Source organism: Lygodium microphyllum, chromosome 28, assembly GCF_053477565.2.
Source record: "Lygodium microphyllum isolate KBCC chromosome 28, Lygodium_microphyllum_v1.1.10, whole genome shotgun sequence".
NCBI classification, from domain to species: Eukaryota; Viridiplantae; Streptophyta; class Polypodiopsida; order Schizaeales; family Lygodiaceae; genus Lygodium; species Lygodium microphyllum.
In genome coordinates, this window is record NC_141162.1 from 55,271,900 (window position 1) to 55,416,078 (window position 144,179).

At 40.3% G+C, this 144,179-nt stretch overlaps 1 protein-coding gene across 27 annotated transcripts; it reads left to right on the forward strand.

The window, feature by feature from the left end:
* Positions 1-15,780: 15,780 nt before the first annotated feature.
* LOC148011461 (uncharacterized) lies at positions 15,781-95,223 on the forward strand. 27 transcript variants are annotated; one of them, XR_015689312.1, is made up of 10 exons: positions 15,781-16,026; positions 16,196-17,285; positions 17,608-17,754; positions 18,494-18,868; positions 18,963-19,055; positions 19,240-19,328; positions 19,474-19,566; positions 61,571-61,658; positions 61,752-61,853; positions 62,073-62,342. XR_015689312.1 is itself a non-coding variant. In XM_087670187.1 (8 exons), exons 6-8 carry the CDS (start codon positions 19,492-19,494, stop codon positions 62,115-62,117), a joined length of 222 nt encoding a protein of 73 aa, XP_087526313.1. In that variant the 5' UTR covers positions 15,781-16,026; positions 16,196-17,754; positions 18,494-18,868; positions 18,963-19,055; positions 19,240-19,328; positions 19,474-19,491; the 3' UTR covers positions 62,118-62,342. The 27 variants fall into 27 exon arrangements, 12 of the variants coding, with proteins under 12 accessions (XP_087526313.1, XP_087526304.1, XP_087526303.1 ...); XR_015689314.1 differs by having other exon boundaries at positions 18,494-18,559; positions 18,628-18,868; positions 61,752-62,342; XR_015689313.1 differs by having other exon boundaries at positions 18,494-18,559; positions 18,738-18,868; positions 61,752-62,342.
* Positions 95,224-144,179: the final 48,956 nt, after the last annotated feature.

Sequence of the window (144,179 nt, forward strand, 5' to 3'; positions counted from 1 at the left end):
CAAGGATATGCCGCTTTCTTGCCAGAGGGTCATGAACTCAATGAAGGTTTTCTTGAACGACCTCCAAAACGTATGAATGCCCAAAGCTGATACGAGCTAAAAATGGTCCATACGGAGTCACATCCAAATGGAATGCGATAGTTCTCAATTTTCTACGAGTTGCCACATTGGATCCACTTAGATCAACCACTTGTTTGATCCCATGCATATTTTCAAGAACGTGGAAAGCCTGCTATAGGTCCACATCATAGGAAGGAGAGACACTATAGGGGCACGAATGGATTTGAAGGAGGTAGGCAAGATGGAGGCACTTTGGGCGCAGTCGAGTGCTGATGGTCGCATGCAACTATCTCGCACTCCTTGGGTTTTGTCCACTAAAGAAGAGCCCATTGTGAAGCAAATAGTCAAGTCTATCCGCACTCCGACGGGTATGAAGCGTTCTCTCAGGTCTACGTTTTTTAAAGACGACCAATTATCTGAGCTAAAATCCCATGATTGGCATAAAATATGTCAGGTTTATACTACCAATGGATTGTAAGTGGCCTGCGCATTTTGCTATTTAGAGTGTAGTCATTGTTCATAATGCTTTCTCATTTGTGGCAATTTGTACTACTAATCGTGATCGTATGATGCCTTACTCCAGAAATATGCGAGGCCATTTACAGGTTGTCGACTTTAGTGCAATGGATCTCATAGAAGGAGATTAATACATCCTCTATTGAATCCACGAGACGGGGAGAAATGGAGACAGTTTGTCTCTTTGAGATATACATGCCTACCAGCATGCTCACGATACAAATCCACCTTCTTGTGCATCTTGTAGATAAAGTGGAGATTACTGGACCTGTCCATACGCGATGGATGTTCTTCTTGGAGTGCTTCATGAAAACCCTGAAGGCTTTGTGCGACGAGGAGCTCAAGGAGAAGGTAGCATGACTGAAGGTTTGTTGGTGTCTAAGATGCTAGTGCATATTTCACAATGGCTAGCAATGATGGATCCAAACAACAGTATGCTATGGTTGCTGAAGGATGATGATAGACTGAGCGGAGATGTGGTGATTGAAAATTAGATTTAAAAAAGAATGGATGTTACAATGGAGGAGAAAGTAAATCGCTTTTCTATGTTGCACCATGCCTCTATGGGGACGTGGCTTGCCATGTACCAGCAAGATAGGCAAGATCAAGAGAAAGTATGATCTGAATTTGGACGTAGTACACGCCATCGACCGATTCGATATCCTGAGGGCATGGAGGAGATGCCGTGGTTTATGTCAACACGATGATTGCATAGAGCTTTGACTGTAGCGTCTCATGAAGGGGAGAAGGTCTCAACCGAGGAGTGAAAATTCTCGAGGGGATGTAGTCCAAAGGTGATAACCTGTTTAGGATTTGTCGTATCTATATTTTATATGCGACAACTAATTGAGTGTTTCAATGTATAGTACAAAATATATAGTGCAGTGTGGTCGCACGGACCGCATTTCTACGTGGAGCATATTGAAAAAATGCACTCCACAACAGACTGTGGTATCATGGCAAGGTTCTCTATGATACTATTTGATGTACAGTGGTTCAAAGTGGTACTTGAAGGAGCTGGAGCAACAGTTCGACAAGGTCCATTCGGATATTTCGAGATAGATTCCAAAAAAAAAGGACGGATTTACGTGGCACCTTTATGTTGCCGATCCATTGTGAACACGTGCATAAACTCATTTGTTTATTAATTGTATTACGACATGGTACATGTCACAATAGTTAAATCTCTTTTGTACGTGTTTGTGAATATATAATCTTCTATCCAAACCCTCGACAACCTCGATGGTGGTATGCTATACCTTCAGGTCCCCGAAGTGCGAGAGTATATGATCAAATTGATGTTTCGAGCATAGATGAGGATAATATGCAAATAGAGGGGTCGATATTGCAAGGGGTGGAGGCCACCGAAAGCTTAGAGCATGTAGAGAAGCCAACATCGGATAACAATGATGGAAATATAGGAGTCTAAGAATTCTTTGAGAACGAGGTGGACTCATCCTTTTGTGGTGACATGTCTATCGACCTTCTAGTTTATACCGAGTTGTGTCAAGAGATTGACATGGAACCATATGATACTTCATACTTGGAGCATCCACTTACTCAATTCATTGACTAATCCCTTATAATAGTACATAAGATATATATTTTAAGTAAGATCTTTTTTTAAGATTTATATTACTGTGCTTTGTATGATTTAAATTGATTATACTAACATCATTTTTTATCTGTGTAAGTGACATTTGTGGATACTTAGATCATCAAGATGAGTCAAAGGATAAGCGATGAGGAGTTGCAAGATATCTTAATGCACATGTCTCCAGATCAGATAGCAAGATTGAGAGACATGGCGGACCAGGAGCTGTCTCGAATATTGTCAAGCCGCTCTATTAGATCTACTTCGACGCGATCAAATGCTTCAGTTTCGAGCAAACAAGGTCGACGCTCCAGACTTGGACCAAACGGAGGGAGTGCTTCAAGGTCAGGGAAATGTTGTAGAGATCCGAATGTAGTGAGCCTGTGGTCGACTCGAGATACAGGTGCTACTCCTCGCTCTTGTGGTAGTTCTAAAGAGTGTGGCTCAGGTGGTTGATATAGAGGCACGGACGCGGTGTCTCCATCTCGTTGTTTCGCTGGAGTTGTGTCACCTCTGGGATTTGTCACACCTATGGGGACGTCTATTCCAGTCACTTTCAATTGTTTGCAAGTGGCACATCTATGGGTGCTACTTCAATAGATACTACCCCGATCAATACACCAAATGTATAGGGATCTCTTGGATATGCCCAGGAGCATGGTCGCAAGTGGAAGAGGATCCATCTTAGGCATACCTCCCAGAGGGATATGCCTACCTTGTAGATGATAGGTTAGGAGCCACCATCATGAATGATGAGGAAAGGAGGGTGATGGCTCGCATGAGAGAGTTGTGCCAACAAGTTTTTCGGCACATCTTGGATCATTGAAAAAATATACCGCAGGGGAGAAAGGACTACATAGTAGTATCCTTGCATAAGAAATTTTTGGTACCACCCGCAACAGATAGGTTTTCTACAGACTGAATGATGGAGTGCATGCGTACATATATGTCACACAGACGGTCGGATGCATGCAAGGCACTTAAGAGTGGGGCCGCAAGCTCGAGTGGCTAGACGCGAATAATTGACACCAACTGAGGGAGGAGGCTACAGATTCTCCAAGATGTTGGAGACAGTAGTGTGAGGCGACGAGGGCACGATTAGAGGCCGGAATGGTCCATCATCTTGGGAGTGACAGCCACATGACATATCTGAAGGACTTTGTAAGTTTTTTTTTGTTTTGCTTGTTTTTTTTTTTGCAATATTCTTTGTACTGGCAATCGTGTTTCTAATAGTTATTTATTTTTCCTTTGTAGCACTCCATTACAAATCACGATCTGACCGACCTTGAGACTCAATATTCACAAATGCACAATCTCACTGCATTGATCAACCGATTGTATGGACGTGAAAGACCTGTAAGTCACTCATCTTTCTTGTCCATAGTTACCATGTTTAAGTAGAATGCATTATTATATAGTGGACCGATGTATAGTTTTTTTTTTTACAAAGTCCGTTCGATGCTCCTTTGCGACAGGACAAGCTTTCGGATGGCGATGATGTATAGCTTGCCCTTGGATCCCTGGAGCTCACACACCCTTGTTTTTTGGTCACGTGGTTTGTGTATACATTTTCTATATAGTAGTAATATCTTGCCATGATTGTACCAATCGCTTTCATTATGCGATCATGTATTTATTTCATGTATCAATGTTATGATGTAAGTACACTGTCTTTATTTATGTGAGCATTGTACACAGTGCAAAAACCATTTTGTATGGCCAAAATAAAGCATATAGTGCAATACTATCCTACCACAAAAAGTTTTTTTCCCTATTACCGTTGCTTTTAGCGTCACAAATTTACTACACGCATCGTTATTGGCATCGTTATTAGGCTGCAAAGCGTCGTTAAATGCGATGCTAATACCAACGCAAATAACCACACTAATACCGATTGTTCTATGGCATCGCCAATAACGACACTTTTTGCAACGACGGGCAAATTTCTTTATTTACATTTTCGTTGCTTTTAACGTTGATATAAGACCTATATCTTGTAGTGGTATATAAGTCATATGAAGTTAGTATGCAAAGGAAAATAAGATATTTTAATTAAAAATAAAAATATTTATATAACATATTTTAAAAAAAGTTAGAGCAAACATCCATATTTAAGAAGTATGAAAGAAAACAACCAATCTAACATAATAAAGATGAAGTACACTAGGTTTACAATTGGATTATATATACAATTAAACATTGTAAAAAGTGAATTAACTATCAAAGATTACATTGAAGTAAAAATCATTTTTAATGTCTTATACAATGAAAACTAAATGCCAATACAAACATCACATACTACGCAATCAAAAGCTGAAGCATGTAAAAAAAAAGAGCAAGTATTATCTTTAGCATTATGACACAAATGAGAATGCCATATCAGCTTACAAAAAGAGAGTAAGTATTGAGACCAAAATCTTCTTGAAGTTTCTCACAAGTAGGACCAAAAAGAGAAGATAGATACATTGAATATGATATAGTAATGTTGGTATGCTTCCCATGAATTCTCCAAAGCTTGGATGTGTCTTATCTTCATATTTTTCCAAACCTCAAAAATTAAATCCCAATCTACTTTTTCCATATTCTTTGAAGCAGAAAGAGACATGAACATGAGCATATCTAAAGTATTGAGAGGCAAGCATGATTTATCATCACTTTTAACTCGATTTTATTTTGAAAAATCTCTTTCACAAGTTGCTAAACTTGCAGGGAGTACAATCACAATCTGTCACAACTTATATAAAGCTGAAAACATCTACATCCATTCTACTTCAACACCACATTGTCCCCAAGCTTCAAGGAGTTCTATTGAAGGATAAGACTCAAAGAGATAAAAAATAAATCTTTGCAACCCACCTTCACATTGTTTAAGGTGAATCAAAGGTCTGTCTCATTTGCCAAAGTTTTAACAAAGATGAGAGAAATATTGTCAAACTACTTGACCTCAAACTTGTGAACCCTAGAGTAGGTTTTAGGGGAAATAATTTTGTTGCATTAAAAAAGTGATGATCTTGAAACCTCTCACCAAACTTAGAGATCAATCTCTGAGAGAATAGACCAAACTCACACAAGTGAGAGCCATACACAAAGTTTATATATACATGTGAAACTTGCATTCATCTTCAAATGCTTATAGAGACATCTTTTAAAGAAACCCTATACATGATTTGAATAACACTAATAATTCTACATTTCTCATTATCAACCATAAGCTCCATATGTTTTTCCATATGCTTCTTCTATTCACCAACCATAAATCTCTTACGATGAATCACTAGCTTATGTGACTCTGATGTATTATATATAACCAAAGCCTATTTTTGAATAGTTATACTCCCTTTTCCTCGAAAAGAATTCCACATGCTCCATACAGCACAAATGGAGCATTTAACTCTTTCCTTGCCTACTTCATCTAAGATGAAGGAAGACCAAGGATATATAACTTCCTTAAAGACACATAGCTACAAACATAGATATATATTTTTTCCATTCAATACAAGCATCTACATTTTCATTTTCTACAAATTGTGCAATTGAAAGTGTAATGCTTAATTGCTTTGTTGGCGCTTGTCCTTCTTTGGCCTTCCCATCTCTGAATGACATTTTAATCAAACCTTAAATTAATGTGGATTTATTCATAAGTCTACTAACTAGATATATGCAAGTTATACAGACAACACTTGTACACATCAACTCATTTCTTACATATAAAGAAAGCTTATAACCATACAATTCAAAGCTATTGATACAAGGTTTCTATTTCAAATTATACAAAGGAGGAACTATTACAATACTTAAAAATTTTAACTTAGAGCAAAATAACATATATTTGTAAGAAAAAAATATATAAAGTGACATTTAAGCTATAAGACTTCACTTTGAACAAGCATACTAGTATATGAAAAAGAACCGTTGTGCATTTATGTCACCGACTTGTCAGTTGCAGATGGGGTTGGTACACCGCCCATGAATAATAGCTACATGATAGCTATCCTTATCTACTCTAGTTCGTGGCTCAGTTAGTATGCCACCTTAATTAGTTGAGTTTGGTTTGAGACCCATATATAGGGTTCTTCTATTTCCTTATACGAGAGTTCTTTTGACTTACACAACTAAGAAGAGGAAAACTATTTTCAGCCTCCACCCTTGTGTGTATTCCCCCATTGTGCAAGTAAGAAAGCTACAAGTGAGACTCCTTGCTTCTCTCCCACAATCTTGACAATACATACGTTTCAAGGGTAGCAAGCAACTAGGTTTATGTTTCATGTGTTGTTTCAAATGCAAATAGATCCATCGAGATTCAAGATGATTCCAACTTCCTCTCTTTTAATAAGTGCTATGTAGTGTCCATGTTAAAACATTCATGAATCATGGTATTTGAAGGTTATAAGCATGTCGCAGGAGCAATAGTACTCAAAACACAAAGAACAATCTATTGCTTGAAGAGAATCAATAAGTTATGAACAGGTTATAGCATACATAAGTAATAGGTATCATTGATATCTTTCTGAATGGAAACAACAAAATAAATCTATAAATTTTCAAAACCTGCATTCATCTTTACAAGTCAATCTGGAAAATTTGCATTTGATGGTAGGTACCCACTTCACATTGATGATCGCAGACTGCAATGTAAGCGCACAAGGACTCCAGATAGAGAGCAGACACACCCACAAACTCCCAGAGAACAAGGCATTTGGCAACCCCCTGATGCACACCACAAAGCATAGATTAGAGTTGCAGGCCCACAGGGAGAGGGTTGAGGCATCCACCAGCGACCGTAGGGCCAGAGCATCCACTAGAGGGGCGTAGGGTGGTAGCACAGGGCACAGGGCGTAGGACAAAGGCACAGGGCACAGGGCGCAGGGCGGAGGCATAGGGCACTAGGCAGCATCACAGGGCGTAGGGCATAGGGCAGTGGCTTCAATTAATCAATGTGAAGTGGCCAAGAGCATCCACTATAGAGGGGGCAATGGCGGCCAGGGCAGCAGTGGCCAGGGTGTACGATGGAGTAGGGCAGCCCAGAGCATCCACCAAAGGGGGCAGCGGTGGCGAGGGCATACAGTGGTGCCACAGGGCGTAGGGCGGAAGCACAGGGCAAAGGCATAGGGAACAGGGCACAGGGGGCGTAGGGCACCAGCAAAGGCCATAAGGAACTTTCAATCGTTCCCCACATAGGCAATTTGGTGAAATATAGGAAATTCTCCAATATTTCCTATGTAGACAAGTACGTATTCCCCATCTATAACTAGGAAATTGCATTCCCTACATCTTATAATAGGGAATATAGAGCATTCCCTACATTCCTTTGAAAGTCCCTACGTTCCCTACATCTTATAATAGGGAATATAGAGCATTCCCCACATTCCTTTGAAAATCCCTACATAAGGAATTATAAGGATGTGATTCCCTACTTTTATGTAATAGGGAATTAAAGGTACAATGAGGATAAGATAAAGATGATGTTTATCACAATTCTCTATTTCTCAATTCAAGTTGATAATGATGGTTTCAAGAAGGTAAGGACAAAGGTCACAAGAAACTCTAAACCACTTGCTATATACAAAGTTCACATTATAACTAGGAAGATTACTAACCAAACTAGGAAGAATGTAGAATTTTCTAGTTATAACTAGATAATTTTGCCATCACTAGTCTCTTCTAACTAGTAACATCATTTTCCTAGATAGTATCTAGAAAATTGAAGCCCTATCTAGCAACATTATCTAGCAAGTTATTGTATAACTAGTAATAATATCAACCTAATTAGAAAATTTTACTTTTTACTAGTCATAACTAGCAAGTACTATCCTCTAACTAGGGAATTATAGATATTCTATCAAGTTAACTTGGAACCCATGATTTTTCTAGGTATAATTAGTAAATAAATATTCATTGATTAGACATTTACATTTGTATAATACTTACTCATAGCTAAGCTTTTCACATTGACACAAAAGCAAGACCACAATTGTTGAAAGGTAATCACAATAACAAAAAATAAAATTAAAAGAAAGATGTTTAGTACACATGAATAACACAAACCGTGTGGCCCCAACAACAGAGTCATTGCATTTAGCAACAATCACACTTACAATGTTGAGCAAAGTACATGGCCACATTGACCAAGCATATATCATGGCCATGACATCCATCTTATTGCAAATTTCATGATTATATTAGTGAGAAAAAAGCATATTGCACCAATGGATTAAATAGAAACTCCACACACTAACATCATATTCCCTACTGTCCAAATGAGCAACAAGAGCAAACATTCAAAGTGCATGGCAAGAAAACCACACAATCATATATACCCCATCATGAAAATTAGATAACCATATTAAAAAGGAAAGCACATTACCAAGTGCATGACCACATTGGTCATGGAAGTGCACATGGAAAAAAAGAACCACCAAGGCAAAGCGCGTAGCCATATTGAGAAAAAGCTGAATTGCATTGCCCAAAACATGTGGCTATAGAAAATAAAGCAAACTACATTGCTCGTTGTATGATGAAATATTATCACCTTTCAAACTAGCACTAAACTTATAAACTTCATGTCTTAACACAAAAATATAAGTACCAAGGATTCTAGTGATTGCCAACTATTGTAGCTAGCTCTATGTGGAAGCTTGCAACATGATAGATGGGAAGCTACTTTAAGGTTCACTATGAGGTGACTTGAATAACAAGAAGGCTACACCTATTGTATTTTATAAGACATGCTCTCTGGATTTTGCTAAGAACTTCCTGAAGTTGAGGGCACTAACTAGGCCCTTTAAGTCCATCCCAATGAACTCTAGCTTGAAGAAAGTAGCGTTGCTTTGACATTCGAAACTCCTCTACTTATTCTCTAATACTAGGTTTGGGCCACTTTTTTCCATGGTGGCCCATGGCATGGTTGCAGGTGTTCAAGACCCCAATGTCATTAAGCAGGAACTACTAAGGCAAAATGTGTTGTTGCCTATGATAAAGAATAGCTTTGACCATGGGGAGTGTAGCTTAAAGAAGCCTAGGAGAGAGAAGATGTACTTAGTGCCAAATGATATCTCATCACCAATGTAATGTAATTTGTAATCTTCTCTTGAAGTAATGAAAACTGATATTTGTTGGATTTGCGTATAATGTAGTTTGTCATATGCGTCGTTTATTATTGTTTTTTACTTGAATGTTATGTTTATTTATTGGATTTATACGCAATACGATTTGTACCCTAAATTTAATGCATAGTGCTTTATCAAGTTCGTATGCAATATGTATTCGTTCGAATGCATGTAACGATAACTCAAAGACATTTTTTAAAAAAGTAAATAAAAAAATAAGATGCGTCAAAAAATTTGTATTCATATTCATAACATTTTACATGGAATCCATTACAACCAGGGTTTTACAAAATCTATTTGGAAGCTACATTTAGTATATGTATTGGTAGTACACCCCTATCATTGTTGATCTCCGCGAGGACTATCTTTCCATCGCTCAAAGAACCTCACTATCTGCAAATCCCTATTGGTGATGGTGGCTTTCCTTGCATGTACTGCTGTATAGATCAAGTCTTTGAACAAGTTGATGAGGTAAGCTTCGGCAGCTTCCTGTAGTGCAATGAGGGCTTGGGCAGTCCAGCAATCAAGTTGTTGCAAGTGTGATCCATTTGGGAAGTGCCTCATTGTGTTCTTAATCAGTATGCCATCCATAATCTCATGCACTAGCTTCTGGAATGGAGCCTTTGGTATCAAGAGGTGCGTGGTCTTTTGGTAATGGTGGACTCACGAAGAGCCACTGTGCTTAGCTTTCATCGACGCTTGCAATGCTAGCATGGTGGGAATGGTGGTGGTGGAGCTGGGGGAGATGGCCTGTGAATAGGATTTCTAGGGGGTCTCCCGGCCACTTGCTTGGTGTGTGCCATGTCTTCTAGGAGAGAAAACTCAAAAGTGAAATGTGTAAAATGACGTGAAACTTTAAACTTATAGCAAAAATTTTAAAAATATTGTAAAATTGAATTAATGTATCCAAGCTTTGGAAAAATACGACCAGTGTTCTGATTGACGTGAAATTTTACCTGTGGACTCCTGTAGGATTCATGAACTATAAAAAAAAAAAGGCCTCATCAAAAGTCTCTAGCATACTTGTTTAAAGGCTCACATATGGGGCCCTGAATTCTCAAACTTAGGGCCCAAGACTCAAGTCTCTCGATAGGTGTACCAAAGACTTCTGATGGGGCCAATTTTTTAATATCCATGAGTTTTTATGATGCGTGGTGTGTAGGTGAGGTTTTAGAGATTTCAATTTATAAAATTAATGGTTCAATCATTTTTTGAAAATGCATTAACTAGATTATACTTCACTGATAATAGAAAAACTCACCATTACACAAAGTGTGCACAATTGCATATCAAATGTGTTGTCAACCAAACTATGTGAAATATTGGAAACTTAAAAATTCACAAAAAATAAGTCATGGGCCAAATGGAATATCACATATCAAATATAGTGTTGCCAAACCGCTAAATACACTAAAGATAGAGTGCATCGGTCCATGTACAATTGATTAGTGATGTGTGCATGATTGTGCATTGAATTTATCATCAACAAAACTACTTTCAAAATTAGAAACTTGGAAATACGCACAATGCAAATCATGGCAAAATAGAATATTAAACATCAAATTTGACATTACGAAACCATGAAATACACGATAGATAGTGCATCGCACCAAGTACAACTAGAGCTAGGCAAAATTTAGCTCCATTTTGTAGGCCATTGCTATCAAATACTTGAAGGTCTATTGGAATGATAACTGAAAACTAAGCTCCTTACAATCTACAATCAAACCTGAGTTAAAAAATATAGATCCAATTACAAAGTAGCTTCTTAAAGCATATTTTGACATTAAGATTAAATGCATCCTTGTTGTTGCAGATCCTATGAAGAAGAATCATATCTATGGGCTTAATAGTGATACGCCGGGCATGAATGGCTAAAAGTTGACAATTACCCATTAGATCAATCAAGTAACTTTCAACTACTTCTTGGAGAGTAAGCAAGGCTTGGCTTGACCATTGCCCCACATTCCTTGCCTGGTTCCTTGAAAAGAACTTGTGATGATGCCCTAACTGTAGAGCTTGCAGTATTTCTTGCACCAACCTACAAAATGGTGCCTTAGGAATAATCAAGTTGGCACTCTTCTGGAATTTTCTTATCTCACGTAGCACAGTTGTGCCTAGTCACCATCTTCACTTCTTATGTGTTGAAGGACTTGTATTACTAGCTAGAGTAGTGGAAGGTGGAGCAAGTGGAGCATGTGGACCACATTTTTGGACAATGGAAAACCATAATTATTGACCACACTAGGGCCAACATTGTTGGACACAGTAGTGCCACCATTATTAGGTGCAGTAGGGCCACTATTGTCGGCCACCAAGGGACCTTTGTTACTCACCATACTCTCACTAGATTCAAAAGAGTATTGAGCTCTTGCTCTTGCAGGCACCTTCTTGATAGAAAGCTTGGAACGTGCCATGGTTGTGATGATGAAGGATAGAAAGGTGGAGGGTAGAGTGAAGATTAATGGGAAAAAATGAAAGGAGAGACTTAACTTAAGCACGAAACTTTTAAACTTATTTTGGTGTAAATGAACTTTGAAATGATCATTTCATTTCATTTCTCCACCCCATACGTGTCTCTCTCCGTCTCCTACCACCCCCCTCATGCCCCTCTCTGTCCTAGGCTAGTGAATGCTCCAAGGTTTGAAAATTTCATATCTTTGTCTTAGAATTTCGAAATCAACTTTTCATATTTAAAAAACGTAGTTCGAAATCGACTTTGAAAAACATAGTGACAAACCTTTGAAATTTTAAACAAAACTTGCAAGACATCTCATGTTAAAGCTAGGAGTATTGATGTGTCATATCCTACTTATGCTCTCTCGTGGACTCTAAATACATCAAAAGTATTATCTTTATCTAGATCTCCATTTCTTGCCATCTCTCTCTTGGGTTGCCAACCATTCTGTGTGGAGTTGTCTAGCTATGTTGTTTTCATATCTTGCTTTTCTCACTTTATATATTACTCTACTTATAACTTCTGCTTGAGAGGTTTTGGACTTCTTTTCTTTTTCCTCGTATCGTATCTCTAATCTCCTATATCACCATTGTAATAATCGGCTTCTGACACAAGCTGCATCTTATACGCAAAGCATATATATTCATATACTAGCTTCTCAATTATTCTAACCAAACAATATCTTGTAATAAGTTGGGAAGATATGTTTTAGTGAGAGAATTATTAATAATACTTTGTCACACTAGCATATGTATAAAAGATATGAGATGTGAATTTTGATATCTTTTATGATGATACAATTACAATTTCTCATCTCACCTATTTATACTTAGCTTTTATAGCTTCTCTTTCTTCTTTCCTATCTTTCTAGTCTTTCTTCTCATTGTTACTCATTCTCTCTCATCTTTTCTCTCTTCATTCTCTCACTTCTTAGCCCTCTCCTTGACAAGTGGTATCAAAGCATTGGTCTTTGATGGATTTCGTTCAATCTTTTCTTAGATTTCCTTCGCAAGCTAGTTACCTTCTGGTTACTTATGTATAGGTGTTAGCCTAGAAAATGGACAGGTGCAGAGACTAAGGAGACTAAGGATAACCTAGTTAGAGCTAACTATAGTACTCGAAGATAAAGTTGGAGGTAGCTTAGACAAAATAGCAAGTTATTCATCCATGACATACCATTTTGGATGTGAAATGGAGAATAGAGCTCATTTTGGTTAGAAGAATAATTACTTTTTAGGATAGGCTTTCTCTTTCCTCTCTCTTTTAATCTTTTGGTTAGAAGAATAATTGCTACAGTGTTAGTAGTGATTAAGGGATTTCTCCAGGATCAGCCTGTGATTTGAGGTGAAATTCTTGCTAGTCACACTGCTCACATTTCATGCTTCTAGTGTCTCTAATCTTCTCCATGATTGTCAAGCAACCTTGGAACACAATTTTTGGAAACTCCTTCAGTAAGCCTTTACAATATAAGATTAACTTCCCATGTTCTCTATAGCAAACCAATTGTTATACTAAACAATATTTTCTGTAATTGACAACATTAATTAGTGTACTTGATGGATGCTCAATGAGGATGTCAATGTCGAATGCTTTCTACTTTGGCTATCTCTATGCATAGGAAGCTTGCCTTGAATCATATATACCCTATGCTCGACCATATGAGACAATTTACATTTATATTTAAAAGATAATTTACATGTGTGTGTGTGTGTGTGTGTGTGTGTGTGTGAGCAAACAAATAAGCCGAATAAGGCAACCAAATTATATTAATCTTTCATCTTTTTTTCACTTTTCTTAAATCAACAAAACCATAAATCTTATCTCTTTCTCTTTTTATCTCTCTTACATATAAATTTTGTGATTAAGAAACTAAAAATTGACCAAGTATATTGTCATTTTCTCTATTTCTCTTGAGCTTGCACACATACATACATAAGCTTTCTCACTCAAATATGTCACAAGAAAGCTCCAAATCTAGGTTTCTCATGCATATATGCAAAAACATCAAACCCTACCTTGAAGCCATGCTTTCTCAAGGATATTATTGTGAAGGAGAGAGAGTGCTCTCAAAAGAGAAGCGAGCAAATAAATAAAAAAATGAAACGTATGGAGAGAATTAGTTTTTACCGTAGTGTTTTTGCTACCTTCGCTCTTGCTCACCCTCATTATGCATAATGTAAAAATGTGTAGAAAAAAATCCATGATCTTCTTCCATTTCCCCTTATCAAGCCATACATGCCATTGTAGCCAATCACAATAGGCATCATATGTCTCTTAGCAAAGATAGGCTAGGTGTCTGCAAATGTGTGTGTGTAAATATGTAAGCACTAGAAAACTAGTCAGTGGGATAGATGGCAATGAGAACTCATTATGCAATCTCTATATGATATAATGTTTATGGATTGGGTCTTGGTTTATCCACTTATTGATGATACTATGGTAGCATACCTACACAACAAGCTTGTGCAACCTTGCAATTAGTTTTCCCTTCACTATTCTCATGAGCAACTGACCTATTTGTTTAGTGATTATGTATGACATGCATGGAGGGATCTCAGGAATGCTCAACATGCTAGATGTGGTAGTATCAAAGTGAGGGGGGGTGGGGGTGTCACCATTTAGCATATAGGCTTTGTCTTAGACCAAGAGGTGTGATCGCCAACTCAAGGTTGCCACAATCTTGGATCTTTTCTAAGTACTCCATTTTAGCTACCACAATGTTTGGCATTGTGGCCCTACAAAGGCTCTCTTGTTCAAACTTGTGTCATCTTTGGTCTATGTGCTCCATCCAAAAGTGTCACCCATTAGACCACAAGGAAAAATATGACTTGTATTGAAAAATAAAATCAAAGGTGAACCTAAGATAATTTTTTATTATCATGCAAGCATGCATAACAAAGTAAGCTACAATAAAATTTCTTATTTTGAGTATGTAGTCCCTAAAGAACTCCATTTCTTCATGCTTACATTGACCCCCTCTTGTACAACTCTTTGTCTCCTTCATAACTCACTTGTGGGTCATGAAGATTGCTAATGCCTCCACGTACTCTAAATAATGCACAAGCCATTTTTGTGATGCCTTAAATGGCTATCTTGCCATATTTTTTTGCTCCTTTGTAGCCTTGTATAAATTCAACCACTTTTCCAAGATTGAATGATGTAGCATACAAAACTTTTTAATTTTTCCTAAAAGGATTTAGACATCCTCTTTTCCTACCTCTAGCCTTGGGCCACCTCTCCAATGATCATAATATAATCTTTCAATGAATGACTCTTGGATCAACCACCCTTTTACCATGGAGCCCTCAAGCTTTGCCTTTTGTGTCACGCAAATCTTTTCAGTATCTTCGTGAAGTGTTAATAAAGAATATCTATTTATTGTATACTATATGTTATAAATACCTCATCCATGAGATGTACCAATAGATGTACTTGAGTGGTGAGGATGGATATAGGAAATTACTTCTTTAATAGCATGACTACTACAGTGGCTTTTTTCTTTGTAGCATCTATGGAGGCTCTATGGATTTCCTTCTATGATATCCATTGTACAAGTTATCTAAACTTGCATATCATCAAGAAAGCCTCTAGGGTTAGCAACCCTATGATTCCAATTGGTAGAAAATATTGAAAATGCAAAGCAAGAGAAAATAAAATAAGGTGAAGTAATGACAAGTCACCATGAATGCAAGTGACTCTGGATTTATATTTGAATATATACATGACAAATCTTATACCACTCATGAGCCTTCAAGTCACTTAGCCAATTTTACTTTACTGATAGTACCATGTAAATTGTGCATGCGAGTATTTAGAATATGAAGCTTTGAGATAATGCTCTATGTCTACTATTCCTATGCTCTTAACATCCTGTAGGTCTTTGTGAGCAGCCACCAAGTTCCTTAACCCTATGAAGTACTCCCATAAGAGACTTCCACTATTTTTAAACATGTGAATTGGATCACAAGAAGTGTAATGTGTAGAAAATGGAAAACCTTTTCATTCCATTTGAAAATATATTTCCACCTTGCATCCATACGGTCTTCCAATCCAAAAATACATGTGTTTTGGTGGTCTTCCAAGAAAGTTAGAGTACTGACCCACCGCAGACGCAGTACAACCTGCGGAGTTCTTATCAGGAAGGGTTGCCCCTTGCTTGGCAAGCCAATCGGCGACCTCATTGCCGGCGATGCCGCAGTGAGCCCGGACCTTCTGCAGCGTGATGCGGCACCAAGGCTCAACATCCTTAACAACTGCCCCAATCCACTCCAGCAGCTTCAAGTCTTGCACAGGTAGGGCATCTCACTGATTTCTCCACTGTTGCCATCTTCTTGAAGTGCTTTCAGAGTCGGTCCTAGACCTTTGGCGCTAGGTGATTGAAAGACATATACTTCTCCGACAGCCTAAAGCTGCGCACGATTAGATCCACCAATACACCCAGCTCATTCATGTCTCTGCTAGGTTTGATATGTCCACCATCAGCGCAAACATTACGCACACATAGAAATTTGCGATCGAGGACAAGGGCGAGGAGAGAACAGAGCTGACCTGAGATGGTGGGCACCCTTGTGCGAGGCAGCAGGTAGCCGTGGGACACGAAATTGCTGTGCGCCTTCTTACTCTTGTAATCATCATTATTACCTGCTCTCTCTCCTGATGATTTCATAGCATCAATGGAGGTGTAAGGGCTCAAGGCCTTTGGCTCTTCCATGATTGTCCCCAACCCTTCTGCGAGAGGATGCTGTCTATCCTCCGGATTGAATGAGTCTTGACGTTCTGGGTGTGGAGGCAGGGTAGGGACAGGAGGCCTGCTGTCTTCCTGATGATGACCATGGCTTCTTGATGGACAACCCAAAACAGAAAAAACCAAAAATATGAGGCGATTCAGACGCAATTCATCGAATATCACATGTGCCGAGAAGGCGGGTCTTTCTGCAGATGACAAGGAAACCCTCTTTGGCATTTACTTCTCTTGAATTACCTGTTTTCTTGAATTACCTTTGTTTGAGACATCAAATGCTGTTCTTGCAGTCCTTTTGAGGAGATCGACATCTCAAAGGTTCATCATTCATGGGTATGCTGTTCCTCTTCACCTGTATCAGAGAGTTCAGCACTAGATCGTGATTATTCCATGTCATCTGGGAACTCTAGTCATCTTCCTGGAGAAGATGGTCCTACATTGCAAGCATTGGCATCTAGTGCTCATCACCATTCGGAAGGTAGTGCTGCTTATTTCCTATGGCCTCCTGCATATAGGCCTCATGTTAGAGCAAAAGAAAGGAAAAGCTTCTTTTTTGGTCTACAAAAGGATCTAAACTCAGACATAAGTGAAAGGGTGCCCAATGGCAGGCAAGCTTTGACACTTCTGAATCTCATGACTATCCGAGCATATCATAGCAAGCGCCTACGCAGAGTCAGCCTTGGAACAGCCGTGGGATTCCGCAGAAGGCAGGGGCATTTAACAAGTACTCCTACAATCATTGTGTTTGTAGCTCGGAAGGTTCATAAAGCATGGCTTCAAGAGTGCCTGAGGCTTCCAACTTATCTTGAGGTGAAGGAAGTTGTCTCTAAAACCCATGGCATGTGGTTTTATGGCCTCTAATTCTGTGATCAAGTTTAAGCAATAACTGCCTAGATTGCCTGTACATGAGAAGCATTATGATGTCAACTAAAGATCCACAGGTAATACTAGTTTCAATGTAGTGGACTTCTTGCTTAACTTCATGGTCCCTTTTTCAGAGAAGTTTCCTTGCCTGGTTTTCCATGAGTAATGTGAAGGAGAAAAGTCCAGTTCTGTAAAAGTGCTGAATCATTATCTAAGTTGGCAAGCTGACACAGAAATATTATAGTTATACCCATTTGGATGATTTCAGGGACCAGCTGGAGGCATATGGTGTGATGTTGATGTGGTAGAGTTCTCTTATTTTGGTATTCTAGCCGCAACCCCTAAGCAAGAGGTATACACAGAGCTGGCTGAAGGTTTAAGGGGCAATGACCCATCCATCGGTCCAGGATCTTAGGTAAAAAGCCAGTGAATAACTTCAAAGTTTAAATACAAACTGCTCGTCTTGAAATTTAGTCATTCTATAATTTTACGTTTGTTTTGGAGGTGTGCATATTACAACCAAGTTTCTAAATTGTCTCAAGGATCAGTTGCATAGCCTTAGAGCATGGTCATAATCTGGATGTGTCTACTCTTTTGATGTCATGCTTGTGGTCTTAGTTCAATTTTCAAATCAACTGTAAGCCCTTTTATGTAATCCAGATTGATGTCTTATATTGATCTAACAAACTGTTTAGTATTTTTTATTTAATTGAGTTGTATAAACTAGCATATCAAATGAGGGCATTTGATGCATTATGATAGTGTATAGTCTAGTGGCAGATTGATATGTCTACATTGATATTCGAGGGGCATCACTATCGAATCTATCATCATTTTGTTTACCGATATACTCAATTGTAGCATGATGATGTCCATATTTGTGTATAGAAAATAGAAATGGCCATCTCATGTGTTTCTGTGTTTTTGGCGTCATTAGATGTTTTCTGCACATTTTTTCCCTCCTTTCCATAAACTTTGAGAAATGCTGAGAGTGTGTACATGCTTCATCATATATCAATTAAACAACTGATGGTGTTTTTTACACTGTAGAGGTGAAGATTGGCAGATTTTTAGTTGCAATATATGTAAATAATTGTTGCATCATTACTAGTTTGACAATTCTAATACGTTTCTCTCTCTGGTGAATTTCATAGGTTGCAGGTCAGGAGACATTTGGTACACTTGGAGCCATAGTACAGAGTAGGACAGGGACTCGTCAGGTTGGGTTTCTGACAAATCTATTCTACTTGATGTTTTATCTATTCTAGCTAAGGAGCTGATGTTGCAGCTAATGTGTGCTCACTTGATGCACTTCTGGGGTTCCACTTCTGGTGTCTCGTGTCTCTCTTCTCTTCTCTTTTCCTCTGTTCCTCGTCTCCCTCGCGCACTGTTCAACAGGAAGTCTGTAAGATGCTTCAAACCAAAAGGAGAAGTTGGTGAGCCCGTAAAAGTATGAACAATGAATTCCTTGTTTTCACCTGCTCAATTTACTATCACTATAAGATGGTGTAAAGAATAGGGCAAAAAAGGTATGCGTGTTTTGATGTTTTACAAATGCGTGTTTTGATGTTTTACAAATGTCTCTTATGTTTCTAAACTTTGGTTTATTATGTGTACATAAAGGTAACAAAATCACAAATGATGGTACAAGAGATAATGGAACAATGAAAGCTAAGGAGGTCATTGGCCCTAATGTCTCTTCAAATCACGATACAGGTATATGTCTTTATTTCTACTAAACTTTGAAAATTAAAATTTGTACATATTTTACATCTTGCTTTATTAGGTGATTCATTTTGAGATAAACTAGCTTTAATTAGTCTCTTTGTCTAATTTAAAATGTTCATAGTTATTCATATTTTTAAACTTTGAGTAATTGTGTGTATATATATAAATATAGATTAAAGAACAACAAAAGGTGGGAAAAGAAGTAATGTAAGAAAGGGAGATCAGGAGGTTACTTGCAATAATGTTTCTTCAAGTCAAGATGTAGGTACCAACTTTAAGGATAAAAACTTGTACAAATTTGGTGACCCAAATTGATACAAAATATCTAATTACTTTCTTTTGTGTTATTGAAATTTTTCATAACCTTGTATTATCGTGAGCTTTGGTTAACTCTATATATATATAGGTAAACAAGTTACTAAACATGACACAAGAGACAATGCAAGAAAGGAAGACATTGAGATTGCTTGCCTTAACACTTCTTCAAGCCAAGAATCAGGTATTACCAGCTTTCTTATGTTGATAATGAGTCATTTTTTGAAATGGTTATACTAACTAATGATATTTGATCACTTGAGTATCAATAGGAGTGATACGGATACCATCATATGATGATATCTATCGGCCACCCATATTGAAATTTAGAGAAGAGGATAGACAAACATTTATTACTTTGCAACATATTGGAGATTTAAGGGATAAAACAATCAAGACACACATGTTGCTTAATTAGTTTTTAGTTCTATGCTCCTTTAAAATTATTTTCGTTTTTCTTTTGGTTGCTAAAAGTAGATGTTGATGTCTTAATTTGTTTAATCTATTTTGATCATTAGATGTATGCTATTGATTCTTACTTAGAAATGATGACATTCTCTATATAATTTTCTAGTTAAAAATTTATTGTGCAATTTCTTGTTTGATATTAGCATGTCTAAGAGGAAGGGCAAAGTAGATAAAGTGATAAGGAAAAAAGAGAATTTCCACGGAAATCCCTAGTTGAAAGTACATATAAGTAGGGAATGTAAAAAATAGGAAAAATGAGAGATTTCCTAGTGAGAGTACCTAGGGAATCACCTCTAGAAAATTTTTCCTATATATGAAATATTTCCTATATAGGAATTATTCCCTACATAGAAAATTTTGTATTTTCCTATGTAGGAAATATTTCCTATGTAGGAAATATTTCCTACATAGGAAAGGTCTTATGTGATTCCCTACTTATTCTCACTAGGAAATGTCCCATTTTCCCTAGTTTTTACTTTCCCCACTTATTTATATTTTCAACTAGGGAATTCCATGGGGAATTCTCTTTTTTTCCTATATGGGGATCGATTGAAAGTTCCTTGTGGGCATAGGGCACAAGGTGACGTGGGCTATGCTAGCACCCACCAGTGGCAGCGATAGCTAGATCAAAGGCCAGAAGCCAGATCACAAGCCGTAGGCAACGGCCACAGCATCCACCCCAGCAACAACCTTTCGAAGTGTAGCAGGTATGACAGATGTCAGATGGCACCTGATTGGGCCCTGGTGCACACTGCATCCGCATGGGCCTTGGTGCTCACCGCCTAGGCCACCTTGTAATGCACCTTGCAGCAGCAGTAGCTGAGAGAAGAGCCAAGACTCGAGACTCTAGAGGCACCAGGTGAGGACTCGGAAGAGAAGAAAGAATTTGTCTCAACTCTGAAGCTGAAGAGGGAGAGACTGACTCCAGTCTTCTTAGACTCGAGACTCGAGAGACTAGAGTAGTTTCTCTCTCTCTATATAGAGAAACTATATATAGAGAGACTGACTCCAGTCTTCTTAGACTCAAGAGACTAGAGTAGTTTCTCTCTCTATATATATATATATATATAGAGGGAGAGAGAGAGAGAGTGTGTGTGTGGGTGAGCCTACTATCTAGTTTCTAGACTCTAGAGAATTTAGAAACACTCGTTGCTCAACTATCAAGCCTTGAATTTGGCATACTCACGAGTCAGTGCTGCCCAATGCCCTATTACCTAACTCCTATATAGTATAGGCTATTACTAATTAGCCTTTCTAAGCCTTTAAAGTTTAGGACCTAACCTCTCGGTAATAAAGAAGAGGGAGTCAGGTCCCATTGCCCAAATTTTAAACTTAAGTCTTAAGACTTAAGTTTTAAGTAATAAATATTAAGTATTAAAATTTAAGACTTACAAAGTAAGTGACAACCAACATAAATTATAAAATTAATTGAATTTTATTTAAGGGTTTCATTTAAACCTATCCTTCTTTTGATAAGTAAAATTTTATTTAGCTTTTTTTTGAAAAAGTATTATTTTTTTGCGCTTCTTTTGAAAAGTGCAAATTTTTAAGCATTTTGATGGTTTTGAAGGTTGGTTTTTGCTTTTAATTTTCTTTTGAAAGTTAATAAAACTTTAACACTTCTATTGTAGAAGGCTATTTCTATTAAAAACGTTTCTTTTGCATGCTACATAAGTCATTAGCCTTCTAGATGTAACATACCCATCTATTGGCTATCTAAGCACGTTTTGGCAGTCCATCGAGAAACAAATCTAAGTGACACCGCCCGACACTCCCACAGAATGTCACGAGGTTTGTCGCCTAGGGTTTCCTGAGTCTGCCTCTTCGCAACGAAATGTTCGCAGCCGAACCCAGTAGGATCGATCTAAAACTTAAGTCCCTAGTGGTCAAGGTTTCCCGGTCATTCTACTTTATGCGGAGTTACCCAATCCAAAGAAAGTCCATACCCCACTTGGTTCAAGGGGAAGTAGAAATGAGAGGGATACATCGCTCCACCCCTCTACCCGTACAACATAATCCCATTCCAGTCCCCAAAAACAGTATGAATTCAGGTATTAACCCACGTTGCCTAAATATCAAATGATGGTAAAATCTTGTGAGAAGCCTCCCAGTTCTCTAGGGCCACCTTGTCGTAGGACAGGTGCCATAAGACAGACCCGTCGGGGGTTCTGTCCACCCGTTTCCCTCAACACGTGTACTTTAGTTATCTAATTAGCCCTATCACATTTAAGCCTTTTAGGGAACACGGTTCGTTCATGTAATCTTATGGCACTGACACGAAAACAAATTCCAATAGGTTCCTTGGAAGTAGTCTTAGTAATAGCATTTTATCGGAGATACAAGTCTTGTTCAAAAGGAACAATATCCGCAAACCGTGAGGATGCACTTTATTTCCTCCAAGATTCCACCTTGCACTAATAACAAGGGCCCTCAAGAATCTATCTCAACTCACACATATCATTTGAGTAGGAATCGGAGGCAGGGAATTCACAGCTAGAGTCCCCCTGGCATCTAAGCGTCCTCCTACATTCAAACCAACCCGCAGAGAGACCTCTTGTGGTAGGTTTGGTCCACGTTTCTGTCACGACTATTTAGAACCCCCTTGGCTAGGGTGGGTGGCCACCTGGGGGTGGTTTGGCACGTCCTCCAAAAGTTCAACCTAATTTATTATTGCCATTTCTTTTATGAGTTTGGGGTCACACAATCTTTTTACAAGTGGTGTTCCTAAATTTACCAGCACAAACAATGGTGCACGTGAGTGCTCAGGACATTTGCTAGGGTGGGGTCCCTATCTTTGACACTTCGTGTTTGTCCTTCTTGCCTTGGCGGCAATTTCCAATATCCTCAGAGGGTTAGGAAATACCTTCTTTTCGACCCCGCTCCTACGTGATAGGAGCGAGTAATTATGCAATTGGATCTATATCCAATAGTTCTCGGCAGATGGTAGCTGTCCTAGCTTGCTAGCCTTTAGTCCAGGGTTCTAGTCTTCGAAAAAAGACACCCGAATTTTTCTTGTATTAGAATTGAGTTATGTCATGGTTAAGGGTGATATCATCAAGGTTTTTTTGAGTTTATCGAGGTCAGATGTAGGACCGAGACCAATAAGTGTTTTGCTTGTTTCGAGGTCCTCCTAGTAGTTCGGCTCACTTTTAAACCCTAAAAAAGTCAAGTTCATCCCTATCCTTACGTATATAGGGTTCATTTTATTGAATGGCCCTGAGCAATTTTTGCATTTCATATGCGCGACTTACAACTATCTTTAAGATGAATCCCTAGCAGCACAATTGAAACCGTCCTTGATACCACACAATCTGGATGCAAGTCCTTCTTTTAGGACGATGATGCAATGCGGAGTTCTACTCTTGGGAATTCATTTCAAGGCACATATGCAAATCTTTAAATAATGACTTGTATATTTCTTTTGTGCGAGCAACACAAAATCTTTAGCCCTAATGCAAGTGCGGGCTACTTCCCTCTTAAAGGTTTATAAGAGTCTAATACCTGGCTTAGTATTGCAATGACCTAAACATACTTAACCGTTATCATAGCAACTCATGATTCTCATGGACTTGATTCACCTTCACTTGTATCTTTCTAATTTTACAAATTTCGCAATGCACAAAGTACGATTTTCGCTCAATAATGACTATGCTTTATCATCCTAATAAACCATTTTTTTAGTTTCTTTTACCTATCAAGCATGCCAATACTAGTGCATAACCTAAAACACTACAAACACAATCAATAAAGTCCTTGATTTCCAGTATCCATGAATGCAAAATCTTTTGTGCAAGTTATTCGTTCAAAACATGCCAAAGTGCAATAAAACACAATTTCAAGTTACATGATTGAAATAATGCAACCTAAATGGTGGTTAGTTATCATAGATTTTTGCATGAATACTTCTCCCTTCCCAATGAAGTCAGTCTATGTTCCTAAGGGCTCCCATCAAGGTGGATCTATGGGATATACCTAGTTACCAAGTGTTACAGTTCCTTGACCCGCAACTCCATCGGTTGAAGTGGGATTCATGCTCATTTGGACCTTGCTTCGCTTGGAAGGCATCATATAACTCGTCTTTTTCTTTACAGCTATGTACCCAGGTTACAAGAGAGATGACTCCTTGTGGAAGCAAGTCATCCATGAGAGCCCTCTCAAGTAGGGGGAACAAGAAAGGGGAAACTCAGAAGCCTCCAAGGGGAATGTCTCTCTCTCTCTCTCTCTCGCTCTCTCTCTCTCTCTCTCTCTCTCTCTCTCTCTCCTTACTCTCTCTCCCTCTTTTCTCACACACACACACACTCTCCCTTTTCTCTTGCTTTCTCACTAGTCGGATAGTAGGAAATAGCAGTGATCCTCCTCCTCCTCCTTTCAATGTCCAAGGGCCCTTTTATAGAGTATTTGGGGGCGGGGGGGGGGGGCTAGTAAGGTATGGAGGCTCCCCCCCCCCCCATCTCTTTCTAGGCGGCCAGGTGGTTGGGCTACCACAACTCATTTGTGGATGTGTCGTCGTCCACAGTAGCTCACTCGCTTCGTTCTCACCAGTTGGAGCTTCCCCCATGCCCCCACGTCATCAAACAGCAGCCCCCCCTACGTCTACTACCTAGAGCTCCCCTACACCCACGTACGTCTGCTCGCGGAATGGGACATTTATTCTTTTTTTCTTAATTTTTTTTCATTAATTAAAAAGGGGTTGGAATGGAAAATACATTCTAGGCGGGGAAAAAAAAGGGAAATATTACATCCTTCCCCCCTTAAGGAATTAAGATATCCTCATCTCGAAAGGAATTGGGGGTATTGTTGGTTGAGAGTACTCTCGTCAATCCATGTGGCATCTTCTTTTGGAAAGTCCTTCCACTGGATGAGGTACTCCTTGAGGATTCTACTCCTCAATCTCCTTTCTGGAATGTCTACGATTCTAGATGGCTAGAGCTTAAGGACTCCTTGGCTTGGCATTAGAATTTGTTGATCATTGAGTACATGGTTAGGATTGGATACATATTTCTTTAGTAGGCTAACATGAAATACATTGTGAACCTTTACATTCTCATGGAGTTGGATTTTATAGACATTGGGCCCTAGGCATTTGAGGATCCTATAGGATCCGCAATACCTTGGACTAATTTTTTTAAATTCTCCCAATGATAAGTAACTCTTATTGGGTCGTACACGAACAAAAACCATGTCTCCCTCATTGAAGAGTCTCTCTTGTCTATCTAGATCTGCATAGGCTTTCTGCCTATCCTTGGCAACTCTAATGTCTTATCTGATGGCCTTAAACTGCTCATCCATTTCCTCGAGTGTTTCCCTAGAAGATTCTACCCTTAAAGTAGGATCTGAAAAGTTCAATGGGGTATGGCAATCATGCCCATACAATGCTTGAAAAGGTGTCATTTGAATGCTTTGTTGGTAGGAAGCATTATAAGCGAACTCTACCAATGGTAGATATTTGATCCAATTCCTGGGTTCGTGACAACAATAAGCTCTAAGGATATCTTCAATGACTTAATTGACCCTCTATGTTTGGCCATCAGTTTGAGGGTGATAGGCAATGCTGAAATAGAGTTGGATTCCAATGGCCCCAAATATCCCTCTCCAAAAGTGAGATGTGAAGAGGGAGTCGTGGTCACTAATGATCCTTCTAGGCAACCCATGGTGTCTGAATATTTCCTTGATGAACGGCCTGACAATATCTGAAGCTTTATAATTTTTCTTGATTGGAATGAGGTGGCAACCTTGGTGAGCATGTCTACTATAACCATAATTGAGTTGTAGCCTCCTTGCACTGAGGGTGGCCCAACAACAAAGTCCATGCTGATGAATTCTCACTTCATTTGGGAAATGTCGAGAGGTTGTAGCTCCCAGGCATCTTGACATGTGCTGCCTTAATACGTTGGCAAGACAAACATTCCATGATATATTTGAGTACGTCTCCCTTAAGCCTTCCCCAATAGCAGCTCTTCTTGGCCATGTTGAGGGTCTTGACATATCCGGGATGGCCTAAAAAGGGGGAGTCATGTGCTTCTCAAAGTATTCTCCATTTGAGTTTCTTGCTCGAGGATATGCATAATCTTGTCGTAAAATTGACAAGTCCCTCATTGACGGAGAATTCTTGATATTTGATCTTAAGTCTAGGGTTTTGATCATTTGCCAAAGTTTCCTTTATCATCTCCAGATATTCTGGATCATGGATAGCTTCTTCCTTGGCTAGTTCAAGAATAGGGTTGCTAGGCATTGACACCATAGTTTCCAATGATTAGGCCATTGAGGGTTTCTCCATGATAAGAGAGTTGAGGAACGCCTTGCGACTTAGGGTGTCAACGACCACATTCTCTTTATCGGATTGATACCTAATCTCAAATTCATACTCCTGCAGAACTTCTATCCAACGACGTTGCCTCATATTGAGGTCAGTTTGGGTGAAGTTCTATTTAAGGTTCCTATGGTCCGTGACCAAAGAAAACTTGTTACCAAGCAAGTAATGTCACCAAAGTTTGAGGGTATGATTCACTGCTAGCAACTCCAGGTCATGGGTGGCATAATTCTTTTCATGGGCTTTTAGCTTCCGCGAGGAATAGGCTATGGGATGACCTTCTTGCATTAGTACATAGCCCAGTGCAAGTGAGCTAGCATCCATGACAACTTCAAATTTCTTACTTAAGTCAGGGAGCTTCAAAATTGGTGCTGTCACCAAGCTATTCTTGATTTGATCAAAACTTGCTTGTTCAGAGGGCGTCCACACTATGGCAACTTGCTTTTTCAAAAAAATTGTGTGAGGGGTGTTGCGATTAAAGTATAATCCTTAATGAAGATCATGTACCAACATGTTAATCAAAGAAAGCTATGCAATTCTTTAATAGTAGCTAGTGGAGACCACTCTTAGACATCCTTAACCTTGGTAGGGTCTACAGAATTCCTTCATTTGACACAATAAATCCAAGATATTCAATTTTCCTTTTGAGGAAGGCACACTTTTTCTTCTTAGCATAGAGCTTATGAGTCCTCATGGTCTCAAGCACGATACGAACTTAGGATTCATGATCCGCCTCTTCCTTGGAATAAACCAAGGTTTCATAAAAGAAGACAAGTACGAAATCATCGAGGTATGGTCTAAAAATGTCCTACATTATCTTGTTAAAGGTGGCAAGGGCATTACTCAATCCAAAATACATTAATGTGAATTCAAAATGACCATATCTAGTATTGAATGCCATCTTCAGAATATCCTCATCCTTGACACAGATTTGATAATGTCCTGACCTCAAATCAATCTTGGAGAAGATTTTTGCTCCCTGCAATCGATCGAGTAACTCATCTATCCTTGGGATGGAGTACTTATTCTTGATGGTTACTTGATCGAGGCCTCTATAATCCATGCAAAGTCGAAGTATACCATCCTTCTTCTTTTGAAACAAGACTAAAGTCCCCAAAGGAAAACTGTTGGGGCGTATGTACCCTTGGTCCAGTAGTTGTTTGAGTTGTTCCTTTAACACAATGGCTATAGGAATGGACATCTTGAAGGGACTTTTCGCAACAAGTGCAGCTCCTGGAATTAGCCTAATCTCATGATCCACTTCCATAGGCGGTGCTAATTCAGTCAATTCTTTTGGGAACACATCCACATATTCCTTTAACCACGATGGTTCTTCATTGGTGTCCTTTACATTATTCGGTTTTTTTAGCTTGATCAAGTAGATTGGTAATCCCTTTCTTATTCCTTGAACTATTCGCGTTGCCTTAGCTAGCTGGATCTTTGGTTTACCTGCTTCTCCTTGTGTTGTAACTAGCTCACCCTTAGGATTCTGAAAGGAGACTTGACCCTTTCCACAATGAATGTGAGCATCATTGGGGATTAGCCAATCCATCTCGAGTAGGCATTCATGGACTCTTAGATTCATTACTCTCTGAACTTAACAGGTGTGGGCTCGTTTCTGAGTAGGAATTCCACCTTAGCAGTTTGTCTAGTGCAAGTGATTTCTCCCATTTGCTAGTTGGACAAGCAAAGTGGGTGCAGCTAAAGTGATTATTCCTAACCTTCTTGCACAGGTTGGTGAAATGAAGGAAAGAGTACTGCCGCAATCAATCAAGGTTTTGGATTTCTTACCCTGGTGGTCCAATGGCATTTGAATCACTGAGAATTGGTGGTTCGGCCCCTTCTTGTGGAGAGAGGCATGAACGGTTGCCCTCTCAATCTCGGTTCCCATGCACGGATCTTCTTCTTCATCGAATCATTTAGTGGTAATATTGGAAGTTTTTTCCCTTCCCAATACTGCAAGACCACGGCCATGGGTAGCCCTAGCTTGGCCTCCAAATTTCCCTTGACGGTGGTCTTCGCCAAGTTTGGGACATTCCCTTTTGAAGTGTCCAGATTCATTGCATTGAAAGCAATGCAGGCTTTGATCACTTCTTTGAGTGGAAACAAAGTCACTGATTGCATTTGCTCTCGACTTCTTATGTTGGCCTTGACTCTGTCCTTACGCCCTTTTAACTTGAGCTTTTGAGATCCCTGGATTTTGGTCTCTGTAAGCCCAAGGTCTGGACTTTGGCTGGTGGACTTCTTGGGCAATAGGTCTTGCTCTTATCAATGCATCTTGCAAATCTTAAAGACGCATTGATTCCAACCGAGTGTTTAATGGTGGATTCAGCCCATCACAAAACTTTGAGACTTGTTTGGGGATACTCATTGTCGGCGCATATTTCAGCAAGGAAACAAATTTCGAGTAGTATGCCTCCAGAGACAGGCCCAACTATCTCAACTTAAAGAACTCATTCATCTTTTGAGTTCTATACATAGGTGGCATATACCTTCCCTGCAGGGCTTCGTTTAGTTTTTCTCAAGTTATTGTGCTTTCAGTGACTACTTGGTCTTTATACCATTGCTTCCACCACAGCCTAGCTTCGTCGATGAGCTTGAGCTTGGTAATCATGGCTTGGTTCACAAGTGTTGTTTCGGCTGCACTAAAATAGTCATCCATGGATTCAATCCATATTTCGGTATAAGCTTCAACAGTCTTCTCTTTTCTATCAAATTTTAGTGGTGTAATTTGTTTGAGAATAAACTTCTTCTCTTGTGTCTCTGTTGGGCTTAGTGTGGAAACATGATTCTGGGTCTGCACTTAGGGTTGTATCTAGTTATCAATTTAAACTTCCTGTGTTAGGATTGCATTTACGTATCTCTATACAACTTAAATCAATGCGCACATATTTTCCATAGCTACTATGCAACCATTCGAATGAACATAAAAATCTTAATAAACCATAGGGAAGCGTAAGCCTCAAGTACAATTATTCCGGATTAGATAGGGTTTGGCTGAGATAATTTTCTTTTTAGAAGTTACATTAACACTAGGTTAATAATTCCCTATTGGATTCGGCTACAGGGACAGAATAGTAGTATGGATTGGGGAAATGGATTCTCAAGAAGCGATAAGTCATGGGAAGTTCAAGAAATCCTTGTTTTTGATAGCCATGACATTCGTGTCACCCCACTACTTTAATTCTATCCGCTGTAAAATTTTAACCACCTCATCGTAGATGTTGCGGTTCTGATCTACTTGCCTGTGTCTGATATGTAGGGTCATGTTCACACGAGCCTCATGGAAGTTGAATAACTTGATAATCTTGAATTCTTCCAACCACTTTAACCTCTTCATATTGTTTTCAAGATAGGCGAGTCAGTTGGCATCTATCTAGCAGTATCCCACGCTCCAAGTCCAACACCTTTCCACATACAACGGTAAGGGGTTGTAGAGCCGATAGAGGATCCCAATCATGTCAAACCATCTGCGATAGCTTGAAGAGTTCATAACTGTCCTGAACATGATAAGAAATAGGAGGAACTTGCTCCATGCCTCGTAAGTCTAGAAGCGGTAGCAATCCATAAGTGAGTTAAAAAAAACATTTTCTAATGAAAACATCGCCTCACTCTTCTTAATTTTTTTCTAATTGTTTTAGTTGTTGTTCGGCTATGATACCAACTGTGACGTGCCCATATATTGTTTGTCCAAGCATGTTTTGGCAGTCCATCGAGAAATGAATCTAAGTGACACCGCCTGGCACTCCCACGGAATGCCATGGGGTTTGTCACCTAGGGTTTCCCAAGTCCGCCTCGCAACGGAATGTTTGTGGCCGAACCCACTAGGATCGACCTGAAACTCGAGTCCCTAGTGGTCAAGGTTTCCTAGTCATTCTATGTTATGTGGAGTTACCCAATCCAAAGCAAGTCCATACCCCCCACTTGGTTCAAGGGGAAGTAGAAATGAGAGGGATGCATCACTCCACCTCTTTGCCCCTAGGGCATAATCTCATTCTGGTCCCCAAAAATGGTATGAATTTGGGTATTAATCTGCATTGCCTAAAGGTTGAATGATGCAGTTCTCCAGGACCACCCTACCGTAGGATAGACCCGTCAGGGGTTCCGCCCACCCGCTTCCCTCAATAGGTGTACTTTAATTATCTAATTATCCCTATCACATTTATGTGTGACATGTAAAAGTAGCTTCCTTAATTAAGCCTCTAGGTTCTAGAAGGAAAGACAAGATGGGAGAATCTTTGAATACAATCTCCAGTGATGTTTTGCAACAATTGGTGCAAAATATGAATATGCTTATTCAGATACAACAACAACAACAGGTGATGCAAGCTTCAGCTCAAACAGAAAGTGTTGCGATGAATGCTTTGCAAGTAGTTGAGCGTGAGGTGAAGTTATTTAATGGTAGGAATGTATCTGCATATGTACATACCTATGCTCAGAAGATGGAATTCTTTGGGGTGGCTCAATCTGCATGAAGCCAATATTTTGTATGCATTACTGTTCATAAACTGAAAGAACGGATTACTAAATTATACTTGTAGGATGCTAATTGGGTAGCCTTCAAGAAGACACTCAGGGAAGAATTTTACATTGAGGGCACCAGTTTGATTACGCACAAGACTTTTCAAGAGTGGGTTTTACAACCCAATAAGGGTCTTGTGGCTATAGAATTGTTAAGAGAATTTGAAAGTAGATTTGAGTGGTTGGATCTTGCAGAACAACAAGCTCTTGCAAGTTAGAAAATTGAATTGTTTCTATAGGCAGCTGATCCTGAGCTTCAAGAGAAGCTTGATGATTTGCTGGAGGATCAGACTACAGAGACTAGTTTGAAAATAGAGTGGTGACATGTCAAGGAAATTGTTACTGTACTTGTGAAGAAGCATAGAAGAAGAGAAAGATTGCATGTCTCTAGCTTGCCCATTGTTACGGGCAAGATAATTGAAGTATCCAATAAGCCACCTACCCTTGTGGCTAACCCTATGGTTGTACTTGCTATTGTTCCCTCTGTTAAGAAAGATGTCTTAGATGAATTGGTCAAAGGCATGTGGGATCTTCAATTGAAGGTTGCAAAATTGGACGAAAAAAGACAAGAGAAAAGTATATATGTAGTAGCCCCTAAGCTAGGAAAAAGATGTATGTGGTGTGACAGTTTGCGGTAGGAGAGAAAGGATTGTGCCGCCTATCACGAGGCCTTGGCATGACATCTCATCTTTTGGAAAGATGGAAAGATCCATGCACAAGAAATGGGATTGCCTCTTGCTTCGAATTTTGGAAAGGGAGGTATGTAGAAGTTGTTGGAAGACTTGGCTATCCGAAATGCTTATGCAGTGGTACATGCTTCTACTTTTGGTCTACAGTTGGATAGAATGCATGGCCAAGTAATGGTTGGTCCAAAGGCTAAAATATGAACACATCCTTTACATGCTAGTGAAAAGAGAGAGGTCACTAATAGTGAAATGTCTCATGCAGGGCAAGACATTCGTGGCATAACTGGTTGGGAATCACCGGTAGATGCATATTCAGTGTATGCATATTTAGCAAAGGTACAAAACACAAATGTACTTATGGAAGAAAAATGAAAAAGAGATGAAGGTATTGCAAGGACATCTAAAATAATGACAAGAAGAAGTGTGGATCAGCCTAAAGCTGCAAATCAACCACCTCCCGAGCATGTTATCGAAGAGGTCAATCACGAGCAAAAACAAAATAACAAACAAAAGGGCAAAAAGAAGGGCAAGCAGCTAGGATATAAGTTGCAATCTAACATTGAGACAGCCACCACTGATCTTAAGAAGGTTCTTGAAGAACGGATCTTAAACAGTCGGGTGGAATTCACCTTGGGAGAGGTGTTTGGCATTGCCAAGCAAGAATTTTATGATGAGATCATTGACATAATTAAAAGGAAGCGTCAGTCTCTTGGTGATACCACTAGTGCATTGCTGCAATTTGAAGAGGAAACTAGTTTGTTGGGTATTCCGGCTGAATATGAGCATGAAGTAAGTACATGATTGTCTATGCAGGATGCTACTAATTAGTGGACAACATGTGAAAAAGAGAAGAAAGTGGTTGAAAATGAATTGTCTTGTAGCAATATGCATGGTGGAGTAAGGCAAATGCAACAATATGGAGAAGAGACTCTAGGATTTATTCCTCGAAGTCACTACACAAGGAATCATTGGGCTAGAGCTACCACTGAAATGGTAGTGAAAATAGGGGAATGTGAAACTCATTGTGTTGCTTTACTTGACCATTGGTTTGAGATAAATGTCATTGAGTGTGGATTGTATGAAAATGGTGTACAAATAATTCTTCAGGAGAGATTTATGCTCCATATCCTAATGTAAAAGTGACAATTGGTGATGTACAAGAAGAGTAACACTTCTTTGTGCAAGATAATTCCTCATATGTAGTGATTTTGGGATAGCCCTATGTTATAGGAGTGCGTATGGAAACAAAGGTGCTTGATGATGGTTCTGCTTATGCAAGAGTTAGAAACAAGGATGGGAGGAAAGCAGACCAATTTCTTAATGTTTGTGTTAATCATCCTAGAAATCGAGATACGCTTTGAGAGTCTCCTTTGGCTCCAAATGTAAGGGAATTCAAAGACCTGGATTTTCATTAAGCACTGCTATAATGCAGGGCTAGAGTAGTGCTGTTCAGTGGGTGTACTCGCCTCATGATGAAATGAAGCATGTATTAACTATTGGTAATTCTTAGTTTATAGCAAACAGTTCATGTTGGTTTAAGCCTATGGAAGCTATGTGCAGGGCTGAACGCATATCTATGAAACGAGCTACTAAAGAACTGAGAGTATTGGGGTTGTTAGTTGAAAATGATGGCATTTCAGGCATCTTTTATGGGCTGAATATTACTGACACTATGGCTGAAATTTCAACAACTATACATACAGAAAATGAGGCTGAAAACAAAGTGTTATCAGTATGTTCTTTGGATATGTATGATGTTATAGCATTGTTTTCTCAGTAGGAAGGATTACAATGGGCTGAAGCACTTGTGGAGACAAAGTATAAGACAGTTGACAAAAAGGTGAAACCAATTTCTTTGCCACTTCCACTAGAGAGTGAGGGTTATGTATGAAAAAGTGTTAAGGTGGCCAAGCTTGCAGGATCCTAAAGATATAGGTCATTAGTTTACATCTGAAACATTACAAGAATTGAAAATTGGTGCAGAAGGGTTTCTTTTGCCTGCTGAGAGAGACTGTTTTATGCGGATATTGGCTAGACATGGAAAGGCATTCGCATTTCAGCCAAGTGAAATATGTTGTGTGGATCCAAATGTTGTCTCTCCTATGGTCATATTTATGGTGCCACATGTACCATGGAACTTGAGGCCTATTCCAGTGCCTAAAGCTTACTTGCTAAAGCTAATTGATTTGCTAAATTAAAAGATTCACATGAAGATCTTAGAGCCTTCTTCAGCCCCATACTCAAATCATTGGTTTACTGTCCTAAAAAAGATTGGGGCTTTGAGATTTATTCAAGAGATGCAACCGGTCTATAAATTAACCATAAGAAATGTGGGTACAGGTCCTATGGTTGATGAATTTGCAGAGGCTTTTGCAAGCAAAGTGATCTATTCTTTGGGTGATCTTTACTCGAGTTATGATCGGTTTCAGCTTGCAATTGAAAGCAGGGATATCACAACCATGAAGACTCCTTTGGGGTTAGTATGGATGTGTACTCTCCCATAGAGTGCAACAAACTCAATGGCACACATGGCAAATGCTATGAATAGGGTACTCAAGGATTCTATACCACAATTGACTATGCTCTTGTTGGATGATGTTCCAATCAAAGGGTGTGCAATAGATGAAAAGAATGAAGAGATGGATGGTCATGGATACAGACAGTTTGTTGCAAACCATATTGTGGATTGTGAGAAGATTTTGATACGTCTAGAAGAGGTGCATTTAACTCTTTCTGGACAAAAGTCTGTCTTTGGAGTTGAAGAGGTTTTGATTGTTGGGTATATGTGTGGGCCTTATGGGCGAATACCATCACCAGCAAAAATAGATGGGATTGATAGAATGCAAGATGTATGCACGAATGTATCAAAGGTGCATAGATTCTGGGGTGCATGTGTATTCTATTTGATATGGATTCCTCACTTTGTGCATGAAGCCGATGCTCTTTATCAACTTCTAAGGAAAGATAAGAAATTTCATTGGGAAAGGAAGCATTAGAAAGCAATGAAGAAATTGAAGCAACTCTTAAAATCTGCTCCCACATTGAGAAAGCCTGACTATTCACATGGAAAGCCTCTCATTATTAATGTTGATACAAGCCCAATCGTGATTGGATGGGCAATAGGGAAAGATGATGAGGAAGGTCAAAGATATGCAATTCATTCTGGTGCTAAAGTACTGACTGAATGATAGAGAAGATATCCATAGGTTAAAAGAGAATTATGGGGAATTGTGACAGTCCTTAAATGTGATAAGGAGTATTTTATGGGTGATCATGTAGTCATTGATACCGATTGTATGCCGGTATTGGGTATGATTACTAGTTTTACTACTCCGGACATTGCTATGCTCCGATGGATTGCATACATCAAATCTTTGAACCCTAAATTTCAGCACATTGCAGGAAGAGATAACCTAGTGGCAGACATGTTATGTCGAGCACGTTATGAGAATGAAGATGGGATGATGGAGGAGGAAGAAGATGACTTTCTTATGGCTAAAAATGATGTTGCAAGAGTGAATTTAGCAATGCAAAGTGTTGCTACAGCATTAACAGAAGCTTGGACAACAAAGAAAAGACACTTTAGATGTTTTGCATCTTGTGTAGAAGTGTTTCTAGAAGACAAATATGCAGGAGAGTGGTTGAGAATTGGTCAATACCTCAGTACATTAACAAAGAGAGATGAATGGTCAGATGAGGAGTTTAAGAAAATCAAGAGGAAAGCATATGGATTTTTTTTAAAAGATGGATACTTATGGAAACATGCTAAAAAGAAACACGGTATGCCATGGCGAGTTTTGGGTGACAAAGTTTCCATCCTTAGTACATTAACAAAATTTCCATCCTCGAAAGTCTCTTCCAAATCCTACAATTCTTGCTGAATGTTTCTTTGAATATAAATATTAGTGGTGGGTCTTCCAAAGCACTTAGCAAATTGACATTTGACTAAACCTAACATGATTGACATTGATGACTTTGAAAAAAGAATTAGTTTGAAAATTGTTCGTCTTATAGTTCTGGTGCCGCACAGATCGAATGCTGTATGCGTATGTAGTGAGCGCCGAAAGGTCCCCAAGAACAAAAGAAATCTAGTTTTGCACAAAAAATAAGAGAGAAGACTTGCATGACATGAAGCAAAAGACTAATTGGGTACAATCTCCCCCCATGCCTTGTGTGAGCGCTCCACAAAGCATGTATTTGATATATTATTCATCTCCAAGCTCAAAAAATAGTCCAATTTACAATTAGCACACTTTAGCTTTTGTGTTTGCTTTTGTCCCACTAAAGAATTAAAGCGATTGGACGTCCAAAGAGTCGGACTGTGTCCAAATACAATGTCCAATAGCAAATATTTAAATCATACGCCCATGTGTATACAAAATAATAAATAAATGTCACTCGCTTTAATAAATTAAGTGCATCAAAATAAATATTGGCGCCACGCCTAAGATGTGTGCCAATTAAAAATGATAATTTCTTCCAAATAGCTTGAATACACACTATCGCTCAATGCTTCCCAACACCACCGCTGCGTGCTCTACACATCAACTGAAGCATTTACAATTGTTAGAAAATAATAAAATTAAAATGACAAAAGTGAATACCTAGCAGTCTTCAGCTACAAAATAAATAAATTGATTAAAACTCAATCATAACCTTAATTTATTACGAGTCCGCACTCTAAACTCATAAATGTCCATTAATTTAAATATGTATTTTGCAGAATCACTCGCTATGGAATCACCCACTTGCACATTAAATTAACAAGACCCCTGAAAAGGACAGGCGTTGTTAACCCTCAAACAAACAAAGGTAGAAAATTGGAAAAAGCTAAAGTAGAAAACAAAGGCCAAGGCAAAGTGAAACGGAAGACGAAGGCGCGCCAAGAAAAATATGGAAACACAAGAAGCGCAAAAAATGCCTAAATAAGGAAAAAATACGCACAAGAAAAAGTGTAAGTCAATACTTTTGTAAAAAGCACAAGCGCATCATGATTTAACGGAAGACGAAGGCGCGCCAAGAAAAATATGGAAACACAAGAAGCGCAAAAAATGCCTAAATAAGGAAAAAATACGCACAAGAAAAAGTGTAAGTCAATACTTTTGTAAAAAGCACAAGCGCATCATGATTTAATTTAAGGAGCGCCGGGCTCTCACCCGTGCAATTTGTAGATGTAGACGGGCAGTGGAAAAGAAGCTAGGAAGATAGAAGGACAATGGGAAAAAGGGCCATATAAAAAAGGGGATAAGGGGATGACCACCCAAAAGGGATTTAGGGTTTTGTATATAAAGTTGAAAAGTGAATGAGAAGCTCATTCTTGTGTGTTGCCAAAAGTGGCTCTTCTCTTCTTCTTCTTCTTCTTCTTCTTCTTCTTGCTAGCTTGAGCTTGTGCTTGAGAGAGGGAGTGTGAGAGTATGAGGGAGTGAGTGTGTGAGGGTGAGGGACCGGGGAGGAGAAGCTCTCCATCTTCTCCTCTCTTCTTCTCTTCTCTTCTCTTCTCTTGTATTGCTCGCGGTGATGGAGCTTGGAGCGTGGAGCTTTAGGATGGAGCTTGCTTGAAGCTTGCACTTGAATCGTGGATCTACCGGAGTCCGCGGGAGAGGAGGTAACTCGATCGGCATGGAGGTAAGCTCACTACACCCGTAGATATGGATGGCGTATCGACTATGTGAGAGGTAGCCATTAGTGCTCGGCTTGGAACGCTTGAAACAATAGGCGGTCCGTGGGTCTTGGCGGTTGAGCGAAAGCTCGCACATTTTGGTTCTGTTGCCGAGACAAACAGATTCAAGCCTTGAGCGCTTGCGCGCTTCGAATTCAGCATTGAAGTAGGGTTTTCCCCGAATTGGTGGTTGAGGTAGATAGGTAGGAAGTGAGGGAGTTTGAAGAGGTATTCAATCTCCTTAGCAAGCAGGTTTTTGGTTTTTTGGATTTGGAAAAGCATGTTGAAGTAGTGTAGGTGATTGCTTTGTGATTTGTATGCATTTAGGGTAGTAAAAAACAAAGAAAAAGAAGCAAATAGTAGGGTTTTTTGTTGTTGTATAACACGCTGAAATAGGGAAATAGGGACATAGGTTCAGATTTCTCGTTGGAAGAGTATGAGGAATTAACTTCTGAGGTTACAGCAGGCTGGGATGGGGCAATAAGAGGCCGAGGGAACCAGGATAGACCGCATTTGACATCCTACCTTCTGAGAAGAGAGTGAGCTTGAGAGCCAACGAGAGAGAGAGAGAGAGAGCAGTAGGGAGACTGTTGAAGTGCTGAACGATTTGAGCGCCACATCGTTTCCAGGTATACTAGGCGGTTCCCTCTATTGCTTTGCATCTATTTGGAAGGCACGACAAGATTCAGTGAAGTAGACGTTGCCCTAGAGGCATCGTGCGCAAGTCGCGGGCCATCGTCCGTGCCGTCGAACCAGTTCGTCCGAGTCCTAGAATAGGATTGCTCAATCTCTGGAGTCAAACCATTCGACTCTGAAAATCGGACCTCTCTAAAAATCGGACCACTTTTTCGATCCGATTCCCAGAATCAGACCAGTCCCAAAATCGGACCAGTCCCAAAATCGGACCACCTTTGCTTGTTTGATCGGACACTCGACTCTCCGATTTTGAAAATCGGACACTCGGACCCTGAGAATCGGACACACGAAAATCGGACGAGCTCAGAATCGAACACCTGTCAAAATCGGACATGACCAAAATTGGACCACCGGGTCGATCGGACCAACCCATAATTGGACATCCAATTCTAATCATTAGACTCTTGAAAATCAGACATCTGAGAATCGGACACAAATTTTGACGCATCTAAACTTCGACATTGACCCCAAAGGCTACATAAAGCTAAAGGGACATCACAGGGCTGAAACTTAGAGCAAGTAGTTCAAAATTTGGCTATAAACAGTCCTCCAAATTGCGCATGGTATTTACCGTAATGGCCCTGCAGGCCAAGGGGGACTGCCCCCCCTCCCCCCTCCCCCCTGCAGAGGGGGCTTGCCCCCTCCGTACCTCCCCCAAGTAGGTTGGAGAGAAAACGTGCATCGTGACAGGTCCTCCGAATTAGACCCTAGTGTAGTAATGGCTCTACATGAGCATGGATTCTCACTTACAAAAGGGCAACCAAAAGCCCATACCCGAACAGAGATACACAGAGACCCTAGAACCTCAATGGGCCAATCTAGCCAATAAGGGTAAAAATGCCACACTGCAAAAACACGTACATGTTGCATTCGGACTGCATCTAGTCAAAGCAAAAAGCAACAACATCGAGCTACAACACCGAGAATGACTAGATATGACAGTCCTGATGATAGATGCTCCTTGAATAGCACTGCACTGATGATCCAAGACATCAGTGGAGAATCTACATCTAGTGTGTAGTTGGGGACTCAAGGGCATTTGTCAGAAGGCTTAAATTTACAAGCCAAGACCCGGAAGACGAAGACATAGTATCACCTACTTATCTTAGGGTCAAACTCACTGCGAAAAGAGAGCATACTATCGATGCTCTTATTGATGAAGGAGCAGATTTTAATAGCTTGACCTATGAATCATGGACCCTACTAGGCCAACTTGATCTCACACCGACTAATGCAACTCTTAGCCCTTACAGGGGACACCTACAAGAACTCATAGGGAAGTGCAAAATCCTTGCGACATTTGAAACTGAGAGCCTGCCTATCCTATTTTATGTTCCTCCAAATAATGCTACTTGCGGAAAGGAAACCCTCCTAGGAAGACCCTTCAAAAGGGTGACCAAGTGTGAGGCCGACTATATAGTATAGAGGATACACCTGACACTACCGGGTGTGAGAATAGTCACAACCTTTAGCAAGGGTGACCTCATCGAACTCAAGGGAAAGGCAAGGAAGGTGCTGACATAACAGTCAAGCCTGCTAACGAGAGCAAGGACTTGTTGAAAGAGTTGATACAAGCACAGGTCGAACAACAAGAACCAGTGAGTGAGGCCATGCCTAAAACAAGAAGGTCAAGAGATAATTCCAAGGACGGGCTTTGGACTTACAAATATTGTAGAAGACCCCAAAAGAAGCCCAAGCCTTATGGACGAAGGCATCGATGGAGGGTCAGCACAACGCCGCGATGGATATCCAAAGCGTTGCTACATGCTCAAGGGTATTACGCAGGTAACCGATGGATTTAGGTACCAAAATCCCCTGCTAAACCACCTCTACCAGCCCAAGGCCAGATTGCATCAAAAGCAACAAAGCACAGGAGGAAATCTAAGAGAGACTCCAGGTTTCGAGGTAAGAAACCAGACATGAGTGGTCGAAAGAAAGAGCCTCATCCTAGCATTCTCAATAAGCAGATGTCATATGTAGTCATTGAGCATGCACAAAAGCCATTAGTGCCCAAAGAGCCTTTGATTTTCCAAGAGGATAACAGGCATCATAAGCACAACATTGCTCATGGCAAGGCTGATTGCTCAACAAAGCAAATGGCACAATAGTCTAATAGCCTCGAGCAAATCATTCAGCCACTGCCAAGTCCACCTAAGAGTCTTAGACCTCCTACACCCTCTTTTTCCAAGTCTAATAGCCTTGAGCAAATCATTCAGCCAGTGCCAAGTCCACCTAAGAGTCCTAGATCTCCTACACCCTCTTTTCTCAAACAAACACAGGAAGCACAATAGCAGTCGTCAAGGGCAGCTGCTCAATCCTCAATCTCTATCTCCATCTAAGCTTCCAAATGTCCAAAAGGTGGGACATGACAGTAGCCGTAGATCTCGGCCCAAGGATATGCCTGTGCAACCTAATGTGACTAGATCAACTCATGCTCGATCTACATAGATGAATGCTCAAAGGGCAACAAAAGACAGGACCACTTCCGATCGCCCTAGGGACTTGACACCGCAATCCACCAAGAGTAGCCAGCCCATTGGACTAGGCGCTACTACTTTCAATCAGGGATCACAGCAATCACAGCACTTAGCCGTAACAATTCCCCTTGTGGAACTTGTCCTTAGTAGTTTACATGTGGAGGAAGTGTCACAACCAACTTCCTTGACAATTCCAGCACTTCCAAAGTGCCTAAAGCCTAGGCTGGAGGAGTTAAACACAAGGGAATTGGCTGAAGAGCCAGACTCTCCAAAGAGAGAGGTAGTTGTGCCCTCACAAGCTAGCAAGGCTATTCAGCAGGCCGCGGCTGTGTCCCATGAGGATACACTAGAGAGAGATAATGCTAAGGCCCAACCAAGCACATCAACGGTTGACCTAGTCTAGGATCCTGAGTCATTGAGAGATGCACCTTCACTAACCAAGAAAAAGAGGAGAAAACAGCGAAGACAACAGTAGTCACATGTGGTTGTGGATCCCAAGAACATTCACACCAAGAGCGCTAGAGAGCTGAGGAATAAAGCATCGATTCCATCCACCAATGACTCCATTGACGCCTCTTCTATTAGCGGTGAAATCTCAGACACATCCGTGTGCTCTGAAAAATCAAAGCAGTCATTACCATCAACGATTTCTTGCAACACTCAATCCACCAACAATAGAACTCGCATTGACCTATCAAGAGTGGATACAACACTGTCACAACAGGATGACAAATCTATACCAGTCACATCCAAGGAGAACCATGATGCAATAACAAAGCCTTAGGAGAAACATGGAAACCCTAAGAGCATAAGAAATCCTAGCGTTGGCCAAACTTGCTCTTCTAGGCCTGAGCCCCCAGCTATGCTAAAGCCTAGGCAAACTCCTAGAACCTTGCATGAGATAGCAACCGAGCAAGCCCTCGTTGAACATAGAAGTGTCACAGAATGCTTAACCGAGTTGGATTCTAAGCTCAAAGTGTTCGCACGTGTCTATGTCCTGGCATATATGGGTGCATTCCCTAAAGAGCAGCTTGAAGAATACTTGCCATTTCCCTTATCCTGGAAAGAGCAAGAACATCTTGACGAGCACTATAACAAGCTCCTGTATGAACACATGCGACTCATCTCTGATGAGAAAGCCGACGAACTATGCTTAACCGTCACATTCAATGAGGTGCTCTGCCAACCAAATCTCTTAGAGATAGAGCAACTAAAGCAACTATTAGAGGGTCGAAGTCAATTTGAACAACGTTGGTGTGAAAACCGCGTTGCAATGGCCGAACTAGGAGCCCAAATCATGACAGTCTCAGAGGAGCAATTGGCCAAATGGCGGTCTCAAAGAGACCCAACCTATGTGGCACCAACTTCCTTTCGAGTGCTGACTGCCATTCGGGGCACGGACTTGGCTGAAACTAGCCAAGAGAACTCTCTATCTGATAAGGTTGTCACTGAGGAGGAGTTACATATTGCCAGTAGACTCGGACAAGGTTCCATGCTACCTGATGTTGCAAAATATCTATCAGTATTGAGTAAGCTGCCACGAGTACTAGATGCGTGTGCCACACTCCAGTGCAATCTGGAGTTCTACAATTGGCTTTTATCCTCGTGAAGTGACATGGATTCATAGATATGTATATAAATAAACAATGACTTTTGTGACCCTGTATAGACAGTATCAACACACACAAGCAATAATAGTCAAGTGCATGGAGAAGAGTTGGGTTCAATAGGCTAAGCTCCTCATGTCCTCCTCTCACCACACATTTGGAAGTTGTGTGACCATTTCCACCTCCAGGAGGAGGGCATGTAACCCTCATTACCACCATAGGAAGCCTTGACCAACATCTCTGATGGCGTAGACAAGGTACCATTCCTTTCTATACACCTTTCCCCCTTTCCAGTCTATCCTTCCGAGGATGAGCCCTGCCCCACTCCATGACAATCAGTCCACGTAACTTAGCATGAGCCAAGATCTGCTAATGGCTGGAGGCCAAATGAACATCATCATGGGGGCCATGCCTCTACAACAAACCCTGCATGCCTCACCCCTCCCCTTCTCGTCATATGCGCTTGATAACCCACACTATAATCCCTTCCATGCAAATGGTTTTATCATGAATTAAGGCCTAATCCTTGGTTAGCATTTTGTAGGTCCCCCCATGTGGAAGACATGGAGCACCCAGGGCAGCTGGCTTGCAAAGACTCTCTCTGCCGTAGAAGGGAACATGCAGCACAAGCTCCTCCGTCGGTGCGCTATGTGCCTAGCCTCAAAAGGTATGCAAAGAAACGAGGTCCCAAGCAACACCACCCCGGACATAGGCCGAAAAAGCCCCAGGCTAGGGAAATAAAAGCTCAAGGGAGCACACAAGGCATGGCAACACCGGATGTGCGGGCCCCCAATAGACGCTCGGACACCAGGTGCTCGAAAGCAGAGAGGGCAGCTCGAGACAAGGAAGAATTCGATGCATTGTTCAAAAGCATTTTGGAAATGGTTGCGGCCAGAGACTACACCATTCAGGTCCTGGCCGACATCTTCCCTGCCCAACCTCACAAGAGCCCCTCACCAGCAGAGCCTTAGTCGCCTGACCACCCGGACTCACCCTGCCTTGTACAAATAGAGTAGCTCCTATGATATGCAAGCAACTTAACAAAGGCCATCCTGCCATAACCTTTTGTCTTTTGAGGGTTGAAGGGGCACGCTCCCCACTTGTACACATTTTCCTCACCTATTGCTAATATATGCCAAGCCTTTAACAAGCACCGGAATAGGCATCGCAATCAGCATCATAGGATTTTGAAAAAGTAATATCTTGGCATGATTACATTTGTTCATTGTACTTGATGCATGCGACTTGCATATACTCTCATGAAGTGATAAGTGGATATAGGATGACACAGGTTTTCATGCAAATGTGTTCAATACCCAAGTCACCGCAAGACCACCAACCTCACAAAGCACCGTGACAAAACCACGCTGCCCAACGCAAAGAATCACCCTTACAAGTGTCCACATTGCATGATCCAAAGCATAGTCATGGGCTACGCTCTCTTTCTGGGTCAAGCTCTATAGTTGGCTCATGATAGTTGTTACCTCAATTGTACCAACATCGTGTGTCGCAAGAGGTTTGTAATATCTCAAGTGTATCTCCCCATCTCAACAATTGCTTCTCTAACAACGAGGCTAGGGCACAATCATCACTGTAATATCCATTTCCTGAGCCTTCGAAGCTTGACATTTCCCAACCCATTGAAAGGATGATAGCCTCAACATATTGCAATGGTTGTACTCAGGCAAAAAAAAAAAATCAAAAAAGGAAAAAAGACAATATAAGATAAGAAGCACCCATGATCATAGCACAGCACCTAGGGGTTCTCAAATTAGGTGCGTCTAGTGACCTTGGTCAGCTGGCTCTGCCCCTAAACATAACCCACAATTGTTCAGGGCACATCAAGGGCAAGACATACTTAGGGAGCTTTTATCGTCTATGGTTAGACCTGTCACCCTGACCCATTCACACGATTCCTTCTTGCACTCTGCCTTAATATCATTGCAATCAATTGTGGCAGGCATTGCATGAATGGCCATGAAAAGTACATTGTCCTCATCACGCACGTCCGATAGCTACCAGCTACCGATAGTGCAGTGTCCCTGTGTTCAATTATGTTACGTCATGCAGTCACAATGCAAAGGATGTTGCATATATCTTCACGTGTACTTCTTCTCAACACGGACAACTTTGCTTCATCCCCACATTGTTATGAGAAACCAGCCCGCGGTCTTCTAACTACGTAATATCTAAGTATGTACGAGCACTCACATAATATCTGTACCAAAATATATACACAGTTGGGGTCCTCAAGTGCAGGACAATACTCTCAACTTGCTTAGAGTTCGACCTGTCTCCCAAAATAATTAAACTATGTCTTGTGCATGATATAGAAGACTAGCATTATCCCTAGGGAGAGACCACCTATGAGAGGTTTTCAATTGCAGGTATTGAAGACTCCAATGAAAGTGTCATTTTCTCTTCATCAACACCCAACTCTGAACTCTTATCCTTTATCATCCTACAAGCCTGCCAAGAATCATCATGTACAAAATCCCCAACAAACCAACACTTGTGCTGGCCATCAGTGCAATCCCCAACAAAGAATAGCCCTACCACCAACTCCAACAATCCTACCAGCAGCCACCTAGGCCACCAACGTGCCCCCAATGACCTTCCTCCACACCACCACCAATAATCCTCCATGGCAACCACCAATGTTCCTTCCACCCACGTCTTCAGTGCATGCCAAAGCCTACTATCTAGGACGGTGAGTGCCATGGGACTGGCACTCGTCTAGGAGGGGGGTAATGTTAACCCTCAAACGAACAAAGGTGAAAAATCCGAAAAAGCTAAAGCAAAAGACAAAGGCCAAGGCAAAGTGAAAGGGAAGACGAAGGCGCGCCAAGAAAAATATGGAAACACAAGAAGCGCAGAAAATGCCTAAATAAGGGAAAAAGGCACACAAGGAAAAGCGCAAGTCAATACTTTTGTAAAAAAGCGCAAGCGCATCATGATTTAATTTAAGGAGCGTTGGGCTCTCACCCGTGCAATTTGTAGATGTAGATGGGCAGTGGAAAGGAAGCTAGGAAGATGGAAGGACAATGGGGAAAAGGGCCTAGGCCAAGGCCAGCCATGTAAAAAAGGGGATAAGGGGATGACAACCCAAAAGGGATTTAGGGTTTTGTATATAAAGTTGAAAAGTGAATGAGAAGCTCATTCTTGTCTGTGGCCAAAAGTGGCTCTCCTCTTCTTCTTCTTCTTCTTGTTCTTGCTAGCTTGAGCTTGTGCTTGAGAGAGGGAGTATGAGAGTGTGAGGGAGTGAGTGTGTGAGGGTGAGGGACCGGGGAGAAGAAGCTCTTCATCTTCTCCTCTCTTCTTCTCTTCTCTTCTCTTCTCTTGTCTTGCTCATGGTGATGGAGCTTGGAGCTTGGAGCTTGAGGATGGAGCTTGCTTGAAGCTTGTACTTGAATCGTGGAGATATCAGAGTGCGTGGGAGAGAAGGTAACTCGATTGGCATGGAGGTATGCTCACTACACCCATAGATATGGATGGCATATCGACTATGTGAGAGGTATCCATTGGTGCTCGGCTTGGAACGCTTGAAACAATAAGCGGTCTGTGGGTCTTAGCGGTTGAGCGAAAGCTCCCACAGGCGTCCCCATCGGCTTTTTGCACAAGGAATCCCCCTTTTGTATGAGCCCCGGCAACAAATAAAATTTTACGGAATCCACCGCAAAACCTCACGGAATCCACCGTGGAATATGCCTTATGGCATCATACCCCCGAGGTGGGATAGCAATTGTCCTCAATTGCTATTAGCTCAATGTGAAGCCAACGGTGAGGGGTAAGCACTTAGGTTTCGAGTATGCGTCCGTTGGGCCTCTTCAACAAGATGAATTTTAAACTAAACCAAATATCTAGAATATCTACAGCTAGTTCTAGTGGTCATAAAGTCAGTATCTAGAATAGTTTCAGGTTCAAGGATTTTAATTTCTTCTTCTAGTAAAGGAGGGTTTTCATAAACTGGATGTACACGTAATTGGCCTCTAAAATATCGTAACAAACTGATATAAAAAGTGTTGTGGATTTTCCAGTATTGTGGTAATTCTAGTTTAAATACATTGTCATTAATTTTGTGAATGATCTTGAAAGGCCCATAAAATCTAGGAGCTAACTTTACAACAGGGTGTTTGTCAACACTTTGTAATCTTCGCTTTTCAATACGTAACCAAACATAATCATCAACGTTGAAACTCATAGCTTTTTTTTTCTTGTTCACTTGTTTTGTGTATGATTACTGGGCTTTCGCAATCATATCTTTAACTTCATCAAAATTAGTAGCATGCATGTTAGCAATATCATTAGTAGCTTGAACTTTGTTTGACAATGATGTAATTGGGTAGGTAATCTATATCCATAAATGATTTCAAATGGTGCTTTCTATGTAGTTGTATGTGGTGTGTTATTGTATGTAAACTGAAGTAAATGTAAATGTGTATCCCATGTTTGTGGTTTTAAAATTGTGTATGCAAGCAAAAGATCTAAAATGGTACTATTAGTAGCTTTTGCATGCCCATTTGTTTCAGGATGAAATGCAGATGAAAAATCAATCTTTGTTTCTAAATTAACAAAGAAATCCAAAAATTAATGTAGAATCTAGAATCACGGTTAGAAATAATAACTTTTGGCAAACCATGATTAGTGAAAACAGTTTTCAAAACCAATTGAGCAGCTTGAGATGCAGTTAACGTTTTCTTGCATGGAATTAAATATGCTTGTTTGCTAAATCTATCAATAATAGTCCAAATCATATCATGATTAGCTTTAGTGTTAGACAAACCAGTGATAAAATCCATTGAGATTTGTTTCCATGGTTGTTCTGGAATTGGTAAAGGCATTAATAAGCCATATTGTTTACCATGGTGTTATTTAACTCTTTGGCAAATTAAACATTCAGATACAAAGTTAAATACATCAGATTCCATGTGTGGCCAATAAAAATCTTCAATCAGTATATGGAAAGTAGAAATAATTCCTATATGGTCTTGGTATGGGAAACAATGAATTTCATGCAAAACAAATAATCGAAATGGAACAGTTACACATAATCTTTTTTCATTGAACATAAATCCATCAGTGTAAGACAATGAATCAATGGGAATCCAGTTATTTGCAACTAATTTATTCCAATTAGCTTGAAAACTAGGGACTTGGTCGTAGGTATCTTTCATAGGGAGAAGAGAGTCAAAAGATATCATAGAGATATTATGAATAGTCGGTCTTCTACTTAAAGCATTGGTAACAACATTTCGGATTGATATTGTATGAGTGGATAAAAACTTTGAAAAAAAGCAGCCCATTTAATGTGTCGGTCAGATATTTGTGGTTGACTAAGGAGATATTTAATGCTTTGTTGGTCAGTTTTGATCATGAATTCAAATCCCATTAAATAGTGTTTCCATTGACGTAAAGCTTGTACTAGAGCTAGAAATTCCTTATCATAGGTAGAATACTTAAGTTCAAAGGGTTTAAGTTTGCAGCTAGAGTAGGCTATGGGATGGGAATCTTGCATAAGGACTGCTTCTATTCCAGATCCACTAGCATCAATGACTACTAGGAAAAATGGTCCATTGAAGTCAGGTAATTGCAATACAGGAGCATGAGTTAAAGCACGTTTCAGTAAATCAAAGGACTTTTGTTGATTGTCGGACCAATGATACACAATGCCTTTCTTTAATCATTTTGTCAAAGGTAATACAAGCAATGAAAAATTACTCACAAAATTTTTGCAAAAGCTAGCAAGACCTAAGAAAGAACGTAATTCATGCACATTTTTAAGTATCGGCCAATTCAAAATTGCTTCTATCTTTTTAGGGTCAACTTTAATACCTTCAGATGAAACAATACGTCCTAGGTATTCAATTTGTGTTTGGAAAAATTCACTCTTTTCAAGATTAGCATGTAATTGATTCTCTTTCAATAATCTGAAAACCAATGATAGATATTCATAATGCTCATTTTCATTCTTACTGAAAACCAATATGTCATCAAAGAAAACAATGACACAATGCTGATGCTTCAAAAATATGTGATTCATCATACGACTGAATGTGGCTAGTGCATTAGTTAAACCAAAAGGCATAACAAGGAATTCATAGTGTCCAAATTGTGTTCTAAATGCAATTTTGAAAATATCAGATGTGTCCAATAGTACTTGATGGTATCCAGATTTTAGATCTATCTTGCTAAATATTGCATATCCTTGTAGTTTGTCCATAAGATCATCTACCCTAGGAATCGAATATCTATTCTTAATAGTGATCTTATTTAGAGCACGATAATCAATGCACATCCTATAGGTATTGTTTTGCTTCTTCACTAATAGGACAGGTGCACCAAACGAAGAACTACTGGGTCTAATGAGTCCTCGGGTTAACAATTCTTCAACTTGGGCTTGAATTTCTTTCTGTTCAATTTGGTTATGTCTATATGGTGCTTTACATGGTGGTTGTGATCTTGAAATTAAGTCTGTTTTGTGATCTTCAGGACGTATAGGTGGTAAGCCAGGTAGTAAGTCAGCAGCAAAACAATCTTGAAATTGTGAAAGAATTTGTGTGTGCTTAGGATGCATCTGATTTTCTTTAGCTTCAATCTCATTCACCCATATTAAGTAGGATTTGCTACCTTTTCGTAATGCACGTTTAGCCTGTGTATGACTAAGCAATGGAAAATTATCGAAAGTGTGCATACCATGCAATGTGATTTGTTTCTTATTAGAATGAATCTTCATTGAATGCATGGAATAATCTATATTGGTATTATACTGATGATGCCAAGAAATTCCTAAAATAATGTCACTAGTTTGTAAAGGCACAACTAAGAAATTTCTACGTTCAACATAGTCACCAATTTTAATTTCTAAGTCATGCACTTCTTGTGTTCCATTGTATCTAGTGCCTAAGAATGCAGCCTTGATGCAATAATGAGTAAAAACAGTATGTGAATTTAATTATTTGATCAATTTTGCAGAAATAAAATCGTGTGTGCTCCCATCATAATGTAAAACAGTCTTTTCTTTACCATGCACAAGACATTTCATCGTTAATAAATAATGGAAATTTGGCATATCTGGTAAAGTATCTGAAGTAGTACCGATATCGTTATCGTGTTTCGTGAAATCCGGCATTTCTTCATGTTCTTCGTCTTCTATTGCTCCCAAAAAGTTGATGTGAACAATTGGCTTTTTGGATTGACAATTCACCGCTAGATGTCCAAGTTGATGGCATTTGTAACAGACTATGGATTTGGCTTTAGACACATTATTGGCAATAGCGGGAAGTTTAGAAATGTTGGGATTTGGCTGTAAAGATGGCTTAGGGTTTGGATTTGTGTTTGATGGTAAAGCAGGAGGTCGTGTCCAAGATTTACGGAATGAAGATGGAAGGAAGCGTTTTTTATTGAATCTTCAAAAATTTGAATTGAATTGTTTTGAACCAAAGTTACCATTAGTATGAAATTGTTGTGGTCGTCTCTCTCATCCTCGAATTTTGTCTTCAGTGTCATGGGCCAAGGAAATTGCATGTTCGAGAGTCATTGGCTTGAACATGTTCACCTCAGCATAAAAATGTCCAAGTAAGCCAGACATAAACTTGCGTTTATGGGTTGCCTCAGGTACATCTTCGAGCATTCAAAGTTGCAATAAAGCATTCCAAAAACGCTCGGTATATTGTGAAATAGGCTCACAATCCCTCTGTTGTGCAGAAGATCCCATTGTTTGATTGCTTTTTTGTGAAATTGGGGTGGAAGGAAATTCTGCAAATTTTTCTTTTGAAAAGTTTCCCAAGTAGTAGGACAATCAATGCTTTTGCGAACAACAATCCACCATAGGGATGCTCTGTCCACTAGATGATTAGTGACACACTTAATTTTTTCTTTCTCAGCATAATGTTCTTCATGGAAATAATCATCAAATTGATTGATAAAACCAAGTACAATCTTTCCATCACGTGACCCATTGAAAGTACGAAATTTGAATTTTATTTTACTTTTCTTTGTTTATTTTTTAATACATTGCATGTCAATTGTCGCATCGATCGTACGTCGTATTAGATCTTTAGATTGCGGTCCATCTTGATTGGTAGTAGATCGTTGCAGATTGGCCAATTGCGCTTGCAAAGTTTGACGTGCTCTTCGTTCCTCTTGAAGCTGCATCATAATCAAATCCAGTTTTTGCTCCATCGTTGGTTCCGGTAGATCATCTTCGGACATAAAATCTTCCATGGTTTGATCGGACATCCTGTAAAATTTCAAAAGACCTCACACACTCGAAATCTTGTTAGCGGGATGAGCGTAGCTCAAAGTTGGGTTTACAAGGCTTATTTCTCTCTTTTTTTAAAATGGCTTTTTGTAGTATTTCTTCTTTGTGAATGCTGAAATTGATGTCATGGTCTTCTTCCAAAAGGATATTCGTGCATATAGTCTACGTGTAGTAATCTTGTTTGCTGGAATTGAACTTTGTCAATCCACAGGTGTGAACATGGGCTTGCTGGAAAGCTGAAAATCTGTTTGAGACTAACTGTGTATGAACAGCCACTATAGGAGAGGTTGAAACTTAAGAATTGGTAACCTTAGTAGCTTTAAACTTTAAAGCTCTTAGTTTTTTTTTTTTCAGTCCACGTACCTGGCGCGGCTAACAACCCCCTTGGATAGGGTCAGGCAGACAGTTGGAGGTAACTGATACTACCTCTCCCTCTAGCCTTTCAACCTAAAGCATTAGTTATTTTTCTGACATTAGTTCCTTGATCAAAGAAGTGTATAAACACAAGCACTCAAGTGGTCGTTTATACGACCAACTGCTAAGGTGTGATTCCTTCTCCCCGAATGCTTCCAACATTCGATCCTGGATCAATCACGACTTGGCAAGATCCCAAGGGTTTCGTAAGCTGAGTTGCTTGTTTACCCTCTTTTCTTGGGTTAGGGTTTATACCTTGTTAACCCAATTTGTCACTACTTTAGGTTTCCATATATTATGGTCAATAAATCCTGGACAACCTCATTGTCCTTACTTAATTGCTTACTAGGCAATTCATAATTACCTTGGCTTGACAAATCAGTCTTCAAGGAAGAGTATTGAAGCATGACGACTTCTCAATTCTTGGGAAATTTGACTTGCAATTAGAACTCGCCAAACTTGGTCTAAGGAGTAGCAATACTATTTTGTGATTTAGACAGAAGATCGTACGGCGTTGCAGCTCGTAGCACGAGATAGGTGTCAATACCAACTTGTGGGATTATATCTTTCTTTGTATGGACTTTCTTAATCAAGAACACCTTTGATCAAGATAAGGGCTTGGAAATCCTCTTGACCCAACCCAACCCTAACCCTACTAGGCCGATCACGCTTTGGCCCTAGGGTCCCTAAATTCATATGGAAGTCTAGTATTTGGTCAATTGATCCTTAGGGTGAGAACCCTAGATCATTCTTGCATGGGCGTTTAGCTAACCCTAACATTCCGTGAATGTGGGTAGGACCTTTAAGATTGGAAGTATTAAGTCGGCAACCCAAGTGCAATACTAGGTAGAATTTTATCATAACTTAACCCTACCTAACACTTTAAGGTGATCATCATATGTAATCTAATCGTACCTTTATGATTTTTATGTAAGCTACTCAACTATATGCGGATTACTTAGTTGATCCAACCAACCCGCGAGTAAAGATGATCTTCACTTTAAAGATGCAAATACTTTCTTCTAAATTAGCAAGTACTTTTCCCTAAAAGATGTAAGTAACTGCAAGATGTATGCAATGTATCATTCGATGTAAATATGGGATTTCAAGACCATAGACCTTTTCCTTCTATGCAGCTATAAGATCTACAATGATCTTTCTTTGCCTTGCCCCAAACGGTATTAGTTGACATTCAGAACTACTTCTTGTAAATCCCACATATATGCATCAAATTCAAGGCTTTAGTCTTTTAATGAAAATGCACCCTTTTCCCAATTTCGAACTTTGATAAAAGAGCTTCTATGCATGGATGCATCATTCTTTCGTGACGAGATGCCAATGAATACATAGTTGATTTAATCCTTCTTCTACCACTTATTGCAATCTAAATTGTAACTAACATTGCATGCGACTTGCATAATATCAAGGTCATAAATCCTTTCCTTTGGAAGATGCACAAATTCGTCTTTTAACTTATGCATCATACGTTTAGAATCGTAGCTAGACCATGGAAGTGCAAGCAATTGCAAATACACGACATGCAACTAACTTGTAGATCGAATGAGTAAATAAATTTCCTAATGCATTTAAACTTCCCTACAAGAATTAAAACATGCTTAATGCCTCTTTTCCATGTGAAAATATTTTCAGAACCTGGGCATTAAGAATTGGGGTGTTATCCACTCTCGTACTCGGGGTGGAAGCTCCCTCGTGTGCTCCTCTCGACTTTTGCTTCAGAGCCATCAATGATGTAGATCTCGACTCAGCAAACTCTCCGTGCCCTTTTATCCGATTTCCAAAACTCCCTACTGCCCTCGAATTTACTTCCCTTCGCAGGAATCGGGCCTTGCAAACTTGATTTTAAAAAAACCCAAAAAGCACGGGTGAACTAGGCCTATGGAAGCCTTATTGGAAGCTTCCAAATTAGAAGCTTCCAAGCTTCTGAAATCAGGCAAATGACGTGGGTGATGATAGGAGGTGATGATGGAGAGGATAACAATGATGATGATGATGAAGATGGTGATAATGATGATGGGGATGATGAAGGTGGAGGCGATAGCAATGTGGTGACGGCGGCAATCCTTGCGGCGCATCAGGCAGGCAGCTCCACACGACGGGCAGCAGCATGGCCAATTCTTTCCTCTCTCCCCCCTCTAGCTTGGGGAGGGGGTGTTCTTATAGGCTTGAAGGTGGGGGGGTAGCCACACACATGGCAGGGTGCATACTCTCCTCCCCATGGCCCTCCACCACTTAGCTCCCACACATACTCCCTCTCCCCGCCATGCAACGGTTGAAGGGGGGATTTTATTCATTAAAAAAGTTGAAAAATTATCCATTATTCCTTTTCCCCCTTGAAGGGGTGTTTCCACGTGGAACTACGACTTTTGAGCCACAGCTTCCTATACGTGACGCGGGTTGGAGTTTGTTAGTGCACGCAGAGGGAGCACTTCACCCAAAGTCTTTTGTTGCAAATTTAAGGTTTTCAGGGAGTTGAAGTCTATAAGCATTAGGCCCTAGGAACTTGAGAATCTTGTAGGGTCCACAATACCTTGGACTTAGCTTTTTGCATTCACCCAAGGATAGGTAACTCTTCTTTGGATGTATGCGAATGAAGACCATATCACCTTCAACAAAGGATCTGTCTTGACGTTTCAAGTCTACGTAAGCCTTCTGTCTGTCCTTGGCAGCTTGGATGTCCTGTCTTATTGACTTGATTTGGTCATCCATGTCTTCCAACATCTGCTTTGAGGCTTCAACCCTCAAGGCTAGATCCGAAAAGCTTAAAGGACTACGACAATCGTGCCCATACAATGCTTGAAAAGGGGTCATTTGAATTCTTTGTTGGCAAGCATTGTAGGCAAACTCAACCAATGGCAAATATTGAATCCACTTTTTGGGTTCGCGACAGCAATGTGCCCTAATTATATCTTCAATGACTTGGTTGACTCGTTCTGTTTGACCATTAGTTTGGGGATGATAAGTTGTACTGAAATAGAGTTGAGTCTCAATGGCCTCGAAGATAGCCCTCCAGAATTGTGATGTGAAGAGAGAGTCACGATCACTGATGATTCTTTTGGGTAAACCATGTAGTTTGAATATTTCCTTGATGAAAAACCTTGCGATGTCTGAGGCTTTATAGTTTGTCTTAACAGGGATAAGATTTACAACCTTGGTGAGCATATCCACCACGACCATAATGGAGTTGTATCCTCCCTGAACTTGGGGCAGGCCAACAACAAAGTCCATACTAATGAATTCCCATTTCATTTAGGGAATATCAAGTGGTTGTAATTTCCTTGGCATTTTGATAAGTTCAGCCTTAATGCATTGACAAGACAAACATTCAGTGACATATTTGAGAACGTCACCTTTGAGCCTATCCCAATAATAGCTCTTTCTGACCACATTGAGGGTCTTGGCATAACCAAGATGTCCTGAAAAAGGGGAGTCATGGGCTTCTCAAAGTATATTCTGCTTGAGTGATTGGCTTGTCAGGATACATAATCTTGTCCTATAGTAGACAAGTCCGCTATTGATAGAGAATTCTTGATACTTTGTTTGTAGCTCTGGGTCTTGATCCTTGATGGGGATCTCCCTTAGCAATTTCTGATAGGTTGGGACATGGCATGCCTCTTCTCTAGCTAACTCAAGAATTGGGTTGTTTGGCATGGATACCTTTATGGCTAGAGATCTTGCTATTGATGGATCTTGCAAAATTAGAGAATTCAAAAATGCCTTGCGACTGAGTGTATCGACAACTACATTCTCCTTCCCAGGCTGGTATTTGATTTCAAAATCATATTCTTCCAGTACTTCAATCCATCGACGTTGCCTCATATTGAGCTCATTCTGGGTAAAAATCCACTTAAGACTCTTGTGGTCCATCACTAAGGTAAATTTGTTACCCAGCAAGTAGTGTCTCCAAATCTTGAGAGCATGGATGACAGCCAATAGCTCCAGATTGTGGGTAGCATAGTTCCTTTCATGGCTCTTCAATTTCCTTGAAGAGTATGCTACATGATGACCTTCTTGCATGAGCACACATCCTAAGGCAAGTGCGCTAGCATCAGTTATCACTTCAAACTTCTTACTAAGATCTGGAAGTTTTAGGATGGGTGCTGATACCAAGCTTTGCTTTTGTTTGTCAAAGCTGGTCTGTTCAGCAGGTGACCAAACAATTGATACTTGCTTCTTTAGTAGATCTATCAGGATTGATGCAATCAAAGCATAGTTTTTGATAAAGACCCTGCACCATCCTATCAATCCAAGAAAACTATGTATTTCTTTGAGAGAAGTTGGTGTTTGCCACTCCAGAACGTCTCTGACCTTAGCCGAATCTACTGAAATTCCTTCTACTGATATAATGAATCCCAGATATTCAATCTGTTGCTTGAAAAATGCACACTTCTTCTTCTTAGCATAAAGCTTGTGTGCCCTCATTGTCTCAAGGACGATGCGAAGCTGGGGTTCATGATCTTCTTCCTGCTTGGAGTAGACTAGGGTATTGTCAAAGAAGACGAGTACAAAGTCATCAAGATAGGGCCTAAAGATATCCTGCATTAGCCTGTTGAAGGTAGTAGGAGCATTTGTTAGCTCGAATGACATGACTAGGAATTCAAAGTGTCTATACCTTGTGCTGAATGCCATATTTGGGATATGTTCTTCCTTGATCCTTATTTGATAATATCCAGACCTGAGATCTATCTTAGAGAAGATCTTTGCACCTTAAAGATGGTCGAGAAGTTTATCTATTCTTGGAACGGGGTATTTGTTTTTAATGGTAGATTGATTCAACCCTCTGTAGTAGTCAATGCATAGCCGAAGCGTTCCATCTTTCTTCTTCTGGAACAACACTAGAGCTCCCCATGGCGAACTGCTAGAATGGATGTAGCCTTGGTCTAACAATTACTTGAGTTGCTCCTTCAACTCAATCGCTTCCGAGATGGACATCCTATATGGTCTCTTTGCGATTGGTGCAGCTACTGGTGCTAGCTTGATTTCGTGATCGACTTCCCCTTGAGGAGGAAGTTCAGTCGGCTCTTCAGGAAATACGTATGCGTATTCCTTTAACCATGAAGGTTCTTCCCTAGATTCCTGATCATGATCTAGCTTATTTAGTTTAATCAAATAGATAGGTAGCCCCTTTCTAACTCCTTTTATTATCCGTGTTGCTTTGGCCAGTTGAATTTTTGGCCTCCCAGCCTCTCCATGAGTTGTGACTAGTTTCCCTTCAGAATTTCGAAAGGAAACGTGGCCCTTTCCACAGTGAATGTGGGCATCATTGGGTATTAGCCAATCCATACCGAGCAAGCATTCGTGGACACCTAGGTTCATTATCCTGAATCTGACCAAAGTCGACTTTCCACCCAGTAGAAATTTCACCTTAGCAGTTTGCCTTGTACAAGAGACCTTACGACCATTTGCTAATTCCACAAGTAAGGTAGGTGCATCTTTTGTGGCTATTCCTAATCTTTTTGCACAGACTAGTGAAATGAAGAAATGTGTACTACCACAATCAATCAAGGTTTTGAATCTTTTACCTTGATAATCCGATGGAGTTTGAATCACTGAGAATTGGCTATTCGGGCCTTTCTTATGAAGAGTGGCATGAACCGTTGCCCTCTCAATGTCGGCTTCCATGGATGGATCTTCTTCATCACACAACTCCTTATTGGCAACACTGGAGGTTCTCCCTCTGGCCATGACGGTGGCACCTTGTCTTTGGGTGGCTCCTTGGAATGGCCCTTGACGTTGTCCTCTGCTAAGCTTGGGACATTGCCTTTTAAAGTGGCTAGGCTCCTTGCAATGGAAGCAGTGGAGATTGCAGCCATTACCTTGGGTAGGAACGAAATTGTTGATAGTGTTGGCCCTAGCTTTCTTCCTTTGTGCATGATTTTGGCCCTGCTCTCTCTTAGCCTGAGACCTATACACTCCCCTGTTCTGGTCCTTGTAAGACCAAGTCATGTTATTCCTTGGCTTGGTCTGCACCTCCTGTATTATGGGTGCAGCTCGAATGAGCACGTCTTGAAGGTCTATTGGGCACATTGATTCTAGGTGGGTGTTTATGGGTGGTTTTAATCCGGCACAAAACTTTGACACCTGTTGTGTCATATCCATTTGTGGCGCGTACTTTAAAAGAGAGACCAACTTTGAATAGTATGCATCTAGGGATAGTCCAAGCTGCTTTAATTCATAGAATTCGTTCATCTTCTGTGTGCGGTAGGCAGGTGGTAGATATCTCCCTCGCATAGCTTTTTTAAACTTCTCCCAAGTAACTGACCCTTCCAAGATCCCTTGGTCTCTGCACCATTTTTTCCACCAAAGTCTTGCTTCGCCGGTAAGCTTCAATTTGGCGAGCATAGCTTGGTTAGCGGGTGTAGTACCTGCTGCTTCAAAATAATCCTCCATGGATTCGATCCAGATCTCGGCGACGGTCCTTCCCTTACCATCGAATTCAGGTGGCTTGATTTGTTTGAGAAGAAACTTCTAATCCTGAATTACGATTGTACTTGGTGCAGGGGTCGGACTAGGAATCTTTACTTGAGGTTGCGCCTGGGTAATAAAATTCTTTACATTAAAAACTTGCTAGATATTTCTCACATTACATTACATGCCCAGTTTAGCTTTTAGCCAAGTGACCTAATCACTTAACTCCTTTACCAATACTTACAGCCATGACAGATAGTAATAAAAATCTTATTCATTGATATGGGCATAGCCCTTTCGAGTACATTTATTTAGGGAAGGTAGAACAAGCTAATACATTAGTTTGGGGAAAATAGGATTATGTTACATTCAGCTACGAGAACTAAGTAATAATATGGAGTGGGGTCATGGATTTTCAGGAATCGATAGGTCATAGGAAGCTTGGGGTATCCCTTCCTTTGACACCTATTCTTCTCATAACGTCCCAACACCTTGATTCTGTCGGCAGGGATTATTCGAGTCACTTCCTCATACACATACTTGTTTTGCTTAACCTTTCGACCACCGACATGTAGGGTTGCATTTGCGTGAGCCTCGACAAAGGTGTACAGCTTCACGATCCTTAAATCCTCCATCCACTTGATTCTCTTTAAGTTGGTCTGAAGGTACGCAAGTCGGTGGGAAGCTATGTAATAAATTCCTGATTCACCTGTCCATCTCCGTTCCATGTACAGGGGTGAAGGATTGTAGATGCAGTCTAGGATATTCATCATACCTAGCCTTCATCGATAATCCAAAGCACCCATTGCAGTCATAAACATAACCTAGAACACCAAGAATTTGCTCCATGCTTCGTGACTCTGCAGGCCAGTATCCATAAGTAAGTAAGGAAATGTTCTTATCGACAACATTGCTCTACTTTCCCTCATCAAGTTTCCTTGTAAATATTAGATCCCGTTGGTTCGCTCTGATACCAACTCTAACGTGTCTCTCTGTCTGCTTATAGGACACGTCTTAGCAGCCCATTGGGAAGAGAGTCCAAAAAGTGCCACCCGGCACTCCCAAGGAATGACATAGGGTTTTTGATCTAGGTCTTTCCGAGTCTGCCACGAAGCGAAAGCATTCTGGCCGTTCCCACTTAGGACCGACCTGAATCAGGGTTTTCCTAATGGTCAAGTTCCTAGAATGGTAGCTAGCCGAACTACTTTATGCAGAAACATCAAGGTCGAAGTGGATTTATACTGCACTTGGTTCAAGGAGAATGGAAAACGAGAGGGATGCGAAGCTCGACCTCTTTGCCCGTAAGGCATAGTCCCATTCCATTCCCCTAAAACAGCATAAATCGGGAGTCTAGCTCTAAAGATTCTAGGTCATTGTTACCTTGCTGTCCATTCCTTTGAGAAAAGTTCCTGGCCAACCGGGACCACCCTTCCGTAGGACGGCCCAGGGTCACATCTACCGCACTTTCCTCGGGTTGCTTTAGCTATCTAATTACCTACCACATTTAGTTTGACAAGCAAAAATAGCTTCTTTAATTAACCAATTAATCACTGGTTCCTTTACGTAACTTAGGCACTGATATAGAAAAACAATGTCAAGCAAATTCCTTTTCAACATTTGATCTTTATTTATCAGTCTTTGGAATACATCATATAATCTGCCTGAAGGCTATACCAGCAATCCTCAGGGATTGGTATTCCAAGTTCCGCCCGTTAACTAGTATGCAAGCCTCGAGATCCCATATTGAGTCACGTCGGCCTCTTGTGCAGGATCCGGAGGCAAGGGATTTACGGCTAGAGCCTCCCCTGGCACCCAAGCGTCCTCCTACTCCAAGTAGTACCCACAGAGAGACCTTTTGAGGAGGTCCACGTACCTGGTGCGGCTAACAACACCCTTGGATAGGGTCAAGCAAATAGTCGGAGGTAACTGATACTGCCTCTCCCTCCAGGCTTTCAACATGAAGCATTAGTTATTTTTTCAACATTAGTTTCTTGATCAAAGAAGTACAGACAGTGCTCCTAAGTTTACAAACACAAGCACTCCAGTGGTCGTTTATACAGCCAACTGCTAAGGTGTGATTCCTTCTCCCCGAATGCTTCCAACATTCGATCCTGGATCAATTGCGACTTGGCAAGATCCCAAGGGTTTCGTAAGCTGAGTTGCTTGCTTATCCTCTTTCCTTGGGTTAGGGTTTATACCCAGTTAACCCAACTTGTCATTACTTTAGGTTTCCATATATTATGGTCAATAAATCTTGGACAACCTTGTTGTCCTTACTTAATTGCTTACTAGGCAATTCATAATTACCTTGGCTTGACAAATCAGTATTCAAGAAAGAGTGTTGAAGCAGGACGACTTCTCAATTCTTAGGAAATTTGACCTATGATTAGAACTCGCCAAACTTGGTCTAAGGAGTAGCAATACTATTTTGTGATTTAGATACAAGATTGTACCGTGTTGCAATTCGTACACGAGATAGGTGTCAATACCAACTTGTGGGATTATATCTTTCTTTGTACAATCTTTCTTGATCAAGATAAGGGCTTGGGAGTCCTCTTGACCCAACCCAATCCAAACCCTACTAGGCTAATAACGCTTTGGCCCCAGGGTTCCTAACTTCATACGGAAGTCTAGTATTTGGTCAATTGATCCTTAGGGTGAGAATCCTAGATCATTCTTGCATGGGCGTTTAGCTAACCCTAACATTCTATGAATGTGGGTAGGACTTTTAAGATTGGAAATATTAAGTCGGCAACCCAAGTGCGATACTAGGTAGAATTTTATCGTAACTTAACCCTACCTAGCACTTTAAGGTGATCGTCATATGCAATCTAATCGTACATTTATGATTTTTATGTAAGCTACTCAACTATATGCGGATTACTTAGTTGATCCAACCAACCCGCGAGTAAAGATGATCTTCACTTTAAATATGTAAATACTTTCTTCTAAATTAGTAAGTACTTTCCCCTAAAAGATGTAAGTAACTGCAAGATGTATGTGATGTATCATTCCATGCAAATATGTGATTTCAAGACCATAGACCTTTTCCTTCTATGCAACTATAAGATCTACAATGATCTTTCTTTGCCTTGCCCCAAACGGTATTAGTTGACATTCAGAACTACTTCTTGTAAATCCCACATATATGCATCAAATTCAAGGCTTTAGTCTTTTAATGAAAATGCATCCTTTTCCCAATTTCGAACTTTGATAAAAGAGCTTCTATGCATGGATGCATCATTCTTTCGTGATGAGATGCCAATGAATACATGGTTGATTTAATCCTTCTTCTACCACTTATCGCAATCTAAATTGTAACTAACATTGCATGCGACTTGCATAATATCAAGTTCATAAATCCTTTCCTTTGGGAGATGCACAAATTCGTCTTTTAACTTATGTATCATACGTTTAGAATTGCAGCTACCCTTGACCATGGAAGTGCAAGCAATTGCAAAGACACGGCATGCAACTAACTTGTAGATCGAATGAGTAAATAAATTTTCTAATGCATTTAAACTTCCCTACGAGAATTAAAACATCCTTAATGCCTCTTTTCCATGCGGAAATATTTTCAAAACTTGGGCATTAAGAATTGGGGTGTTATCCACTCTTGTACTCAGGGTGGAAGCTCCCGCGTGTGCTCCTCTCGACTTTTGCTTCGGAGCCATCGATGACGTAGATCTCGACTCAGCAAACTCTCCTTGCCCTTTTATCCGATTTCCAAAACTCCCTATTGACTGTGAATTCACTTCCCTTCACAGGAATCGGGCCTTGCAAACTTGATTTTTAAAAACCCGATAAGCACGGGTGAACTAGGCCTATGGAAGCCTTATTGGAAGCTTCCAAGCTTTTGAAATTAGGCAGATGACGTGGGTGATGATAGGAGGTGATGATGGAGAGGATGATGGAGAGGATAACGACGATGATGATGAAGATGGTGATGATGATGATGGGGATGATGAGCGGAGGTGGTAGCAGCATGGCGACGGCGGCAGTCCTAGTGGCACATTAGGTGGGCAGCTCCACACGATGGGCAGCAGCATGGCCAATTCCTTCCTCTCTCCCCCCTCTATCTTGGGGAGTAGGTGTTCTTATAGGCTTGAAGGTGGGGGGGAGGGGGAGGGTAGCCACACACGTGGTAGGGTGCATGCCCTCCTCCCCATGCCCCTCCACCACTTAGCTCCCACACATACTCCCTCTCCTCGCCATGCAATGGTTGAAGGGGAGGGAGTTTATTCATAAAAGAATTTTCAAAAATTATCCATTATCCCTTTTCCCCCTTGAAGGGGTGTTCCTGCGTGGAACTACGACTTTTGAGCCACAGCTTCCTATACACGACGCGGGCTGGAGTTTGTTAATGCACGCAGAGGGAGCACTTAGCCCAAAGTCTTTTGTTACAAGAGATCAGAAAGTAAGTGATTGAATATTCTATTAGAGTTTTTGAGATTTTATCCTACTGATTTGTTGAGATATGATTGCTTTTAGTTCTCATTGGAGATTGATTGCAATAGACCTTGTGGATAAGCAATGTTTTTAATCAACTCTATGAAAGGAAGCCATGGAAATGCTAAATTGTATGTTATATTATCCAAGGGCTCCTTGATATTTCAATTCTTTTTTTTGTAAGTACTCTAAATTTCAACATATTTTATATATAGAGGTGCCAAAAGATTAATTGAAGAGCTAGAGAAAAGACCCTCTATGCCGCCTGATTTGCTTGCAACAATGCAATATAGACAAGTTGCGGTAAGTTATTCATTAAAATAATTAAAACATGAGTTTATTCTATGAACTACCATCCGTCCTCTTTATAGTTTTACTTTGTGTTGGTGGTTGCAGTGTCCCCATCAGGATGATAGCCATTCTTGTGGCTGGAGGGTGATTGCAAATGCTAGAAGAATGGTTAACTTTGTTTATCTTAATGATGATAAACATGTAAAGGTAATATGAAAGATGCTAAACTTTAAGATAGATATTAATTGCAAATAGTCCATTGATGATAAAAATATAGTCTATTGTAAGAACAATAATGAACTAAAACTCTTTTTTCTATAAATGTGTGACCGTTTTCGAAGGATTGCTATACATCTTAGCATGTTTGGTACATCAGAGCAAAGCTCTTAAAGTATATAATGGTCAATTGTATACATCCAACAACAGAGATTGGTGGGGATTTGCACCATGAAGGAGATGCGGTGCCTATAACCACAGAAGGTGAAGCCACAGCTTCAACACCTTCTATACCCAAGACATCAAAGAAAGGCAAAATGACTCCTAGAAAGGATAGTTCTCCAAAAAAGAAATAGCTTTTCCATATCGCCTTGTAGGCCTTCATATATAGAAATTTTCCCTTCAGCCCTTGTATATCTCATAGAGATGGCAGATAGACATCTGCTACAAAATTTATACATATATTTTATATTGATAGTAAAGATATCTTTTCTTGAATGTCCTTGCAGTGTATATTATTTTCTCTCATTTTTTATATCTACAAAAAATAAATTACAAATGTTTGTTAGTTAGAAAGTGAGATCTTGATATACATCTAAGTAGATATAATATGATGTGAAAACTTACTTGTTTCTTGTCAAGTTGGAATACAAAGGAGCATGGTAGTTCAATGTCTTCATTTTGTAAATCCATCCTCACTTGATGTAGCATACATGATTTTCTAATCTTTAAGATTGCAATAATATCCTCGTTGAACCAAATATCAAGATCCACTATAGTATCTTTGCTGAAATCATTAAGATTATGGTCTAAAGCAACTAGATTACTACCAACAAAATGCCATCGACTATAGTAAAAGCTAAGGATAAAATTTTGAGTAGCAATCATATATTTACAAGCTATAGAGTCTTGATCTATCTTACATATAATTTTTCATTCTGTCCTTGTATCCCATCCTTCATCAACAAATTGTATGATATGAACATATGTTAGTCTCTTCACTGAAAGCATGGTTTTTGTTATTCTTATCTCCATATTAGAGAAGAAATCAATAAATATATTAATATGCATAAATAAAGTAACTTTGCTTAGCCTACTTGAGATATTAGATTTTAGTGCTTTCTGGATCTCAGAAAATATCTTACATCTGTAGCCCTCACTAGTAGCTGGACTTGGCAAAGGCCACTCAAAGCTTGAAAAATCTGGCAAAGGAAGGAGTTTTATTGATCCCCATTGGCAATGCCGCATAGGAATAACATAAGAATGGTCATAAAAGAATATTCCATTCTCTGCAAGCTCTGTCTTCTTTCTGCCTCAATACATTTCTTCTCCAATTGAACCATGTATAACATCAATAACATCAATAATAGATTCCAGTGGTTGCCATTCCTCAAGATTAGAGGGATAGACATCTACAAGACAAACAAATATTATAATGGAAAAACCTAAACCATGTTTAAGAAAGGAAAAACTTTAAGAATCAAATTCTTACAATTTGGTCTATGCATTGGAAGCTTTGAAGATCTAGGTTTCAAACACAGCTCTCTATGCATGAACACATGCTGCACTAGTACCTCTTTGATGCTATTCTTATTTGCTCCAAGCTTAAAATCTCGAATTCTGCCCTTCCAAGCAGAGATAAACGAGCTCTCATGTCTTTGCCTTTTTCCACATTTTGCTTGTTGCATGGTGATCCAACTACCTTTGCTAATGATAGTAGGAATCCATCTTCCATCAGTTTGGAATGAGTTTAACACTGATATGGATGTGATTTGGGAGCTTGGACGCCTTGTTGAATGTCGAATTTCTGTATCCATGGTAGAAGAGAGAGAGACATGTAGCACAGAGAGAGAGAGAGAGAGAGAGAGAGAGAGAGAGAGAGAGAGGACTAGGCTACCATAACGGAGGAAAAAACAATAGAGGAATAAAAAAAAGAAGGGAAAAAACTGAGCACCATGCTTTTCACCAATTTGAATTTCTATTACATCAGTCATTATCATTAATCTAGAAACATCATTAAATAAAAGTAGCTGAGACTCTATGCCATTAATGCAAAAGATGTCATAATCACGAATATAAGAGACTAAAAATACATAATAAAAATACAAATTCGTAATATTATTATATTTAGATATTTTTGTAAAATGATTTTTTAATTTTTTTTAATAGAAGTTCCGTTAGAGAGGCTTTGCTCTTATTGGTCTAGAGCACTCTCTCTCCACATCCTAAAATTAGGCATTTTCGAGACCTCAAAACTCCCTTAATGCCTATTCTCCCCAAATTGATGTGCCAATAAGCTTGTTCTTCCTTCCCAAAAATAATTGTACTCGAAAGGGCTATGCCCATATGAATGAAATAGACTTTTTTTATCAATGACTGTCTTGGCTGTAAGTGTTGGTAAATAAGTTAAGTGATTAGGTCACTTGGCTAAAAGTTGAACTGGGCATGTTAATGTGATATGAGAAACGTTTAGCAAGTTTTTAACGTAAAGAATCTTAATGCCCAGGCGCAACCTCAAGTGCAGATTCCTAGTCCGACCCCTATACACAGTACAGATGTAATTCAGGTGAAGAAGTTTCTTCTCAAACAAATCAAGCCACCTGAATTCAATGGTAAGGGAAGGACCATCCAAACTAATGCCGAGATCTGGATCGAATCCACGGAGGATTATTTTGAAGCAGCAGGTACTGCACCCGCTAACAAGAGATGCTCGCCAAATTGAAGCTTACCGACGAAGCAAGACTTTGGTGGAAGCAATGGTGCAGAGACCAAGGGATCTCAGAAGGGTCAGTTACTTGGGAGAAGCTTAAAAAGGCTGTGCGAGGGAGATATCTACCACCTGTCTATCGCACACAGAAGACGAACGAGTTCTATGAACTAAAGCAGCTTGGTCTATCCCTTGATGCTTACTATTCAAAATTCATCTCTCTCTTAAAGTACGCACTACAAATGGATATGACACAACAAGTGTCAAAGTTTTGTGTTGGATTAAACCCACCCATAAACACCTGCCTGGAATCAATGTGCCCAACAGAACTTCAGGACGCGCTCATTTGAGCTACACCGATAATAGAGGAGGTGCAAACTAAGCCAAGGAATATCATGACTTGGTCTTACAAGGATCAAAACAAGGGAGTGTATAGCTCTCAGGCTAAGAGAGCATAGGGCCGAAATCAGGCACAAAGGAAGAAAGCTAGGGCCAACACTGTCAACAATTTCGTTCCTACCCAAGGTAATGGTCGTAATCTCCATTGCTTCTATTGTAACGAGCCTGGTTACTTTAAAAGGCAATGTCCCAAGCTTAGCAGAGGACAACGTCTAGGGCCATTCCAAGGAGCCGCCCATGGACAAGGAGCCACCGTCATGGCCAGAGGGAGAATCTCCAGTCTTGCCAACAAGGAGTTGTGTGATGAAGAAGATCCATCCATGGAAGCTGACATTGAGAGGGCAACGGTTCATGCCGCTCTTTACAAGAAAGGCCCGAATCGTCAATTCTCGGTGATTCAAACACCATCAGATTACTAAGGTAAAAGCTTCAAAACCTTGATTGATTGTGGCAGTACACATTTCTTCATTTCACCAGTCTGTGCAAAAAGATTAGGAATAGCCACAATAGATGCACCTACCTTACTTGTGGAATTAGCAAATGGTCGTGAGGTCTCTTGTACCAGGCAAACTCCTAAGGTAAAATTCCTATTGGGAGGAAAGTCGACTTCGGTCAGATTCAGGGTTATGAACCTAGGTGTCCATGAGTATTTGCTCGGAATGGATTGGCTAATACCCAGTGATGCCCACATTCACTGTGGAAAGGGCCAAGTCTCCTTTCGAAATTCTGAAGGGGAACTAGTTACAACTCAAGGAGAGACTGGGAAGCCAAAAATTCAACTAGTCAAAGCAACACGGATAATAAAATGAGTTAGAAAGGGGCTACCTATCTATTTTATTAAGCTAAATAAGCTAGATCAGAATCAGGAATCTAGGGAAGAACCTTCATGGTTAAAGGAATACGCAGACATATTTTCTGAAAAGCTGATAGAGCTTCCTCCTCGAAGGGAAATGGATCACGAAATCAAGCTAGCGCCAGGAGTTGCACCAATCGCAAAGAGACCATATAGGATGTCCATCTCGGAAGCAATTGAGCTGAAGGAGTGAAAGGGAGCGATGGATCGAAGGTTGGACTCGAGAGCTGTGGCGGGAGAGCAAGAGAAAGAAAGGGAGCGACTAGAAATGGGAACTCCAATAATCACAATGTGTGACCAGGCCTTCCTTTATTCAAACTGTCACTAAAAGAATAAAGAATAAAGTGACGGTGACGGGCGCCCGCCACCTGCAGTGTGCAATGGCGGTGACTATCAGTGTAGTAATACACGGGCGGCTAGGCAGAGGCGCCTTTACCCCCAACAACCTCCCACTTAAAGGCAAATCTGCCCCAATGAGGAGTGAAAAGAAAAAGAAAAAAGACAGTACAACATGTACACATGTACAATAGGATGAGGAAAGACGTCATCTCATCCCACGCCCCCCATCAATCTCCTGAGGAAGGCAAAGCGCTATGTAGAGAGGCTTTTTGTGAGTAGATTTGGAGGATTTTGGTCAGTCGAGATCTTGACAAGATCAATAGATTGGTCCTCAACGACCCCACGTATGAAGTGATACCTCACCTCAATGTGTTTCGTCTTCGTATGGAAGACCGGATTCTTGGCTAACTGAATAGCACTCATAGAATCCGAATGCAATGTAGGGATAGCATCAATACCAAGGTCAAAAACTAAACGATCCAATCAAATGGCCTCCTTGTAAGCCTCAGTGGTTGCAACATACTCGGCCTCTGTAGTAGAAAGGGTCGTGCATTTCTGCACCCTGGACATCCAAGAAATAGCACCTCTAGCATAGGTGAATACATAGCCGGAAGTGGACTTCCTACTTTCTGCATATCCTGCATGATCAAAGTCAGTGTACCCCATGACTCCTGTATCCTGGCACATATCTGCAGTGCCCTTCAGGTACCTCATGATACCCTTCATGGCATCCCAATGCTTCTTTCCAGGTGTGGCCATATAGTATGCCACAACACCAACTGCAAAGGAAATATCTGGAGGAGTGGCTATCATGGCATACATAAGACTGCCCACTGCGGATGCATAGGGAATCTTGGCCATCTCGGTCCTCTGCTCATCTGTCTGCAAACAATCATCCTGTGATACCTTCACATAAGAAGGCAATGGACAGCCAATAAGCTTTACATCCTGCATGCGAAAGCGCTCAAGGACTTTATGAATATACTCCCTCTATGACAAGTAGAGAAGTCCCTGATGCATGTCGCGTCTAATGCACATACCAAGTATGTGAGCAGAATGTCCCAGATCTTTCATCTCAAAGCTCTTCTTAAGCTGAGCCTTAAGAGCATCTAGCTCATCATGAGCTTTCCCTGCTATCAGCATATCATCCACATAGAGTACCAAAATCAATAAAGAACCATCACGGGCTTGCTTCGTGTAAAGACAGAGATCCATAGCACTCTGACTATAGCCCTGTGTGACTGCATAAAGGCATCAAACTTATGATACCACTCCCTAGGTGCCTGTTTCAAGCCATAAAGACTTTTCTTCAATTTGCACACTAGGTGCTCCCTGCCAGGTTCTGCAAAGCCCTTAGGCTGCTCCATATAAATCTCATCATGCAAGTCCCCATGTAAGAAAGCCGTCTTGACATCCATCTGGTATAAATCCAAGTTAAGCTGAGCAACCAAAGCCAAGACTAAGCGCAAGATGGTCATGTTAACCATAGGAGAAAAGACCTCATCAAAGTCCACACCATGCTCCTACTTAAAACCCTTTGCTACCAATCTAGCCTTGTATGTCGGATTAGGGTGTCCAAGGGTACTTTTTAGCTTGTACACCCACTTGCATGGGAAAGCCTTCTTGCCCATAGGCAAGGAAACCAAATCCTAAGTGCCATTCTTATGTAGGGAGTCTATCTCAGACTGCATAGCCCTCTCTCAGGAGTGACTGTCACCCCTGCGCATAGCCTCATCATAAGTGAAAGACTCTCCTGCATCTGTAACCAAGACACAATGCATCAAGGGCTGAAATCTATTTGGTGGACCTTTGTCTCTAGTAGACCGTCTCACGACAGGCTTTGCTGCTTGCCCAGCTACCTATCCAATGCCCTAACCATGAGCATCTATTGCAGCCGTAGGCTGTCCAACTAGCTGTGTGGGAGCTCTCGGTTCCTCCTGAAAGATGACCCTGCGAATCTCAACAACTCTCTCAAGCTGCCTATGCAACTTGTCTTCATGGAAGACTACATCATGACTGCGGATGACTTTCCGCGCCTGCGGATCCCAAAGACGGTAACCCATCTCACCTGCATCCCCATAACCAAGGAAAATGCATTTGACACTCTTGGGATCCATCTTAGTTCTCTTGTCCCTGGGCACATGGCAAAATGCCTCACATCCAAAGACAAGGAGATGAACATAAGAGGGGGGTTTTCTAGTCCATACCTCCTTTGCAACCTGGAAGTCCAAACCACTAGAAGGTGATATGTTTATGACATGCACAGCTTTACTAGCTGCCTCAACCCAAAAGCTCTGTGGTAGGCCTGCATGACTAAGCATACTGCGTACATACTCCTAGATGGTTCTATTCATCCGCTGAGCCAAACCATTCTGGGGGGGTGTAGGGGGCGGTCAACTAACGCTTGATACCCCTCTCATCACATTACTGCTCAAAAGCACGTGAGACATAATCACCCCCATTATCTGTCCTTAGGCATTTTAGCCTATATCCATACTGGTTCTCAACCAATGCAAGCCATCTCTGAAACACAGCCAAGACAACGGATTTCAGCTTGATGGGATAAGCCCAAACTTTCCGTGAAAAATTATCCATGAACGTAACAAAATACTTTGCACCACCCATAGACTGACAAGGCATGGGCCCACAGACATCCGAATGTACCAATGCCAAGGGCTCACTCATGCGTGGCCTACCAGACTTCTTATGAGTAGATCTAGTCTGTCTACCATAAAGACAATGCTCACATGAATCAAAACATGCATAATCAAGGGGTGGTAAGTACTGCAAACCAGAAAGCATTTTCATTCCCTTCAAAGACATATGGCCCAAACGGGCATGCCAAAGAGATACATGTGGGATAGAACCCACAGACAAAACATGATTAAGGGAAGAAGCTGATACAATCAAGGGGTAGAGACAGCCTTGGCACCTCTCGCAATCACAAGTCTGCCACACGAGTGATCTTCCATGCAGAGTCTCCAAAACATACATGATATCCCGTGTCATCAAGCTATCTAACTGACATGAGACTGCGTGTCAATGCAGGTACATGACGTACATCCTGCATAACAAAACTATTGTCAGAAGAAAACTGTAGCCTAATATCACTAATGCCCACAATATCAAGAGAGCTATCATCACCCAAGTGCACAGAACCCAAAAGAGTACTATATGAATGAAACCACTCTCAGCAAGGTGTCACATGAAAGGACGCACCTGAGTCCAAGAGCCAGCACTGTGCATGCATAGAGTGTATCTCTGTCATTTGCGAAGCACTAGAAGAAGCTGCTAGGATATAATCATCATCATCAACATTCTCAGGCTGCATAACATTGATCTCTTCAATTTTAATACTGAACTTTGCAGGTACTATTCTGTGATCAAAAGACTTATCCTGCACTTTGTCTTTCCCCTTATCTTTACGCCTTTCATTGCACAATTCATGGCATTTGTGGCCTAATATGGCCCTTTTTCCCACAATGGTGACAAGTAACATCTGCATTCCTGCCACACGATTTGCTACGTGACTTCCCACGAGACTTGGACCGAGATTTCTGAGAATCCCATCCACGACGTCACTACAACAAAAAGGCTCCATAGACGCACTTGTAGATGCAATATTTGAACTGTGATAAAAAATATCGAGTGCATTTATTACCGTGTCTACTGTTGCATCTACAATATCATGTCTAAAAGTGGGCTTATAGTCAGAGTTACACGCCCATGTAGACGCGCATATAGACGCACGTATTGACGCGCTACGTAAATATATAATCAAATTTATAAAAAAGTGGATATATTCATATTGTGCGTCTATACGAGCGTGTATCTACGCGTCTAAAAAAGCGTTTGCTCTGCAAGTTTTTGACGAGAATAGATGCGCATTTATCCTACAATTTAGATGCGCTGATAGACGCGCAAAACAGAGGTATGAAAAAAAAACCAAAGAGTATGTGGCATGCTCTCTGGTTTTTTTCCCCCCATCTTTGATTGTATGCTTAGGGAAAACAGAGAAAGATTATTTCGAAGATTGGATACTGAAAACAAAACAATGTATGTAGAACAGGAAATTTCATATATATAGATGAAACATTTTTACATGATGAGTTCTACTGCTTGTGACCTCAAGCATGGTCATGGTCGCAAGCACTAGCTGAAAGTAATACATATCAAAAATGAAAATTACAAGCCAAGGGGAGGCATGCATGCATGGGGCTCCTCTATATCTCCTCAGAAGAGGCATCATCATCGCTACCACCACCGCTGCCTGTGCCACTGCCGTTGCCGCCACCGCTACTGCTAGTCCCCCCTTCGCTATCCTCAACTACATCAGGGTTCGCCTACACAAAGGATTAAGGTATATAAATACCATTACAAATAATAAATTAGAGTTATCTATACTTTTCATGTAAAAAATAAAACATACCTCTTCTGGTGGTGGAATCCTCATTGCACGATTATATTGCTCCTCCGTGATGAGTCCCTCCTCGTAGAAATGCTGCCAAGTGGACGCCCGGTTATGACCTCAATGGTAGCCTACCTCTCTAGGAGTAGGCATCCTACCAACGATATGATACTACAAAACAATTTGAACATACAACGTATTAGAACACACTACATAATGAAGTGAAACAATTTGAACATGACTTTCCTATAGAACACACTACATAATGAAGTGAAACAAATTACAAAATTTAATTTTAAAAAAGAAATCAAATAATACTTACAAACTCAGCCTCCCATGACTCCCTGCCACCCGATCCATAATGCAATGATCCCATGGTTGCCATCTGGATAGTCGCGCCTCTGCATGCTGGCGACTTGTCATTTTCTCCGTTGCTCTCTTCTTGGCCTCTTTCCACTCCCTGCGGTGGCAATTGGGTGGTTGGCCATATCTAGGGCGCCCCTGATCTTGACTCCACAGTGACTCCTTGGCGCGTGTCATAAGGTGAGACCTCTTGTTATGAAGTGCATCTCTCACCTTTGACAGTCCCCAATCATCTGAGAATCGTGAATTCTCGGGATTAGGGTACCTTCTATGCATTGCCCGCAGCACCTCTTGCCACAAACCTTTTTTTTTGTGCTTGAAGGGAATCATGCAATCTTTGTATGTGGCATGCACGACACTCCTCAAGTAGGCTATCACTTCCCTCCCCTCAGAGTCGTGCAAGATACCACCAACATCAATGTGACAGAGTAGTACATTTGTGGAGGCTCACCTCTCTCATTTTTCGGTGTGGGTGATCGAGAGCCACCTCTTAGGTAACCCCCACAAAGCCCTCGACCTCCTCGTCCTCCCACACGACTCTCCCTCCTTGCTCGACGGGCACTACCCTCTACCTCACTCGATACATGTGCTTCTAGAGATACAGGTGCTTTGGTCGACCCATGTATCTCAACTGATCCTTGTGCATTAGCTAATCTATGTGTATGCATAGTGCATGGAGTACCTATTAGTAGAGGTGTGCCAAGGTTTGGTGTTTGTGCGGCAGTGCTAGGTAAAGATGTGATAGGTGTCCTAGACATCACACTGAAAACCTCCTCTGTAGTGGGAGGGCGACCAAGATAATTGGTCATCTCCCCCATGAATTGCTCCTTGTTTGGATTAGTGCTGGAGGATCCAGGATTCCACATCTACACAAGAAAAATCATATTACCCTGTGCAGATAAAACATATTACATCGTGCATCTCTATCTGTGTCTCTGTGTGCGTCTGTCAGTGCATCTATTTCCGCGTCTATACCTGCGTCTACACTATCATCTGGACGCGCTGACAGATGCGCACAGTCAGACCATTTCTTTTCAAACTTGGTTAAAAAACGTACAAAAAAACCTCCATAGAAACAGACAGAGAAAGCAAACAAGATTGAGATAGAGAAGAAGAACTCACCTTCTTTGCTTGTTCCAACAGGTAGTGGCTAGGTTGCAAGCTCCTTGTCCTCCTTCTCCCTTCCCTTGGTAAGTTTCTTGAATCTTCTTCTCTTCCTTACTTTTTGGCTCTTGTTCTTTACTCTCTGGCTCTTCTTTCCTCTTGTCCTCTTGTTACTCTTATTTCCTTGCCTCATTGTCTTCATGAAGTGATAGATAGACATGAGTAGTGATGTCGAGCTCGAACTGCAGAAAACGCGCAAAAAACGCAGGAGAGCACAAGTTTGAAAAGAAAGCCATAAATTTATTTTTTTAAAATTTATATCTGCCTAGCGCATCTGTAAGTGCATGTAATTGCGCGTGTATATGCATAGATAATACCTATTACACGCGCTTACAAACGCACAGGAACAATTAAACTAATTAAATGCTAGCTTTTGGATCAACATGACATGGCTTTCCTAGTCTCCCAATATCAAAATGTTTTCCTCCATGTTGTAAGTATCAATGCATGCATTTAGGGAATATGACATATATAGATTGTATGTGCATAGTGGTCCAACAAATCAAGCCTCTTTCTTATTTGCAGGCATTATATATTGTAGTTAAACTTTAACAGTTTATATTGTGCAAAAAGGTGTCATTGATTTAAGCTAAGATCTTGATCTACATTGCTATTCATACAATTTCATTTATGTGGTGGATAACACATTGGCAAGTCAATTGGCACATATATGGTGACTTACTAGACCATCCCACTTACAATTGCATGCAAGTATCAATAGGTGGATAAAGCACGAATGGTTTTTAGCTAGAGAGAGATAATGCAATGAAGGTGTATACGAAAGAGATAGAGAAAGGCATATTATCCATCAATCAATCAAAGATATATACATGAAGTGACTTGATATAGTAATTAGAGTATCGTCATTTTTAGGATGCTCCATTGACTTCTGTAAGTTCCTATAACCTTGAAGTAGAATATAGCCAACCACACTGTCCATGAAAGGAAAACTTGACCTCATCAAATTAACCAAGTTAATTTACTTATACATTTCATAGATAAGAGATTTGTAGTTGACTTGTTGGTATTGCAAAGTATTCTTACAATGATCTATTTTAGTCACCAACAAGTGGACACATTGGCTAAAGATGACGAAAAGAGAACATGTGCACATTGGCTACATGTGGTCCACCTTATCTAAAATTATATGTGAGCTATAAGTGCACCTTGACATGATTGGGATAGCTTGCACATGCACAAGCCAACTAATTTACATCAATCTACTCATGCTATAAATTGGCATGCATGGCTAGGTTAAGTGCACAACAAATGAGACATGTGAGTGTATTGATCAGTTCTCTCTCTCTCTCTCTCTCTCTATATATATATATATATATATATATATATATATTGCAAATGTACAAGTCAACCTTTGATCTATAAGTTTTAGCCATGGCTAGGTTAAGTGCACAATAGATGCAACATGTGCATATATCAATCACTTCTCTGATAATTATGTCGTATATACATCCAATCATCATGCCCTATCCAATCACATTTGTATAGGGCATGATTGGATGTATATAGGGCATGAAATCACATATATATAATTAGCTTTGAATTATTGGATGTATATTTTTAATACTCAGAAAGAAGTAAAGTTGGTAATGTATATCATATCCTATACATGTATATGCCCTATACATGTATATCATGTCATATATACATGTATATCATGTCCGTATGATCCTATACATGTATATCATATCCTAGCTTATGATCCAGGTGTAATTATATCATATATACATCCAATCATGCCCTATCCAATCATGCCCTATTCAAACAAATACTAGCTCTTAAGAGGTTCGGTCATATTCAGGGACTTTATGAGAAATGAAAAATATGTGTGTTTATTTTCGCATCTATAAGCGTGTTTATAAACGCGGATATATAGATGCGTTCTTTATACTAGTGTGAATAGACGTGCTGACGCTTATAAACACGCCTTTCGCGTGTACAGTGCGCGTCTATAGGGCCTTTCTCTTGTAGTGTCGACCACTACCACTACCATGCTTTCCATATCCATCATTCCTGCCTCTAATTGTCATAGCATGAGACACACGAGAGGCATCCACATTCTTATGGTTAACCTCTTTCTGCAGAAGAGCACTCTCAACATCAGATAATTTCAAGGTAGCACTAGAGGCACATATTGCAGTGCTGAATACATCCCATGATTCATTAAGAGTACCAAGCAAGAAAAGAGGAGTGACATTCTCTGCAAAAGTGATGTCCTCTACGAAGTCAAGTTCTTGAGTATAGCATGGAACTGGCTCAAGTGAGTAGACATAGTCACATTCTCCTTCATGTGCAGATCCATAAGCTGCTTCAGCCAATACATCTGACTCGCTAGAATTTTCTTGTCATAGAGATTTTTTATCTTTTCCCACAACTGCCATGCACTCTGTTCTTTCTCAAAGACATTATAGTAAACATGTTTTGTGAGAGACAATACAATAGTGGACTTGCATAACTCATCAAGCTCAAGCCATTCCTCATCTGGCATAGTTGCAGGCGGATGTCCGCTTAACTTCAAAGATTTGATCTGCGATTTCTGCACCAATACCTGCCAAATCTGGCTCTTCCAATAAGAGTAATTCATACCATCAAGCTTAGTGATGTTGAAAATAGTATGATCAGTGGACGAACTTGTCATAATGCAGGCTGAAAGACTATAGACAGTTCAAAACTGCTTGCTGTTTACTACAGAAAATGACCAAAAACTCACCAAAATCGAGAAAAAATTGCAAGGAAAGTGGAACCAAAGCTGCTGCCCACCAAGTACTAGTGAAAGTACATCATTTTAGAGTGTTTCAACATGAAAAATCCATGTCAGTCCATACATATATGCTTGTTGTAATAAATTTCAAATTTTAGTAAAAGAGATCTAGCAATGCCAAAATTGGATCCCAAGGCAATCAGATATTGCCAAGACCAAAGTCGGCATCATGTGGGCATAGCATAAGCATATGATGGTCGATAAGCATGAATCCAACACCCAAGTATGTCATACAAACATCTGCCAGTGAGTAGGCATACCCCCCAGTCAACGGGGCAAAGTGTTCCTACCACTACCAAAACTTGACACAAGTAGGTGTCAATTCACAAAGATACGGATCCAAAACTAAGACTTAGCTCATAAGCATACAGTGAACCAAGACATATGATGTATCAACCCAAAAGGTAAGAAGTCCCAAAGTCTCAATTATCTGTAACTGCTCAATAGCATGTAACGACTCAATGCATAAAAGTATCACCTGCTCAATGTCTAATAAGCATTCAAGAATGCTCCCACTGGCACAAAATCTATATGTATAAGCTCAAGAGCTCAAGCCAAGGCAAGACACAGTGCGAATGACATAAGTCCAAGACAATACATCAATAGCACATCTCGAACATGTAGGCGGTAGAGCATCCGTATGTAGCATCTATAAGCATGTAAGACATCAAGTACATCCCAAGCCAAACTCTGACAAGCCAAGTAACATCCAAGACTACTCCAGATAATCCAAAATGCATCCAAGGTGGAGCTTCAATGAGCACTCAAAGTCAACGTATGCATAAACCCAAGAAGCATCACTGTCAAAGCATATACCAATGTCAATAAGTGTGGGCTGAAATAAGCTCAAGTTTCCAAAAGCATCCAAATTCAATGACAAGCTCAAAGTCATCCCTCGATTATCAATACATCATAGCATAACCCAAGACATACATCAGGAACCAATAGGCATATGTCAAAGCATGAAAGATAGCTTCAGCCCAAGAGTATTCAGCATGCATTTACTGTTATAAACTGTGTATTTCTAGCCCTAAAATCAGGCCAAAAGGATATCATTACATGTATCTTCAATCCCCCAATCAATCAGGATGCAATAGGCATCAAACCGATTATGTAATCATGCCCAAACAAGCATAGGCATATAAATACATGCTATCTCAGACCTGAAATCTATTGCAAAAGATTCTATCATCAAAATTTGGCAAATCCGACATCACCATCGTATCCAGAGTATGCCAAAATCCCAACTTAGACTCTTACCTTGCCTGAATCGGGTTTCGAATGCCCGAGATATGATAAAAAGAGTGATTTTTTTGCCAGATTTTGAAACATGCACCAAAAAAACGTGAACTAGTTGGGGGGATCTACTGTCCCACGTGTCAAAAATGAAATGAGAGCCAAAGAAGGCCTACACCAAGTCTCAGCAAGCCTTGATAGGCTGGAAGCAAGATCTAGGTGAAGGAAGCTCCAAGTGGTGTGAGCTATGGTTGTCCACAACTTGTTTACAACCTGTGAGACCTGAGAACTGAAGTAAAAATCTGAAGAAAATGATCAAATACCTCTGATGTAATGCCTTGAAGGTGCCCAACAATGCCGCAAAGGTGCTTGGGAAACCGAGGAGTGACGAGAGCTCGAAGGAGTCGGATATGGCTGTCGGGAAGGAGACCCAATGCAAGTAGGGAGTCGATTGGATGCTGAGAATGCCACAAACCAAGCTCAAGGGTTGAAAAGTAAAGCTCTAATACCAATTAAAAGGGAGTGACGGATTGAAGGTTAGACTCGAGAGCTATGGTGGGAGAGCAAGAGCAAGAAAGAAAGAGACTAGAAATGGGAACTCCAACAGTCACAATATGTGACCGGGCCTTCCTTTATTCAAACTATCACTAAAAGAATAAAGAATAAAGTGATGGTGACAGGCACCCGCCACCTACAGTGTGCAGTGGCGGTGACTGTTAGTGTAGTAATACACAGGCGGCTAGGTAGAGATGCCTTTACCCCCAACAAGGAGCAACTCAAGCAACTATTAGACCAAAGTACATCCATCCTAGCAGTTCGCCATGGGGAGCTCCAGTGCTGTTCCAGAAGAAGAAAGATGGAACGCTTTGACTATGCATTGACTACAGAGGGTTGAATCAATCAACCATTAAGAACAAATACCCCATTCCAAGAATAGATTAACTTCTTAACCGTCTTCAAGGTGCGAAGATCTTCTCTAAGATTGATCTCAGTTCTGGATATTATCAGATAAGGATCAATGAAGAAGATATCCCAAAGACAGCATTCAGCACAAGATATGGACACTTTGAATTCCTGGTCATGTCGTTTGGGCTGACAAATGCTCATGCTACCTTCAACAGGCTAATGCAGGATATCTTTAGGCTCCATCTTGATGACTTCATACTCGTTTTCTTTAACAATACCCTAGTCTACTCCAAATAGTAAGAAGATCATAAACCCCGTCCTTGAGACAACGAGGGCACACAAGCTTTAATGCCAAGAAGAAGAAATGTGCATTTTTCAAGTGACAGATTGAATATCTAGGATTCATTGTATCAACGGAAGGAATTTCAGTAGATCAGAAGTGTTTTGGAGTGGCCAACACCAATTTTTGTCAAAGAAATACGTAGTTTTCTTGGATTGACAGGATGGTATAGGATCTTTATCAAAAACTATACTTTGATTGCAGTAACTTTGACTTATCTACTAAAGAAGGTAGTATCAATTGTATGGTCACCTGGTGAACAATCCAGCTTTGACAAACTAAAGCAAAGCTTGGTATCAGCACCCATCCTGAAACTTTCGGATCTTAGCAAGAAGTTTGAAGTGATAACTGATGCTAGCACACTTGCCTTAGGATGTGTGCTTATGCAAGAAGGTCATCCCGTAGCATACTCTTCAAGGAAACTGAAGAGCCATGAAAGGAACTATGCTACCCATGATCTGGAACTATTGGTTGTTATCCATGCTCTCAAACTTTGGAGACACTACTTGCTGGGTAACAAATTTACCCTAATGACGGACCATAAGAGTCTTAAATGGATTTTCACCCAGAATGAGCTCAATATGAGGCAACGTCGATGGATTGAAGTGTTGGAAGAATATGATTTTAAAATCAAATACCGGCCTAAAAAGGAGAATGTAGTTGCCAATGCGCTCAGTCGCAAGGCATTTCTGAATTCTTTGATTTTGCAAGATCCATCAACAGCAAGATCTCTAGCCACAAAGGTATCCATGCCAAACAACCCAATTCTTGAGCTTTCTAAAGAAGAGGCATGCCATGACCCAACCTATCAGAAATTTCTAAGGGAGATCCCCATCAAAGATCAAGACCCGAAGCTACAAGCAAAGTATCAAGAATTCTCTATCAATAGTGGACTTGTCTACTATAGAACGAGATTATGTATTCCGGCAAGCCAATCACTCAAGCAGAAGATACTTTGGGAAGCCCATGACTCCCTTTTCTCAAGACATCTTGGCTATGCCAAGACCCTCAATGCGGTCAGAAAGAGCTATTATTGGGATAGCTTAAAGATGACATTCTCAAATATGTCACTGAATGTTTGTCTTGTCAACGCATTAAGGCTGAACATGTCAAAATGCCAGGGAAATTGCAACCACTTGACATTCCCCAAATGAAATGGAAATTCATTAGTATGGACTTTGTTGTTGGCTTGCCCCAAGTTCAGGGAGGATACAACTCCATTATGGTCATGGTAGATATGCTTACCAAGGTTGCACATCTTATCCATGTTAAGACAAACTATAAAGCCTTAGACATTGCAAGGTTATTCATCAAGGAGATATTCAAACTGCATGGGTTACCCAGAAGAATCATTAGTGATCGTGACTCTCTCTTCACCTCACACTTCTGGAGGGTTATCTTCGAGGCCATTGGGACTCAACTCTGTTTCAGTATAGCTTACCATTCCCAAACCAATGGTCAAACAAAATGAGTCAACCAAGTCATTGAAGATATGCTTAGGGCACACTACTGCCGTGAACCCAAAAAGTGGATTCAATATTTGCCACTGGTTGAGTTTGCCCACAATGCTTCTTATCAACAAAGCATTCAGATGACCCCTTTTCAAGCATTGTATGGGCACGATTGTCGCACTCCTTTAAGCTTTTCAAATCCAACCTTGAGGGTTGAAGCTTCAAAGCAGATGCTGGAAGACATGGATGACCAAATCAAGTCAATAATACAGGACATCCAAGCTGTCAAGGACAGACAGAAGGCTTACGCGGACCTGAAATGACAAGATAGATCTTTCGTTGAAGGTAATATGGTCTTCATTCGCATACGTCCAAAGAAGAGTTCCCTATCCTTGGGTGAATGCAAAAAGCTAATTCCAAGGTATTGTGGACTCTACAACATTCTTAAGTACCTAGGGCCTAATGCTTATAGAGTTCAACTCCCCGAAAACCTAAAAGTTCATAATATATTCCATATCAGTCTATTGAAAAAGTATGTGCCTAACCCTAGTCATGTGCTTGACGATCAACAAGTTGTAATGCCTAGCCAAGGAGTCCTTGAGCTATGGCCTGACAGGATCTCAGATGTTTGGGAGAGGCATTTGAGATCCAGGACCTTGAGAGAATACCTCGTCTAGTGGAAAGATTACACTGAAGAGGATGCCACTTGGATGGATGAAAGTACTCTCAACCAACAATACCCCCAGTTCTTCTTGAGATGAGGGCATCTCAATTCCTCTAAGGGGGAGAGAATGTAATATTTCCGCTACGAAATATTCAAGATCCTAAATTTGCACAAAAGCTATTCAAAACAACTTCCCGCAACAAAAAGACCCTGGGCTAAGTGCTCCACCCTCGCACAATAACAAACTCCAGCTCCATGTCGTGTATAGGAAGTCGTGGCTTGAAAACCACGAGCTACCGTAGGCCTACACGGAAACACCCCTTCTTAGGGCAAAAAGATAATGAATTTGTGTAAATTTTTTTATTAAAACTCCCTCCCCTTCAACCGTTGCATGGCGGGGGAGAGGGAGTGTGAGAGGAGCTTGAGTGTGGAGTAGGAGAGCATGGGGGAAGAAGGCATGCAACTTGCCACGTGTGTGGCTATTCCCTCCTCCTTTCAATCTATATGACCCCCCTCTCAAGCTTGAAAGGGGGAGAAGGGATCTTGCTGCCCGCCGTCGCCCTGTGGAAGCCGCTGCCTGCTGCCGCCGCCGCCGCCTATTGTGCCCATCGTCCTCACCATCATCATCATCATAATCATCGTCGTCATCATCTTCACCTCCATCCTCATCATCTCCCTCATCATCACTCTCTCTCCACATCATTCAACCTGTCACAAAAGCTTAGAAGCTTCTTTGGAAGCTTCCAATAATGCTTCCATAAGCCTTATTCACCCACACCCCTTGGGTTTTTAAAATCGATTTTGTAAGGCCCAATTCCTACGAAGAGGAGAAAATTCACGGGCAGAAGGGAGTTTTGATAATCGGATAAAGGGCAAAGAGAGTTTGCTGAGTCGAGATCTACGTCATCCATGGCTCCTAAGAAAAAGTTGCGAGGCGCACGCGCAGGAGCTTCCACCCCAAGTACACGAGTGGACAACGCCCCGATTCTTAATGCCCAGGTTCCGATAAATTTTCTACATGAAAAGGATGCACTAAGCATGTTTAATTCTCGTAGGCAAGTTTAAATACATTGGGAAATTTATTTCCTCGCCCGATTCACAAGATTTAGTTACATGTCATGCATTTTAAATTGCTTACACTTTCGTGGTCAAGTTGCCATCCTAAACGCATGATGCATAAGTAAAAAGATGGAATTGTGCAAAGGCTTCTTTGTTGCATCGCGCATAGGACAAGGCATATAACACATAATGCATAGTTGTGATTCGCGTATAAAATAATCGTAGACGCCCATTAAATTATGTTTGAATAGTTGCAATGCATGGAAAGGATTTATGTACCTTGCGAATCGCATGCGATGATAATTACATCCTAGGTTGGGTTAAGTGCTAAAGGAAGGATTAAGTCAATGATGGACTCATGGCATTCACTCAAGCATGGAGTTCTTTATCAAAGTTTGAATGCATCTTCATTAAAAATATTAAAGCTTTGACTTCGTTGCATCAACGTAGGGTTTATACGAGTTAGCTCTGAATGTCAATCACTATAGTATAGGTCAAGGAAAAGAATGATCTCTAAGTTACATAAAAGCAGAAGGTCTATGGTTGGAAGTTGCATACTCGCATGGAATGATGCATCTCACCTATCTTCCAGTTACTTACATCTTTTAAGGGAAAGTACTTGCAAATTTAGAAGAATGTGTTTGCATCTTTAAAGTGAAGATCATCTTTACTTGCGGGTTGGACGGATCAACTAAGTAATCCTCTTATAGTTGAGTAGCTCACATGAAAATCATAAAGGTACGATTAGATTGCATATGACGATCACCTCAAAGTGCTAGGTAGGGTTAGGTTACGTTAAAATTCTGCCTAGTATCGCACTTGGGTTGCCAACCTAATATTTTCGATCCCAAAGATCCTACCCATATTCTCAAAAATGTTAGGGTTGTCAGATCAGTCGTGCAAGAATGATCGAAGGTTCTCACCCTAGTGATCGGATGACCAAATGCTAGACTTTCGCAAGGAAATTAGGAACCCTAGGGCCAAAGCGTTATCGGCCTAGTAGGGTTAGGGGTTGGGTTGGGTCAAGAGGACTCCCAAGCCCTTATCTTGATCAAGAGAGACCGCACGAATGAAAAATAATCCTACAAGTTACGTGCTGACATCTATCTCGTGCAACAAGTTGCAACGTCGCATGGTTTTGTGTCTAGATCACAAAATAGTATTGCCACTCCTTTGAGCAAGTTTGGCAAGTTCTAAGAACAAGTCTAATTTTCTAGAGGATGAGTAGTCATCCTACTACATCACCCTTCCTTGGGGCTGATTTGCCAAGTTAGCGAAGTTATGAATTTGCCAAGAAAGCAATTGACTAACCAAGTTAGGGCAACGAGGTTGCCCAGGATTTATTGACCTTAATATAAGGATACCTAAGGTATTAACAATTTGGATTAACAAGGTATAAACCTAACCTAAGGAAAAAGGGTAAACAAGCAGCTTAGCTTACGAAACCCTTGGGATCTTGCCAAGTCGCGATTGATCCCAGATCGAATGTTGGATGTATTCGGAGAGAAGAATTCACACCTTAGTAGTTGGTCATATAAACAACCATTGGAGTGCTTATGTTTGTACACTTAGGAGCACTGTTTTTTCTTCTTTGCTCAAGGAACTAATGCTGGAAAATAACTGATGCTTCAGGTTGAAAGCCTGGAGAGAGAGGCAGCATTAGTTACCTCTGACTGTCTGCCTGACCCTATCCAAGGGGGTTGTTAGCCGCGTCGGGTACGTGGACCGAACCCACCACGAGAGGTCTCTCCGTGGGTGCTACTTGGAGCAGGAGGACGCCTGAGTGCTAGTGGGGGCTCTGGCCGTAAATCCCTTGCCTCTGAATCCTGCAAAGAGGCCAACGTGACTCAAGATGGGATCTCGAGGCCCGCATACTAGTCAACGGGTGGAACTTGGAATAGCGATCCATGAGGATTGCTGGAATAGCCTTCGGGCGGAATAGCCTTCGAGCTGGATTATTTGATGTATTCCAAAGACTAATAAATAAAGATCAAATATTGAAAAGGAACTTGTTTGACATTCTTTTTCTATGTCAGTGCCTAAGTTACGTGAAGGAACCAGTGGTTCATTGGTTAATTAAGAAAGTTGTTTTTGCTTGTCAAACTGAATGTGGTAGGTAATTAGATAACTAAAGCAACCCGAGGAAAGTGCGGTGGATGTGACCATGGGTCCGTCCTACAGAAGGGTGGTCCCGGTTGGCCAGGAACTTTTCTCAAAGGAATTGACAACAAGGTAACAATGACCTAGAATCTAGAAAGCTAGAGTCTCGATTTATATTGTTTTAGGGAAATGGAATGGGACTATGCCTTACGGGCAGAGAGGTCGAGCTTCGCATCCCTCTCATTTCCCATTCTCCTTGAACCAAGTGCAGTATAAATCCGTTTCGACCCTGATGTTTCTGCGTAAAGCAGTTCATCTACGCTAGCTACCATTCTAGAAACTTAACCATTAGGAAAACCCTAATTAAAGTCGGTCCTAAGTGGGAACGGCCGAAATGCTTCCGCTTCGTGGTAGACTCGGCAAGACCTAGATTGCAAACCTTGAGACATTCCTTAGGAGTGCCGCGCGGTGCTTTCTAGACTCTCTTCCCGATGGCCTGCTAAGACGTGTCCTGCAGTGGACAGGAGGACACGTTAAAAGTTAACACACATGGCAACACGTGATTCTTCATTTAGACTTTCAAGATGCAGTCTAGATTCATGCGATTCTTCCAACTCTCTTAGTGCGGTTCTATGTAGGATTTCCCAATCAACCTTAACCATCGTGCACATTATGCATTTAGTATAGTTGTACCTCCTAAATGACTTTTATCTCTCTTTATTCCTGGAAACAAGTACTTATTTCTAATGCAGCGGATCACATGTGGCTTGCATCTATGAAAGTCTAGGGTTTTGTCTAACAATGCAAGTGTATCTCATGAACAAAAATTAACATTTCATGTGTTTCTTTTAACCATGATTGCTAAACGTGAATTCTAAATAATTATTCATGCACTGAACCGGTTAAAAAGCTATCATTTTATGTGAAGTAAGGCGATAACCTTATCATTTTATGTGAGTAAAAGCTATCATTTCATACATAAAATCTTATGCTAATTCCAAACTCTATCATTTCGCACATACAACTTAGTACTTAGGGTAAACACAACCCTAAGACTCGTTCTTGTTCCATGCACGTCACCAATCCTTTCATCTCTTCCACGATAAATAATACCTAATTAACTTTTAAAGCTTAGAACCTGGGCTTGATTCATGTGTGTTGCGTTGGTCATTCCGCTCGCCCCTCCAGCATTACCACTGGCTTGGGCGCCTACGCTTCCCATGACTTTCTTCTTGGGAGCCATTCGCCTCGCGGAGATTGGGCAGTCCGGACCTTAACGGGTTTTGGGTTGACAGGTTCGGTAGGAAAGACCGTTGGATGGGGTCCTTCACCGAGGGAGTGGTTTGGGTGACTTGTTGCGGTTACTTACCAACTCCCACTCCCTCTCCTTCTTTCTTTCTCTCTCTCTCTCTTCTTCTTCTTTTCTCTTACTCTCCTACTCTCTCTCTCTCTCCTTCTCTTCTCCTTCTCTCTTATTCCTCTACTCTCTCTCTCTCTCCTTCTCCCTCTCCCGCTTCTTTTCTCCTCCTTCCCTCTCTTTCTCGTCTTCTTCTCTCCTCTCTCCCTCTACCTCTTCTTCTTCTTTTTCTACCTCTCTCCTTCTCTTCTTCTTCTCCTCTCCTCCCTTCTATACCTTTTTTTTTCCCTCTTCCTTCTACTTCTCTCTCTCCTTCTCTTCTTCTCCTTCTACTTCTCTCCCCTTCTTCTCTTCTCTTTCTCTCTCCTTCTCCTTCTCCCCTTCCCCTTCTCTCCCTCTTCTTCTCTTCTCTCTTCCACTCCTTCTTTTCTCTCCTTCTCCTTATCTCCCTCTTCTTCACTCTCCCACTCCTTCTTTTCCTCTCCCCTTCTCCTTCTCTCCCTCTTCTTCTCTCCTCACTCCTTCTTCTCTCCCTCTTCTTCCTCTTCCTCTACCTCTCTCCTACTCCTTCTCTTCTTCTACTTCTCTCCCTCTACTTCCCTTCTTCACCCTCTCCCTCACTCTCTCTCTTCCTCCTTCTTTCTCTTCCCACTTCCTCACCTACTTTTCCTCCCTCATATGTCGGCGCGTAGAACACACCAGACGAGGATGTCGCTGCCAGCTAGCACGGGGGGAAAAGCGGGCTGAGTCGTTAGCCAGGGTGGTAGAGCAGTTACTAGCACACCGGTCTAGCAGCCTGGGTGGCGAAGTAGTGGCTAGCACGTCGGTCCAAAATCTTGGCATTGCAGCAGGTCGCAGGGGGGAAAAACTCCGATCGGACAGCCAGGGGGAGTGGTACTACAACTGACAGCGGGGTGCTACGGCCAGGAGCCCCAGGGGGGGGACGGCAGTCACTGTGGATGGAGGGGGGAGGGAATAACCTCAACGGAGGCCCAAGGATGTGACGTAAGGAAAGGGGGGGTGTAGCCTCTGTCAATGCCTGTGGAGGGAAGAAGCCTCCCCTATATAGGGGAGGGGAGGAGGTAGGTGGCATGGCCATCCCTCCCACCTGGAGGTTGCATGCCTCCCCCCCCATCACCACTATTCCCACTCTCTCTCCCCTCCCCGCCGACGTGCTGGCGGTGGGAAGAGAGAGGGGAGTAAAAAATTTTGTACTAAAGGTAATAGATTTTTGTCTTTTTGAATTTACAGGGAGGGTCCTATGGGATGTTACAGTAATAGCGGAAAGTTTAGAAATGTTGGGATTTGGCTATAAAGATGGCTTAGGGTTTGGATTTGTGTTTGAAGGTAAAGGAGGAGGTCGTGTCCAAGATTTACGGAATGAAGATGGAAGGAAACGTTTTTTATTGAATCTTCGAAATTTTGAATTGAATTGTTTTGAACCAAAGTTACCATTAGTATGAAATTGTTATGGTCGCTTCTCTCGTCCTCTAATTTTGTCTTCAGTGTCATGGGCCAAGAAAATTGGATGTTCGAGAGTCATTGGTTTGAACATGTTTACCTCCGCATAAAAATGTCCAAGTAAGCCAGACATAAACTTGTGTTTATGGGTTGCCTCAGCATTCCAAAAACACTCGGTATATTGTAAAATGGGCTCACGATCCCTCTGTTGTAGAAGATCCCATTGTTTGATTGCTTTTTCGTGGAATTGGGGTGGAAGGAAATTCTGCAAAATTTTCTTTTGAAAAGTTTCCCAAGTAGTAGGACAATCAATGCTTTTGCGGGCAACAGTCCACCATAGGGATGCTCTGTCCACTAGATGATTAGTGACACACTTAATTTTGTCTTTCTCAGCATAATCTTCTTCATGGAAATAATCATCAAATTGATTGATAAAAGCAAGTACAGTCTTTCCATCACGTGACCCATTGAAAGTACAAAATTTGAAATTTATTTTACTTATCTTTGCTTCTTTCCAAAAACATTGCATTTCAAGTGTCGCATCGATCGTACGTCGTATTAGATCTTTAGATTGCGATCCATCTTGAATGGCAGTAGATCGTTGCAGATTGGCCAATTGAGCTTACAAAGTTTGACGTACTCTTCGTTCCTCTTGAAGCTGCATCATAATCAAATCCAATTTTTGCTCCATCATTGGTTCCGGTAGATCACCTTCGGTCATAAAATCTTCCATGGTTTGATCGGACATCCTGCAAAATTTCAAAAGACCTCACATACTCGAAATCTTGTTAGCGGGATGAGCGTAGCTCAAAGTCGGGTTTACAAGGCTTATTTCTCTTCTTTTTTTTAAATCGCTTTTTACAGTATTTCTTCTTTGCAGATGTTAAAATTGATGTCACGGTCTTTTTCCAAAAGGATATTCGTATATATAGTCTGCGTGTAGTAATCTTGTTTGCTGGAATTGAACTCTGTCAGTCCACAAGTGCGAATAGGGGCTTACCGGAAAGCTGAAAATCCGTTTGAGACTAGCTGTGTATGAACAGCTACTATAAGAGAGATTGAAACTTACAAATTGGTAACCTTAGTAGCTTTAAACTTTAAAGCTCTTAGTTTTTTTTTTGAAACTAATCGTTTACTGTCACCGTGAAAAGAGGTCCCGTTTTCTGATGCCGTCATCTGTGACGATATACTCCCGCCCACGAAAGATCAAAATCTCAAGAGCTTTCAGCTCTTATAAGCTTTTAAGGCTTATCTCTAACTTAAATAATGATAATTAACTTCTTCTCTTATCTATGAATAGGCGACTTGATGTAGGAGCTTATCTACTGGTCCTCTGCCTATAGAGGCTGGTCCTTCACTATCCACCAACAGTGTAGTAGGAGGTTCTTCACCGCTAGGAAAGTGCTAGTATTGACGGATTACCGCGAGACTGATTATAGAGATCGATCGTTTCAAGAGCTCCGCTTTCGTGCGAGATGGTAAGCGATTGGAAGCCCTTGATCTCAGCTTCGCTCTGATACCACTGGTGCATAGATTGGATACTTTATGCATGTGTAGTGAGCGTCGGAAAGTCCCCAAGAATAAAAGAACTCTACTTTTGCACAAAAAATAAGAGAGAAGACTTGCACGACATGAAGCAAAAGACTAATTGGGTACAATCTCCCCCCATGCCTTGTGTGAGCACTCCACAAAGCATGTATTTGATATATTATTCATCTCCAAGCTCAAAAAATAGCCCAATTTACAATTCGCACACTTTAACTTTTGTGTTTGCTTTTGTCCCACTAAAGAATTAAAGCAATTGGGTGCCCAAAGAGTCGGGTTGTGCCCTAATATAATGTCCAATAACAAATATTTAAATCGTACGTCCATGCACATACAAAATAATAAATAAATATCAAGCACTTTAATAAATAAGCGCGTCAAAATAAATATTGGCGCCACGCCTAAGACGCGTGCCCATCAAATATGATAATTTCTTCTAAATAACTTGAATACACGCTATCGCCCAGTGCTTCCCAACGACACCGCTATCTGCTCTACACATCAACTGAAGCATTCACAATTTTTAGAAAATAATAAAATTAAACCGACAAAAGTGAATACCTAGCAATCTTCACTTGCAAAATAAATAAATTGGTTTGAACTCAATCCTAACCTTAATTAATTATGATTGCGCACTCTAAACTCATAAATGTCCATTAATTTAAATATGTATTTTATGGAATTACCTGCTATGGAATCACCCACTTACACATTAAATTAACAAGACATCCGAAAAGGACATGCGTCCCCATCGACTTTTTACACAAGAAATCCACGTTGTGTATGAGCCCCGACAACAAATATAATTTTATGGAATCCACGGCAAAACCTCACGAAATCCACCATGGAATATGCCTCCTGGCATCAAGTTTATATACATGTGCGATGTTAGTGTGGGGCATCATAACAAAAATAATTTCTTTGAACATAAATATTAGTAAAAACCACCACCATTTGTTACATTATTCAAACATTATGTATAAGTCTATTATGTTGTGCTTTTTTTAAAAAGATAAACTCTAAAGACCCCTAACTTACGATGGATTGTTTGCTTTTTGAAACCTTGTATAAAGCTTTTTTTGATTTATTGTGGTTTAGAAAGCCAATAACTCTTGAACTTCTAATACCTTAGGAGTTCAAGTGTTGTTTGTTCTTTGAATTTCTATAAGCATATAACTTTTGCTTGTCAAGTTTGAGTTGTTGTACGAGTTGACAACATAGACCTAGATGGTGGAAGCTAAGGCTACTCGAGGAAATTGATGCCAGGAGGCATATTCCACGGTGGATTCCGTAAACTTAGATGACTGGGGCTCATACGCAAAGAGGATTCTTTGTGCGAGAAGTTGATGGGGACGCCTGTCCTTTTCGGGCGTTTCATTAATTTAGTGTGTACATGGGTGATTCCATAGCGGGTGATTCCGCAAAATGCATATTAAATTAATAAACGTTTATGAGTTTAGAGTGCGCACTCGTAATAAATTAAGGTTAGGATTTATTTCTAACCAGTTGATTTATTTATGTAGCTGAAGACTGCTAGGTATTCACTTTTGTCGGTTTAATTGTATTATTTTACTAACGATTGTGAATGCTTCAGTTGATGTGTAGAGATAGTAGCAGTGGCGGAGGAAAGTATTGGAGTCTAGCGGGTATTCGACATTTGGACTATATTTTGATAGGCGCCACGCCTATATTTTGTTATGTCTATTGAGACATTGATTATTTATTATTATTTTGTATGCACTTATGCGACCGGATATGTTATTTCTATTTGGACATTGAGATTGGGCGTGCCAGACACTATGGGCACCGTCCATTAGCTTTATTTTCCTATTTTTGTAGAAAGCAAACTCAAAAGCTAAAAGCTTGTCATATTTTTGTAATTGGGCTATTATTGAGCATGAAGATTGGAAATATACATAAAATACATGCTTTGTGAAGCGCTCACACAAGGCATGGGGGAGATTGAACCCAATTTGTCTCTTGCCTCTTGTCGTGCATGCTTTTACATGGTTTTTTGTGCAAAAAGGTAGAGTACTTTGTTCTTGGGGACCTTCCGGGATTCACCACGTGAGCTATCTGCGACCGATCTGCGCACCAGTGGTATCAGAGCGGAGCAGAGATCAAGAGCTTCCAATCGCTACCAATCTCAGGCGAAGACGAAGCTCCAGGAACAAACGGGCTCTACAGTCAATCTCGTCGCGAACCGTTGATACAGGCAGACTTCTGGCGATCAAGAACCCCTGTTTCCACTGTCAGATCGCGAAGGACCAGGCTCTGCAGGCGGAGGACCACGCATCCACTTCTATCAACAAGTCGTTGAAAACCAGTGAGAAAATTCTTAATCTTCTCAACTAAAAGCTTAATTACAAAGCTTAATAAGCTTAATAAGCTTAAGACTTCTTCAAAATCTCCTCGGCGTATCAGAAGATGAATCCGAAAAATCCGCGCGATGAAAAAACGGCCCCCCCCTCACGAAATTGACGCCGCCTGCCAAGCCTTTCATTAAGCTTCATAAGCTTAAGCTTAATCATTAAGTTTAAGGCTTTCTGCAAGTCACATAGGTCCGACAAGTTCGCAAACTCCGGGTCTCGCACTTCTGAAGTTAAGTTCCGCAAGTCGACAGTAATCAAGTTCTGCAAGTTCTGCAAGTCGGCCTAAGTTCAACAAGTCAACAACTCTACAAGTCTGCTAAGTCTGCAACTCTGCAAGTCAGACTAAATCAGAACTGACTAGTGCTTAAAACTCATAGAAGACTTGTTCGTATGCAAAAACTCTGAACTGGAAAGTTGTTCGCAGCAAGCTGTTCTACTTATCTACAAGTTCGTTGAAGTACTTTCAGCAAACGGAGACAGAAATATTGCAGAATTTCTAAAAATTGAAGAAGAAAATACCCAAAAATACATAGCCTTGTAACCCCAAATTTGAGCTACGCTCATCCCGCTAACTGATTTTGAGTGAGAAAGGTTTGTTGAGTTTTACAGGATGACTACCCCACATATGGATGATCCTATGGCTGAAGACAACCTACCTGAGCCTACCATGGAACAAAAGCTAAATCTTATCATGCTGCAATTGGAAGAAGAGCGAAGGGCTAGGCAAGCATTGCAAGCGCAATTGACAAAGCTACAAAGAGCGTTCACTGATAAAGAAGAACCGCAAGCTGAAGATTTGATTCGACGTACCATTAACGCCACTCTTGAAGCACAAACCATTCGCAAGGAATCCAAGATAAGTAAACGAAGTTTCAAGTTCCGCACTTTCAATGGCATAAGAGAAGGAAAGACTGTTTTATCATTCATTAGCCAGTTTGATGACTATTTCCATGAGGAAACTTATCCTGAAAAAGATAAAATCAAGTGTGTTACTAATCATCTGATAGACAGAGCATCACTTTGGTGGACTGTAGTCCGCAAGAGTATAGAATGTCCTGCTACTTGGGAAGATTTCAAGAAGAAGTTCATGCAAAATTTCCTTCCACCGCAATTTTATGAGAAGGCTATCAAGCAATGGGATTTACTTCAACAGCGAGATCGTGAGCCTTTTCCACAGTATACAGAGCGTTTTTGGAATGCACTCTTACAGCTACGCATGCTTGAAGACGTACCACAGACGACGCATAAGCGGAAGTATATGTCTGGACTTCTTGGACATTACTATGCTGAAGTGAACATGTTCAAGCCTGCTACCCTTGAAGACGCCATCTCCTTAGCTCACGACACTGAAGATAAGTTACGCGGAAGAGATCGACGACCACAACCATTCCAAGCTAACGGTAATTATGGATCTAAACAATTCAATTCCAATTTCAGAAGGTTTAATCCAGGACGATTCTCATCACCATCTTTCCGCAAGAATTGGCCTAAACCACCTGCATTACCATCCACTGTCAATCCAAATCCAAAGCCTATTCCACAAGCAACTCCAAATGTACCCAGACTCCCAGCCATTGCAAATAATGTGACCAAAGCCAAGCCAATAGTATGCTACAAGTGTCACCAGCCAGGGCATCTCGCAGCAAATTGTCATTCAAAGAAGCCATCAGCACATATCAACTACCTTGGAGCCATGGACGAAGACGAGCATGAGGATACGCCGGATTTCACTGAAGAAGAGGATGATATTACTACTACTTCCGACACTTTACCAGGTATGCCTACTTCACATTCATTGTTGACTATGAAATGTATGGTGCATGGAAAAGAAAGAACTATATTGCATGATGACGGTAGTACCCATGACTTTATTTCAGCAAAATTGGTAAAGGAATTAAAATTGCATACAGTACCTACGCACTATCGCATAAAAGCTGCATTTTTAGGCACTAGGTACAATGGCACACAAGAAGTACAAGATTTAGAAATTCAAATTGGTCCATATATTGAAAAAAGAAATTTCTTAGTTGTCCCATTACAGTCAAGCGACATTATTTTAGGAATGCCATGGAGACACCAACATAATCCCAATATAGATTATTCCACACACACAATGAATATTAATTTTCAAGGAAAATCTATTACATTATTTGGTATGCATGCATCTCATATTTTTCCACTGCTTTCGCATACTCAAGCAAAACGTGCACTACGCAAGAATACTAAATCATATCTCATTTGGGTGAATGAATTGCACGCAAAGGAAAATCATATGCACCCTAGGCATAAGGAATTTCTTGCATATTTTAAGGATTGTTTTGCAGAAGACCTACCACCAGGTTTACCTCCATCACGTCCAGAAGACCATAAGATTGATCTAATACCTGGCACACAACCACCTTGCAAAGCACCATATAGGCACAATCAAATAGAGCAAAAAGAAATCCAGAGTCAAGTTGAAGAATTACTAAATAGAGGCCTAATTCGACCTAGCAGTTCTCCATTCGGTGCACCTGTGCTCTTAGTCAAGAAAAAGAATAATACTTATCGTATGTGTATTGACTACCGAGCATTAAATAAGATCACTATAAAGAATAGGTATCCTATACCTAGAGTTGATGACCTTATGGACAAACTGCAAGGATCTTCTATATTTAGTAAAATTGACCTTAAGTCTGGATATCATCAGGTGAGGTTAGATAGATCCGACATATTTAAGACTGCATTCAGGACACAGTTTGGCCATTATGAATTCTTAGTCATGCCATTCGGATTAACTAATGCACCTGCTACTTTCAGTAGAATGATGAACCGTATTTTTCTGAAATATCAATATTGTGTGATTGTTTTATTTGATGATATTTTAGTGTTCAGTCAAAGTGAAAAAGAGCATTATGAGCATTTATCATTAGTTTTTCAATTACTGAAAGAAAATCAATTGTTTGCAAATCCTGAAAAGAGTGAATTCTTTAAGACAGAAATAGAATATCTAGGTCATATTGTATCAAAAGAAGGAATTAAAGTTGATCCTAAGAAAATTGATGCAATATTGCATTGGCCTATTCCTAAAAATGTACATGAATTACGCTCATTCCTTGGTCTTGCTAGTTTCTATAGGAAGTTTGTACGTAATTTCTCATTACTTGCTTTACCATTAACCAAACTTCTTAAGAAAGGAATTGTTTATCAATGGACTGAAACTCAGTAGAAATCCTTTGACTTACTGAAACGTGCATTAACCAATGCCCCTGTTTTACAATTGCCTGACTTTAATAGACCATTCTTTCTAATTGTGACCGATGCTAGCGGATCAGGAATAGGAGCCGTATTAATGCAAGACAACCATCCAATAGCATATTCTAGTTCTAAGCTGAAACCCTCTGAGCTCAAATATTCCACTTATGACAAAGAACTATTAGCAGTTGTACAAGCATTAAAACAATGGAAGCATTATTTAATGGGTTCAGAATTCATGATAAAGACTGACCAGCAAAGCATTAGACATCTACTTAGCCAACCCCAAATTTCTGACCGTCATATCAAATGGGCTTCCTTCATTCAAAGTTTCAATCCTATCATTCAATACCAACCTGAAAAAGAAAATGTAGTTACTGATGCATTGAGTAGAAGACCTGCAATTCATAATATTTCCATCATATCTTTTGATTCTTTAATTGCTATGAAAGACACATATCACCAGGATATTACTTTTCATTCTGATTGGCAAAAATTAGTTCAAAATAATTTCATTCCTGTTGATTCATTGTCATATAATGATGGATTTATGTTCTTTGAAAAGAGACTGTGTGTTACTATTCCATTCCGATCTTTTGTTTTGAATGAAATTCATTGTCCCCCATATCAAGGTCATAGAGGTATCATTTCTACATTACGCATGTTAACTGAAGATTTTTATTGGCCGCATATGGATGCAGATGTATCTAATTTCGTTTCTGAATGTTTGATTTGTCAAAGAATAAAGAGACATCATGGTAAACAGTATGGATTATTAATGCCTTTGTCTATTCCATCTAAACCTTGGGAACATATTTCTATGGATTTCATTACTGGTTTACCAAATACTAAATCTAACCATGACATGATTTGGACAATTGTAGATAGATTTAGTAAGCAAGCATATTTCATTGCATGTAAGAAAACTTTAACAGCATCACAAGCAGCACAGTTATTTTTGAAAACTGTTTTTACTAACCATGGATTGCCAAAAGTGATTATTTCAGATCAAGATTCTAGATTTTGTAATAATTTTTGGATTACACTGTTTGCAAATCTAGGCACAAAGATTGATTTCTCATCTGCATTTCATCCAGAAACAAATGGACAAACAGAAGCCACAAATAGCACCATTTTAGATCTTTTACGTGCATATACTATTTCTAAACCTCAGACATGGGATACTCATTTACATTTATTACAGTTTGCATATAATAATACACCGCACACATCTACAAAGAAAGCACCTTTTGAAGTTATTTATGGATATAGATTATCTACACCTGTTGCATCTTTGTCTAATAAAATACAGAGTGCTGATGATATTGCTGTTATGCATAATAGTATTTTTGATGAGGTAAAGGATATGATTGCTAAAGCTCAACAATCATATACCAAACAAGCCAACAAGAAAAGACAAGCCATGAATTTCAAAGTTGATGATTATGTTTGGCTTAGAATAGAAAAGCGCAGACTGCAAAGTGTAGATAGACATCCAGTTGTCAAATTAGCTCCTAGATTCTATGGACCATTTAGAATCATTCATAAGATTAATGACAATGCATTCAAGTTAGAATTGCCATCTCATTGAAAAATTCATAATACATTTCATATTAGTTTATTGAGACCATTTAGAGGCCAATTACCTATCCACCCTGTCTATGAAAACCCACCTTTACTAGAAGAAGAGACTGAAATACTTGAACCAGAAGCCATTATAGACACTGACTACATGACCATTAGAACTCGCCGAAGGTATTCTAGATATCTAGTAAAATTTAAGAACCATCCTGTAGAGGAAGCACAATGGATGCACGCTAGAGACTTAAATGCTTTCCCCACTCTGTTAGCTCCACATTGAGCTAATAGCAATTGAGGTCAATTGCTATCCCACCTCGGGGGTATGATGCCAGAAGGCATATTCCACAGTGGATTCCGTGAGGTTTTACGGTGGATTCCGTAAACTTAGATGACCGGGGCTCATACGCAAAGAGGATTCTTTGTGCGAGAAGTTGATGGGGACGCCTGTCCTTTTCGGGCATTTCATTAATTTAGTGTGTACATGGGTGATTCCATAGCGGGTGATTCCGCAAAATGCATATTAAATTAATAAACGTTTATGAGTTTAGAGTGCGCACTCGTAATAAATTAAGGTTAGGATTTATTTCTAACCAGTTGATTTATTTATGTAGCTGAAGACTGCTAGGTATTCACTTTTGTCGGTTTAATTGTATTATTTTACTAACGATTGTGAATGCTTCAGTTGATGTGTAGAGATAGCAGCAGTGGCGGAGGAAAGCATTGGAGTCTAGCGGGTATTCGATATTTGGACTATATTTTGATAGGCGCCACGCCTATATTTTGTTATGTCTATTGAGACATCGATTATTTATTATTATTTTGTATGCGCTTATGCGCCCGGATATGTTATTTCTATTTGGACATTGAGATTGAGCGTGCCAGACACTATGGGCACCGTCCATTAGCTTTATTTTCCTATTTTTGTAGAAAGCAAACTCAAAAGCTAAAAGCTTGTCATATTTTTGTAATTGGGCTATTATTGAGCATGAAGATTGGAAATATACATAAAATACATGCTTTGTGAAGCGCTCACACAAGGCATGGGGGAGATTGAACCCAATTTGTCTCTTGCCTCTTCTCGTGCATGCTTTTACATGGTTTTTTGTGCAAAAAGGTAGAGTACTTTGTTCTTGGGGACCTTCCGGGATTCACCACGTGAGCTATCTGCGACCGATCTGTGCACCAGAAATGGTAGATTTGATGAGCTTTAAACTCTTACACTTCACTAGGGAAAAGGGGGGCACATGCACAACACAAAACACTATTCATCACAAGGGGTTCTTAAACACTTTCATCTCATTTACTTCCATGCCATTGGGAAGATGCACTTAACTATACCATCTTGATGCACAACACTGGATGAAGCCCACTAAAGCTATATCCAGTAAACCTAGTTGCATGTGCACATGAGAGCACACCTTCATTGAGCATTTACCTTCTTGAACTTTACATTGTAAACTTTTGTCTCACTAATTAGGAACCATAGGGTTGAGAGGGAAATGGGTTGAAGAGATCAAATGGACCATGAAGGGGTACATCAATTGAGAGAAGGGTTTCTATTGACAAGTATCTTTATCATAGTTGTTGTGAGTGTTGCCCGGGTGGAGAGGAGTTCCATCATCAGTTCTGAAAGGTGAGGATATGAGTGCTAAAAGATTTAAGATATCAAGAAGCTGTGTTTGCACAATGCGTTAGACATTGAACATATAAAATATGCACAATCTTTTCAAATTGCATGCATACTTTCTTGTAAACATTGGATGTTTGACCTATATGGTATGATCTTCAATGGATATATTAAGTCCAACATCAAAAGCTTAAGCATAAGTCCATTCATTTGCATTGAGCATATCTTTTTAGAAGCACTTGAGGCTCGCCGAGATAACCCTATCAATGGGTCCTACTATGAGGTTCATGGCTTTTCTCAATCAAAAGAGAACTTTGAGGCATTGAGGTGAGAGTAGTTTCTTTAAGAGTTTGAAAGGTGAGAAAGAAGAGGGTATATATGTGTAAATATGTGTGTGTGTGTGTGTGCTTCTATGTATACCTAGTATGTCTCTGTATGTTTGTGCTTGTGCATGTGATTATGTAGGTGCATACATGCATTCAAGTGTCTAACTTTAGATGCATATGTGCTTTATTGTATGTAGATTTCTATATCAATGCTTGCATGTGGGTTTGTGCTCCTGATTTTGTTTGGTTATGCCTATGCATCATCGTGCATGTGAACAGGGCTACGGAAACGGGCTTATCTTAAAACCAAAAGAGACAAAAAAAACAAAACAAAACAAAACAAAACGCATGTGAAGAAGAAGCTTGAGAAAGGTGCGGAAGGAGGTGGAAGGCTTCTCAAGACTGCGAGATGGACGTAAGGCAGCTGACTGCTGTAGAGAATGGGGGGCAGCTACTGCAGTGAAAGAGGGCCGGTTTTCCTGAGAGTCAGGAGGCTTTTGGGGGGGCCTGGAAGAGCCGACTGATCATAGAGGAGATTGGAGATAGAATTGCTAAACTCCAGGGGAGCTGCGAGCCCCATGATTGAGGAGGACATCGAAGGTTGATTTGCAGCAAAGGAGCACCAGTTTCGCTCCACTGACTTGGCCTCATGAGTAGCTTAGGCCGGAGACTGAGCAGAAGAAATAAAATCACAACAATCTAAGGAGATCAAGTCTACTATTGAAAGCTCAGCAAAAGAGAGGAGATCAACATGAAGACTGTCTGTATTGCAGGCCCGTTAGTGTGTATGTGCCGAGACACAGGTAGAGGAAATGAAGAATGTCTGTATCTGATACTATACACCTATAGTAGGAAATTTCCAAAGAGTACTATATTCAGTACGACTTTAGAAGGGCGGCCTCATCAGCAGAAAGGAGGATGAAGAAGCGGTGCAGCTGGTGCAGAAGGCTCTGGTCTTGATTGCTTTGGGAGTAGAAGGCGAGTTGCAGTAGCGACCAATAGGGGCAGCTTGTGGAATTACAGTAATGGAAGGGTACTCTAAACACCTCTAAAATGTCAACCAGCAGCCAAAAGGGCGCTGCATCATTTTGTTTAAATAAACATCAATCAATGAAATTATTCATTCGTGCCTCTGTGTGTATTCTCGAGAGAGAGTGCCCTGCGTTTGATTTCCTATATGGTATCAAGAACCAGGTTTTAAATATCCACACAAGCATAGCGTGGTCGAATTGCTCCCATGCTTGACCACCATGGCGCAAGCGTCGATATCAACGCAAACTTATAAAATCGACAATGTCAGTGACTGGAACTATCACCCTTGGCGCATGGCGATGGAGATATCCTTCAAAAACAGGAAATCCTTGATATTGTCAATGGAAGTACACCTTGTCCTGCTTGAACGGATCACATATTAGTTGACGATGTTAAATTGTAGGAAGAGCGCGACTTAACCGTGCATCTTGAACTTCTTCTTCATATAGATAATACCTAAAAGCAATCTGTTCTTATGCAATCAACTACACATTCTATTTGACCGCAACTACGCAATACCTATGAGCCAAAATCCATTGGCAATCACCTATATAACCTTCAAACATTGCTTAATTTAATTGTGCAAGAAGATCAAGCATTTCAAAATTTTTACAATCTTGGCGCTTGAAAATGTATGATGTTCTCCTCTCGGGGTTGGAGCTTCTACCCAATGTTCAAGCTATACTTCTTCTTGTTGCACTTCCACCATCTTGGCAATCCTTCACATCCACACAATCTAATCAAGTCACATTATAGGTACCAACACTTATTTCATTAATTCTACAAGAAAATTCAATGCACCAAGCAAATCAACATACCCAATCTTCATCATCCACATTAACAATGTATGTCCAATCCAAAGGAAAATTCCATAGAAACTCCAGATCTGCTTCGTCCAACAATAATTATCCTTCACGAAAAACCTTTTAAACCACGCTTTTCCAAACCTAACTTTAGTATTACCACACCCTATTGCCGCATTCGCAATAAGTATGGTCATGCGTCTAAAGACTATTGGTGTCATTCCAAAGGCCATCCTAACATGCTTAAGGCTCAAGCAAATTGTGCTACTGCATCTGAATCTTCTTGCGGTGAATCGAATGAACAAGATTTTGAATAGCACATCTCACTTCGATTACTCGGATGATGATGATGCCTTGCTTGTCTTTATGGCTTTCATTGATACTTCCATCATCCCACCTCATATGTGGATCCCTGCTACCTGGGCCACATGCCATTTAACTACATATAAATGTTATTTAAGTGAATACTAAGAAATTACACCAATAGATGTGCGCTTTGGAAACAATGATACACTTACCGCTCTTGACATGAGAAATGCAAACATCAAATTAATTGATGGTAAAATTGTTCTCATTAGGGATGTCTATTATGTGCCTAATGTAGTGAAAAATCTATTTTTCATTCGTAAAATCACTAGCGAAGATACTTAATAGAATTCCATCATACACATTGTTTAATCAATCACAAACTCTCTGATGGAAGCCTTTACTCCATTTCTTGTTGCCTACTATACCATTTAGGAAGAAGACAACCTTTTATCAAATCCTATAGTGCTATAGACTTTAATTACAATCATTACTCTACCCTCTTGTGGCATTACCATCTTGGGCACTTAAACCTTGCCATATGAAACACATTCAAGCCCATAACTTAGCACGAAGTAATACCCTACCTCATAATTGCAACCTTATATGCGTGAAGGTTGTCTCCTTGGCAAGATGGCCAATAAGAAATTTCCATTTTCCAACAATCATTCAACTCACCCCTTACAAATTGTCCATTTTGATTTGTATGATCTTTAAATGCAGTTGCTTGACACAAAATAGGTACTTCTTAACCTTTATAGATGATTATACTAGGTTTCATATTGTTACTTTTATTAATAATAGAAGTAGCTCCACCATTTTACAATAATTCAAATACTACCAAGCTTATTTTGGAAAAAAAAAAGGTCGCAAAATAGAATCCGTTCTGTCCGATAATGGAGGAGAATACATTTCCAATATTTTTAGAAATTATTGTAAAGAGCAAAGGTATACAACGTCTCAATATTCTAGAAAATCCGCAACAAAATGCTATTGCGGAATGTAAAAATAGAACACTTATGAATTCTCCACATAACATGCTCAAAATTTTTAGGCTACCTCCTTCCTTTTGGGAGAAGGCTCTTATAACAATATGCTACATACAAAATCATGTTTATACGCAGTGTTAAAGCTATACCCTACACCTTAAGGTTTAACAAACCGCCCAACTATGCTCGTTTGTGCATTTTTGGGTTACAACTTACCTGTTTATGCTTATGTACTTGGCAGACAACGCAATAAACAGCAAGACCATGCTCACTTCATCAGTTATGGAGAACCCTTTCGTATCATAGGATACCGGTTATACAATGAAAGAAAGCGAAATTTTTTACACCCTCACATTGGTCTTCGACGAGGACTCCCTCTTACGTGTGTTTGGAAAACCAAATGACCACCGGACCACTTAACCCTTATGAATTCATTATTTCCTCAAAATCAATCATCTTACCTTGATCCTTTACGCCTCATCACCCACTTGTAAGGTGCGCACACGAGGTTACTTTTACTTAACGAGTGAAGAGTAAGATGATGTGGCTGAAATGAGAGGTTTTGTGAACGGACGACAAATTGGTCATTTAGCTCGAGTTCCGTAGCCTTCCTGCCACGTGGTGACATGTAAGTGGAAAGTGAAAATTTCATTTTCCCGCTCCTCGACTTCTTCCCGCTTGCAGCCATGAATTCTGTGTACCATAAATTCTTCTAACATCTCCTCCTATTGTCATGTACTCCCAATCCTACACGTGATTCCTGCATGCCTACTCTCTGCAGTGATTTCTGCATCTGTGTACAAGTGAATCGGTCACACAGATGAATCGGTGATCTCTTTCTTTCTCTCTCTCTCTCTCTCTCTCTCTCTCTCTCTCTCTCTCTCCACCCTTTTTGGCTCGTCATAATGATCTCCCTCTCTCTCTCTCTCTCTCTCTCTCTCTCTCTCTCTCCACATCCTTTTATGCTCGTCATAAAAAATCGTAGATATAGAAGCGCTGCAGAATTTGGCTGCTTGTATCAAGTCGTAGTTGTCCAGAATCGCTGCAAGATTGGGCTGCCTGTCTAGGATCGTCGTGTCTGGAATCGTGATGTTTTTGTGTGAATCGTTGCTACGATGATTGGCTCGTCATCTCCATCATTTGCCTTTTCCTGCAAAAATCGTTGTTGTTCATTGGTTTATGTTTGTCCTTTGATTATAGTACTTTTGTGGCATGCCCATTGTGAGTCTGTGCTCGATAGTTTTTGTGCATGTCATCGTTCCTGTGTGCATGATATTCGATGTGCTGTGATTTTAGGTAAGGTGAGATCAAAAGGAATTTGAAGGCCATCAACATTTGTGCACTTGATGTTTTCTGTGATGAGAATTTGGGTGCCATGAAAATGATTATAAACTAACAATTTTGTTGCCATCGTTTCTGTGCCTCATTGTTCTGTTTTTTGTGCAGATCACTTCTTGAAGGAAGCACACAAAGAACAAAGGATCAAAAGGCCTCTTCTTGCTCTGCTGAGAATTCACCCAAAAGGTATCTCTCTCTCTCTCTCTCTCTCTCTCTCTCTCTCTCATGCATAGGCATAAAGGGTGTTTGCATGCCAATTACTGCTAGAGGATCTGCGATCAGAGGACCAACCCTGCATGGGCATTGGAAGCCATTGGCAGTCGAAGCTGTTAATCGGCTTGCATGTTGATCTTTGGCATATGATTCTGGTTTCTATCCTAATGCATTGTTGGTTCCTGTCCTAATGCATTGTTCATGCAAAGAGGTTTATTTTGTTATGTTGTAATACTCTTTCTGTTGTTTATGTTGGTATATGATTCCAGTTTCTATCCTAATGCATTGTTCATGCAAAAATGTTTATTTTGTTATGTTGTAATACTCTTTCTGATAGGTTTATGTTGTTATATGTTTTGCTTTTATATCTTAGTGTATTGCTCATGCATATAAACTTTTAGTGAAATATGTTTATGTTGTTATGATTCTAATTTCTATCCTTTTGTTTTGTTCATGCCAAAATGGTTGATTTTGTTATGTTGTAATAGTCTTTCTGATAGGTGTTATATGACTCTGATTTCTATCATGTTGTATTGTTCATGCCAAAATGGTTGATTTTGTTATGTTGTGATACTCTTTCTAATAGGTGTTATATGATTCTAATTTCTATCCTTTTCTATTGTTCATGCCAAGATGGTTTATTTGGTTATGTTGTAGTACTCTTTATGATAGGTATATGTTGTTAATGATCTACTTTTCTATCCTAATGTATTGTCCATACTAAAAAGTTTATTTTGTTGCATATATATGCTTTGTTTAAATTGGTAATACTCTTTCCAAGAGGTTTATGTTGTTGTATCATTTCATCTCATCAAATTTATGCTCCTATGAAGTGCCTATGTTTCTTGGGAAATGTTATGGTCCTTGAATTATATCGCATTGAATTAGTTTTGGGTGCAAATAGCCTCATTAAATCTCATTGCCTTCATTCAAGCCAATGAATTTACAAGATGCAAGTCCTTGTGTTGTGTAGGTTTCTTTTACAATGGATGGTAGCAATCAAGGCCGTCAAATTGCAAGTGTGTTTAGTGCTTTCCATCCCCATGTTGTTGGAAGTTCTAGTCGCCAAATATTTGAGCAAGGTCAAGACGTAGTGGCCCCTCAAACCATGCCTTCCTTTGCTCAATCTCAGTTTTTCAACCCCTCCCCCTCCATTGTTCCAAGACTTTTACATGCCTTGAGTGTGCAAGGCCATGCCAATTTCTCTCAATATAGCCAAACCCCTTCCCTCAATGGCAACCTTGGTACCTTTTCTCAAGAGATTCATGAGAGAGTTCCAAGCTCTCAACCTGCACCTCCCTTATCTCATCGCAATGTTGATCAGTCAGTATTAGAGCAATCTCTTGCGGTTCTAGTGGCCCCTGCCAATCGAAGGTCCTCTTCAAGTGTGTCTATGAGCAACACAACTACTAGAAGCTCCATATCAGATGTAGTGGTGCCACCCAAGAAGAAGTCAGAAATTTGGTCATCTAGCCAAATTTCAACTTTGTTGGACTTTTATGAGGATAAATGGATTTCCATGAATCGTGGAAATTTTAAGGCAAAACATTGGGGTGAAATTGCTCAGGATGTTAATGCTAGGTGTGGCACTAAGTTTACTGATACACAATATAGAAATAAGTCGGATAATATGAAGAAAGCATATATGTTGAAGAGGTCAAAAGAGTCCACCACAAGGCCAAAACCATCTAGATGGGAGTTCTACTCCCGTATGAGTGATTTGTTGGGCACCACACCGAAAGTCAACGGCCTTTAAGGAGGTTTTACAAGTGATGGGTTCATTGGTGGAGACACAATATCATTGGCTGATCATGAGGATGTGAACATGGGGCAAGGTGAAGGGCCTCAATCAAACCCTACAACAGACACAGCAGATGATGATGTGGAGGTGGTCAGCAACACTGCAAACAAAAACGGGGAACCACTTTCAGATGAAGTCAATGCAAGTCCATCAATTGGAGCAGTTCGAGGCCAAAGGAACAAGAAAAGAAAGTCAATATGTTTGGATGGAGTGGGTGCATCCATAGAGCGTGGGTGTAGTACCTTTGCCAATGCTTTCAAGGAGATAGAGCTCAAACGTTTGGAACTTGAGGAGACACGCTTGGCTATGGATTTGCAAATTGCTCAACTTTTGGCTGCACGAAAAATACTCCACCTCCATCTCAGTAGAGATGTGTTGCCATATATGTTTGGGTCTGACAACTATATTCCGCCTCCATTTGAGTAGATGTTTTGTAAGAGGTACAAAGAACATGAAGTGTTAACATTCAAGTAGCCACAATGCCAATGTGGGCTTTGAAGAACATGAAGTGTTAACATTCAAGTAGCCACAATGGGTCAAATAACAATCATTGAGTGACTTGCATACACAAGGTCCACTCATCAAATATAGCTTGCCGAAGAGCTTGACCTTCCTCACGCTCGAATCTCTCCATGCGAGGTGCGGGTTGGTCATTAGGGTGAGGATCAATGTCATCCTCCCTGAGCTCCTCATTGTTTGTTTCCATCAAGAAATTGTGTAGAACACAAGCAACAATATACATGGGTACTCGATGAAGGTCTACATTGATGTCGCATAAGATACAACATCTATTTTTTAGCATGCCAAAAACATTCTCAATGCGAACCATAGCCGCCATCAACTAAGAGATATGGTAAGACACGAACATTATGAAGTTGCAATACTGGTTCTTGGAGGATCTCCTTTCCTCGCATTTTTTTGTAAAGGGATGAAGCCTTCCAATGAGCCGCATCATTTGTGCCTCCAGGAGCCATGACACAAACATCCCATAGTCGCTTTCTAGCATCACAAACGCCTTGTAGGAGGACCGAGTGGAAACATTGTCCATGCTTGAAAGTCTGAGATAATACTCCTTAGGCGTTGGCCTTCTGGAACCCTGATGTACCTTGGTCGTAGTTGAAAAGCCAATATCTAAACAATCAAATGGCAATATTTTCTTATTGTAGACTCACCCGCTCTGAAGGTATCAGCGATGTGATGGGTAGACTCGTCGTGTGCGAGATGAAGCAATGTACAACTGAGTGCTTTCTCGGGTTGTATTGGATCACAAACACATGATCTTCCAAGCTCAAGACGCGGCCAAAAGGGTGCAAGCTGTTGAAGGAGCACGCCAAAAGGGTGCAAGCTGTTGAAGGCGCACGTGGAATCCCCTGTAAGAGACCCTATATCTTCTTCGATAAAGGTCGTCTCGGACATCAATTTCACGCACCCAAATTGATTGTTGTACGTGTTGCCAAAATGTGCGCTGCCTTGGAAAACCCCACCAATCCTGAATACAAATGAATGACAAAAATGTATCGAGCAAAAGAGGTGTGGACTGCAAAATGAGTATGAATATTATCTAGAATGAGACAAGGAGAGATGTTGATGGTGCGACATCTTCTTGTAGTAGTAGTATCTCTAGAAGTAGGTACAAAGGAAGAGGGTGCATTGTGCAAAGGAGTGTCGGCTATGGGAGGAGGAAGAGGGTATAGTGAATGTTTAGCGGCCTCATCTACGAGGAGACCAAGGTGACGATGTTGCTCTTGCTGCTGTTGATGGCTGCTACCAGCGCAGGGCTAAGAAGGGGCTGCGCCTTCTGCTCTCGCAAAGAAAAGGCGCAGAAGGATATTGGCAAGAGAAGGCACAAGGCCAAGAAGGGGCTGCGCAAGCTGGAGGTCGCGGGAGTGAAAGAGAGGACGCAAAGATAAATAAGAGGGAAAAAAAACTCCAATGATCGTTAACTTTTTGCCTCATGTGCGCGATGTCAGGTTTCCATTGGGTTATATCCAATGTGGCAGGGCTGGACCTCCACTTACGCGTACATCATGTGCGCTGGCTATTGTCCCTCCTCGGATTCTCCATGCCGTGGCTTACCCTTACAACAGATTCCACGTGCCATTACGCCTCCAACCACGTGTTGCGGCTTGCCTCTGCCCACTGCCCAGCCCATCTGGCTCACCGACTCCAGATTGCCTTCAGGCTTCAGCCTTCAAAGTTCACGGTCAACGTTTTCATCTACTCCAAATATTAATAACCCACCTACTTCTATTCTTTCTTCTTCAACTGCTTACCCGAAGCCGTTCCCACCTAAGCTGCACCTTTCCTCCTAATTCACCTTCTACGACGCACGCATCCTCTCCTGATTCTCCCCTTCCGAAGACTCGTTCTCCGGCGGACCTCTACTCTGATGTGTGTCATTTCAGCGCTCTCTACCCCTCTCTTGAGCACGACCCCGTTCACGCTACCTTCATGGCTGACTGCCGTCATGATTCTATTTCTGGTCTCCCGCCTGCCGAACCTCGGAGCGCTCGAATCAAGAGGGTACTCAGGCTGAGGGACATGGGATAACTGTGCTCGACTGACGTTGTATTGTAGATCGCAGGGTGGCCTTTTCCTTCATGCGACTTTTGGCCACTGCTATGGTCTACTTCTCGGTGGAAGACTGTGAAGGTGTAACGTAGCAGGTGAGAAATCCAGGAGTATATGTGCATCAAGACATGAAAGCCGACCTTTGTATGGAAGTAAGACTTTGGCAAACCACCTATAGTGGGAGAAATAATACTTTTTTTTAACCTAATTACATGAGTGAATTTGAAGAGCCAAGTAAGAACAATCGAAGAGAACTCTAGGGAAACTAAGGAGAAGGCCTTGGGTTCTTATGGAAGTATCTAGAGTATCAATGCCTCTTCAGCACCATAGATAATTATGAAGAGAGCAACACAAGGGTCAATGAGGATGAGTATAGTGATGAGGCTTTGAGTGTGAGCTCTTATGCTATGAGCATAGATGATTCAAGATGTTCTGAGAATAGTGTGACGAGTGATCTTCAAGACTTGAGTGACAAGAATGAGTCCATTGACATTAGGAAAAATCATGTGGGTGAAAAAAAGGAGCTCTCAATGTCCAAGGATAAAAAAAGATAATAAGTTACTATATGTATATTCTCTACATCACGTGCATTCAAGGCTTATTTATAAATATCCTTATCTCTAAAATTTTCATGAATAAAATATAATCTTAAATTTCATATTCAATCTATAAATAACACCTTTATATTACACCCTTCTATATGTAAAAATTTGTATACAAATGGTATTTTAAAAATACATTTTGTTTTAACCCACATGAAGCACATATATATTCATGAGTAACTTACTTGAGACCAACATTAGGATTTTAGAGAGTAACCCAAGTTTGGATGCCACTTTTGAAGTAGCAAAGGAAGAGTATGCAATGAAGAACCCAAGAGGGAAGGACACCCATAAGGACATAGGAATTAAAGGACAAAAGGAAAGGTTTTGAGCTCAAAGTTATTGTCTTTTGAAGGGCAAAAACAAGCTTGTCCTTCTTAAAAGATGGATAAAAATGAAAGTTAACCTTCATAAGATAAGTATATTTGTAAGGCACATTTCTTAAATAAAGGATTGTTTTTTTAAGCATACTTCACTCAAAATTCTTGCTACTATTTACATAATTATGAACTCATGCCAATTGAAAAGGTGTGTGTGTGTGTGTGTATATATATATATACACACACACTCACACACAGTATATATATATATACATATATATATATACATATACATATATATACAAATACATATATATATATATATTCCATTCAATACAGGCATCTCCATTTTCATTTTCTATAGATTGTGCAATTGAAAGTGTGATGCCTGATTACTCAAGCAATTGTTGGCGCTGATGACATTTGAATCAAACCTTAAACTAATGTGGATCTATTCATTAGCCTACTAACTAGATATGTGCAAGTTATACAAATGCAACACTTGTACACATCAACTGACTCATTTCTTACATATAAACAAAGCTTATAATCATACAATTCAAAGCTATTGATACAAGGTTTTTATTTTAAATTATACAAAGGAGGAACTATTATGATATTTGAAAATTTTGACTAAGAGCAAAATAACATATATTTGTAAGAAAAAAGATATAAAGTGACACTTAGTAGCTAGAAGACTTTACATTGAACAAGCATACTAGTATATAAAAAAGAAATACTTATAACATTTTCTTGTCCTTTGAAATGAAAAAAATAAAGTAAGAGATTTACTTGTAAGCTTAAGCTTAATCACTAAATATAGGTAAGCTTAATCACACAGTGCTCACAAGTTATTTTTTCAATATAGGTATACGAACTAAGTCACAAATGATAAAAGGATAGGAGGTGATGTTAGATGTGCAACTTTGTTTCCTTCAACTCGACATCTGATACATGTAGGATCTGCAAAGACAAAATAGATTCTTTCATTTACATTCGACTAGATATCCAGTCCACTTAAATCTAGAAGTAAACACCTTGCAATGCATTACATCAGTAAGTTGTAAATTCAATGATGGCACAACAGAAGAAGGTATAATATCCTTGAGTTATGGCTATTGGAATCTGAATATACCAAACAGTACCTTACACATACATACGTTTCAAGGGTAGCAAGCAGCTAGGTTTATGTTTCATGTGTTGTTTCAAATGCAAATAGATATATAATATCTTCTACAGACATATTCTTGTTTGCTGTACAAGCCTCCATACTGGACAAGAAGATGCGTTAGCCTTGAGGGATATATAAAATATTCTCGAAATTTTAAAACAGCAAAAACTACCATGTCTTATACTACCAAAGTTTAACTAACCCTCTCTCTCTGCTTGTCCCTCTCCTTCTCTATACACTTAACCAACCAACCAATGCACTAAGTAACCAACCTCTAAACTAAAGTAACCTACGAACTAAACAAACTAAACCAAGTAAGGTAAGCAACTAATCAGCCAAACTAAAGTAACTAAAGTAAACCAACAAAACTAACAACCTATTTAAACTAACTAACCCATAACACATATATAAACTAAAACAAAAAAACAAACTAACCCTAAACTAAGACACAATCTTCTAAAGTAACTAAGCAACTAATCTAAGGTAAAACCTACTAAGTAACTAACCCATAACACATATATAAACTAAAATAAGAAAACAAACAAACCCTAAACTATATGTAAAAGCTAACTAACCCTAAACTACAATAACTAACTAAATAAATAAAGTAAGTTATAGTCTAATCAACTAACTAAATAAACTAACTAAACCAAATAACCACAAACAACCAAAACTAACTAAATAACTAAATAAACTAAATAACTAACTAAAAAAACTAAAAAAACTAAACAAACAACCAAAACTAACTAAACTAACTAATCACAAATCTAACCAAAGTAACTAACAACCTATTTAACCAACTAACTTACTCTCTCACTCACTCACTCTCTCTCTCTCACTCACTCTCAAGTAACTAACACTCACTCTCTCTCTCTCTCTCTCTCAAGCAACTAACACATACATAAACTAAAACAAATAAGCAAATAAACTCTAAACTATATCTAAAGTAACTACTACCTTACTAACCCTAAACTATATCTAAAGTAACTAACACTCAATCTAAAGTAACTATTAACTAAATAAACTAACTAACTAAATGAAGTAACTAAGTTAGTCTAAAACTAACTAATCTAAATAACTAACTAAACAAACAAAACTAACTAAACAACCAAAACTAACTAAACTAACTAACCACAAATCTAACCAAACTAACTAACAACCTATTTAACTAACAACCAATAAATATATCAAAACAAATTTACAACCTGAAAGAGAGAGAGAGAGAGAGAGAGAGAGAGATCACCGACCTCAAATAGCAATCCTGACAAACAAACTGCACAAAATAACCAAAATACCAATAAATTAAACCATACCAAGCAAACCTCCCTCCCTTCCTCTCTCTCTCTCTCTCTCTCTCTCTCTCTCTCTCTCTCTCTCTCTCTCTCGTAACCAACACATATATAAACAAACAAAAAAGTAAATTAACTCTAAACTATATCTAAAGTAACTTCTTATTTAGTAAATTACCAAAACTAACTAAATAACTAAATACACTAACTAAACCAACTAAACAACCAAAAATAACTAAATAAAATAACTAAATAACCTGACTAAACTAACCAAAAATAACTAAATAAAATAACTACATAAACTGACTAAACTAACTAACCACAAACAACCAAAACTAATCTCTCTCTCTCTCTCTCTCTCTCTCTCTCTCTCTCTCTCTCAAAAGTAACTAACACATATATAAACTAAAACAAAAAAACAAACTAACACACAATCTAACGTAACTACTAACTAAATAAACTAACTAAAGAACCACAAACAACTAAACCAACTAATTAAATAAACTAACTAAATAAATAAATAAACTAAGTTCATGTAACATAGGACTAAAAGTTTACATGGGTATATATCCAAATATATACACAAATATTATAACCACACAATGGACTAAATAAACTAACTAACTAAATAAATAAACCAAGTTATAGTCTAATCAACTAACTAAATAAACTAACTAAACCAAATAACCACAAACAACCAAAACTAACTAAATAACTAACTAAACTAAATAACTAAATAACTAAATAACTAACTAAACAAACTAACAAAACTAAATAAACTAAACTAACTAACTACAAATCTAACCAAACTAACTAACAACCTATTTAACTAACAACCAATAAATATACCAAAACAAATTTACAACCTGAAAGAGAGAGAGAGAGAGAGAGAGAGAGAGAGAGAGAGATCACCGACCTCAAATAGCAATCCTGACAAACAAACTGCACAAAATAAACCAAAATACCAATAAATTAAACCATACCAAGCAAACCTATTTAACTAACTAACTTACTATATTTAACTAACTAAACTAACTAAATTTGACAACTAACTAAACTAACTAAATTCGACAACTAACTAAACAGGATTGTTGGTTCAATCAAAGATGATGAACAGAGATGAACTATATAAACTAAATAACTAACTAAATAAAACAACTAAACTAAATAAACAACCAAAACTAACTAAACTAACTAACCACAAATCTAACCAAACTAACTAACTAAACTAAATAAACGAACTAAACCAAATAACCACAAACAACCAAAACTAACTAAACTAACTAACAAAACTAACTAACTAACTAACTAACTAACTAACTAACTAAACAAACTAACAAAACTAAATAAACAACCAAAACTAACTAAACTAACTATTTAAACTAATAACCTAATTAACTAACCAATAAATACATCAAAACACATTTACAACCTGAGAGAGAGAGAGAGAGAGAGAGAGAGAGAGAGAGAGAGAGAGATCACCGACCTGAAATACTAATCCTCACAAACAAACTGCACAAAATATAAACCAAAATACCAATAAATTAGACAATACCAAGCAAAGCAACCTCTCTCTCTCTCTCTCTCTCTCTCTCTCTCTAAATAACTAACTAAATAAAACAACTAAACTAAATAAACTAAATAAACAACTAACTAACTAACCACAAATCTAACCAAACTAACTAACAACCTATTTCACTAACTAACTTACTATATTTTTAACTAAATAAACTAACCCTAAACTAACACAACTAACTAAACTAACTAAGTAAACTAAATAAAACAAACTAACCCTAAACTAAATGTAAAGTAACTAACACACAAAAATAATTCAAACTAACTTATCTAATTAACTAACTAATAAACTAACTAAACTAAATAACTAACTAACTAACCACAAATCTAACCAAACTAACTAACTTACTATATTTAACTAACTAAATAAACTAACTAAACTAAATAAACAATTAAAACTAACTAAACCAACTAACCACAAATCTAATCAAACTAAACCCTAAAACTATTAACAAACAAACTAACTAACTAAATAAACAACCAAAACTAACCATAACTAACCAACGAAACCTAAACTATTAACTAACCCTAAAACTAAACCTAAAACTATTAACAAACAAACAAACTAACTAAATAACTAACTAAATAAAACAACTAAACTAAATAAACAACCAAAACTAACCAAACTAACTAGCCACAAATCTAACCAAACTAACTAACAACCTATTTCACTAACTAACTTACTATATATTTAACTAAATAAACTAACCCTAAACTAACACAACTAACTAAACTAACTAAGTAAACTAAATAAAACAAACTAACCCTAAACTAAATGTAAAGTAACTAACACACAAAAATAATTCAAACTAACTTATCTAATTAACTAACTAAATAAACCAACTAAACCAAATAACTAACTAACTAACCACAAATCTAACCAAACTAACTAACTTACTATATTTAACTAACTAAATAAACTAACTAAACTAAATAAACAATCAAAACTAACTAAACCAACTAACCACAAATCTAATCAAACTAACTAACAACCTATTTAACTAACTAACTTACTATATTTAACTAACTAAACTAACTAAGTAAACTAACCCTAAACCAACACAACTAACTAAACTAACTAACAAAACTAAACCCGCTATAAGTGTCATTTTGATCAGCTGCAATATGCTTCAGCATCAGTCATCAGCTGCACTGATATTAAACAGTCTCATCAGCTCCGCTTATATTAAATCTCTCTCTCTCTCTCTCTCTCTCTCTCTCTCTCTCTCTCTCTCTCTCTCTCTCTCTCTCTCTCTCTCTCCGTCCATGTACTCCTGCATGAGGGAATACCCACAAGACCAAGCATGTAGGCGGAGGGCACTGATCAGCGCCTATAATCCTAATCATCACAATCAACTCTTCCACGTGACCCAATCAATCCCGCGCTCTTGTTCCTTTATTGCCTCTTCCAAACACCCACCACCGAGAGAGAGAGAGAGAGAGGAGTGCAAGAAGTGTGTCGCTCTGTCTCAACGCCCACTACAGTCAGCCAATCATTGCTGATGGGATGGCTAACGCAGATGGGCAGACGCACAGAAGATGGGATGGCTGACGCAGATGGGCAGACGGGCAGAAGTCAGAAGATCACACCATGCTCTCTCACACCCATGTCTCCCCTCCGCAGAAGTCAGAAGATCGCAGATGGGCAGATGGGCAGATGTCTATGATCTTGGGCAGATCGGCAGGCGCTGTTCGAATACACCATTGTGACTGGAGAGAGAGAGCTGAGCTCTCTCTCTCTCTCTCACGGCCAGTGGTGAGAGAGAGAGAACGAACGCGCGTTCTCTCTCTCTCACGACTGGCCGTGAGAGAGACAGAGGACTCTCTCTCTCTCTCTCTCTCTCTCTCACGACTGGCCGTGAGAGAGAATACGCCATTGTGACTGGGCTTAAGCACTTCTGGTGATGCGATATAGATCCCCCGCAGAAGTCAGAAGATCGCAGATGGGCAGATGTCTGTGATCTTGGGCAAATTGGTTCTCTCTCTCTCACGGCCAGTCGTGAGAGAGAGTTCTCTCTCTCTCTCTCTCACGACTGGCCGTGAGAGAGACAGAGGACTCTCTCTCTCTCTCTCTCTCTCTCTCACGACTGGCCGTGAGAGAGAATACGCCATTGTGACTAGGCTCCGATGATGCGATCCGTTGTCTCTCCATCCTCTGATGATGCGATCCATTGTCTCTCTAGCCTGTCTCTCTCACGGCCAGTCGTGAGAGAGAGAGAGAGAGAACGAAACTCTCTCTCACGACTGGCCGTGAGAGAGAGAGAGAGAGAGACAATGGCTAGAGAGACAATGGATAGGGAGCCCGCATGATCCGCCTGCATCCAGAGCACGATCCAGCCAGACACGCAAAAGTCCCACTACAACTGGAGTGTGAAAGCTTTCAGACGAACGACAATGGCTATAGCAGTACCACACAGAATGGCCCTCCCGCACAGTACTACAACAGTACCACAGAATGGGCAGCAAAAATGGCAAGAGAGAGAGAGAGAAAGAGAGGACTGACCTGCTGCCTGATGCCTGTCTGTTGCTTGCTCCTGGTGCCTGTTGGCCTGCCTCCTCCTGTCCCGTGAGAGTGAGAGTGAGAGTGAGAGTGAGAGTGAGAGTGAGAATGAGAAGAGAAGAGAAGAGAAGAGAAGGTGGTGGAAGGAGACCACGTTTCCTTCTACCCCCAATCATGCGACATAAATGGTCACTTATATTTTTTTCTGCTCCCAATCATGTGACATAAATGGTCACTTTGGTTTGGTTTGGAAGTTAGGTTCGGGAGCACTCTGGTGGTTCGACACTTTCCCGAACCTGTAGCTCAAATAATAAAGCAGTATAGATATATATATATATAGAGAGAGAGAGAGTGTGTGTGTGTGTGAGCCTACTATCTAGTCTCTAGACTCTAGAGAATTTAGAAACACTCGTCGCTCAACTATCAAGCCTTGACTTTGGCCTACTCAGGAGTCAGTGCTGCCCAATGCCCTATTACCTAACTCCTATATAGTATAGGCTATTACTAATTAGCCTTACTAAGCCTTTAAAGTTTAGGACCTAACCTCTAGGTAATAAAGAAGAGAGAGTCGAGTCCCATTCCCAAATATCCAAACTTAAGTCTTAATACTTTAGCTTTCAGTAATCAATATTAAGTATTAAAATTTAAGACTTATAAAGTAAGTGATGATCAACATAAATTATAATTGAATTATAATTCATTGAATGTTATTTAAGGGTTTCATTTAAACCTATCCTTCTTTTCACAAGTAAAATTTTATTTAGCTCTTTTTTTAAAGTATACTTTTTTTTGCTCTTCTTTTGAAAAGTGCAAATTTTTAAGCATTTCGATGGTTTTGAAGGTTGGTTTCTGCTTTTAATTTTCTTTTGAAAGTTAATAAAACTTTAACACTTCTATTGTAGAAGGCTATTTCTATTAAAAATGTTTCTTTTGCATGCTACATAAGTCATTAGCCTTCTAGATGTGACATATCCATCTATTGACTATCTAAGCACGTTTTGGCAGTCCATCGAGAAACAAATCTAAGTGACACCGCCTGGCACTCCTACAGAATGTCACGGGATTTGTCGCCTAGGGTTTCTTGAGTCTGCCTCTTCGCAATGAAATGTTCGCAGCCGAACCCACTAGGATCGACCTGAAACTTAAGTCCCTAGTGGTCAAGGTCTCCCGGTCATTCTACTTTATGCCATTTGCCTGTACGACATAATCCCATTCCAGTCCCCAAAAACAGTATGAATTCAGGTATTAACCCGCGTTGCCTAAAGGTCGAATGATGGTAAAATCTTGTGAGAAGCCTCCCAGTTCTCTAGGGCCACCTTGCCGTAAGACAGCTGCTATAGGACAGACCCGTCGGGGGTTCTGTCCACCCGTTTCCCTCAACACGTGTACTTTCATTATCTAATTAGCACTATCACATTTATGTGCGATATGTAAAAGTAGCTTCCTTAATTAAGCCTCTTAGGGAAGAGGGTTCGGTTTGTTCACGTAATCTTATGGCATTGACACGAAAACAAAGTCAAATAGGTTCCTTGAAAGTAATCTTAGTAATAGCATTTAACTCAAAAGCCAAAAGCATGCTATTTTGTAATTTGGGCTATTATTTGAGCTTGAAGATGATTAATACATAAAAATATATGCTTTGTGGAGCGCTCACACAAGGCATGGGGGAAGATTGCACCCAATTGGTCTCTTGTTCATGTCGTGCATGCTTTCTACCTTGAGTTTTGTGCAAAAAGTAGAGTTATTTTGTTTTTGGGGACCTTCCAGCGCTCACTACGCGAGCATACAGCATCCGATCTGTGCACCGGTGGTATCAGAGCGAAGCTGAGATCGAGAGCTTCCAATCACTACCCATCTTGTGCGAAGGCGGAGCTCTTGGAACGATCGAGCTCTACAGTCAGTTTCATCGCGAATGGTCGATACGGGTGGATTCCTGGCGGTCAAGAACCTCCGTCTACAGCCTCTGATCGCGAAGGACCGGCTTGGGGAAACGAAGGACCACTCCTACATCTCTTCTATCAAGACGTTTTTATACAGCGACAGTAAGCTTCATCTCCATAACCAAAAAGTTTAGAAGCTTTAGTTTAAAGCTTAAAAAGCTAATTATAAAGCTTAAGTTTACAAAATCAACGATTTCTGAAGGCGGCATCTCAGCGTGAATTTCGGCGGCTGAAAAAACGCCCCCCCCCCCCCCCTAAAATTCGACGTGATATTCAGATTAAGCTCCAAGCTTAATCAACTAAGTCTCAAGTCACAAGAATCTTCAAAGTTTGTCAAGTACTTTAAGTTCTGTAACTCTATAAGTCTTGCAAGTCAGCAGAGGTCAAAACTGACTTATGCCAAAAACTCCCATAAGGACTGTTCCTGCGCAAAAGCACTGAACTGCAAAGTTGTTCCCTGGAAGACTCTGTTCGCATACGCAGACTTGCTGAACCAGTTTTAGCACACGCAGAAGGTCATACGCAGATTTTACGAAGACTTTAAATCCCGCAACCATAAAAGTCGAAGACCGTGAAAACCAAACAAAAATCTATAAGCCTTGTACACCCGACTTTGAGCTACGCTCATCCCGCTAATTGGATTTTGAGAGTGTGAGGTCTTTTGAATTTTTATAGGATGATGGAACAAAATATGGACGATTTAATGGCTGAAGGCGATCTTCCTGAACCTACGATGGAACAAAAATTGGATTTAATTATGATGCAACTGGATGAAGAACGAAGAGCCCGGCAAGCCTTGCAAGTTCAATTGGCCAATCTACAACGATCGACTACCGACAAAGATGGACCACAACCCGAAGATCTTATCCGACAAACCATTGATGCAACTCTCCAAGCTCAATCCATCCGCAAAGAAACAAAGATAAGTAAAAGAAATTTCAAATTCCATACTTTCAATGGAACTTGAGATGGAAATACTGTTCTTGCATTCATTAGTCAGTTTGATGATTACTTTCATGAAGAGATATACGCTGAAAAAGATAAAATTAAGTGTGTTATTAATCATTTAGTGGATCGAGCATCTCTTTGGTAGACCGTGGTTCGTAAGAGCATAGATTGTCCCACTACCTGGGAGAGTTTCAAAAAGAAGTTTATGCAGAATTTCCTTCCTCCACAATTCCATGAAAAAGCCATAAAGCAATGGGACCTTCTTCAACAAAGAGATCGTGAGTCTATTTCCCAGTATACCGAACGCTTTTGGAATGCTTTACTCCAACTACGTATGCTTGAAGACGTACCTGAAGCGACTCACAAGCGCAAGTTTATGTCTGGATTACTTGGGCATTGCTGAAGTCAATATGTTCAAGCCTACAACTCTTGAAGATGCAATTTCTTTAGCTCATGACACTGAAGACAAGATTCGAGGAAGAAACAAGTGTCCACAACAATTTCAAGCAAATGGTAACTATGGTTCTAAGCAATTCAATTCAAATTTTAGAAGATTCAATCAAAGTCGATTTCCTTCATCATCTTTCCGTAAGTCTTGGACAAAACCACCTCCTTTGCCATCAAATACCAATCAAAACCCTAAGCCATCCTCACAGCCAAATCCTAATATTCCTAGACTTCCTGCCATTGCAAATAATGTATCTAAAGTCAAACCTATAGTGTGTTACAAATGCCATCAACCTGGACATCTAGCAACCAATTGCCAATCGAAGAAGCCACCTATCCATATCAACTATCTTGGGGCAATGGAAGATGAAGAACATGAGGAAATGCCTGACTTTACGGAAGATGAGGACGACATTGCTACTCCTTCAGATACTTTACTAGGTATGCCAACTCCACATTCTTTGTTGACAATGAAATGTTTAGTACATGGAAAAGAAAAGATTATTTTGCATGATGATGGTAGTACACATGATTTTATTTCTGCAAAGTTAGTGAAAGAATTGAAATTACAAACTGTTCCTACGCATTATTGCATTAAAGTAGCATTCTTAGGCACAAGGTATAATGGAACACAAGAGGTGCATAATCTAGAAATTCAAATTGGTGAATACACTGAAAGAAGGAATTTTCTAATTATACCATTACAGTCCAGTGATATTATCCTAGGTATGCCTCGGCGTCATCAACATAATCCTGACATAGATTATTCCACGCATTCAATTAAAATTTATTTTCAATGAAAACACATTACATTGTATGGTATGCACACATCTAATAATTTCCCACTGCTTACTCATACTCAAGCTAAACGTGCATTACGCAAAAGTAGTAAATATTATCTAATTTGGGTGAATGAACTTCAAGCTAAAGAAAAACATATTCATCCTAGGCATAAAGAATTCCTTGCACAATTTAAAGATTGTTTTGCTGAAGATTTACCACCTGGACTACCTCCTTCACGTCCTGAAGACCACAAAATAGATTTAATTCCTGGTACACAACCACCTTGTAAAGCACCATATAGGCATAACCAGATTAAACAGAAAGAAATTCAAAATCCAGTTGAGGAATTATTAAACAAAGGATTAATTAGACCTAATAGGTCTCCATTTGGCGCACATGTTTTGTTGGTAAAGAAGAATAATAATACTTATCGCATGTGCAGTGATTATCATGCCCTAAATAAGATTACTATAAAGAATAGATATCCAATTCCTAGGGTAGATGATCTAATAGATAAACTATAAGGTTCTGCCATATTTAGTAAAATAGATCTTAAATCTGGTTATCATCAGGTGAGATTAGATAAATCTGATATATTTAAGGCTGCATTAGAACACAATTTGGTCATTATGAATTTTTAGTGATGCCTTTTGGATTGACTAATGCACCTGCTACATTTAGTAGAATGATGAATCACATATTTTTGAAATATCAGCATTGTGTTATAGTATTCTTTGATGATATCTTGGTATTCATTAAAAATGAGAAAGAGCATTATGAACATCTGTCTTTGGTTTTCAAGTTGTTGAAAGATAATCAATTGTATGCTAATCCGAAAAAGAATGAGTTCTTTCAAACAGAAATTGAATATTTAGATCATATTATGTCATCAAAAGGTATTAAGCTTGACCCTAAGAAGATAGAAGCAATATTGAACTGGCCTATACCCAAAAATGTGCATGAATTATGTTCTTTTCTAAGTTTTGCTAGTTTTTACAGGAAGTTTGTGTGAAATTTCTCATTACTTGCTTTGCCTTTGACTAAACTTTTAAAGAAATGTATTGTTTATCATTGATCTGATAATCAACAGAAATCTTTTGATTTATTGAAACATGCATTAACATATACTAACGTATTACAACTACCTGATTTTAATAGACCATTCTTTTTAGTAGTTACTGATGCTAGCGGATCTGGAATATGAGCCGTGCTTATGCAAGATAATCATCCCATAGCCTATTCTAGCTGTAAACTGAAACCATCCGAACTTAAATATTCCACATATGATAAAGAATTGTTAGCTATTGTACAAGCTTTAAGACAAAGGAAACATTACTTAATGGGTTTTGAGTTTATGATTAAGATTGACCAACAAAGCATTAGACATCTCCTTAGTCAATCCCAAATATCCAACCGACATATCAAATGGGCAGCCTTTATTTAGAGTTTTCATCCCCTTATTCAATATCAACTAGGAAAAGAAAATGTAGTAGCTGATGCTTTAAGTAGAAGATCGCATTCATAATATCTCTGTCATATCATTTGATTCTCTAACTCCTATGAAATATACTTATCATCAAGACATTACTTTTCATGCTGATTGGAATAAATTAGTTGGAAATAACTGGATTCCTATTGATTCACTATTTTATAATGATGGATTCATGTTTTATGAAAAGAGATTATGTGTTACAGTTCCATTTAGATCTTTTGTTTTGAATGAGATTCATTGTCCTCCATATCAAGGTCATAGAGGTATTATATCTACTTTGTGTACATTGACTGAAGATTTTTATTGGCCACATATGGACACTGATGTATCTAACTTTGTTTCTGAATGTTTGGTTTGTCAAAGAGTTAAGAGACATCATGGTAAACAGTATGGTTTACTTATGCCTTTATCTATTCCATCAAGACCATGGGAACATATTTCTATGGACTTTATTACTGGTTTACCTAATACTAAAGCTAGCCATGATATGATTTGGACTGTTGTAGATAGGTTTAGTAAACAAGCATATTTCATTCCATGCAAGAAAACTTTAATAGCATCTCAATCAGCACAATTGTTTTTGAAAACTGTTTTCACTAATCATGGATTACCAAAAGTTATTATTTCTGACCGTGATTGTAGATTTTGTAATAACTTTTGGATTACTTTGTTTGCTAACCTAGGAACAAAGATTGATTTCTCACCTGCATTTCATCCTGAAACTAATGGTCAAATAGAAGCCACTAATAGTACTATTTTAGATATTTTACGTGCTTACACTATTTCTAAACCACAGACATGGGATACACATTTACATTTACTGCAGTTTGCATATAACAATACACCACACACAGCCACAAAGAAAGCACCGTTTGAAGTAATTTATGGTTATAGATTGTCTACACATGTTGCATCTTTATCAAATAGAATTTAGAGTGCTGATGATATTGCTAACATGCACGCTACTATTTTTTATGAAGTTAAAGACATGATTGCCAAAGCCCAGCAATCATATACAAAACAAGCCAATAAGAAAAGACAGGCCATGAATTTCAAAGTTGATGACTATGTTTGGTTAAGAATTAAAAAACGTAGATTACAAAGTGTAGATAAACACCTAGTTGGTGAAATTAGCACCTAGATTCTATGGACCATTTAAGATCATTCACAAAATCAACGACAATGCATTTAAGTTAGAACTACCACCACACTGGAAAATTCACAACACCTTCCACATTAGTTTATTACGACTCTTTAGAGGTCAATTATCTGTACACCCTGTTTATGAAAACCCACCTTTACTAGATGAAGAGACTGAAATCCTTGAGCCTGAAGCTGTCATAGATACTGACATTATGACCACTAGAATTGGCCGTAGATATTCTAGATATTTGGTCAAGTTTAAAAACCATCTTGTTGAAGAGACCCAATGGATGCACGCTAGAGACTTAAATGCTTTTCCCACTCTGTTAGCTCCACATTGAGCTAATAGCAATTGAGGACAATTGCTATCCCACCCTGGGGGTATGATGCCAAGAAGCATATTTCACGGTGGATTCCTTGCCATGGTGGATTCCGTGAGGTTTTACGGTGGATTCTGTAAACTTTGTTGACCGGGGCTCATACACAAAGTGGATTCTTTGTGCGAGAAGTTGATGGGGACGCCTATCCTTTTCGGGCGTTTCATTAATTTAGTGTGTACATGGGTGATTCTATAGCGGGTGATTCCGCAAAATACATATTAAATTAATAAACGTTTATGAGTTTAGAGTACGTACTCGTGATAAATTAAGGTTAGGATTGATTTCTAACCAGTTGATTTTTTTATGTAGCTGAAGACTGCTAGGTATTCACTTTTGTCGATTTAATTGTATTATTTTACTAACGATTGTGAATGCTTCAGTTGATGTGTAGAGATAACAGCAGTGGAGCATTGGAGGATAGTGTGTATTCGAGTTATCACTTATATTTTGATGGGCGTATACCTTAGGCATGGCGCCTATATTTTATCGTGCCTATTTATTAAGGCGTTGGATATTTATTTATTATTTTGTATGTGCATGGGCATACGATTATGATATTTGTATTTGGACATTGTATTGGGTATGCCTGACTCTTTGGGCGCCCGTCCATTAGCTTTATTTCTATTTTGTGCTAAAGCAAACTCAAAAGCCAAAAGCATGCTATTTTGTAATTTGGGCTATTATTTGAGCTTGAAGATGATTAATACATAAAATACATGCTTTGTGGAGCGCTCACACAAGGCATGGGGGGAGATTGCACCCAATTGGTCTCTTTTCATGTCGTGCATGCTTTCTACCTTGAGTTTTGTGCAAAAACTAGAGTTCTTTTGTTCTTGGGGACCTTCCGGCGCTCACAATGCGAGCATACATGATCCGATTTGTGCACCACATTTTATCGGAGATACAAGTCTTGTTCAAAAGGAACAATATCCGCAAACCATGAGGATGCACTTTATTTCCTCCAAGATTCCACCTTGCACTAATAACAAGGGCCCTCAAGAGTCTATCTTGAGTCACATAGATCATTTGAGTAGGAACCGGAGGCAATGATTTTATAGCTAGAGTCCCCCTGGCATCTAAGCATCCTCCTACATTCAAACCAATCCACGGAGAGACCTCTTGTGGCAGGTTCAGTCCACGTTTCTGTCACGACTATTTAGAAACCCCTTGGCTAGGGTTGGTGGCCAGCTGGGGGTGGTTTGGCACATCCTCCAAAAGCTCAACCTAATTCATTATTCCCATTTCTTTTATGAGTTTGGGGTCACACAATCTTTTTACAAGCGGTGTTCCTAAATTTACCAGCACAAACAATGGTGCACGTGAGTGCTTAGGACATCTGCTAGGGTGGGGTCCCTATCTTTGACACTTCGAGTTTGTCCTTCTTGCCTTGGCGGTAATTTCCAATATCTTCAAAGGGTTAGGAAATACCTTCTTTTCAACCCCGCTCCTATGTGATAGGAGCGAGTAATTATGCAATTGGATCTATATCCGATAGTTCTCAGATGGTAGTTGTCCTAGCTTGCTAGCCTTTAGTCCAGGGTTCTAGTCTTGGAAAAACGGCATCCGAATTTTTCTTGTATTAAAATTGAGTTGTGTCATGGTTAAGGGTGATATCATTAAGGTTTTTTTGAGTTTATCGAGGTCAGATGTAGGACCGAGACCAATGAGTGTTTTGCTTGTTTCAAGGTCCTCAAAGTAGTTCAGCTCACTTTTAAATCCTAAATAAGTCGAGTTAAGCCCTATCCTTACGTATATAGGGTTTATTTTATTGAATGGCCCTGAGCAATTTTTGCATTTCATATGCGTGACTTACGACTATCTTTAAGATGAATCCCTAGCAGCACAATTGAAACCGTCCCTGATACCACACAATCTAAATGCAAGTCCTTCTTAGGACGATGATGCAATGCGGAGTTCTACTCTTGGGAATTCATTTCAAGGCACATATGTAAATCTTTAAATAATGACTTGTATTTTCTTTTGTGTGAGGAACACAAAATCTTTAGCTCTAATGCAAGTGTGGCCTACTTCCCTCTTAAAGGTTTATAAGAGTCTAATACCCGGCTTAGTATTGCAATGACCTAAACATACTTAACCGTTATCATAACAACTCATGATCCTCATGGACTTGATTCACCTTTACTTGTATCTTTCTAATTTTACAAATTTTGCGATGCAAAAAGTACAATTTTCGCTTAATAATGACTATGCTTTATCGTCCTAATAACCCATTTTTTAAGTTTCTTTTACATATCAAGCATGCCAATACTAGTGCATAACCTAAAACACTATGAACACAATCAATAAGGTCCTTGATTTTCAGTATCCATGAATGCAAAATCTTTTGTGCAAGTTATCTGTTCAAAACATGCCAAAGTGCAATAAAACACAATTTCCAGTTACATGATTGAAATAATGTAACCTAAATGGTGGTTAGTTATCATAGATTTTTGCCCGAATACTTCTCCCTTCCCAATGAAGTCAGTCTATGTTCTTAAGGGCTTCCTTCAAGGTGGATTTATGGGACATACCTAGTTACCAAGCATCGCAGTTTCTTGACCCACAACTCCATTGATTGAAGCGGGATTCATGCTCATTTTGGACCTTGCTTTGCTTGGAAGGTATCATATAACTTGTCTTTTTCTTTGCGGCTATGTACCCAGGTTACAAGAGAGATGACTCCTTATGGAAGGAAGTTGTCTGTGAGAGCCCTCTCAAGGAGGGGGAAAAAGAAAGGGGAAGCTCAGAAGCCTCCAAAGGGAATCTCTCTCTCTCTCTCTCTCTCTCTCTCTCTCTCCCTCTCTTTTCTCTCACACATGCTATCTCTCCCTTTTCTCTTACTTTCTCACTAGTCGGACAGTAGGAAAGAGCAGCGATCCTCCTCCTCCTCCTTTCAATGTCCAAGGGTCCTTTTATAGAGTATTGGGGGGGGGGGGACTGGTAAGGTATGGAGGCTCCCCTCCCATCTCTTTCTAAGCGGCCAAGTGGTTGGGCTACCACAACTCAATTGTGGATGTGTTGTCGTCCACAGTAGCTCGCCCGCTTCATTCTCACTAGCTGGAGCTTCCCCCATGCTCGCACGTCATCAAAGACCACCCCCCCTACGTCTACTACCTAGAGCTCCGCTACACTCACATACGTGTGCTGGCGGAATGGGGCATTTATTCTTTTTTTTTCATTAATTAAAGGGGGGGAATGGAAAATACAATCCGGACGGGGGGAAAAAAAAGGGAAATATTACCTTCTTCCCCCCTTAAGGAATCGAGATATCCTCATCTCGAAAGGAATTGGGGGTATTGTTGGTTGAGAGTACTCTCGTCAATCTATGTGGCATCTTCTTTTAGAAAGTCCTTCCACTGGATGAGGTACTCCTTGAGGATTCTACTCCTCAATCTCATTTCTGGAATGTCTATGATTCTAGCTGGCTAGAGCTTAAGGACTCCTTGGCTTGGCATTACAATTTGTTGATCATTGAGTATATGGTTAGGATTGGATACATATTTCTTTAGTAGGTTAACATGAAATACATTGTGAACCTTTACGTTCTCAAGGAATTGGATTTTGTAAGCATTGGGCCCTAGGCATTTGAGGCTCCTATAGGATCTGCCATAACTTGGACTCAGTTTTTTAATTCTCCTAATGATAAGAAACTCTTCTTGGGTCGTACATGAAGAAAAACTATGTCTCCCTCATTGAAGAGTCTCTCTTGTCTATCTAGATCTGCATAGGCTTTCTGATGGCCTTAAACTGCTTATCCATTTCCTCGAGCGTTTCCCTAGAAGATTCTACCCTTAAAGTAGGATCTGAAAAGTTCACTGGGGTATGGCAATCATGCCCATACAGTGCTTGAAAATGTGTCATTTGAATGCTTTGTTGGTAGGAAGCATTATAAGCGAACTCTACCAATGGTAGATATTGGATCCATTTCCTTGGTTCGTGACAACAATAAGCTCTAAGGATATCTTCAATGACTTGATTGACCCTCTATGTTTGGACATCAGTTTGAGGGTGATAGGCAATGCTGAAACAAAGTTGGGTTCCAATGGCCCCAAATATCCCTCTTCAAAAGTGAGATGTGAAGAGGGAGTCGCGGTCACTAATGATCCTTCTAGGCAACCCATGGAGTCTGAATATTTCCTTGATGAATGGCCTGGCAATATCTGAAGCTTTATAATTTGTCTTGACTGGAATGAGGTGGCAACCTTGGTGAGCATGTCTACTATAACCATAATTGAGTTGTAGCCTCCTTGCACTGAGGGTGACCCAACAACAAAGTCCATGATGATAAATTCTCACTTCATTTGGGGAATGTCGAGAGGTTGCAACTTCCCAGGCATCTTGACATGTTCTGCCTTAATACGTTGGCAAGACAAACATTCCGTGATATATTTGAGTACGTCTCCCTTGAGCCTTCCCCAATGGTAGCTCTTTCTGACCATGTTGAGGGTCTTGACATATCAGGGATGGCCTAAAAAGAGGGAGTCATGTGCTTCCCAAAGTATTATCTGTTTGAGTTTCTTGCTCGAGGGTATGCATAATCTTGTCGTAAAATTGACAAGTCCCTCATTGATGGAGAATTCTTGATATTTGACCTTAAGTTTGGGGTTTTGATCCTTTGCCAAAGTTTCCTTTATCATCTCCAGATATTTTGGATCATGGCTAGCTTCTTCCTCGGCTAGTTCAAGGATAGGGTTGCTAGGCATTGACACCATAGTTTCCAATGATTCGGCCATCGAGGGTTTCTCCATGATAAGAGAGTTAAGGAACACCTTGCGACTTAGGGTGTCAACGACCACATTCTCTTACTGGGTTGATACCTAATCTCAAAATCATACTCCTGTAGAACTTCTATCCAACGATGTTGCCTCATGTTGAGGTCGGTTTGGGTGAAGTTCCATTTAAGGCTCCCATGGTCCGTGACCAAAGAAAACTTGTTATCAAGCAAGTAATGTCACCAAAGTTTGAGGGCATGAATCACTGCTAGCAACTCCAGGTCATGGGTGGCATAATTCCTTTCATGGGCTTTCAGCTTCCATGAGGAATAGGCTATGGGATAACCTTCTTGCATTAGTACACAACCCAGTGCAAGTGAGCTAGCATCCGTGACAACTTCAAATTTCTTACTTAAGTCAGGGAGCTCCAGAATTGGTGATGTCACCAAGCTATGCTTGAGTTGATCAAAACTTGCTTGTTCAGAGGGCGTCCACACTATGGCTTAAATTTGGTCTACGTTACAACAAAAAATTTATTTATTGAATCATTGTTTTTTTCTTTCTTAAATTGTTTGAGAAGGGATTTCTTCTCTTGTAACTCAACAAAATCAATGTATGTAAAGTCTCCACCCACCTATAGATGGGCCTGTCTAATATGCTATGCATGGGGGTGAGGGACTAGCTACCCTATGTCAGAGTGTTTCTTGTCCCGTGGTATTGCAGTGGATCTCACTACCTTTTTTCCTTTGTGTATGACTCGATATGCAAAGCCTAGAGGAGGTAGCATGTCAATAAAATTATTTATTCACCTCCAAGTCCAATCTCTCTTTCACTTTACCAAGCCTAGAGACACAGGCTTTTCGTGCCTTCCTGAAGTGTCAAACACACCTAAGGTACATCCTTAACTATATATATATATATATATATATATACTACTACTACTACTAGTATTCACCTTTCCGAAGCGTCGAACACATATTACCACTACTAATACTCGCCTTCTCGAAGCATCGAACACACCCAAGGTGCACTTTTGACAAAACCTCTCTCTCTCTCTCTCTCTCTCTCTCCTAGCACCACCACCACCACTACCACTACTCACCTTCCCGAAGCGTCAAACACACCCAAGGTGCACCTTTAACAAAACATCTCTTTCTCTCTCTATTAATACTACTACTACTACTACTACAAACAATAAAAGAAGAAATTAAAGAGAAGATCTTATCCTCTCTTTGTTTTTCATCCATTCCTTCTCCTCTCTCTCTTTTTCTCTCTTCCTCTCCCTCTCTCCCTCTCTCTCTTTTTCTCTCTTCATCTCCCTCTCTCATTTCCTCTCTTTCTCCTTCAATACACATCATTCTTAACAAAAACAAACTAAAGAAAAGAAGAAAAAACAAGAACAAGCCAAGAGGGAGCAATGCACTCCTCGCAAAGGTTCGAGGATGGAGTCAGTGGTTCCTCTTCACAACGGTGGCTCCTCTTCACCCTTCCTGCACTTTCTCCTCTTCTTTGCGAAGACGACGATAGTGGTGAGAAGCTCTCCTTCTCTCTCTTTCTCTCTTTCTCTCCCTCTCCCTCCCAAACGCATGATGTAGTTCACTCTCTCTTTCACTCTTTTGTGCAAAATGCCGCGCTTGAGTTTCGGCTCATTTTTTTCGTCTAAGTACCGATACAAATAGCGATGGCCATTTGCGACGTAAATAGCGATGCCACTAATTTTCGTCGCAAATGGCGGTCGCTATTCCTCTATATCCTTATAGTGCAAAATAATTTAGTAACAATCGGTGGACCAAAATTTATGTCAATAGATATCTTTAGAAAAAGGAAAGAAAAGGGTCTGCTTTAAATGTGGAAAAAAGTATATGACTGACCATGCTTCAAAATGTACTTTCAAGAATGCTAAGGCTAAGAACTATAACATAGTTGTCCTTGAAGATGTTGAAGAAGAAGTTAAGTATCAAAACATTGTTGGGCATGCAAAAATAAAAGATTATGGTGATGGCTTTGATCAAGATAAATTTTATGACCCATCAGATTGCTTTTCTTTTGTCCCATATGGGAATGTATCGTTTAATCTGGCCTACATGGTACTAATTTACAGTCTTTTGCTACTACACCTTGCTCTATTTTCATAGCTGCCTAGATAGGTTCTAAGAGCCCCGATACATTTCTTATACAAGATATGATCCATAGGAAATATGTTTTCATTTTGATAGATCACTACAACAAAAAGGCTCCATAGACGCGCTTGTAGACGTAATATTTGAACTGTGTTTAAAAATATCGGGCGCGCTTATTACCGCGTCTACTGGTGCATCTAAAATTTCGCGTCTACAAGTGTACTTATAGGAAAACGCACCTATTGACGCGCTCCGTAAATATATAATCATATTTAAAAAAAGTAGATATATTTATATTCTACGTCTATACATACGTGTAACTGCGCGTCTAAAAAGGAGTGTACTCTGTAATTTTTTGACGATAATAGACACGCATTTTTCCTGCAATTTAGATGCGTGGATAGACGCACAAAACAAAGGTATGAAAAAAAAACCAGAGAGTATATGGATTTGCAAGCCACATGCTCTTTGGTTTTTTTTCCCCCATCAACATCAAATTGTATGCTTAGGGAAAACAGAGAAAGATTATTATACTGAAAGCAAAAGAATGTGGAGAGCCAAAGTCCATATATTGATAATAACACATGATGAGCCTACTGTGCTGAAACATTTGTACATATTTCGAAGATTTTTGTATTGAAAATAAAACAATGTATGTAGAACACGAAATTTCATGTATATAGATGAAACGTTTTTACATGACGAGTTTTAGTGCTTGTGACCTCAAGAATGGTCACGGCCGCAAGCACTAGCTGAAAGTAATATATATCAAAAATGAAAACTACAAGCCAAGGGGAGGCATGCATGCATGGGGCTCCTCTACATCTCCTCAGAAGAGGCATCATCGTCGCTACCGCCACTGCTACTGCTAGTCCCCTCTTTGCTATCCTCGACTGCATCAGGGTTCGCCTATACAAAGGATTAAGGTATATAAATACCATTACAAACAATAAATTTGAGTTACCTATATTTTTCATGTAAAAAATAAAACATACCTCTTCTGGTTGTGGAATCCTCATGGCACGATTATATTGCTCCTCTGTGATCAGTCCCTCCTCGTAGAAATGCTACCAAGTGGATGCTCGGTTATGACCTCGATGGTAGCCTACCTCTCTAAGAGTAGGCATCCTACCAACGATATGATACTACAAATTTTTTTAAACATATAACGTATTAGAATACACTACATAATGAATTGAAACAAATTACAAAAATTAATTTAAAAAGAGAAATCAAATAATACTTACAAACTCAGCCTCCCATGACTCCCTGCCACCCAATCCATAATGCGATGATCCCATGGTTGCCATCTGGATACGTCGCGCTTCCGCATGCTGGTGACTTGTCCTTTTCCCTGCTGCTCTCTTCTTGGCCTCTTTCCACTCCCTGCAGTGGCAATTGAATGGTTGACCATATCAAGGGTGCCCCTGCTCTTGTCTCCGCAATGACTCCTTGGTGCGCGTCATAAGATGAGACCTCTTGTTATGAAGCGCGCATCTCACCTTTGACCGTCCCCAATCATCTGAGAATCGTGAATTCTCGGGATTAGGGTACCTTCTATGTACTGCCCACAGCACCTCTTGCCACAAACCATTTTTTGGGTGCTTGAAGGGAATCATACAATCTTTGTATGTGGCATGCACGACACTCTTCAAGTAGGCTATCACTATCCTCCCCTCACGGTTATCCAAGATACCACCAATATCTGTGATAGAGTAGTACATTTGTGGAGGTTCACCTCTCTCATTTCCCGGTGAGGGTGATCGAGAGCCATCTCCTAGGCAACCCCCACAAAGCTCTTGACCTCCTCGTCCTCCCACACGACTCTCCCTCCTCCCTCAATAGGCACTACCCTCAACCTCACTCGATGCACGTGCTTCTGTAAATGCACGTGCTTCGGCCGATTCATGTATTTTAGTTGATCCCTGTGCATCAGCTGATCTGTGTGTATGCATAGTGCGTGGAGTACCTGTTAGTAGAGGTGTAACAAGGTTTGGTATGCCAAGGTTTGGTGTTTGTGCGGCACTGCTAGGCAAAGATATGATAGGTGTCACAGACATGACACTAAAAACCTCCTCTACAGTGGGAGGGCGACCAAGATAACTCTCTAGGAGTAGGCATCCTACCAACGATATGATACTACAAATTTTTTTAAACATACAACGTATTAGAACACACTACATAATGAATTGAAACAAATTACAAAATTTAATTTAAAAAAAGAAATCAAATAATACTTACAAACTCAGCCTCCCATGACTCCCTGCCACCTGATCCATAATGCGATGATCCCATGGTTGCCATCTGGATACATCGCGCTTCTGCATGCTGACGACTTGTCCTTTTCTTTGCTACTCTCTTCTTGGCCTCTTTCCACTCCTTACGGTGGCAATTGGGTGGTTGGCCATATGCAGGGCGCCCCTGCTCTTGCCTCCGCAGTGACTCATTGGCGCGCGCCATAAGGTGAGACCTCTTGTTATGAAGCGCGTCTCTCACCTTTGACCGTCCCCAATCATCTGAGGATTAGGGTACCTTTTATGTACTGCCCACAACACCTCTTGCCACAAACCATCTTTTGGGTGCTTGAAGGGAATCATACAATCTTTATATGTGGCATGCACAACACTTCTCAAGTAGGCTATCACTTCCCTCCCCTCAGCGTTATGCAAGATACTACCAACATGTGTGAGTAGTACATTTGTGGAAGCTCACCTCTCTCATTTTCCAGTGACGGTGATCGAGAGCCACCTCCTAGGTAACCCCCACAAAGCCCTCGACCTCCTCGTCCTCCCGCATGACTCTCCCTCCTCCCTCGACGGGCACTACCCTCTACCTCACTCGATGCAACTGCTTCTGTAGATGCACCTGATTCGGCCGATCCATGTACTTCAACTGATCCCTGTGCATCAGCTGATTTATGTGTATGCATAGTGCGTGGAGTACCTATTAGTAGAGGTGTACCAAGGTTTGGTGTGCCAAGGTTTAGTGTTTGTGTGGCAGTGCTAGGCAATGATGTGATAGGTTTCCTAGACATGACACTAAAAACCTCCTCTACAGTGGGAGGGCGACCAAGATAACTCTTTAGGAGTAGGCATCCTACCAACGATATGATACTACAAATTTTTTTAAACATACAACGTATTAGAACACACTTCATAATGAATTGAAACAAATTACAAAATTTAATTTAAAAAAGAAATCAAATAATACTTACAAACTCAGCCTTCCATGACTCCCTACCACTCGATCCATAATGCGATGATCCCATGGTTGCCATCTGGATACGTCGCGCTTCTGCATGCTGGCGACTTGTCATTTTCTCTGCTGCTCTCTTCTTGGCCTCTTTCCAGTCCCTGTGGTTGCAATTGGGTTGTTGGCCATATCCAGGGTGCCCCTGCTCTTGTCTCCGCAGTGACTCCTTGGCGCGCGTCATAAGGTGAGACCTCTTGTTATGAAGCACGTCTCTCACCTTTGATAGTCCCGAATCATCTGAGAATTGTGAATTCTCGAGATTAGGGTACCTTCTATGTACTGCCCACAGCACCTCTTGCAATTTCGCGATGCAAAAAGTACGTTTTTTAGTTTCTAATAATCCATTTTTTAAGTTTCTTTTACCTATCAAGCATGCCAATACTAGTGCATAATCTAAAACACTACGAACACAATCAATAAAGTCCTTGATTTTCAGTATCCATGAATGCAAAATCTTTTGTGCAAGTTATTCGTTCAAAACATGCCAAAGTGCAATAAAACACAATTTCCAGTTACATGATTGAAATAATGCAACCTAAATGGTGGTTAGTTATAATAGATTTTTGCCCGAATAATTCTCCCTTCCTAATAAAGTCGGTCTATGTTCTTAAGGGCTCCCATCAAGGTGGATCTATGGGACATACCTAGTTACCAAGCGTTGCAGTTCCTTGACCCGCAACTCCATCGGTTGAAGCGGGATTCATGCTCATTTGGACCTTGCTTTGCTTGGAAGGCATCATATAACTCGTCTTTTTCTTTGCGGCTATGTGCCCAGGTTATAAGAGAGATGACTCCTTGTGGAAGGAAGTCGTCCGTGAGAGCCCTCTCTAGGAGGGGGAAAAAGAAAGGGGAAGCTCAGAAGCCTCGAAGGGGAATCTCTCTCTCTCTCTCTCTCTCTCTCAAGGAGGGGGAAAAAGAAAGGGGAAGCTCAGAAGCCTCGAAGGGGAATCTCTCTCTCTCTCTCTCTCTCAAGGAGGGGGAAAAAGAAAGGGGAAGCTCAGAAGCCTCGAAGGGGAATCTCTCTCTCTCTCTCTCTCTCTCGCTCTCTTTCCTTACTCTCTCTCCCTCTCTTTTCTCTCACGCACACTCTCTCTCCCTTTTCTCTTACTTTCTCACTAGTCGGATAGTAGAAAAGAGCAGTGATCCTCCTCCTCCTCCTTTCAATGTCCAAGGGCCCTTTTATAGAGTATTGAGGGGGGGGGGGGGGGGGTCGGACTGGTAAGGTATGAAGGCTTCACCCCCCCATCTCTTTCTAGGCGGCCAGGTGGTTGGGCTACCACAACTCAACTGTGGATGTGTCGTCATCCACAGTAGCTCGCGCGCTTCGTTCTCATGAGCTGGAGCTTCTCCCATGCCCGCACGTCATCAAATAGCAGCTCCCCCTACGTCTACTACCTAGAGCTCCCCTACACCCACATACGTTTGCTGGCGGAATGGGGCATTTATTCTTTTATTCTTAATTTTTTTCATTAATTAAAGGGGAGGGAATGGAATATACATTCCGGGCGAGGAAAAAAAAAGGGAAATATTACATCCTTCCCCCCCTTAAGGAATCGAGATATCCTCATCTCGAAAGGAATTGGGGGTATTGTTGGTTGAGAGTACTCTCGTCAATCCATGTGGCATCTTCTTTTGGAAAGTCCTTCCACTGGATGAGGTACTCCTTGAGGATTCTACTCCTCAATCTCCTTTCTGGAATGTCTACGATTCTAGATAGCTAGATCTTAAGGACTCCTTGGTTTGGCATTACAATTTGTTGATCATTGAGTACATGGTTAGGATTGGATACATATTTCTTTAGTAGGCTAACATGAAATACATTGTGAACCTTTACCTTCTCATGGAGTTGGATTTTTAGGCATTAGGCCCTAGGCATTTGAGGATCCTATAGGATCCACAATACCTTGGACTCAATTTTTTAAATTCTCCCAATGATAAGGAACTCTTCTTGGGTCGTACACGAACAAACACCATGTCTCCCTCATTGAAGAGTCTCTCTTGTCTATCTAGATCTGCATAGGCTTTCTGCCTATCCTTGGCAACTCTAATGTCTTGTCTCATGGCCTTAAATTGCTCATCCATTTCCTCGAGCGTTTCCCTAGAAGATTCTACCCTTAAAGTAGGATCTGAAAAGTTCAATGGGGTATGGCAATCATGCCCATACAATGCTTGAAAAGGTGTCATTTGAATGCTTTGTTGGTAGAAAGCATTATAAGCGAACTCTACCAATGGTAGATATTGGATCCATTTCCTGGGTTCGTGACAACAATAAGCACTAAGGATATCTTCAATGACTTGATTGACCCTCTATGTTTGGCCATTAGTTTGAGGGTGATAGGCAATGCTGAAACAAAGCTGGGTTCCAATGGCCCCAAATATCCCTCTCCAAAAGTGAGATGTGAAGAGGGAGTTGGGTTCCAATGGCCCCAAATATCCCTCTCCAAAAGTGAGATGTGAAGAGGGAGTCGCGGTCACTAATGATCCTTCTAGGCAACCCATGGAGTCTAAATATCTCCTTGATGAACGGCTTGGCAATATCTGAAGCTTTATAATTTGTCTTGACTGGAATGAGGTGGCAACCTTGGTGAGCATGTCTACTATAACCATAATTGAGTTGTAGCCTCCTTGCACTGAGAGTGACCCAACAACAAAGTCCATGCTGATAAATTCTCACTTCATTTGGGGAATGTCGAGAGGTTGCAGCTTCCTAGGCATCTTGACGTGTTCTGCCTTAATACGCTGGCAAGACAAACATTCCATGATATATTTGAGTACATCTCCCTTAAGCCTTCCCCGATGGTAGCTCTTTCTGACCGTGTTAAGGGTCTTGACATATCTGAGATGGCCTAAAAAGGATGATTCATGTGTTTCCCAAAGTATTCTCTATTTGAGTTTCTTGCTTAAGGGTATGCATAAACTTGTCCAAAAATTGACAAGTCCCTCATTGATGGAGAATTCTTGATATTTGATCTTAAGTCTGGGGTTTTGATCCTTTGCCAAAGTTTCCTTTATCATCTCCAGATATTCTGGATCATGGCTAGCTTCTTCCTTGGCTAGTTCAAGGATAGGGTTGACACCATAGTTTCCAATGATTCGGCCATTGAGGGTTTCTCCATGATAAGAGAGTTGAGGAATGCCTTGCGACTTAGGGTGTCAGCGACCACATTCTCCTTACCGGGTTGATACCTAATCTCAAAATCATACTCCTGCAGAACTTCTATCCAACGACGTTGCCTCATTATGAGGTCGGTTTGGGTGAAGCTCCATTTAAGGCTCCTATGGTCCGTGACCAAAGAAAACTTGTTACCAAGCAAGTAATGCCACCAAATTTTGAGGGCATGAATCAGTGCTAGCAACTCCAGGTCGTGGGTGGCATAATTCCTTTCATGGGATTTTAGCTTCCGCGAGGAATAGGCTACGCGATGACCTTCTTGCATTAGTACACAGCCACTGCAAGTGAGCTAGCATCCGTGACAACTTCAAATTTCTTACTTAAGTCAGGAAGCTCCAGAATTGGTGCTGTCACCAAGCTATGCTTGAGTTGATCAAAACTTGCTTGTTCAGAGGGCATCCACACTATGGCAACTTGCTTTTTTAGCAAATTTGTGAGGGGTGCTACGATTAAAGCATAATCCTTAACGAAGATCATGTACCAACATGTGAATCCAAGAAAGCTACGCAATTCTTTAATAGTAACTAGTGGTGACCACTCTTAGGCATCCTTAACCTTGGTAGGGTCTATAGAATTCCTTCATTTGACACAATAAATCCAAGATATTCAATTTTACTTTTGAGGAAGGCACACTTTTCTTCTTAGCATAGAGCTTATGAGTCCTCATGGTCTCAAGGATGATGTGAACTTAGGATTCATGATCCGCCTCTTCCTTGGAATAAACCAAGGTTTCATAAAAGAAGACGAGTATGAAATCATCGAGGTATGGTCTAAAAATGTCCTACATTAGCTTGTTAAAGGTGGCAAGGGCCTTAGTCAATCCAAAAGACATTAATGTGAATTCAAAATGACCATATCTAGTATTGAAAGCCATCTTCAGAATATCCTCATCCTTGACATAGATTTGATAATATCCTGACCTCAAATCAATCTTGGAGAAGATTTTTGCTCCCTGCAATCGATCGAGTAACTCGTCTATCCTTGGGATGGGGTACTTATTCTTGATGGTTACTTGGTCGAGGCCTCTATAATCGATGCAAAGTCGAAGTATACCATCCTTCTTCTTTTGAAACAAGATTGGAGCCCCCAAAGGAGAACTGTTGGGGTGTATGTACCCTTAGTCCAGTAGCTGTTTGAGTTGTTCCTTTAACTCAATGGCTTCAGGAATGGAAATCTTATAGGGCCTTTTCGCAACAAGTGCAGCTCCTGGCATTAGGCTAATCTCATGATCCACTTCCATAGGTAGTGGTAATTCAGTAAATTCTTTTGGGAACACATCCACATATTCCTTTAACCACGATGGTTCTTCATTGGTGTCCTCTACCTGATTTGGTTTGTTTAGCTTGATCAAGTAGACTGGTAATCCCTTTCTTATTCCTTGAACTATTCGTGTTGCCATAGCTAGTTGGATCTTTGGTTTACCTGCTTCTCCTTGTGTTGTAACTAGCTCACCCTTAGGATTCTGAAAGGAGACTTGACCCTTTCCACAATGAATGTGAGCATCATTGGGGATTAGCCAATCCATCTGGAGTAGGCATTCATGGACTCCTAGATTCATTACTCTTTGAACTTAACAGGTGTGGGCTCATTTCCGAGTAGGAATTCCACCTTAGTAGTTTGTCTAGTGTAAGTGATTTCTCACCCATTTGCTAGTTGGACAAGCAAAGTGGGTGCAGCTAAAGTGGTTATTCCTAACCTTCTTGCACAGGTTGGTGGAATGAAGGAAAGAGTACTGCTGCAGTCAATCAGGGTTTTGAATTTCTTACCCTGGTGGTCCGATGGCATTTGAATCACTGAGAATTGGCGGTTCGTCCCCTTCTTATGGAGAGCAGCATGAACAGCTGCCCTCTCAATCTCAGTTCCCATGCACAGATCTTCTTCTTCGTCGAATCATTTAGTGGTCATATTGGAAGTTTTTGCCCTTCCCAATGCTACAGGACCACGGCCATGGGTAGCCCTAGCTTGGCCTCCAAATTTCCCTTGACGGCGGTCTTCGTCAAGTTTGGGACATTCCCTCTTGAAGTGCCCAGATTCATTGCATTGAAAACAATGTTGGCTGAGTGCAAACAAAGTCACTGATTGCATTTGCTCTCGACTTCTTCCGTTGGCCTTGACTCTATCCTTGTGCCCTTTTAACTTGAGCTTTTGACATTCCTGGATTTTGGTCTCTGAAAGCCCAAGGTCTGGACTTTGGCTAGACTTCTTAGGCAATAAGTCTTGCTCTTATCAATGCATCTTGCAAATCTGAAGGACACATTGATTCCGACTGAGTGTTTAATGGTGGATTCAGCCCATCACAAAAATTTGAGACTTATTGGGGGATACTCATTGTCGGTGCATATTTCAGCAAGGAAACAAATTTCGAGTAGTATGCCTCCAGAGACAGGCCCAACTATCTCAACTTAAAGAACTCATTCATCTTTTGAGTTCTATATGCAAGTGGCATATACCTTTCCTGCATTGCTTTAGTTTTTTCCAAGTTATTGTGCTTTTAGTGAGTACTTGGTATTTATACCATTGCTTCCACCACAGCCTAGCTTCGTCGGTGAGCTTGAGCTTGGTAATCATGGTTTGGTTCACAAGTGTTGTTCCGATTGCACTAAAATAGTCCTCCATGGATTCAATCCATATTTCGGTATAAGCTTCAACAGTCTTCTCTTTTCCATCAAATTCTAGTGGTGTAATTTGTTTGAGAAGAAACTTTTTCTCTTGTGCCTCTACTGGGCTTAGTGTGGAAACAGGATTTTGGGTCTGCACTTGGGGTTGTATCTAGTTATCATTTTAAACTTCCTGTGTTAGAATTGCATTTACGTATCCCTATACAACTTAAATGAATGTGCACATATTTTCCATTGCTACTATGCAACCATTCAAATGAACATAAAACTCTTATTTAACCATAGGGAAGCATAAGCCTCAAGTACAATTATTTCGGATTAGATAGGGTTTGGCTGAGATAATTTTCTTTTCAGAAGTTACATTAACACTAGGTTAATAATTCCCTATTGGATTCAGCTACATGGACAAAATAGTAGTATGGATTGGGGAAATGGATTCTCAGGAAGCGATAAGTCATGGGAAGTTCAGGAAATCCTTGTTTTTGATAGCCATGACATTCGTGTCACCCCATTACTTTAATTCTGTTCGTTGTAAAATTTTAACCACCTCATCGTAGATGTAGTGGTTCTGATCTACTTGCAAGTTCTGATGTGTAGGGTCATGTTCACATGAGCCTCATGGAAGTTGAATAACTTGATAATCTTCAAGTCTTCCAACCACTTTAACCTCTTCATATTGTTTTGAAGATAGGCGAGTCGGTTGGCATCTATATAGCAGTATCCCACGCTCCAAGTCCAACACCTTTCCACATATAGTGGTAAGGGGTTATAGAGCCGATCGAGGATACCTATCATGTCGAATCATCTGTGATAGCTTGAAGAGTTCATAACTATCCTGAACATGATAAGAAATAGGAGGAACCTGCTCCATGCCTCCTAAGTCTAGAAGCGGTAGCAATCCATAAGTGGGTTTAGAAAAACATTTTCTAATGAAAACATCGCCTCACTCTTCTCGATTTTTTTCTAATTGTTTTAGTCATTTTTCGGCTATGATACCAACTTTGACGTGCCCATCTATTGGCTATCCAAGCATGTTTTGGCAGTCCATCGAGAAATGAATCTAAGTGACACCGCCTGGCACTCCTACGGAATGTCACGGGGTTTTTTGCCTAGGGTTTCCCAAGTTCGCCTCGCAACGGAATGTTTGTGGCCGAACCCACTAGGATCGACCTGAAACTTGAGTCCCTAGTGGTTAAGGTTTCCTGGTCATTCTACTTTATGTGGAATTACCCAATCCAAAGCAAGTCTATACCCCACTTGGTTCAAGGGGAAGTAGAAACAATAGGGATGCATCACTCCACCTCTTTGCCCCTAGGGCATAATCCCATTATGGTCCCCAAAAATGGTATGAATTTGGGTATTAACCTGTGTTGCCTAAAGGTTGAACAACGGTAAAATCTTGTGAGAAGTCTCCTAGTTCTCCGAGACCACCCTATCGTAGGATAGACCCGTCAGGGGTTCCGCCCTCCCCCTTCCCTCAATAAGCGTACTTTAGTTATCTAATTATCCCTATCACATTTATGTGCGACATGTAAAAGTAGCTTCCTTAATTAAGCCTCTTAGGGAACATGGTTCGTTCACATGATATTATGGCACTAACACAAAAACAAATTCAAATAGGTTCCTTGGAAGTAAACTTAACTACAATATTTTATCAGGGATACAAGTCTTGTTCAAAAGGAATAATATCTGCAAACCGTGAGGATGCACTTTATTTCCTCCAAGATTCCACCTTGCACTAGTAACAAGGGCCCTTGAGAATCTATCTCGAGTCACGCAGATCGTCTGAGTAGGACGTGGAGGCAAGGAATTACAGCCAAAGCCCCCCTCCAAGCATCCTCCTACATTCAAACCAACCTGTGGAGAGACCTCTTGTGGCGGGTTTGGTCCACGTTCCCGTCATGGCTATTTAGAACCCCCTTGGCTAGGGTTGGCAGCCAGCTGGGGATGGTTTGGCATGCCCTTAAAAGTTCAACCTAATTCATTATTTCCATTTCTTTTATGAGTTTGGGGTCACACAATCTTTTTACAAGCGGTGTTCCTAAACTTACAGCACAAACAATGGTGCAGGTGAGTGCTCGGTGTTGAGAATGTAAGCTTTGGTGTTTGCGGGTGTGTATATGTGAAAGCACTCTTATGTGCTTAAGATTGTATGGTGCATGAATATGGATGAGAGATGTGGAGTAAAGTGTGCCACATAGGGCACACATGTAAAGTGTGGGTTGTATAGTGTCACATGGGGACACACATGGAAAGTGTGAGGGATCATTGATGGAGTATCTCCTCCTTTATATATGTAACCTGTATATGCAATGAAATAGAAGAGAACATTTGTTGAGTGTGCATATTGTTTGCCTTCTCTTTGTAGCCATGGATTTCCTTGTCTATTACAATCCTCCGTGATAGTGTATCAATCATTTTGTACACACCATGATCAACCCCACATTCATTTTCTTGACACTCGGGACATCTGCTAGGGTGGGGTCCCTATCTTTGACGCTTAGTGTTTGTCCTTCTTTTTGATGCATGTTTTGTTCTATGAAGAAGCTCCAAGAGATCTAATGCCTGGAGATTGCTTTTGAGTAGTGCGAAGATTCCAGGTTCTTTCAATACATATTGATTCAATTCATTGTGCTTTGTCTTTGTTGTGTTTACCACTTCTATATTCTCTATTTTCTCTTCCATCTCCTATCTCTACTTCCTTCTACTTCTGATTCCCTGTGGATTCGACCTTTCGATAAAACCCCTCTGACATTAGTGAACCCGACGTGAAAGGTTGTTAGAAGGAAAGAAAAGATGGGAGAATCTTCGAATACAATCTCCAGTGATGTTTTGCAATAGTTGGTGCAAAATATGAATATGCTTATGCAGGTACAACAACAACAATAGGTGATGCAAGCTTCAGCTCAAACAGAAAGTGTTGTGATGAATGCTTTGCAAGCAGTTGAGCGTGAGGTAAAGTTATTCAATGGCAGGAATGTATCTGCATATGTACATACCTATGCTCAGAAGATGGAATTCTTTGGGGTGGCTCAATCTGCATGGAGCCAGTATTTTGTACGTGTTACTGTTCATGAACTGAAAGCACAGATTACTAAATTATACTTATAGGATGCTAATTGGGTAGCCTTCAAGAAGACACTCTCGGAAGAATTTTACATTGAGGACACGAGTTTGATTACGCACAAGAGTGGGTTTTACAACCCAATAAGGGTCTTGTGGCTATAGAATTGTTAAGAGAATTTGAAAGTAGATTTGAGCAGTTGGATCTTGCAGAACAACAAGCTCTTGCAAGTTAGAAAATTGAATTGTTTCTATAGGCAACTGATCCTGAGCTTAAGAGAAGCTTGATGATTTGTTGGAGGATCAGACTACAGAGACTGGTTTGAAAATAGAGTGGTGACATGTCAAGGAAGCTGTTACTACACTTGTGAAGAAGCATAGAAGAAGAGAAAGATTGCATGTCTCTAGCTTGCCCACTGTTACGGGCAAGACAATTGAAGTATCCAATAAGCCACCTACTTCTATGGCTAACCCTATGGCTGTACCTGCTATTGTTCCCTCTGTTAGGGAAGATGTCTTAGATGAATTGGTCAAAGGCATGTGGGATCTTCAATTGAAGGTTGCAAAATTGAATGAAAAAGGACAAGAGAAAAGTAGACGGGTAGTAGCCCCTAAGCCTGGAAAAAGATGTATGTGGTGTGACAGTTTGCACTACGAGAGAAAGGATTGTGCTGCCTATCACGAGGCCTTGCCACGATAGCTCATCTTTTGGAAAGATGGAAATATCCATGCACAAGAAACGGGATTGCCTCTTGCTTTGAATTTTGGAAAGGAAGGTATGCAGAAGTTGTTGGAAGATTTGGCTGTCCAAAATGCTTATGCGGCGGTACATGCTTCTACTTTTGGTCTACAGTTGGATAGAATGCATGGCCAAGTGATGGTTGGTCCAAAGGTTGAAATATGAACACATGCTTTACATGTTTTTGAAAAGAGAAAGGTCACTGATAGTGAAATGTCTCATGCAGGGCAAGACATTCGTGGCATAATTGGTTGGGAATCACCAGTAGATGCACATTCAGTGTATGCATATTTAGCAAAGGTACAAAATATAGATGTACTTGTGCAAGAAAAATGAAAGATGAAGATATTGTAGGGACATCTAAAAGAATGACAAGAAGAAGTGTGGATCAGCCTAAAGCTACAAATCAACCACATCCTGAGCATGTTATGGAAGAGGTCAATCAGAAGCGAAAATAGGATAACAAACAAAAGGGCAAAAAGAAGGGCAAGCAGCTAGGATATAAGTTGTAATCTGACATTGAGACAGCCACAGATCTTAAGAAGGTTCTTGAAGAACGGATCTTAAACAGTCGGGTGGAATTCACCTTGGGAGAGGTGTTTGGCATTGCCAAGCGAGAATTTTATGATGAGATCATTGACATAATTAAAAGGAAGCATCAGTCTCTTGGTGAAACCACTAGTGCATTGCTACAATTTGAAGAGAAAACTGGTTTGCTGGGTATTCGGGTTGAATATGAGCATGAAGTACATGATTGTCTATGCAGGATGCTACTAATTAGTGGACAACATGTGGAAAAGAGAAGAAAGTGGCTGAAAATGAATTGTCTTGTAGCAATATGCATGGTGGAGTAAGGCAAATGCAACAATATGGAGAAGAGACTCTAGGATTTATTCCTCGAAGTCACTACACAAGGAATCATTGGGCTAGAGCTACCACTGAAATGGTAGTGAAAATAGGGGAACGTGAAACTCCTTGTGTTGCTTTACTTGACCATGGGTCTGAGATAAATATCATTGAGCGTGGATTGTATGAAAATGGTGCATGGCTTATAGATACTGATCATGGATGGCAGCATATGTGGGCTACAAATAATTCTTCGGGAGAGCTTTATGCTGCAAGTCCTAATGTAAAAGTGACAATTGGTGATGTACAAGAAGAGCAACACTTCTTTGTGCAAGATAATTCCTCATATGTAATGATTTTGGGACAGCCCTATATTACAGGAGTGTGTATGGAAACAAAGGTGCTTGATGATAGTTCTACTTATGCAAGAGTTAGAAGCAAGGATGGGAGGAAAGCAGTCCAATTTCTTAATGTTTGTGTTAATCATCCTAAAAATCGGGATACGATTTGAGAGTCTCCTTTGGCTCCAAATGTAAGGGAATTCAAAGACCTGGATCTTCATTAAGCACTGCTATAATACGGGTCTACAATAGTGCTATTCAGTGGATGTCCTCACCTCTTGATGAAATGAAGCATGTATTTACTATTGGTAATTCTCAGTTTAGAGCAAACAGTTCATGTTGGTTTAAGCCTATGGAAGCTATGTGCAGGGTTGAACGCATATCTATGAAACGGGCTACTAAGGAACTGAGAGCATTGGGGTTGTTAGTTGAAAATGATGGCATTTCAGGCATCTTTAATGGGTTGAATATTACTGATACTATGGCTGAAAATTCAACAACTATACATGCAAAAAATGAGGCTGAAAACAGAGTGTTATCAGTATGTTCTTTGGATATGTATTATGTTATAGCATTGTTTGCTCAGCAAGAAGGATTGCAATGGGCTGAAGCACTTGTGAAGACAAAGTATAAGACAGTTGACAAAAAGGTGAAACCAATTGCTTTGCCACTTCCACCAGAGAGTGAGGGTATGTATGAAAAAGTGTCAAGGCAGCCAAACTTGCGGGATCCTAAAGATATAGGTCATCAATTTATATATGAAACATCACTACAAGGGTACACACATATAGCGACGCTAAGTTGTGACGTTTTTTTTCCGGCGTCGGTATTAGCCTCCGTATTAGCATCGGTATCTGCGTTTGTAAAAACGTCGGTATTCACATCGGTAAATACCGACGCGAATACCGACGTTTTTACAGACGCAGATACCAACACTCATACCGACGACTTACTGTGGCAAAATTTCACTGAAACCCGAACGTTTGTATCATTTGAGCGCGCGAAGGCAGAGAGAAAGAAAGGATTGTGAGCAAGAGAGGGAGGTGAGCAAGAGAGGTGAGCAAGGGAGGTGAGCAAGGAAGCAAGCCGCGAGCCGCACGCGAGGAGAGGAGCGTCGCCCACACGAAGAGGTCGTGGAGGAAGAAGAGAGCACGACGGGTTCCCTGTTTTGGTTTCTTTAGAATCTTTGTTTTGCTTTGCAATGTAGGTTAGAAAGTGTTGGTTTGTCTTCGATCTTTGTGTTGCTTTGTGTTGCTTTGCAATGTAGGTTAGGAAGTATTGAAAGAGAGAGAAATGGAAGCGAGTGTTTTCAAAAATTTTATTGTGTTGGTTTTTATTCTTTGCAATGTAGGTACGAAAATGTATGTGTGTGAGCACAGTTTAGAGCCGACCTCAAAGATAGATAAGTTTAGAGCCGAACTCAAAGAGATATATAGGTACGAAAATTTAAAAAAAAAGACCTGAAATATATATAGTGGAGTGGTCCCAATATACAATATAGAATCGTTATTAAATTATCATTCCATTACATCGCAGTCAAGATGTCTAGCACTCACGACCAACATGGTGGTGATCATGAGGCTTGGCTCAATCAACGTGTCCCCTGTCCATGCACGCAATGCAAATTGGCCATTCGTCGGAAACGTCATTTGTCCATAGAGCATGTGCAACGGTATGGAGAGTTTCGAGTTGAGATAATCGACCAAGTAGTCTTGAATTATGAGATTGCGGTAAGTTCTCTCTCATTACTATATGACATGTAATTGATTTAAGTATAAAAGTTTGGGGTTATCTTAGAAGTTAGCTCCTTAACGTCCTTTACAAGGTCAGGGCCATGTCGATACATTGCAGTCCGCAGATCTCTTGCGTCCAATAAGACGGGTTCGTCCGCGCTCTATACAAATGCCGTCCGAGATAACTAACTATCTCATAGAAGGTGATAACTCTCAACCCCCTTCTATGGGTGAGAATGCTGGAGACATGGACGATCCTCCTGCTTTTTTGGAGCCCGAGTTAGAGGACATGATCAAATCATTGCTTCCGACGGACTCGGAATCCCAAGATCCTTTAATTGCGGAGGTTGCCATTCCATTGTATGATGGGAGTCGGGTATCCCGTTTGAAGACACTTCTTGCATTGTTGAGCATACAAACAAAGTATGGATGGAGCGATGCGAGTGTGACAGAGCTATTCAGGTATATTATGATGTGTATGATTCTTGATTGAAAGCCATTAAAATGTGTTATGTAGTACTCCAATAACATGCTTCATTGCAATTTGTAGAACGTTGAAATCTTACATTTTGCCTACCCAAAACACGATGTCTGAGTCTCGTGACGATGCAAGACAAGTGCTGCGAAAGCTAGGCATGGATTATAATTGCATTCATGCTTGCCCCAATGATTGTGTTCTCTTCTAGGGAGATTTTGAATTGTTGGCCACATGTCCCAAGTGCGGTGCGGACATGTATCAAAATGACTTGCAAGGACAGACTATTTCGCAGAAGGTTTTGAGGCACTTTTCGCTGATACCGTGTGTTCGTCACATTTTTCGGACAAAGAGTTTTGCAAATTTGACTACATGGCATGCGAAAACTCGATCCACGGATGGTGTACAGCGTACACCAACTGACTCAGAAGCATGGCATCACATTGACGAGACTTTCCCTGACTTTGCAAAGGAGGCAAGGAATCTACGATTCGATCTTGCCATGGATGGGGTAAATCCTTTTGGCTTACGTTCCACCTCCTATAGTGTATGGCCCGTGGTCCTTGTTAACTACAATATACCGCCATGGCTTTCCACCAAGAAAGGACACCTTTTGCTCAGCTTGCTTGTGCCTGGATGATACAAAGTCAAGAATATGGATGTTTACCTCTCTCCCCACTGATTGATGAGCTAAAGGAGTTGTGAGAGGGAATTGTAGTGGAGGACATGAGCAAACATATTGGTAGGCGATCCGCAACTATAAGGGCAATTCTTATGTGGACCATGCATGACTTTCCAGGTTATGGACAATGCTCTAGTAAAGCGTGTTTTCTTATTTTGCTAGTTTTCTTTGAGCGATGTTGGTATTATGACATGCCTCATTGTACATGTGTGTTCTGTAGGGCTAGTCACGTCAGGTTACCATGCATGTCCTCTGTGTGGACCAAGGTTGGATTCTCGTATGTCAAAATCTATGAAGAAGATGGTATTTGAGGGACATCGGGCTTTTTTGCCAGAGGGTCATGTCATGAGAGAAGGATTCTTGGTCGCCCTCCCGCGAGAATGAATGCACTGAGTTGGTTTGATCGCAGGATGGTGGACCAAGACTCGCTTCCCAGTGGAATGCGACGCTTCTCAATTTTCTATGAGCTGACTTATTGGAAAAAACTAAAAATTAACCACCTTTTAGATCCCATGCACATTTTTAAGAATGTGGGTAGCTTGCTATGGGACCACCTCACTGGGCAGCGAGACACACTAGGAGCGAGGATGGATTTGAAAGCAGTGGGAAAGATGGAACCATATTGGCCTGTAAGTGGCGTCGACGGTCGA

Coding starts and splice junctions, on each gene's coding strand:
- LOC148011461 (XM_087670176.1), top strand. CDS start 15,957: ATGCGGCACCAAGGCTCAACATCCTTAACAACTGCCCCAATCCACTCC. Junction 16,027..18,962: donor CAGCTTCAAGTCTTGCACAG/GTAGGGCATCTC, acceptor GTGTACATAAAG/GTAACAAAATCACAAATGAT. Junction 19,567..19,654: donor TTCTTCAAGCCAAGAATCAG/GTATTACCAGCT, acceptor GAGTATCAATAG/GAGTGATACGGATACCATCA.